The sequence below is a fragment of the Pleurodeles waltl genome, chromosome 11, assembly GCF_031143425.1.
Source record: "Pleurodeles waltl isolate 20211129_DDA chromosome 11, aPleWal1.hap1.20221129, whole genome shotgun sequence".
Taxonomy (NCBI): Eukaryota; Metazoa; Chordata; class Amphibia; order Caudata; family Salamandridae; genus Pleurodeles; species Pleurodeles waltl.
Genome location: NC_090450.1, coordinates 286,008,481 through 286,152,659, shown reverse-complemented (window position 1 = coordinate 286,152,659; position 144,179 = coordinate 286,008,481). Strand labels below are relative to the sequence as shown.

Below are 144,179 nucleotides of genomic sequence, written 5' to 3'. Positions count from 1 at the left end.
AAAGGTCAAAGCTGCTGTTTACAGTACATTAACTGCCAGTGGATATCTAGGCAAATGCCAATGTCAAATGTTGTTATACAGTGGTATAAACAAATTCTATAAGCTGCGCATGTTTATTTCCAGACCATCACTAAAGATGTTGAGGCTTTCCAGATTATTGGAAAATGTAGAATGTAGTAGTGTCCCACTTATGTGTGGTTTATCTTGTACTGGTGTTGTAAGCATGGCTTTAACCCCTTCCCTTCCAGGCCTTTTCCCCTCCTGTGCCGAGCATTTTTTGGCTATTTGGGGCAGTTTGTGCTCAGGCCCTCATAACTTTTTCTCCACATAAGCTACCCATTCCAAATTTGCGTCCTTTTTTCCAAAATCCTAGGGGATATTAGAGGTACCCAGACTTTTTGGGTTCCCCTGAAGGAAACCAAGAAATTAGCCAAAATACAGCGAAAAGTTATTTTTTTTCAAAGAAATGGGAAAAAAGGGCTGCAGAAGACGGCTTGTGTTTTTTTTCTCCTGAAAATGGCATCAACAAAGAGTTTGCAGTGGTAAAATCACCATACTCCCAGTTTTCAGGAACAGGCAGACTTGAATTAGAAAACCCCATTTTTCAACACAATTTTGACATTTTACTGGGACATACCCCATTTTTACTATTATTGGTGCTCTCAGCCTTCTTCCAGTTGGTGACAGAAGTGGGTGAGAAACCAATGATGGATCCCAGAAAGCTAAACATTTCTGGAAAGTAGACAAAATTCTGAATTCAGCAAGGGGTCATTTATGTAGATCCTACAAGTGTTTCCTACAGAAAATAACAGCTGAAATAAAAGAATATTGAAATTGAGGTGCAAAAAACAGCCATTTTTCTCCACGTTTTACTCTGTAACTTTTTCCTCCGATGTCAGATTTTTTAAAGCAATATACTGTTACGTCTGCTGGACTCTTCTGGTTGCGGGGATATATAGGGCTTGTAGGTTCATCAAGAACCCTAGGTACCCAGAGCCAATAAATGAGCTGCACCTTGCAAAGGGTTTTCATTCTATACCGGGTATACAGCAATTGATTTGCTGAAATATAAAAAGCGAAAAATAGGTATTGTAGGAAGGTAGCCTCTTTCTAGCATTGTTACCCCCACTTTTGGTGTGTTTTTGAGTATATGTCAGGGTGTTTTTACTGTCTGACTGGGATCCTGCTAGCCAGGACCCCAATGCTCATAGTGAAAACCCTATTTGTCAGTGTGTTTTATATGTCTCAGTGGGACCCTGCTAGCCAGGACCGCAGTGCTTATGGTTTGTGGCCTGTATGTATCCCTGTGTAGTGCCTAACTGTGTCACTGAGGCTCTGCTAACCAGAACCTCAGTGTTTATGCTCGCTCTGCCTTTAAAATTGTCACTATAGGCTAGCGACCATTTTCACCAATTCTAATTGGCACACTGGAACACCCTTATAATTCCCTAGTATATGGTGCCTAGGTACCCAGGGTATTGGGGTTCCAGGAGATCCCTATGGGCTGCAGCATTTCTTTTGCCACCCATAGGGAGCTCAGACAATTCTTACACAGGACTGCCGCTGTAGCCTGAGTGAAATAACGTCCACGTTATTTCACAGCCATTTTACACTGCACTCAAGTAACTTATAAGGCACCTATGTGTCTAACCCTCACTTGGTGAAGGTTAGGTGTAAAGTTACTAAGTGTGAGGGCACCCTGGCACTAGCCAAGGTGCCCCCACATAGTTCAGGGCAATTTCTCCAGACTTTGTGAGTGCAGGGACACCATTACACGCGTGCACTACCTATAGGTCAATACCTATATGTAGCTTCACAATTTTAACTCCGAATATGGCCATGTGACATGTCTAAGATCATGGAATTGTCCCCCCATGCCAAATTTGGTATTGGGGTGCCAATCCCATGCATCCCCGGGGCTCCAGCATGGACCCCGGGTACTGCCAAACCAGCTCTCTGAAATTTTCACTGCAGCTACCACTGCTGCCAACCCACAGACAAGCTTCTGCTCTCCTGGGGTCTGGGCAGCCCAGTCCCAGGAAGGCAGAACAAAGGATTTCCTCTGAGAGAGGGCGTTACACCCTCTCCCTTTGGAAATAGGTGTCAAGGACCTGAGAGGAGTATTCTCTCCGGGCCTCTGGGAATGCTTTGAAGGGCACAGATGGTGCCCTCCTTGCATAAACCATTCTACACCGGTTCAGGGATCCCCCATTCCCTGCTCTGGCACGAAACTGGACAAAGGAAAGGGGAGTGACCACTCCCCTGTCCATCACCACCCCAGGGGTGGTGCCCAGAGCTCCTCCAGTGTGTCCCAGACCTCTGCCACCTTGAATGCAGAGGTGTGAGGGCACAATGGAGGCCTCTGAGTGGCCAGTGTCAGCAGGTGACGTCAGAGACCCTTCCTGATAGGTGCTTAACTGACTAGGTGGCCAGTCCTCATCTGAGGGCTATTTAGGGTCTCTCCTGTGGGTTTCACGTCAGATAACGAATGCAAGAGCTCACCAGAGTTCCTCTGCATCTCCCTCTGCCAAGGATCGACCGCTGACTGCTCCAGGACGCCTGCAAAACTGCAACAAAGTAGCAAGAAGACTACCAGCGACATTGTAGCGCCTAATCCTGCCGGCTTTCTCGACTGTTTCCTGATGGTGCATGCTCTGGGGGCTGTCTGCCTTCACCCTGCACTGGAAGCCAAGAAGAAATCTCCCGTGGGTCGACGGAATCTTCCCCCTGCTAACGTAGGCACCAAACTTCTGCTTCATCGGTCCTCTGGGTCCCCTCTCATCGTGACGAGCGTGGTCCCTGGAAAACAGAAGCTGGATCCAAGTGACCCCGACAGTCCAGTGGTCCATCTGTCCAAATTTGGTGGAGGTAAACCACGTCAGACAGTAATCCTGTGTACTGTGTGAACTGCAGCTGCTAGGGCTTCTGTGCACTTTTGCAAGGAATCCTTTGTGCACACCCTAGCCCAGGTCCCCAACACTCCGTCCTGCATTGCTCAACTCGCTGAGTTGACCACCAGCTTCGTGGGACCCTCTTTTGTAGTGTTGAGACGACCGCCATGCTCAGTTTTCTAGAACCCGTGTTCAAGTACTTCTGCAGGTGCTGCTTGCTTCTGCGGGGGTCTCTGTGTTGCTGAGCGCCTCCTCTGTCTCCTCCTCCAAGAGGCGACCTCCTGGTCCTTCCTGGGCACGGGCAGCACCCATTTTCTTCAACTAGCAGCTAGCAAGGCTTGTTTGCAGTCTTTCTGAGTGGAAACAACTCTGCATCCTCCAGCACGCCGTGGGACATCTTCTGTGCAAAGGAAAAGTTCCTGGCATCTTCCGTTGTTGCAGAATCTTCAGCTTCTTCCACCCAGAGGCAGCAATTTTGCACCTTCATCTGGGGTTTAGTGGTCTCCTGCCCCCCTGGACACTTTCGTGACTCTTGGACTTGGTCCCCTTCCTTTACAGGTCCTCCGGTCCAGGAATCCGTCTTCAGTGCTTTGCAGTCAGTTGTGGTCTTTGCAGAATCTCCTAACATGACTTTAGTGTGTTTCTGGGGAAGTAGGGTAACTTTACTCCTACTTTTCAGGGTCTTGGGGTGGGGTATCTTGGACACCCTTAGTGTTTTATTACACTCCCAGTGACCCTCTACACACTACACTAGGCCTGGGGTCCCTAAGTGGTTCGCATTCCACTTTCTTAGTATGTGGTTTGTGTTGCCCCTAGGCCTATTGCATCCTATTGTATTCTACAGTGTTTGCACTACTTTTCTAACTGTTTACTTACCTGATTTTGGTTTGTGTGTATTTATTGTGTATTTTACTTACCTCCTAAGGAAGTATTTTCACGTAGGCTCTCATTATTCTAATGAGATTACTGGATTTTGAGCAGCAAGATCGTCCACGGGGTGGGAGACTGAGTCTGATCCACTGTGGGTGACACCTGTCGCTCTAAATCCGGGCTTTGCTCCGGCTAACTTGCAGTGCCTCATCTCTACCAAAAGATAGGGATGAATGGGCAGCCGAGCGCATGACATATTAGTCTTCTCAGGGAAGTCGCATCCGGTTCTCTCTTTCCCAATTAGGTCTCATACATAAATGACAGACAGAAGCAGTACTTGTTCTAATGATTGGTTTAATAAAACAACTGCATCTTAGATAGCAAATTGTGAGCTGCAATAACCAGAACGACACAACATGACAATATTAAAATGGTGACTAGGAGAGTGAAACACAAGAATAACGCTATCATATTCTCACTAGAATTTATGGACTATTTCTTTTCTAAGTCATAATCTGAGAACAGCATGTTAAGCTCTAATTCTGTCTTTCAGGTTGCCCCGGGAGGACATTGACCCTCATACCTGAGCAAAGGCCTGTAGTCTGCGTTAGTATCTGCAGTGAAGCATTCAGCAATCAGCATGCAGTCGTGGTTCCTTGGCTGGAATCTCCCTCTTAACGTGTAATGGGACTAGGAAGTGTTTTTATAATAACACATCTGATGTTCTAAGAAAATGTCCCTACGTAAGGATGTGTATTTTCTACAAATGTTGGAGACTAAACTTCTACCACGTTCACCGGCAATGTACCAAACTGTAGCCTTGGCTGAAGCACAAAGTGATCAAGACTGTCTTGTTTGAGAACACAGTGCTATGCTAAGCAAAAATAGTTAGATAGCTGAAAATAAAACAAGACCGTAAAACTGGTTATTGTAAAAATAACAATGCAAAGCTGAATAAAATATATCTAGGTCAAAGTGCACAGCGGCCTAGTGTGTTAAACTAACGTGCATGGAGCTATAACTAAAATGGCTACACAACACCCTCCCCTTGTCGGTTGAAAGTGGTTCAAAGCCAAAACTAAAATTTCATTACTAAAAAGCTCAACCTAAGATATATATAAAAACCAGGTCAATTTTGACAAGTTAAAAGGACACACAAGCATACTACGTGGCAATTTAAAACATAAGCATGTGACGTATAACCGAATTCAAAAGACATGTCAATTTAGAAAAGTTCCAAACTAAGTACGAGCCAAGGAGAACAGGCGATCTTCCACTTCAGCAGGTGTCAGAACCGGAAAGTCCGCGCCAAAAATGATCAAGGAGCAAGTGCGTTCCATAGCCCCAGTGTTAACCAAGGCGGCATCCCGTGGAGTGCCCATTGATGAGTTGTCGGCAACTTCCTCCAGGAAGGGTAACTCATAATTAGCTTCACGTAGCAAATGCAACCTCAGTGCGCATGTCTGGTAATGAACCCTTAGCAAGAACATCAACAGATCAGCATCTATTGCTGGGGGGCGCTACTGTGAAAGACAAACTTCCAGTGCATGTTCAAAAGAGCACCAGAGGCACCGAAACACGGGCTGCACACAATGCAGAACCGGTCTGAATGACAAAGACCAGTCACACTCCAATTGCTCCAGGAGTGTTGCTCCAAAATGCTACATCATACGCTCATGACACAGCTGCGCTGAGTGGAGCGCCGTCATTTCTCCTTGTTGTGGCAGGACAGCCATTGCGCATAAACAACAGCAACAGCAGGATGCAAGATAATAAAGCCAAAGTTATGGGAATTTCCCCCCAAAATACTACTGAAAATTGAGTGGATAGCTGAAGGTATCAAACCAAATATGGAGGAGAAGGAGTGAACGAAACCAGAACCAACAGCTTTGAAAAAATTTGCTATTCCAGTCGTGCTGGACGCATTAAATATTCGTCCCACGAGTTCACCGAAGTACACGGAAAGTTTTTATTTAACAGGGACTGTATTTCTGCTGATGACCTTGCCACTTGAAATGCATAGGTCTTGCGCGCAGATGTAAGGGCCACATGCTTTTGAAACAGTAAAGCCTTGAGTCTACTCAGCTTGTCATAATTCACATTTGAAGTAGCAATGTAAGGCCAAATATCAGCTACCTCCTTAAATTTAGTGGGGGGAAATAGTACGTTCCGCAGCATGTAATGACCTTAGAGACCGAAACAACGTAAACTATTCCGGCCTGCATGCCACAACAGCCTTCACTATTGAGAAGGATGTAGCTGCCGTTTGAAAGCACCTGGAACGTGGGTCTCATCAAAGGGACTGGGACTCCCTTAAGATAACAAGCCAAGTTTGCAGCCGAGGCGTTACACGCCCCATGCAAGGACAGCTGTTTAAAAATCATTGAATGGCTGACTGAAGTCTCGCATTCACTACTGCTATGAAAGACCTCTTTCATGCCATTGAAGCATTTGTACGAGAAGGGAAGCTCCCACACCTCATGGATGTAACTATCTCCCAACTTTTCATATCTGCCTATCGGAATGTGTTTTAAACAGGAGGTGAATTGTAGTGTGGAAATAGGCAGATTAATATCCCCATGTATTAACCACTCAGCCGATGGTATTTCGGCCACGGTAAAAGGCAACTTTTCTAATTTCTCAATGTTAAGCATAACATAAGTCGCTTCCTTTTTAGCCATTGGTTGTTGTTGTCGCGTTAGATTGAAAGAAGAAAATATCTCCCTTGCACTGACATGCTGCCATTGAACGCGACCCGCCTTCAGTGTTTGAAGCGTCCAACCCAACTGCATAATGGACCTGATCTGACTCTGACGAATGGTGTAAGGAAGACATATCAGATTGTATAATGTCTATAGCAGAAGAGACAATATTATTAATGGTATATATCCGGTCGGACAAGGTGTTAATCCCATTATCCACAACAGCTAATGCCTTTTTTAAATTTTCCTGGTGTATTTGCCTTAACCGGGCTGCAGCATCTTGTTGGGAAAGTTTCCAAATCTCATGATATACTGCATATAAATAATGCTTCTTACGTGGTGTACTAGGGCCTGACAAGAAATCTTGTAAGTCAGTGGAGTTAGACAGGAGATTGAGGTGTTCTCTAACCGCGTTCAGTGAGGATGATTTTTGCCACTGTTGGCATAATTTTCCCACACTATGGGGGTGATTCTAACCCTGGCGGTCGGTGATAAAGCGGCGGCCAACCCGCCAACAGGCCGGCGGTCCAAAAAATTGAATTCTGACCCTGGCGGGAACCGCCAACACAGCCCGCCACATTAACACTCCGACCGCCACGGCGGGACCGACAAACAGCGCGGCGGTCACCGCCAACAGCCAGGCGGCAGACAATGTACCGCCCACACTATCATGACCGGCCAATCCGCCACCTTTTCCGGGGCGGGAGCACCGCAGATAAAAACACGGCGGAAACAGACTACGAACGGGAAAACGCGCACCTCTACGCACTCCACGAGGAAGGAGGACAGCATGGAACCCGAATTAAACATCCTACCTGCTCTCGTCTACCTGCTCATGTACCACGAGTACGAACGCCGGCGCAGACGACAACGGTGAGTACTGCACCTACGACACAGGGGAGGGGGAGGACGAAAGGTTACGTGCACACACATACGCGATACACACACCCCCCCAAACCATGTACACACCAATGCAGAGCAACAAGTCACAGTGAAACCACCCAAACCCCCGTAAAAAAAACAAGGACATAATTAAATAGTGACTCGAAATTTATGTGAAATAAAAACCACTGATAAGTCACAGTCAAATAGCAATAACAAATCAAAAATCCAAAATCAATATCCAGTGCATACGATAAACCAAGGCAATAAGTCCTGCACATCTAACGAGATTCCAAGTGTCCGTGGGCCAAAGTGTAGCAACACAAGGGCAAAGCCCACACAGGAGACCTGAGTCCTTTGGAGAGAACACTGCAGGGGCATCTGATGAAAAAACCACAGGCACCTCAGGGGGAAGGGGGGGGGGGGGGGCACCACAGCCACATGATTCCACGACGCCAGATCCACGAAGGGGCCACCATGCCCACTCGGCCATCCTGGGGAGTGCAAAGCCACAGTCTCTCAAGTCTCTACAGTGGGTGGGTTGGCCACTCGGCCATCCTGGGGATTGCAAAGCCACAGTCCATCAGTTGGATAACAGTCTCCACCGGTCAAGGAGGAGACATGGTAGCTCGAGACAGATCCGGCACTGTCATTGTGCTTGAGACGGCGGGGCCCAGCGGAGCGGTGCTTGAGACGGCGGGGCCCAGCGGAGCGGTGCTTGAGACGGCGGGGCCCAGCGGAGCGGTGCTTGAGATGAAGGGCCCAGCGGAGCGGTGCTTGAGACGGCGGGGCCCAGCGGAGCGGTGCTTGAGACGGCGGGGCCCAGCGGAGCGGTGCTTGAGAAGGCGGGGCCCAGCGGAGCGGTGCTTGAGACGGCGGGGCCCAGCGGAGCGGTGCTTGAGATGAAGGGCCCAGCGGAGCGGTGCTTGAGACGGCGGGGCCCAGCGGAGCGGTGCTTGAGACGGCGGGGCCCAGCGGAGCGGTGCTTGAGATGAAGGGCCCAGCGGAGCGGTGCTTGAGACGGCGGGGCCCAGCGGAGCGGTGCTTGAGATGAAGGGGCCCAGCGGAGCGGTGCTTGAGATGAAGGGCCCAGCGGAGCGGTGCTTGAGACGGCGGGGCCCAGCGGAGTGGTGCTTGAGACGGCGGGGCCCAGCGGAGCGGTGCTTGAGATGAAGGGCCCAGCGGAGCGGTGCTTGAGACGGCGGGGCCCAGCGGAGCGGTGCTTGAGATGAAGGGCCCAGCGGAGCGGTGCTTGAGACGGCGGGGCCCAGCGGAGCGGTGCTTGAGATGAGGGGCCCAGCGGAGCGGTGCTTGAGACGAAGGGCCCAGCGGAGCGGTGCTTGAGGCGGCAGGGCCCAGCGGAGCGGTGCTTGAGATGAAGGGCCCAGCGGAGCGGTGCTTGAGACGGCGGGGCCCAGCGGAGCGGTGCTTGAGACGGTGGGGCCCAGCGGAGCGGTGCTTGACAGCGAGGGCCCAGCGGAGCGGTGCTTGAGACGGCGGGGCCCAGCGGAGCGGTGCTTGAGATGAAGGGCCCAGCGGAGCGGTGCTTGAGACGGCGGGGCCCAGCGGAGCGGTGCTTGAGATGAAGGGCCCAGCGGAGCGGTGCTTGAGACGGCGGGGCCCAGCGGAGCGGTGCTTGAGACGGCGGGGCCCAGCGGAGCGGTGCTTGAGATGAAGGGCCCAGCGGAGCGGTGCTTGAGACGGCGGGGCCCAGCGGAGCGGTGCTTGAGATGAAGGGCCCAGCGGAGCGGTGCTTGAGACGGCGGGGCCCAGCGGAGCGGTGCTTGAGACGGCGGGGCCCTGTTCAGCGGTGCTCTTCTGCACGGCGGGGCCCTGTTCAGCGGTGCTCCTCTCCACGGCGGGGCCCTGTTCAGCGGTGCTCTTCTGCACGGCGGGGCCCTGTTCAGTGGTGCTCTTCTGCACGGCGGGGCCCTGTTCAGCGGTGCTCTTCTGCACGGCGGGGCCCTGTTCAGCGGTGCTCTTCTGCACGGCGGGGCCCTGTTCAGCTCTGCTCTTCTGCACGGCGGGGCCCTGTTCAGCGGTGCTCTTCTGCACGGCGGGGCCCTGTTCAGCGGTGCTCCTCGCCACGGTGGGGCCCTGTTCAGCGGTGCTCTTCTGCACGGCGGGGCCCTGTTCAGCGGTGCTCCTCGCCACGGCGGGGCCCTGTTCAGCGGTGCTCTTCTGCACGGCGGGGCCCTGTTCAGCGGTGCTCTTCTGCACGGCGGGGCCCTGTTCAGCGGTGCTCCTCTCCACGGCGGGGCCCTGTTCAGCGGTGCTCTTCTGCACGGCGGGGCCCTGTTCAGCGGTGCTCCTCGCCACGGCGGGGCCCTGTTCAGCAGTGCTCTTCTGCACGGCGGGGCCCTGTTCAGCGGTGCTCCTCTCCACGGCGGGGCCCTGTTCAGCGGTGCTCCTCGCCACGGCGGGGCCCTGTTCAGCGGTGCTCCTCTCCACGGCGGGGCCCTGTTAAGCGGTGCTCTTCTGCACGGCGGGGCCCTGTTCAGCGGTGCTCCTCGCCACGGCGGGGCCCTGTTCAGCGGTGCTCTTTTGCACGGCGGGGCCCTGTTCAGCGGTGCCCCTCGCCACGGCGGGGCCCTGTTCAGCGGTGCTCCTCTCCACGGCGGGGCCCTGTTCAGCGGTGCTCGTCCAGTAGGTCAAGGGAGCCAGACCTGGCCTGGACTCCCTGCTCAGTCGCCCTCCGACCGTGCTGTTTCTGGACCCTTTGGTGACGGAGTCCTGGGCCCTTTGGTGTCCTTCCTAACACCCAGGATGGGGCTTGTGGGCCCCTCCTGCTCCGCGCTCCTGCTGGCTGACTTTTCCGCCCTGCTGCCCTTTCGCTCCTTAGATGGGGCTCTCGGGCCCTTGCCTCCCCTAGATGTTGTGGCTGGTGAAGTGGGCGAACTTTGCTCCTTGGGGGCAGCCGTGTCAGTCCTCTCACGGCGGCCCTTTAGCTTCCTGGTCTTCTTGCCTGGTGGGGGGCTGGCTGTCCCCTTGCTGCTGATTGAAGTGTCACTGCTGGCAAAGGGTGGGCTCCAGAACCCATGCACCACAGTGACACTCGAAGCTGGGCTGGTGGTGGCTGAGGTGCTCTTGGGACTCTTTGCAGATGGAGGGGGTGGGTCAGTGGAGGGAAAGAGGTCAAGATTAGCAATGAAAACTTTCTTAGGACCAAGGTAAAAGGTAGGAGAAGTGGTGATGGAAGTGGAGGAAGAGGATGTGGTTGTAGGAGAGTCAGGTGTGCTGTCTTTGGGTGCAGGTGCATGTGCTGGAGGCTGTCGTGAGGTGGATGGTTGTTGGGTGGGTGTCTGCCTGCGTTTGTGTGTCTTGGAAGAGGGGGTGACAGACACAGTGGGAGAGGACACAGGGGACGTGTAAATGGTAGTGGGGGTGGTGACTGCACGTGTGCGGACTGGACTGGAGGGTGTGCTGGTGATGGAAGCACTGGCTGATGGTGGTGTGCATGCAGGTGTGAGTGTAGACGTCACAGGGAGGGAGGAGGGAGACGAGGAGGAGGGGGACACAGAGGTGGTAGTGACTGTTGGAATGTCTGCATCTGGGTGTTGCTTGCGTGAATGCTTGTGGGTTCTGTGGTGCTTGTGTCTGGATGAGCTGCCCTTGGGTGTTGAGGTGTGTGCAGGCTGGTCTGATGGTGTGGATGGGATAGGTTGAGGAACAGGAGACAGAGACAGGCTGGAGGCAGTCAGAAGAGGGAGGCTGGAGACAGGGACAATGGCTGCCGTCAGTGCTGAGGCCAGAGCATTGAACGATCGTTGATGGGCAGCCTGACCCGAATGAATGCCCTCCAGGTAGGCATTGCTCCGATGCACCTCCCTTTCTACCCCCTGGATGGCATTCAAAAGGGTAGTCTGCCCAACAATGATGGTCCGCAGGAGGTCAATGACCTCCTCACTGAGGGCAGCAGGGGTAACAGGGGCAGGGGCTGAGGTGCCTGGGGCGAAGGAGACGCCCGCCTTCCTGGGCGAGCGGGCACGGAGCGTAGGCTGAGGGGCTGCTGGGAGGGCGGGGCTGGTGCGCTGGGTGGCGGCTGTACCTGTAGAGGCGGGGGCCCGGATGTTGCCGCCACCGCTAGGGAGCTCCCATCCGAGGACGTGTCGCTGTCGCTGGTGTCACCACTGGTCCCCGTTGTGGTGCTCCCCTCGCTGTCCGGATCACTGGTGCCCTCGGTGTCTGTTCCTGGTCCCACCGGGGCCTTGTGACTTGCAGCTCCCTCGTGCTCCGATGCCAATTCTCCTCCGCCTGATGATGCTAATGCACAGATGCACAAGAAGACGAAGAAGAAGGGTGGGGGGAGAAAAACGAAGACCAGGTTGAGTGCATGCAATGTCAACACCGTTGGCGGAGAGGACAGACACAGGAGCCTCATGCACTAAGCCGCGCATTCGGGGTACACTACTCAGTACTTCTGACTAGGACAACAGGTCTAGAGGCGACAAAGGCGCACATGTGTGATGCTGGACCATCGATAGCTGTACTTGTCACCCTACAGAGGTGGGGGCCGGGAGCACAGGGCCATGCCTAAAGGAGAGGACTACACTACAGAAAGCGCCCTGGCCTAATGTCACCCCCAACCCTCCTCCCCCACCCAGACGCCTCCACTGCGCAGAGAGATTGCAGAATGTGCTGATACTCACCCCCTTGTGTCTGCTGTGATGTCCTCAAGCGCCCATCCAAATCAGGGTAGGCCACCGCCAGGATCCGGGACATCAGGGGGGTCAGGGTACGACTGGCACCCCTCCTAGGTTGGGAGGCCATCCCCAGCAGTGACTCGGCGGTCTTCCTGGTCCCGCGGCGGATGTCCTTCCACCTCTTGCGGCAGTGGGTGCCCCGTCTGACGTGGACCCCCAGGGCCCGGACTTCCTTGGCGATGGCACGCCAAATGTCCACTTTCTGATGGGCGCTGACCTATTTGACATGTACAGGGTGGGAAGGAAAAATCATCATATTTCTGCATGTTAGATGCGATTGGCCCCCCCTCCCCAACCTTGCCATATGGCACATGCTCTCATCTGTCGTGCGTTGCAGTCCTCATTCGCCCCCCACCCCACCAACTTAGCATCCACCCCACTCCACACAGGCATAGCCCATTCAATGTGCACCCAGTGTACTTACCTGTTGGTCTGGAGGACCGTAGAGTAACGCATACTGGGGGAGGACCCCATCCACAAGTTTGTCCAACTCCTCAGACGTGAAGGCAGGGGCTCTTTCCCCAGTCGCAGCAGCCATTGTCACTTCCAGACCGAGGTCACAGCAGCACTTGCAGTATAGGTCCTCTCCTGTGGATGATCAGGTCTCGAGTGATTAAGCAGATAGAAAATGGCGGTCACGCCCGCGGCGGTGCGTACTGCGACCGCCGGCGCATCTCGTCATTGGCTCCTGAAACCCATAGGCCTCAATGTTAGCCAATGCGGCTTCGTATAGCGGTCTTCGACCGCCTACCGCCACGGTGTGCCACGCCAGCGCATTGACCTCACATCCCATTGTCCCACTTCACAGGTCAGGCAGCCGCCATTTCAAGGGCCCACATGGCATTATTTGTACTGCGTCACACAGGCCTAGGCCTTGCATTGCCACACATACACGCCTTTCAATACATAGATAATCGTGTGCTATGCATGCAGTGGTGAACGTACCTGTGACTTGCTTGACTCTGTGCTCCATGTTGTCCTTCCTAGGCACCGTCCGCTGGGACTTGCTAGGAGAAGGATGAATCCTCGCATGTACCGACCGCTGGTGGACCTGTCGACAATGGAAGAACGCCACATCATACTACGATACCGACTTGACCGAGCCACTATACATGAACTGTGTGCCCAGCTGGAGCCAGCCCTGATGTCCCCCATCCGCCAACCCACAGGAATTCCCCCTCTAGTGCAGGTTCTGTCAGTCCTCCATTTTTTGGCAAGTGGCTCATTCCAGACAACAGTGGCCATGTCATCTGGAATGTCTCAGCCTATGTTTTCAAAAATCTTGTCTAGAGTGTTGTCTGCCCTGACGAAACACATGCGGCGCTACATTGTATTCCCTGAGGAGGTTGATTTGGCCACTGTGAAGGGTGATTTTTATGCCCTTGGACATATCCCCAACATAATTGGTGCCATTGATGGGACCCATGTGGCTTTAGTACCCCCAAAAGACGATGAGCAGGTGTACAGAAACAGGAAAAGTTACCATTCGATGAACGTTCAGGTGGTCTGTTTGGCTGACCAGTACATCTCCCATGTGAATGCCATGTTCCCTGGGTCAGTGCATGACGCGTATGTGATGCGAAATAGCAGCATCCCTTATGTGATGGAACAGCTACAGAGACAACGTGTGTGGCTAATTGGTGACTCTGGTTACCCCAACCTGCCTTGGCTATTGACCCCAGTGAGGAATCCCCGGACCAGGGCAGAGGAACGGTACAATGAGGCCCATGGGCGAACTAGGAGGATCATAGAAAGAACCTTTGGCCTCCTGAAGGCCAGGTTTTGGTGCCTACATATGACAGGGGGATCCCTGATGTACTCACCAAAGAAGGTGTGCCAGATCATCGTGGCCTGCTGTATGCTTCACAATCTGGCATTGCGACGTCAGGTGCCCTTCCTGCAGGAGGATGGTCCAGATGGTGGTGTTGAAGCAGCTGTGGAGCCTGCGGAGAGTGAAGAGGAGGAAGACGAAGAGGACGACCCAGACAACAGGGACAGAGTTATCCAACAGTATTTTCAGTAGCACACAGGTAGGAATCACCCACACCATTTAACATTTACTGAATGCCCCCTGCATCTTTACTTTGTGTATTTCCCCCCAGTTCTTTTAAACTGAAGTTTACTTTTCCCTTCCCTTTTCAGTGCTGTATGACCCACTGCGTGACTTCTGCTTGGTTAGCCCATGGACTAATGCTTATGGACATCGGTATGTTGTCCACACATAAATAACAGAACATTATTGATAAGTAATGTGTTATACATTTGTAATTAATACAGGCTGACTCCAGAATGATTTATGTGCAATAAGTGATTTATTTTTAGTGCTATATATTGGTACATGATATTAAAACGGTGATGGGTGAGGGTGGAGTTATGTCCATGGCAGAGTCCAGTTCTCGGTCGCACAGGTGCATTGTTCATATGGCTGTGGAAGGATGGAGCAGGGGCAGTTCAAAGTTGGACAGGGTGACACTGTGGGACAGTGGAATGACATCCGGGGGAATCTTAGGCTGGCGGGGGTCTTGGCATCCTACTCTGTCTTCCTTTGAGATCTCAGGTTCCTCTTGCGGGGTGGTTGTTCTTCAGCCGGAGGTGGGGTTCTGGTGGCCCGTCGTTCTGTGGGGGCCTCCTGACCACTAGCGCCGGCGGAGGTGGTAGGCTGTTCCTGGCTAGTGACAGGGGCCCTTTGCGGTGCCACATGGTCCCACAATGTGGTTTCTATCCGGTTGAGGGCCTGGACTATGGTCCCCATAGCGGTTGCGATGTCCCGGAGTTCATTGCTGAACCCCATGTACCGTTCCTCCTGCTGTGCCTGGATCTCGGTGAACCTGGCCAGTACCGTCGTCATCGTCTCCTGGGAGTGATGATATGCTCCCATGATGGTGGTGAGGGCCTCTTGGAGAGTCGGTTCCCTGGGCCTGTCCCCCCCCCCCGTCGCACAGCAGCCCTCCCAGTTGCCCTGTTTCCCCGGGCCTCTGTCCCCTGGACGGTGTGCCCACTACCACTGCCCCCAGGTCCCTGTTGTTGTTGTGGTGTTGGGTCAGCCTGGGTGCCCTGTAGTGGCGGACACACCGCTGATTGACGCGTCCGCGAGACAGAGGCATGGGCCCGCTGGGTGGGAGGGGTTTGGGTCTGCTGTGGCCTGTGTCTGTGTGTGGGGAACCGACTGTCCAGAGGTCCCCGATGGTCCGGGCTGGTCGTCAGGTTCTAGGTCGACAGAGCTGCTGTCCTCGCTGGGGGCCTGTTCTGGGGGTGGGATGGACAAATCTGGACCCTCCGTGGCGGTGTGTTGGCGTTCGGGCCCTGCAGGGGTAAAGGAGTATGGTTATTGTTTCTGTGTGTGCCATGGCGTGCATTTTGAGTCCCCTTGTCCCCCAGTGCTGGCATTCCCTTGTGGGAGGTGTTGTGAGGGTTTGGGGGGAGGGGGGCGTATGGGTATATGCAATGGTCATGCTTTGGTGGTGGCTGTCTATGGTTTGTGTTGGCATTCAGGGGTTGGTATTGTTTAGGGTGGGTTGTGCTGGTGAGACATTGGCAGGGAGGTTATGTGCTGGGGGGTGATATTGGGGGTGAGGGGTTGGCATGCTGGTGGTTGGGGGGGTGAAGTAGTTGAGATTCGACTTACCAGAGTCCATTCCTCCGTGTACTCCAGCGAGGCCATCAGGATGCAGGATGTTTACCACCTCTTACTCCCATGCTGTGAATTGGGGTGGAGTGGGTGGGGGTCCGCCGCCAGTCTTCTGCACAGCGATGTTGTGCCTGGAGATCATCGAGCGCACCTTCCCCCGTAGGTCGTTCCATCGCTTTCTGATATCCTCCCGATTTCTGGGATGCTGTCCCACAGCGTTGAGCCTGTCTACGATCCTTTGCCATAGCTCAGCCTTCCTTGCTATGGTGGTGTGCTGCACCTGTGTGCCGAAGAGCTGGGGCTCAACCCTCATGATTTCCTCCACCATGACCCGGAGTTCTTGGTCCGAAAACCTTGGGTGTCTTTGGGGTGCCATGGGGTGGTGTGGATGAGGTGTGGGGTTGTGTTTGTGGTGATGTGCGTGGTGATATGTGGTGATGTGTGCGTAGATGTGGTGTGGGTGATGAAGTTGGGTTCCTGTGTGTGTTGGGGTTTTCTATTGCTGTGCTCGCTCTCTCTATCTCTATCTCTCTCGCTCTCGCCTTCGCTCCGATTTCCAACTAGTGGGGGTTTGTGGGTGATGTGGGTGTGTGTTTTATAGTTGATTGGATGTGTGAGAGTGTTGTTTGTATGTGTCTCAGGTGTGCGTATTTCAAAATGTCCAATGTGGCAGTGTTTTGGAGCTGGGTGTGTATTTTGAGCGCGGCGGTGTGTACCGCCAATGGAATACCGCGGTTGAAAGACCGCCGCGTGGATTCGTGGGTCAGAATGGCATGGGCGTGTTTGTGTTGGCGTGACGGTGGAGGTTTGGTCATCTCCAGTTTTCCGCGGCCCGCTGATGTGGCGGCCTTCCTTGGATGTCGGATTTTTGGTGGTTTTACAGTTGGTGGTCAGAATGACCGTGGCGGTTTACCGCGGCCGCGGCGGTAGAATGGCGGACTTCTGACCGGCGGTAAGGGCCTTTTATCGCCGAGGTCAGAATGACCCCCTATATGTTGCAATTATTTCTGCATGCTCTGGTGATATATAGTGAGGGTCTGGCCTACTCGTCCTAAAACCCCCCCGAGGAGTTAATAAAACGTTGTTGACACCCATTGGTATCTATTGGCCACAATAACCACCCGCCTGGACGTGTCAGTGAAGCATTAAACGTACCATTCTGGACCCATTCATTGAGCTCATCTTCAGTTGCATTTGTATATTTTTGCCATTTGTAAAATTTTGCAGGGGCAGGTATAGTAGGCGTGTTTAATTCCCTAATTGTTGCTAAGCCTAAACAACTTGTTTGTTGCACTGATTCATTTAAAAAGATCATTTGTACAGGGATGAGGCATGCTCTAAACAATGTTTCCTTTCCCTTAATTTGCCAATTTTTTGTCCCCCAACGCTTTTCAGATCAATTGTTTTGGACCAATATTCATAGCCTTCTATTGATAACCGGGAAACAAAGGATTCCGAATAAATACATTTTGTATTGGTCAATAACATGTGTATATCTTTAGTGGGTGGTACCTTAAAATAATATTACTCAGCATTCTTTTGATTGTACCCAGAAAAATATGCAAACTTTTCAGAGTATGTTTTGGAACTCCCTTGCGGTGAAGTTGGGCAATGTTGCCATTGCGTGTAATTAAATACAGTTTTGGGACTGCTCGCTCTATGTATGAAATGGTGCCCATAGTAATTATAGCAAAACATATCACCATAATTTTCTTTAAATTGGTAAACATCTTCGTTTTCAAAGACAGTATAATATTGTAATTCAGTCATCATAAAATCAACTGTTTTCACATCCCAATCATGAGAAACAATGTCTGGTATCACTATATCATTCATTGATAATTTGAACACATACGGTATTTGAATAACTTCTGTGGGACCATATATATCAAACATTACTTTGTCCCAAACAATCCCATCAGGAATTGGCACTGCGGAAATGTTCACAAAGGATAAGTCTCTTCGTACTTTATGTGAAGAAAAATGTGGTTTCAAAACCTATTCCACCAGTTCAACTGTCGATCTTTCAGGTAAAAAAATTACCATGTATTAACAAGAAAAAGGTAATGACAAAACCAATCCAAAGTAGAAAGGCTAGGACAGTCAAAGAGAGCCATAGATAATTCCATGGAAAAATAAAATAAGTTTCTTTAAGCCAGTGTATTAGCTTACGTGTACTTTACAAATCAGCTGTTGAAGAGGCAAATGAGTCTGAGAATTCATCGTTGAGGTCGGCAAAATAACCAGAGGCAGTTTGTGCAAATGGCAGAGCCATTGTTAGTGGTGGAGTTGGTGTTTCCTGCGGTGGCACACTATAGACGGCACCATCCATTTGGCTTGAAGTCGGGTTTACTTGGTCAAATGTTTCTAAATTAGTTGACGTTAGTGGAACTAATGCAAGATCATCTTCCACCCTCCCCATGCTCGGAGAGGTGTCGGTGTTTGTGTAAACAACTTGTAGAGGAACTTCTTCACCAGTAGTGAGAGGGATTCGGGAACTACTGGATGTTCCTCTTGGTTGACTGTGCAGGATCAGCCGCATGCTGTAGTTTGACATTGTCAATAGAGACAAAACGATTTTCTTTGGCACCTGCCAACAGTGGTAGAATAACAGTTCTGGTACTGTGTATCCCTAGTACAGGGACTGGTGCTCGATAAGAAGGGCCAAAATCCTTTTTCACTGCGACTTTTTCACGTACAAGATCCCCAACTCTGGGAATTCGACCAGTAGGTGTTACAGGCACATCCTTAATTCCTGTGGAGGCGACACTTTTGAAAGAATTATCATCACGGAACTGTTGCAATTCCTGTAAGACAGTGACACGTTCATTTATGTCAAAAGGTGTTTATGCTGCCTCCACACCAGGACCATCAAGATCCGGAACATACATTTGAGTTCCAAACAGGCACTTAAATGAAGTACAACCCCCCAGGGACCTTCTAGGCAGATTATTTAGTGCTCTCTGGACTCCATACAGGTGATTAAGCCAACTACAACCGTACCTAAGACTCTGGCTGTTAAGGATTGCTTTAAATCATGGTTTAATCGCTCCACTGCACTATTTCCCTCTGGATGAAATGGAGACGAGTACTGGAGTTGGACCCCCAAAACGAAGCCATGGCGTCCCTGAATGCCCTTGAGGCGAAAGCAGGGCCCTGGTCCGAATGGAAAGCCGCAACTGCATATGTACCGATAATGACACGCAAATCTTTAATAACAGTCTGAGCGTCAGCCGAGCGTTGTGTCCACACCCATACAAATCTGGAGCATGAATCAACAGTGACTAAAATGTGTTTGTATGCACTATCAGGTGTTAAGGGACCACAGTGGTCCAAGTACACAAATTGTAATGGTTTGTTTGAAATTAAGAGGAGTGTCTGCGGCGGGCGTTTGGCAGTGGAAACTTTGATTTGTTGACAGATATCACAACAAAGGACATACTGCTTAGTCTCTTTGTAGAGATCTGGCCACTAGTAACGGGCCTGCAAGATCGAAATTGTAGCCGCCACACCAGCATGGGCAGATGCCACCCCTTCATGCGCTGCTTTAATCAATTGTGGTCTTATGTCTTTGTTAGGGATGTCTCGTACACCTACGCCTGGTATCTTAACTTCAGCATTCAGCATACTCCCATACAGTAATGATATTTGTTAGGAAATCCTTTAGGATGGGGCGTACCATCAGCCGTAGCTTTCATGGCAGCCCAAATGTCTGCGTCCGGTTTGGAACTCGAGCGAGTCACTGCCGCTACAGTGGCTACTGCCACTGCTGACTTTGCGGCTTCATCAGCCAATGTATTTCCAGCAACATGTATTCCAACGCGCTGTGTACAACATGGACATTCAGTAGCGTCTCTTTCAGGTCAGCTACCTTCCCCCACAGTAGTCTGTGTTTAATGGTGTTGCCTTTGGAATCTCTGTACTCATTCTGGCACCAGTAATGCAGGTATTCATTAAAGGACTGGACACAGCAATATGAATCACAAACATTCAGCGTAAGCTGCGCTGGATCAGTGTGTTCCAATGCCATCAGCAGAGCTCTTAGCTCAGCCAATTGTGCTGTACAATCCCCTAGGGTTTGTGTAAAGGTATGTAGAGGACAAAATGTATCGCCCTCCATATAGCCACTTACGACTGTGCAAGCAGCAGAATATTCATGTTTAGTTCCAATTGCAGGTTGTGCAGAGCCATTGGTGTACATGACTCTTTGGTATTGATCAATAGGCAAAGTATTTGCTGGAACTAGATATTCTATTTCATATTGTAGAAATTCCTGAGTTTGTAGCTTTGGGTCAAAAATGTAGTCTACATCAGTGCCTGTCAAAGACGTAGGCCATTGTATCCAATGTGGATGTAATGCTTTTGCGTTTGGAACGCTAGCTTTTGTAAAGCCTCTAGGGCTGGGATTGTAGAAACGACAGTAATGCGTTTTCCTTGGGCAAGAGGTCTTTCTTTAATCACAGCCATCTGTACAGCAGTGAGAATTTTCTCTGTGGGGGCAAAGCGTTGTTCTGCTGCTGAGTGCAAATGCGATTTGTATGCTATCGGGACTGTCTCATCTTCATTAAACGTCACATAGGTGAAACTGATGGTTCCAGCTATTACTCTGATGACCAAATGTGTTTTGTTGTCCCTTGTATGTAAATGTTGTGCTGCAAGCATGTCTGTCTGCATCTCTCGAAGAATGCGTGTATGTTCAATTGTCCCGAATTTACTTGAAAAATTGGGACGTATTAAGGCATATAAAGGTTTTATGCGTGTAGCATAATCTGGAATGTGAGTTCTGCCAAAATTTAAGAAACCCAATAATGATTGGAGTTTTTTAATCGTATTAGGTGGTTGTATCTGTACGCACTTCTCTAAGAATTGTGGCGCTAGGCTCTTCCCTTCACTTGACAGCTCGTATCCTAGCAACAGGACGCTGAGGAAGGCTATTTTTGTTTTTTTGAAGTAAAATTTGTAGCCAAATTCAGTAAACCTATAACAATGCGGGCTACCCGTCTTAAATGTTGTAGTAGTTCATCATCCGTGAGATAGATATCATCCACATAGGACAATGCTTGAGGGTCAATCTTGTGCAATATAGCAGTGACACAGGCTGCGAACAGTCCTGGGCTGTTCTTATACCCCTGAGGTAAACAACAGAATTTTGTCGGGGAGCCTAGTGCACTGAAACTTGTTAAGTCTCTACTCAGGCGCTATATTCTGGCAGAAAAACCCATTGGAAATGTCTAGTGTTGTTTTGTATTTTTTACGCACTATGTTGCTCATTAGTGCTGTGCTATGCGAATTTTGGATAGCATAGGGACGTGTATGACTGTTTAAATGTCTGTAGTCTAAGACTATTCTGTATGAATGGTCTGGTTTAGCTACGGGGAATAATGGGTTATTCATTGGTGAAACACAGGGTTCAATCACACCCTGGTACTCTAATTGCGTTACTATTTCTCTCACTGGTGCTTTTGCTTCATGTTTTATAGGATACTGCAGTTGTGGCTGAGCTTCACTTTTAATTGGAATGAAATGGTAGGGGGATTCTTTATCCCATCCTACATAATTTCTGTATAATGCAGGTGCATATGCTAAAGCCCATTCAATGGAATAGGATTCAGCGAGTTCCTCTAGAACAAGGGGCTAGAAGGAAGGCTTAATGACATCTTCTCCATATGGGAAGGTACGGACAAAGTCAGGCCAACAAGACATCATATACTTTTACTATGCGATCCCAAAAGATTGCGTCTATTGTGCGTTCAATGTCTCCTTCTAACTGCATTGTTACTTTGTACACCCTATCAGGCGTGGAGACACGCATGTCCGCAGTTTCTACTTGTATAAAGTCATCAGTTGCTTTCACCTCCAGATGCTCTAGAAGATTCCGGCGAACTATTGTGACCTCTGCCGCGCTGTCTAGCAAGGCTAGAGCCCAATTCTTGTTCTTCAAGAGGACCCTCTTCCTGTGTGGCATGTCGGACTACGACTGCTGCCACTTTTTTCTTTTTAAATTGTTGTTTTTGTTGGGCGGGTTTCTCTTCCTTTTTAACAGAAACCTCCGAAGAGCGTTTGATTCCTGTCTCGGTTTCACATACTCTGTTCTTCGCTATGATCGCCCACCTCTCGCATTTCTTTTTTTCGATGAGTCCTGGAAGGAACAAGATTGGCGTGTATCAGTATATTGATATCTATCAGGCGTTTTTATATTATCTCTGTTTCTGATATTATACCTATTTTGTGGGGTCTCCATACGCAGAGATTCTCCCCTCTCTTTCTTAGTAGTTTGTTGCTTTTTATCCCAGCGTTTCTTATTACCCTCAGGTGCTTGCTTGGTGGTATCTTTGTTTGATTTACCCTAAAATTGAGGTTTTTGTGGTCTGGCCCCTAAGCTATCTCGACTGATACTTGAATAGGTCTCTGCTATTATTTTAGGCAGCTCTCGTTCTTGATCCTGTTGTGGAACGTCACGACGCAATGCAAGCGCGACTGCTTCCCCTTTAGGATTACATAAAATGATTGAGGATACTGTGGCAAAATTGCCCATCAATTGCATCCCCAAATCTAGGGCCGGGCCGCCGCATATTCATCTTGATTTTGTTTCAACACTTCCGGTAAATTGGCAAGTGTTGGTGTACTGTGTGCGATTGTGTAGAGCGCGGCGAATACCGTGCCCAAAGTATTACAGTTTTCTACTGTAGGGACCATCCCAGAAGGCAAGCACATCGTTAGTATTCTATGTTTATCCTGAGGTCCTGTATGGGGAAACACTGCCTCCAGCGTATTAATTTTCTGTGCTAACCAAAACGGAGTTTCTTCTAGTTTGGTGGGTACTTTACCCATAATCGAATGTACAGTCGCAGGATTTATACCTGACATTACTGCATGTGGATGTGCTGGAGCAGCACGCGCTGGGTTTGTATTTAGTGTTTGCATCACAAATTGTACTGATCGTCTATATATTGCTAATAATTCAGTATATAAGCGACGAACCTCAGCTACTGCTAAATTTGCAACCGCAGGATGTGGTGTATAGGTGGCCAATAAAGGCCAGGTAGGACCGTCATTACTTAGGGGGCCTAACCTTACTGGTAATATTGTGTGGGGTAGGGCGCCATCAAGCTAATTATTATGTTCTTGATAAGATAGAGCTATCTCTAAATATGCGTATGCTCTGTATTGTCCAGGCGCATTCGCAGGTGTATATTGGTGAAATGTATTTGTATTCCCATCAACTGCCGGAAATGTGACCTAAGAGTAAAAAAGTTCTGTTCTATAAACTGCATGGGTGTCCACCACGAATGGTTGTCTCATATTAACAGCTATTTGTACCTGTTGGGGATTCGCCATGATAGTAACACTATGAGTTCAGAGAAGACACACCAAAATGGGGTTTCCTTTTAAAGTTCAAGCTTGAACAACCGCCAGTTGTAGTAGGATTACCTACAGAGCTGTGGTGGAAATCCTCAGCACCACGTCTCCGCATACGGCATTGAGGTGTCATTATATATAATGAGACAGAGATACTCCGGAGGACCCGAAAATTAGAGCCTGACCAAACTTTAGCGGTGCCATGTCGCGTAGGTTCTCATTATTCTAATGAGACTACTGGATTTTGAGCAGCAAGATCGTCCACGGGGTGGGAGACTGAGTCTGACCCACTGTGGGTGACACCTGTTGCTCTAAATCCGGGTTTTGCTCCAGCTAACTAGCAGTGCCTCATCTCTACCAAAAGATAGGGATGAATGGGCAGCCGAGCGCATGACATATTAGGCTTCTCAGGGAAGTCGTGGTCACTAAGGTCGCATCCGATTCTCTCATTCCCAATTCGGTCTCATACATAATTGACAGACAGAAGCAGTATATGTTCTAATGATTGGTTTAATAAAACAACTGCATCTTGGATAGCAAAGCGTGAGCTGCAATAACCAGGACGACACAACATGACAATATTAAAATGGTGGCTAGGAGAGTGAAACACAAGAATAACGCTATCATATTGTCACTAGAATTTATGGACTATTTTCTTTCTAAGGCATAATCTGAGCACAGCATGTTAAGCTCTAATTCTGCCTTTCAGGTTCCCCCAGGAGGACATCGACCCTCATACCTGAGCAAAGGCCTGTAGTCTGCGTTAGTATCTGCAGCGAAGCATTCAGCAATCAGCATACATTCGTGGTTCCCTGGCTGGAATCTCCCTCTTAACGTGTAATGGGACTAGGAAGTGTTTTTATAATAACACATCTGATGGAGACTAAACTTCTACCACGTTCACTGGCAGTGTACCAAACTGTAGCCTTGACTGAAGCACAAAGTGATCAAGAATGTCTTGTTTGAGAACACAGTGCTAGGCTAAGTAAAAACAGTTAGACAGATGAAAATAAAACAAGACCGTAAAACTGGTTATTGTAAAAATTGCAATGCGAAGCCAAATAAAATATATCTGGGTCAAAGTGCACAGCGGCCTAGAGTGTTAAACTAACGTGCATGGAGCTATAACTAAAATGGCTACACAACAATATATCCTCTGAGATTTTTCTGACACATTGTCACTAAAATAAAGTACCTTTATTTTTAGTAACTTAGTATTGTGATTCTTATGATATAGTGCTATATGATATAAGTGGTGTAGTAGGAGCTTTGCATGTCTCCTAGTTCAGCCTAAGCTGCTCTGCTATAGCTACCTCTATCAGCCAAAGCTGCTAGAACACTACTAATCTACTAATAAGGGATAACTGGACCTGGCACAAGGTGTTAGTACCATCAGGTACCCACTATAAGCCAGGCCAGCGTCCTACAGGTATCAAGAAAACGTTTGTATTTCCAAAATGTCTACAAGATAAGGTGTTGAGAAGCAATGGTTATTTGCACATCTCTGAATTCCGGGGTGCCCATACTAGCATGTGAATTACAGGGCATTTCTCAAATAGATGTCTTTTTGACACACTGTCTTACATTTGGAAGGAAAAAATGTAGAGAAAGACAAGGGGCAATAACACTTGTTTTGCTATTCTGTGTTCCCCCAAGTCTCCCGATAAAAATGGTAACTCACTTGCGTGGGTAGGCCTAGCACCTGCGACAGGAAATGCCCCAAAACACAACGTGGACACATCACATTTTCAGAAAGAAAACAGAGCTTTTTTTTTGCAAAGTGTCTAGCTGTGGATTTGGCCTCTAGCTCAGCCGGCACCTAGGGAAACCTAGCAAACCTGCGCAGTTTTGAAAACGAGACATCTTGGGGAATCTAAGATAGGGTGACCTGTGGGGCTCTGACCAGGTTCTGTTACCCAGAATCCTTTGCAAACCTCAACATTTGGCCAAAAAAACACTTTTTCTCTCATTTCAGTGACAGAAAGTTTTGGAATCTGAGAGGAGCCACAAATTTCCTTCCACCCAGCGTTCTCCCAAGTCTTCCGATACAAATGGTACCTCACTTGTGGGGTTAGGCCCACAACAGGAAATGCCCCAAAACACAACGTGGACACTCACATTTTTACAAAGAAAACAGAGCTGGTTTTTGCAAAGTGCCTAGCTGTTGATTTTGGCCTCTAGCTCAGCCGGCACCAAGGGAAACCTAGCAAACCTGCGCAGTTTTGAAAACTAGACACCTAGGGGAATCCAGGATCTGGTGAGTTGTGGGGCTCTGACCTGGTTCTGTTACCCAGAATCCTTTGCAAACCTCAAAAAGTGGCTAAAAAAACAAGTTTTCCTCACATTTCGGTGACAGAAAGTTCTGGAATCAGAGAGGAGCCACAAATTTCCTTCCACCCAGCGTTCTCCCAAGTCTCCAGATAAAAATGATACCTCACTTTTGTGGGTAGGCCTACTGCCCGCGAAAGGAAATGCCCCAAAACACTATCTGGACACATCAAAATTATAAAATACAAAACTACCTGTTTTTGCGGGGGCCAGCTGCGTTTTTGGTCCTGGGCTAAGCAGCCATCGAGGGAAACCTACCAAACCCAGACATTTCTGAAAACCAGACACCTAGGGAGTTCAGGGAGGTGTGACTTGTGTGGATCCCCCAATGTTTTCTTACCCAGAATCCTCAGCAAACCTCAAATTTAGCTTAAAAAATCAAATTTTCCCACATTTCTGCGTGGGATCAGATTTCATACCACCCAACATTCCCCTCAGTCTCCCGGTAAAAAATGATACCTCATTTGTGTAGGTGGGCCAAGTGCTTGTGACAGGGAAGAGCCAAAAACATGTTAAAATTGAGGGGGAACCAAAGCGGGTCCAAAAGGGCAGTTTGGAAAAAAACATTTTTAGGCTGACAAGTGCAGCAGAATTTTTATCGGTATAGATGAGACAATTCTGGGTGGTAGGAATTTTGTGAATTCCTGCAGATTCCAGAAGGTTCCATCACAAAAATGTGGGAAAAATGTGTGATTTCCAGAAAAGTTGGAGGTTTGCAGGGCATTGTGGGTAAGAAAATGGTGCGTGTTGCATGTGAAACACACCACCCTGGAATCACCCAGATGTTTAGTTTTCAGATGTGTCTAGGTCTTGTGGATTTTTCTACATGGCAGTGTCCCAAAATCCATAAAGTGCAGCCCTCACCATTCCAAGTGGGACAATTTTGAGAGTTAGCCAAGCTCTCGTGGCCCAAATGTAAAACCAAAACCCCAAATTATCAAATGTCTTCTTGCTTGCTGTGGGATAAGATGTTTTAGTGTGCGGGGGAGAGCTGAAAGACTGTTACCCCCTTCAGTTGGGGTGAGGGCATGACCAGGCCCATACTGGTTGGTAGCCACCAACCCACTATTTTTTTTAATTCCCTGGCGTCTAGTAGACTTTATGCCCCTGGGGTGTGGATCAGGGGTAATCGCCCCATCTGCCCACTGGTGGTCATAACAACTTTGGCTTCATTTATTTGGGGTGGCGGTATGGCCATACCCCCACCCTCTTATTTTGGAGAAAAAAAAACTTCCCTGGTCCCTGGTGGGCTTTCTGCCTCCCCTTGGGGGCAGATGGGCCTTCCAAAAATAGGCCAGTAATGTGCCCCCATGGGGAGCGACCCTTACCCAAGGGGTTGCCCCGTCAGGAAAACACACACATACACACACACCAATCCCTGGTACCTAAGTGGTTTCTGCCCCCTCCCCCCTGGGGGCAGATCGGCCTAATAGAAATGTGCCAATCTGCCCCCAAGGGGAGCAGAAATGGACAAAAATAAATTTGCCCCTCCAGGGAAGCGACCCTTGCATAACAATTGGAAGATCTGCTCCAATGGGGGGGGGCAGAAATGGCCTAAAAAAAAAGTTGCCTCCCCCGCAGGGAGCGACCCTTGCCTAAGGGGTCGCTCCCCTTGTGTGAAATTGCCAGGAAAAAAAATCCCCGGTGCCTAGTGGTTTCTGCCCCCCTTGGGGGCAGATTGGCCTTACAAAAATCAGCTGATCTGCCCCGAAGGGGGGCAGAAATGGTCTAAATATAATTTGCCCCCCCCCAGGGGAGCGACCCTTGCCTAAAGAGTCGCTCCCCACCTCTAAAAATAAAAAAATTAAAAAATTAAAAAAATGATCCCTGGCGCCTAGAGGTTTCTGCCCCCGGGGGGGGGGTAGAAATGGCCTAAATAAATTTGACCCCCTTCTCTTCTAATCAGGGGAAGTGGCCTCTGATGAGGTCAGCGCACAAGTGCGCACTGACGTTATCAGGCTTCACTAGGGGGGAAAGGGAAGGGCTTCCCCTTTCATCCGTGCCTTCGGGGGGTGGGAAGGAAGCCCACGGAGGGAGCGCTAGCGCTCCCTCCGAGCTCTAGGCCGAGGAAGTAATGGTTACGTCCTCGGCACAGGAGCACTGTGCCGGTGGACGTAACCATTACGTCCCGGCACAGAAGGGGTTAAGGTTGTATGCCATTATGCCCATCTCAGGAATGTGTAGAATGTATTTGACTAAACTACAAAGTGTTGTCCTTAGGGCCTGTTAGAAGGTGACTTAACAGTGGCAAATGTATACCTATCAAACTCTTGACTTAAAATTGGGGCTCATGTGAAATCTCTAAGAGGGTAATCTAATTAACGTGAAAAAGAAATTGCTGCAGGTGTAGGATGCTTAATTACTTCAAGTCCACAAACCCAATAAGTGCCTGACTCAGTGACAGTGACTGGATGATGTCTTCATTGATATCATCAGTGATACCATTTGAGATGTCATAAGTGATATCATCAGTGATGTCATTTAACATGTCATGAGTGATGCGATAAGTGAGGTCACAAGTAGTGCATGTTGGGGTGCAAGTTACAGTTAGCTCTGTAAACAAAGGTATTAGTGAAATAAAAAGTGCTCTTCCCTTTGAACGTCTGATCAAATTATAACTACACAGTGACGATCGCCAATATGTAAAAAAAAATACAAACTATATATATATATATATATATATATATATATATATATATATATGTTCGATGGCATGTGTAGCTGCAGATACACATGCTGTGCATCTGGTGTTGGGCTCGGAGTGTTACAAGTTGTTTTTCTTCGAAGAAGTCTTTTCGAGTCACGAGACCGAGGGACTCCTCCCATTTCGACTCCATTGCATATGGGCGTCAACTCCATCTTAGATTGTTTTTTTTCCGCCATCGGGTTCGGACGTGTTCCTTTTCGCTCCGAGTTTCGGGTCGGAAAGTTAGTTAGAATCTCGGAAAAAACGTCGGTATTGTTTGCGTTCGGTATCGGGTTAGTTACAACAGATCGACACCGAATTTAGAAGAGCTCCGGTGGCCCTTCGGGGTTTTTCTTCCATCCCCGTCGGGGCCTGGTCGGCCCGGCCACGTCTCTCTTCAAGGCTGATGGAACGGACCCCATTCCGCTTCTGTCCAAAATGCCATAACAAGTATCCATATACAGATCAACATCTGGTCTGTAACTTGTGTTTGTCACCAGAACACAAGGAGGATACTTGTGAGGCCTGTCGAGCGTTTCGGTCCAGGAAGACACTCAGGGACCGAAGAGCAAGAAGACTGCAAATGGCGTCAGCGCCAACAGGACAAGTTTCGAGGAGGAGGAAGAAACATTCTCCACACCAGAGTCGGACTCTGAAGAGATCGATCCCGAGGAAACGCCGAAAACCGTGAGTAAGACGTTGAAACCAAGAACTCACGAGAAAAGCGCTAAAGCCCAGGGGACGCCACCGCCAACAGGCCATGGCTTAACCCGAAAAGTAGGTGACCGTTCATCGGCACCGAAAAAGGGCGAGCTGGTGTCGAAGTCATCCGACTCCGGTCGAGATACCGGCACACAGCAATCTCGGGGCCGAGATAGTGGCTCTGAGAAGATTCGGCACCGAGACAGCGGCACCGAAACGGGTCGGCACCGAGAGAGCACGACGCCGAAAGTAAAAAAGGTTTCCTTGGAGCCGAAAAAAGCAGCTGAAAAGGTTTTGGTACCGAAATATGCAGCCTCGGAACCGAAAACAAGTTCCTACACTGAGGAACAAGGACTGTCCACACAAATGAAGACACATAGATTTGGACAGGAATTACAGGCAATAGAGCCAGATCACACACAAAGACGGCTCTTTATTCAAAAAGATACAGGGAAGATCAGCACTCTTCCTCCAGTCAAAATGAAACGCAAGCTTGCCTTCCAAGACAAGGACAAACAGCCACACGCAAAGGTGGCTAAACAGGTAACACCGCCACCATCCCCACATCACTCTCCGCAACCATCACCGGTAGCCACTCCACCAATGATGCAATCACCAACTCATACAGGAATGAGTCAAGATGACCCTGACGCATGGGACCTTTATGACGCACCAGTGTCAGATAATAGTCCAGACTGCTATCCAGCTAAACCATCGCCACCAGATGATAGTACAGGCTAAGCACAGGTGGTGTCAAGAGCAGCTGCATTTCATAATGTCAGCCTTCATTCAGAGCCCATTGAAGACGACTTTCTTTTTAATACACTGTCGTCCACACACAGCCAATATCAAAGTCTTCCTATGCTACCCGGAATGCTAAAACACTCCAAACAAGTGTTTGAGGAGCCTGTTAAAGGGAGAGCCATTACTCCAAGAGTAGATAAAAAATATAAACCGCCACCAACAGACCCAGTGTACATTACACAACAGCTAACACCAGACTCTGTTGTAGTGGGAGCAGCGCGCAAAAGAGCCAACTCTCATACTTCAGGAGATGCACCACCTCCAGATAAAGAAAGTCGCAAATTCGATGCTGCAGGCAAAAGGGTGGCGGCACAGGCGGCAAACCAGTGGCGTATTGCAAATTCCCAAGCTTTGCTAGCCAGATATGATAGGGCCCATTGGGATGAGATGCAACACCTTATTGAACATTTACCCAAGGAGTTCCAAAAAAGAGCGCAGCAAGTAGTAGAAGAAGGACAGGGTATCTCTAATAATCAGATACGGTCAGCAATGGATGCTGCAGACACAGCTGCTAGAACTGTCAACACAGCTGTAACAATAAGGAGACATGCATGGCTGCGTACATCAGGATTTAAACCAGAGATACAGCAAGCTGTGCTGAATATGCCATTCAACGGACAGCAGTTGTTTGGGCCGGAGGTGGACACTGCAATCGAAAAACTTAAGAAAGACACTGACACGGCCAAAGCCATGGGCGCACTCTACTCCCCACAGAGCAGAGGCACATTTCGAAAGACACAATTTCGAGGGGGGTTTCGAGGGCAAACCACAGAAGCCACAACCTCACAAACAAAGCCCACTTACCAGAGCCAGTATCAGTGGGGAGGTTTTCGGGGACAATATAGAGGGGGACAATTTCAAAGGAGTAGAGGAAAGTTCCAAAGTCCCAAAACTCCTCCAAACAAGCAGTGACTTCAAGGTCACAAATCCCCAACACATAACACCTGTGGGGGGGAGACTAACCAAGTTTTACAAACATTGGGAGGAAATAACAACAGACACTTGGGTCTTAGCAATTATCCAGCATGGTTATTGCATAGAATTTCTCAAATTCCCTCCAAACATCCCACCGAAAACACACAATGTCAAAACAACATATAGATCTTCTAGGACTAGAAGTTCAGGCATTGCTACAAAAAGAAGCAATAGAGTTAGTACCAAAACAACAAAAAAACACAGGAGTTTACTCCCTGTACTTTCTAATACCCAAAAAAGACAAAAGTCTGAGACCTATACTAGATCTCAGAATATTAATTACCTATATCAAATCAGATCACTTTCACATGGTTACATTACAAGACGTAATCCCACTGCTCAAACAACAAGACTACATGACAACACTAGACCTAAAGAATGCATATTTCCATATACCAATACATCCTTCACACAGAAAGTACCTAAGGTTTGAATTCCAAGGGATACATTACCAATTCAAAGTGTTGCCATTCGGAATAACAACTGCACCGAGAGTTTTTACAAAATGCCTAGCAGTAGTTGCTGCACATATCAGAAGGCAGCAAATACATGTGTTCCCGTACCTAGACGATTGGTTAATCAAAACCAACACGTTAAGATAGTGTTCACAACACACAAAATATGTCATAGAAATCCTCCACAAACTAGGTTTCTCAATCAATTACACAAAGTCACACCTTCTGCTGTGTCAAACACAGCAATACTTAGGAGCAACAATCAACACAGCAAAAGGGATTGCCACTCCAAGTCCACAAAGAGTTCACACATTTCACAATGTGATACAGACCATGTATCCAAATCAAAAGATACAAGTCAAACTGGTGATGAAACTACTAGGCATGATGTCTTCATGCATAGCCATTGTCCCGAACGCAAGGTTGCACATGCGGCCCTTACAACAGTGCCTAGCATCACAATGGTCACAAGCACAGGGTCAGCTTCTAGATCTGGTTTTGATAGACCGCCAAAAATACATCTCGCTTCAATGGTGGAACAGTATAAATTTAAACCAAGGGCGGCCTTTCCAAGACCCAGTGCCACAATACGTAATAACAACAGATGCTTCCATGATAGGGTGGGGAGCACACCTCAATCAACACAGCATCCAAGGACAATGGGACATACAGCAAAAACAGTTTCACATAAATCACCCAGAACTGTTAGCGGTATTTCTAGCGCTCAAAGCATTTCAACCCATAATAAGACACAAACACATTCTTGTCAAAACAGACAACATGACAACAATGTATTACCTAAACAAACAGGGAGGCACACACTCGACACAGTTGTGTCTCCTAACACAGAAAATATGGCATTGGGCGATTCACAACCACATTCACCTAATAGCACAATTTATTCCAGGAATTCAGAACCAGTTAGCAGACAATCTCTCTCGGGATCACCAACAGATCCACGAATGGGAGATTCACCCCCAAATACTAAACACTTACTTCCAAATGTGGGGAACACCACAAATAGATCTATTTGCAACAAAAGAAAACTCAAAATGCCAAAACTTCGCATCCAGGTACCCACAAGATCAGTCTCAGGGCAATGCATTATGGATGAGCTGGTCAGGGATATTTGCTTACGCTTTTCCCCCTCTCCCACTCCTTCCATATCTGGTAAACAAATTGAGTCAAAACAAACTCAAACTCATACTAATAGCACCAACATGGGCAAGACAACCTTGGTACACAACACTACTAGACCTCTCAGTAGTACCTCATGTCAAACCACCAAACAGACCAGATCTGTTAACACAACACAAACAACAGATCAGACATCCAAACCCAGCATCGCTGAATCTAGCAATTTGGCTCCTGAAATCCTAGAATTCGGACACCTAAACCTCACACAAGAATGTATGGAGGTCATAAGACAAGCTAGGAAACCTACCACTAGACACTGCTATGCAAATAAGTGGAAAAGATTTGTTTATTACTGCCATAATAATCAAATTCAACCTTTACACGCATCTGCAACGATATAGTAGGATACTTACTACATTTGCAAAAATCAAAACTAGCTTTCTCTTCCATTAAAATACATCTTACTGCAATTTCAGTTTACCTGCAAATTACGCACTCAACTTCATTATTTAGGATACCAGTCATAAAAGCGTTTATGGAAGGCCTAAAGAGAATTATACCACCAAGGACACCACCAGTTCCTTCATGGAACCTCAACATTGTCTTAACACGACTCATGGGTCCACCTTTTGAGCCCATGCACTCTTGTGAAATACAATACTTAACGTGGAAAGTTGCATTTTTAATTGCCATCACATCTCTAAGAAGAGTGAGTGAAATTCAAGCATTTACCATTCAAGAACCATTTATTCAAATACACAAAAATAAAGTGGTTCTACGGACAAATCCTAAATTTTTACCAAAAGTAATCTCACCGTTCCACTTGAATCAAACGGTAGAATTACCAGTGTTCTTCCCACAGCCAGATTCTGTAGCTGAAAGAGCACTACATACATTAGACATCAAAAGAGCACTAATGTACTACATTGACAGAACAAAACTAATTCGAAAGACAAAACAACTATTTATTGCCTTTCAAAAACCTCATACAGGAAATCCAATTTCAAAACAAGGCATTGCTAGATGGATAGTTAAGTGCATTCAAACCTGCTATCTTAAAGCTAAAAGACAACTGCCTATTACACCAAAGGTACGCTCAACCAGAAAGAAAGGTGCTACCATGGCCTTTCTAGGAAATATTCCAATGAACGAAATATGTAAGGCAGCAACATGGTCTACGCCTCATACATTTACCAAGCACTACTGTGTAGATGTGTTAACTGCACAACAAGCAACAGTAGGTCAAGCTGTACTAAGAACATTATTTCAAACTACTTCAACTCCTACAGGCTGAACCACCGCTTTTGGGGAGATAACTGCTTACTAGTTTATGCACAGCATGTGTATCTGCAGCTACACATGCCATTGAACGGAAAATGTCACTTACCCAGTGTACATCTGTTCGTGGCTCCCCGGGAGCCTGTAGCCGTTTAGAAGTAGATCTTAAACATTTGTACATTTGTAAATATATTACTTTAAACTTCATTATGTATATACACATTCACTCCATTGCATGGGCACTATTACTAGCATGCACAACTCCTACCTCACCCTCTGCGGGGAAAACAATCTAAGATGGAGTCGACGCCCATGCGCAATGGAGTCAAAATGGGAGGAGTCCCTCGGTCTCATGACTCGAAAAGACTTCTTCGAAGAAAAACAACTTGTAACACTCCAAGCCCAACACCAGATGCACAGCATGTGAATCTGCAGCTACTAATGCCACGAACAGATGTACACTGGGTAAGTGACATTTTCCATATGTTACCTACTGCCGGTCGCCAGTAGGTAGTTATAATTAGCACCTTGTTTCCATTGGAAAAGTGTTTTTTGTTTTGCTAATAACGTTGATGCCGTTTGACAAATTCTTCACAAAATTTTCAAAACTAGTTTGCCACTCACTTTAGCTGCTGTCTGAAAAGTTTCTCAAAACGCGTTTTCCCCATGCAGTTTACCATAGGAATTTTATACTACAGCCTGAACTAGTGGACTGAATTACACCAGATTTGGCAGAAACCTAGACGTTGGGCCAGAAAGAGCATTTGTTGTAATTTAGTGTAAATCTTTTCAGTAGTTTTGAAGTTATTAAAGAAAAAAGATTTATGCATATCTAGAGATGCTGATCCACCACGGATCCAACTTGGAAGATCAGTGGATCCATGCACCCAGATTGGCTAGCCGCAACCTGAAAGAAAAGTTGCAGCAGCAGTTTTGTCAAATGGGATATGAATCCCCTTTGGGGGGGAGGGGTAGGTGGGCGCATATAGATATTATAGGAAATAAGGGGTCAGAATAGAGGTATCCTGACCCCATGGGACTGATGGAGGGGTCTATGAGAGATCCCTCATGGACAAGAAATTGCCCAAAAAGTTTTGTTTGGGGCACAGAATAGCCCAGATCCTCGGCGGCGCGCAGCACATCCCCCTGTGTGAATCTGCAACGCAGTCGTGGGTCCAGACTCCACTAAAAAAAGTATACACACTCACAGACCCACTCACACACACTCACCCATTCAAACACTCACACCTACTTACAGACCCACAAAACACTACCACACCCAGTTACAAACCCACACAGTGATTCCCATACCCAAACATCCATTGAAACACCCACTCACACACTTATACAGCCACTCACAAACCCACTCACAGACCCAAACACACAAAACCACTTGCACACTCACTCACAGACCACTCACTGACCCACACAGCCACTCCAACATCCACCCATATAGACGCTCACCCACCCACTATACGCCCACACAACCACTCACAGGCCCAGACAGCCACTCACACAAGCACTCACACACCACTCATACACTCACACAACCACTTAAAAACTCACACAACCACACACACCCAGTCATGTACCCATACAGCCACTCACACACCCACTCAAAGACCCACAGTAATTGTCATGTGCAGTGTGGGGTTGGTTGTATGTGGGGGTTGGCCGCAGGCCAGGCCTTGCGGCCAACCCCCTGCCATGCATGGCCTGTGGCAGTGCGAGGCCACGGCTGGAATAACGCATGGTGATTAAATATTATTTTATGTTTTAAAAAACCCTAGAAACTCACTAAGAAAACAAAGTTTACAGGGACGTTATAGTTAGGTTCATATTTTACTCCTTCCCTCTTGGCCCCTCTCTCTGTTTGGTTCGCAACTTTTCCTTTCTTTCTCTATTTCTGCCCCTCTCCCTCTGTCTTTCATATTTTTTAACCTTTAGAAAGTCACAAATGGACTCTGACAACTTTATTTTTTTAACAAAATGGCACTTAAATCTACTACTTAAAATGGCGACTCTAGCCATCGTGCTTTGATATGTGAATCAGACATAGTTTTCTCCATTTTTTCCTAGTGTGTTTCTCAAGTATTTTACACCTCTAGGTCTCATTAACCACTGTACTAGGGCCAAACACTTGTTGCACTGAAACCCATTTACTATCATTTTTTTACATACAGCAAATTTTGAGATTTAAAATTGATTTACGCTTTTCAAGGTGGCAAAAAAAGTTCTACTGAGACTTTCACTAACCAATAACATTTGTCAGCACATTCATTTGTGACTTACAATGATTTGGGACTCAATAAACAACGACTTTAAACTACAAAGGTATGCAAAATTGTAAGTCTTATCAAGCCAACTCGGTACCTTCTTCAAATGCTTCTCTCTCAAAACCTACTCATTGGATTTACATCAAATCAACAAAGAATGCTTTCTGACTGAAGTTCTTAATTCATGCAAAATGTGGCAAACAATGATTCACTGAGTTTTGCTGTTGGCATAAGCACAATTTCATATGGGAGATAAAATGGGAAAACACTTTCTTTTTGACCCACTTCCTTCAGTTTCCCTCCTGCATGGCCAAAAATGCCTTTTGCCTATGGATGCCGGCATTTGGGGTTACACAGATGTTTCTAGATAGCAACCCAAAAAAAGGTAGTTTTCCAGGCGTCTGTTGAGTTTGCCACATTATACACCTCATTTCATCTGCCAGGAATAACTGTGCATTGGGTATATAGAACACAGGATAAAACTGACCTCAGTATTATTACAAGTATCATTTTGGGCCAGTGCCATGGATCAGAGTGCCTAAAGTAGATGCTAAAGACAGGATACAGTGATCGGGGTTTGACTGGCCAATAAGGCAATCAGACAGTGCCCAGTGGGCTGGTCTGACAGTTTAGTGTGTGGGCCAGTTTTGTAACTGTTTGTGAACCTATTGTACAGTCTGCTGTGCTGGTGTTTACTGTTGATTTCCCTGGTATGAAATCAAGCAATGCCAGGACCAAGCTTAAATCTATGCAGTCTTCCATACCTTACAAATTCTTATGCCGCACATCTTTACAAGTTCAATCTGCCACAATTTGCAGACATAAGCCACTTTTTTAGCTGTCTAATAAACAAATGAGAGCCTATTGTTTTTTTAGTTTTTTTAGATCCCGGATGCATATTTTGACCCAGTCTGATGCTGACCATGGTAAGTCTTTATCAGTTTAGCATGATGTAGGAGGCTGGTCTGGTTTGTAGTAGGTACCTTGGGTACTTACACATTATACCAGGTCCAGTTATCCCTTATTAGTGAAATGTAGTAGTGGTCTAGCAGCTTAGGCTGATAGAGGTAGCTGTCGCAGAGCAGCTTAGGCTGAACTAGGAGACATACAAAGCTCCTGCAATACCACTATATTTACACAGTACTTCTACACAAGTAAAGACAATACTCAATGTTACCAAAAATAAAGGTAGTTTATTTTAGTGACACAAGGCCAAAACTATCTTAGAGGCAATACTCCTTCTGGAGGTAAATATTATACACAATATATACACTAGACACCAAAATAAGGTAAGTAATTAGACAGAGGATAGTGCAAACAATAGGAAATACTATAGAATGCAATAGGAGAAAAAAGGGCTAGGGGCAACACAAATCATATACTAATAAAGTGGAATGTGAATCACGAATTTACCCCTACACACGTGTAGTGTGTAGAGAATCGCTGGGAGAGTAGGAAAACCACAAAGATGAGTAAAATACCCCAACCCAAAGCCCTGGAAAGTACTGCAAGGTTCCTTAGGACACACTACAAGTCATGATTAGACTTCTTGCAAGAACTAAGCAAGACTGCAAACAACAAATGGTGGATTCCTGGACCTGAAGACCTGTAAAGAGAGGAGACCAAGTCCAGAAGTCGCAGAAGATTCCAGGAAGGACAGGAGCCCCTGCCAACCTAGAAGATGGTGCAAAAGAGGAGTCTCCGGTTGGAAGAAGACTGCAGAAGAGCACCACGGAAGAAGGCTGCGGGTTCCTGTGTGATTCAATGGATGTCCCACGTGGAGATGTTGGATGCAGGCGAGTTTCGGCACTGGATTCGTCCAACAAGCCTTGGTTGAAGCAACGTCGCGGATTGCGTCAAAGTGGTGCTGCCTTGACCCAGGATGGCCCTGGGGGCCTCAACTCGGACTGAGGAGGCAGAGGGGGCTCCTAACACTGAAGGGAACCCACAGATGACCAGGCAGCACCCACGGAGGTCCCACGACACGGGGACCCCGAAGGTGCAAATTGCGGTTGTTGCAGCACTACAAAATAAGGTCCTACTCTACCGGAGAACAACTCAGTGAGTTGAGCGTCACAGGATAGAGTGCTGGGGACCTGGGCCAGGCTCTGCACGAAGGATTCTTGCAAATAGTGCACAGAGGCCTCAGGAGGTGAAGATGACGTGGTGCACAGGGGTACTATCGCAAACGGGAAAGGCAAGCTCTTGCCTCCTCCAATTTTGGTCAGCAGGACCATAGGACAGTCTGTGTCGAAGGGGTCCACCACCCATGTTCCAAGGAGCATGCTTGTCGCCAGGAGAGGAGTCCAAGAGAACCAGTCGTCATCTTAGAAGGTCAGCAAAACAAAAGGATGATGGACGGAGTGCTGAACAATGCAAACACTCACCCCCAGTCACAGATCTGGGTTTAATCCATCGTTCTTTTGCTCACCATGCCACCCCAGTTTGGACCCAGCCATATGCAAATCAGTCTTGACCCTGCTCCTCATGGGAACAGTCCAGCCCGAACTGCCAAGCCAGGTCCTCCCTGGACCAGAAACAAGCATCCTGGGACCGGTTTCAGGGTTTCACCCTTCATCAGCCAGGCTAGCTTGAATCCAGTGGCACAGTGAGCCTGCCTGCTGGAGCAGGGAAGTGACTCCGTCACTCCAAGGGAGATTTCTTCGGTCCTTCTGGTGCAGGGTGAAGACAGGGAGTCCCCAGAGCGTGCACACCGTGGAAACTGTTGCAGTTACTGGCTGGAGCTGAAGTTGCAGAGTCAAAGTAACCCTTCTGGATACTTTGTTGCAGTTAGAGCTGTTCGTGGAGCAGTCTGCAGTCGATCTGAGGTCAGCGGATGAAGTAGTAGTTGCAGAGGATTCCTGATGGAAACTTGCAAGCAGAATCTGAAGAGAAACCCATAGGAGAGACCCTAAATAGCCCTGAGAGGGGGATTGGCTACCTTATCAGGTATGGACCTATCAGGAGGGGTCACTGACGTCACCTGCTGGCACTGGCCACTCAGAGTCCTCCAGAGTGTCCCTACACCTTGGAAAACAAGATGGCTGAAGTCTGGGACACACTGGGGGAGCTCTGGGCACCTCCCCTGGGGTGGTGATGGACAGGGGAGTGGTCACTTCCCTTTGTCCAGTTTCACGCCAGAGCAGGGACTGGGGGTCCCTGAACTGGTGTAGACTGGCTTATGCAAGGAGAGCACGTTATTTCACAGCCATTTTACCTGCACTTAAGTAACTTCTAAGTCACCTACATGTCTAACCTTCACTTGCTGAAGGTTAGGTGCAAAGTTACTAAGTGTGAGGTGTAGGAGGCTGACCTGGTTTATAGTGGGTACCTGATGGTACTTACACCTTGTGCCAGGCCCAGTTATCCCTTATTAGTAGATTAGTAGTGTTCTAGCAGCTTAGGCTGATAGAGATAGCTATAGCAGAGCAGCTTAGGCTGAACTAGGAGACAAGCAAAGCTCCTACTATACCACTTATATCATATAGGTACTATATCATAAGAAACACAATACTCAGGGTGACTAAAAATAAAGGTACTTTATTTTAGTGACAATGTGCCAAACATATCTCAGAGGATACACTCCCTGAGGAGGTAAGTAAAATACACAAAATATACACCCAAACCAAAATCAGGTAAGTAAAACAGTCAGAAAGTAGTGCCAACACTGTAGAATACTATATGTTGCAATAGGCCTAGGGGCAACACAAACCATATACTAAGAAATTTGAATGCAAACCATGAATGCACCCCTAGGCTAATGTAGTGTGTAGAGGATCGCTGGGAGTGTAAGAAAACACTAAGGGTGTCCAAGATACCCCACACCAAGACCCTGGAAAGAAGTAGTAAAGTGCTGTTTCTTCCCCAGAAATACACTAAACTTGTGATAGAGGATTTAGCAAAGACCACAACAGACTGCAAAGCACTGAAGAGGGATTCCTGGACCTGAGGACCTGCAAAGAAAGGGGACCAAGTCCAACAGTCGTGAAAGTGCCCAGGTGGGGCAGGGGCCCACTAAACCCCAGATAAAGGTGTAAAATGGCTGTCTCCGGATGGAAGAAGCGGAAGATTCTGCAACAACGAAAGACGCTAGGAACTTCTCCTTCGTGCAGAGGATGTCCCACGTAGTGCTGGAGGATGCAGAGTTTTTCTTTGGCAAAAGACCACGAACTGCAAAGGTTGCGGTTGAAAAAAAAGGGTGCTGCCCAGGCCCAGGAAGGAACAGGATGTCACCACTTGGGAGAGGAGACAGAGGGGGCCTACAGCAAGGTAGAGAGCCCACGCACACGAAGGCAGCACCCGCAGAAGTCCTTGAACACGGGTTCAAGAAGACTGAGCATGGCGGTCGTCTCAACACTACAAAAGAGGGTCCCACGAAGCCACAGGTCAACTCAGAGAGTTAAGCAATGCAGGACAGAGTGCTGGGGACCTCGGCTTGGCTTTGCACAAAGGATTCCCTGGAAATGTGCACAGGAGCCCTAGCAGCTGCAGTTCATGCGGTGCACAGGATTACTGTCTGGAGAGGGGAGGGAAGGACTTACCTCCTCAAAATTTAGACAGCTGCACCACTGGACAGTCTGGGTCACTTGGGTCCACCACCTGTGTTCCAGGGGCCACGCTCGCCAGGATCAGAGGGGTCCCAGAGTACTGGTGACGCTGAAGTTTGGTGCCTGCTGGAGCAGGGGGAAGATTCTGTCAACCCACGGGAGATTTCTTCGTGGCTTCCAGTGCAGGATGAACGCGGCAAGCTCCCAAAGCATGCACCTCCAGGAAACAGTCGAAAAAGTCGGCAGGATTAGGCGCTACAATGTGCTGGTACTCTTCTTGCTACTTTGTTGCAGTTTTGAAGGCGTCCTGAAGCAGTCAGCAGTCAATCCTTGGCAGAAGTCGAAGAGAGAGGTTGTAGGAAAGTACCATCTTGCCAGGCATGTTACTCCCATTTTTATTGTATGTATGTTTGTTTTTGCCTATGTGCCACTGGGATCCTGCTAGTCAGGACCCCAGTGCTCATAAAGTAATCCCTGTATGTGTTCCCTGTGTGGTGCCTAACTGTATCCCTGAGGCTCTGCTAATCAGAACCTCAGTGTTTATGCTCTCTCTGCTTTTAAAATTGTCACTGCAGGCTAGTAACTATTTTTACCAATTCTGATTGGCACACTAGAACACCCTTATAATTCCCTAGTATATGGTACCTAGGACCCCAGGGTATTGGGGTTCCAGGAGATCCCTATGGGCTGCAGCATTTCTTTTGCCACCCATAGGGAGCTCAGACAATTCTTAGACATTACTGCCACTGCAGCCTGAGTGAAATAACGTCCACGTTATTTCACAGCCATTTTACACTGCACTTAAGTAACTTATAAGTCACCTATATGTCTAACCCTAATGTGGTGAAGGTTAGGTGCAAAGTTACTTAGCGTGTGGGCACCCTGGCACTAGCCAAGGTGCCCCCACATTGTTCAGGGAAAATTCCCCGGACTTTGTGAGTGCGGGGACACTATTACACGTGTGCACTACATATAGGTCAATACCTATATGTGGTGTCACAATGGTAACTCCGAACATGGCCATGTAACATGTCTAGGATCATGGAATTGTCACCCCAATACCATTCTGGTATTGGTGGGACAATTCCATGCATCCCTGGGTCTCCAGCATAGAGCCCGGGCACTGCCAAACTAACTTTCCGGGGTCTCCTCTGCAGCTACCGCTGCTGCCAACCCCTCAGACAATTTTATGCCCCCCTGGGGCCTGGGCAGCCCAGTCCCAGGAAGGCAGAACAAAGGAATGTGTCCCAGACCTCTGCCATCTTGGATGCAGAGGTGTGAGGGCACAATGGACAGCTCTGAGTGGCCAGTGCCAGCGGGTGACGTCAGAGACCCCTCCTGCCTTTCTCTGTAGCCAATCGTCCTCTGTGGTCTATTTAGGGTCTCTCCTGTGGGTATCTCCCCAGATAATGAATGCAAGGTAGTTTATTTGGGTGACACAAGGCCAAAAATATCATAGAGGCAATACTCCTTCTGGAGGTAAGTATTATACACAATATATACACTAGACACCAAAATAAGGTAAGTAATTAGACATAGGATAGTGCAAACAATAGGAAATGCTATAGAATGCAATAGGAGAAAATAGGTCTAGGGGCAACACAAACCATATACTAGGAAAGTGGAATGCGAATCAGGAATTCCCCCTTAGACAAGTGTAGTATGTAGAAAATCGCTGGGACAGTAAGAAAACCACAAAGGTGAGTAAAATACCCCAACCCAGAGCCCAGTAAAGTAGGAGTACCCTACCCTACCCTACCCTAAAGTAGGAGTCCCTATTTCCAAAGGGAGAGGGTGTTACACCCTCTCTCAGAGGAAGTCCTTTGTTCTTCCTTCCTGGGCCAGGGCTGCCTGGACCCTAGGAGGGCAGAAACCTGTCTGAGGGGTTGGCAGCAGCAGCAGCTGCAGTGGAGACCCCGGAAAGGCAGTTTGGCAGTACCCGGGTTCTATGCTAGAGACCCGGGGGATCATGGAATTGTCCCCCCAATGCTAGAATGGCATTGGGGTGACAATTCCATGATCTTAGACATGTTACATGGCCATGTTCAGAGTTACCATTGTGACGCTGTACATAGGTAGTGACCTATGTACAGTGCACGCGTGTAATGGTGTCCCCGCACTCACAAAATCCGGGGACTTTGCCCTGAACGATGTGGGGGCTCCTTGGCTAGTGCGAGGGTGCCCACACACTAAGTAACTTTGCACCCAACCTTCACTAGGTGAATATTAGACATATAGCTGACTTATAAGTTACTTAAGTGCAGTGGTAAATGGCTGTGAAATAACGTGGATGTTATTTCACTCAGGCTGCAGTGGCAGTCCTGTGTAAGAATTGTCTGTGCTCCCTATGGGTGGCAAAAGAAATGCTGCAGCCCATAGGGATCTCCTGGAACCCCAATATCCTGGGTACCTAGGTACCATATGCCAGGGAACTATAAGGGTGTTCCAGTATGCCAATAAGAATTGGAGAAAATAGTCACTAGCCTGCAGTGACAATTTTCAAAGCAGAAAGAGCATAAACACTGAGGTTCTGGTTAGCGGAGCCTCAGTGATACAGTTAGGCACCACACAGGGAATACATACAGGCCACAATTATGAGCACTGGGGTCCTGGCTAGCGGATCCCAGTGAGACAGGCAAAAACAAACTGACATATAAGTAAAAAAAGGGGGGTAACATGCCAGACAAGATGGTACTTTCCTACAACTGCTCTGAAAAGTGTGGCACAAACCAGCATTTCCTGAAACGCATCAAGCGATGATTTAAAAGTTCCTCTGAAGACGAAGAGGATGTGACAGGCCTGCTGGATCCATCAGGAGATCCGGAAATGAGGGAATCTGGACCGGAAACTCCAGAGACTTCTCCAACAGTACAGGGAACCAGGGCTGAGCTCTCCACAAGAGAGTGATCACAATCAGTTCTGCCTGCTGATTAAGAGTTTGGGCTGAGACCCTCAGGATCACCAGTAAAGGAGGGAAGGCGTGATGAAGAGGGTCCCTTTAACGCTGAAGAAAAGCTTCCATAGCTATGGCCACCAGATCCCGTTTTCAAAAGAAGAACTGACTCAACTGATGGGACAGACGGGATGTGAAGAGGTCTGTGTGACAATGACCCCACCAACCCTGAAGGTCTTGGAAGACTGCATGATGAAGCTTCCCCTCAAAGGAATCCCTGAGATACCTTGAGGTTCAGTCTCCTACTACATTGCATTGACCAGGCAGATATTCTGCTGTTACCAATTTGTGATGTTGGAGACAATAATGCCGAAAGGTCTTTGTGATCTCCACTAGGACTTGGGATTTTGTCCCTCCTAGCTTGTTTGTATAGCAAACTGCTGAGATGTTGTCCATTTTCAGCAGGACGCAAGAACTGGAGTGAGGGGCTAGTGTTTTTATTGCAAAAGACTCAGCTAAGAGCTCAAAGCAGCTTATGTGCAGATGGGCCCCTCTTGGAACAACTTCCCTCTGGTAGAGATGTCGCCGCACCTGGCACCCCATCACATCAGCTGGCATCTGACTCCAACACAGTGTCTGGCCGAAAGCCGAATACGACTCTGCAGTTCCAGGCTGTCATGTGATCTAGCTAGCACTGGAGTTTGTTTCTGGTCTCTGGAGTGAAAGTGATTAAATCCGAGTGTGCTACAGCTCTTTAGAGATTATTTATTTTTAGGTGTTGAAGGGCCCGGTAGTGTAAAGGAGCTAAGAAGATCACTTGGATAGAGGACGCTAACGGTCGTGCTATCCTGGCGAGGATTGTAAGAGATATTTTTTCCTAGTAATGAGTGGATTGAATCTCCTTCTGCGCTGTTCGTACTTTTTGGGAGGTAAGGGAAGGAAGGGAAGTAGAGGAGTCGACCTGGAATCTGAGGAATTCCCTATGGCGGTAGGGGGGAAGAACGGGCTTCTTTGCGGTGATGAGGAAACTCAGGCCCCGTAGGAGCCGGATAGTCCAGTCCAAGTATTGAAGAAGACTCTGGACCTCCTGGGCCATGAAGAGAATGCCCACTAGATATATGAACAGACAAACACCTCTGGATCAGAGATTCTCTACCTCTGGACGCATGACCTTGGTAAAACACCACAGGGCAGAAGAGAGTCCGAAGGGAAGAACCTTGAAGTGGAACCATTGGTCGTTCCACATAAACTGCAGAAACTTCCAGTGTAGCTGAAAAATTGGAATAGAGAGAAATGTGTCCTTCAAGTCGAGGCGAACCATCCAGTCGCCTTTATGAAGAATATCTCTGAGGAGATGAATTCCTTTCATTTTGAAATGACAATAAAGGATCCATCTGTTGAAGTCTTTCAGCTTGATGACCAAGCAAAATCCATGTCCTCTATTGGTCACCACAAAGATGTTGTTGCAGAATCCTGAAGGATCTGGTTGGCAATGACAGGTTGCACCTTTTGTTAGAATTTGGTCTATTTCTTGTTGAATAAAGGATTAATCTAGTTGGGAAAAATGTATAGTAGGGGGAAGAATAGATTGGTGAAGAACCTCAAAAACTCCATCTTGAATCCCATCACTGTCTCTAGGTTGGATGCCATTGAAAACCAGCTGGTGAGAAAGAGCTGGGTGCTGCCCCAAACACAACAGATGGAGGTTAAATCAAGCTTACCTTGGGTATTTGCTTCAGAGTTTTAATTGTTCTAAAAACTGAAGGATCCCCTACCGTAGTGGGGGTCAGCCACTTCTCACTCTGGCTGGGTAGAAGGTTTCTTGTGGTTGTGTGGAATAACCACGGCTTCAGGCTGCAGAGGAGGATTGGGGGCTGAGGGAGGAAGCTCAGCCGGATGGTCACACACTGGAATGGCTGACTGTGGAGATCTTAGTATTCATTGTAGCATCTTCCTTATGGAATTTGGAATGTGATGAGGTAGTAGGCTGAGGTCAGGAATGGAATGATGGGTGGGAGAAGGATCTGGAGAAGGGAGAGAAAAGGACGTGTCTATAACTGCTGAAGGTGTTATGACTTGTTAACCGTAATAAAGAAAACTTGGAAAAAGAAGAGGAATTCTGTGGAGTAAATGTTACATTGGCGACGAGGGCCTGTGCAGGAGACAGGCTAAAGAACACCTTCACTCCTGGATTATTTCAACAGTCTGACCTTCAAGGAAATGTGCAAAGAAAGGTACTTAAAATAACAGTTATATTATTCAATTGCCTTTCAATCGACAAACTTTTGTACTGAAATCGCGTAAAGACGCGATGCTTTAAATCATCTTGAAAGTATTTTTAGAAACTGTGCCGGTTGAAGACTGTGCGCGTGTCTCCACGCGCTGATTAGTTTCAAACAACTACAGGCTTCCAACGCGTGCCAGCCTCAACGCGTATTTGGAAATTGTACACGCGCTAATACGCGCTGCTTATTGGGGCGAACACACGGCTTCCAACACGCGCTAGATACGACGCGCTAGATGCGTGTGTGCTTCGACTTCAACAAAACAAAACAAGATAAGAAGCACATGCCGGGCGTGCCTCGCGCTGCTTTATCTTTAATGCAGTTAAAGCAGAACAAGCAGTTCAAATAACATTACTACCGGCAAGGGAAATCTTACCTAAATCGTTGAACGAACTTCAAGGAAGCAGGATCTGAGCAAAAAGGGGAAGTGAAACTAGGAAAAAAAAAAAAAAAAGAAGAAACTGAAGAAAGACTATTTCATGCTTGGATGATGAAGGACGTGAAATAGTGATGAAATAGAGAGAAATAAGGAGAGAAAGTGAAGAGACACTATTCCTATTTCTTATATATATATTTTTTTTATTGTCAACTAAAAATATGAAAATAAATATATAATTTACATAGACACAGACATAATTTACATCTATATATAATAAAATGGGTGATCAAGGCATATCAGCACCACCACCGTTTCTAGCAACGCCAGGTGATCCACCCATACCCTGGAAACAGTGGAAGAAGATTTTTAACACTTATATGTTAGCTATTGGGAGTGATCGATATGCCCCTCCTAGACGTCAAGCTATATTATTACATCACCTTGGAATTGAGGGCAGAAGAATATATGAGAATTTACCGGAGGTATCGCTGGGAATGGGGGATGGGCAGCCTTCTAATGTCTTTGATATGTCTATACAGATGTTGGACATACAGTTCACCCCAAAGACGAACCTTGTGTTACAACGTCATAAGTTTTTTTCCAGAATACAGCAAAGAGACGAAGACATGGCATCCTATGTAGCAAGTCTAAGAGGTCTGGGACTATCTTGCGAATTCGATCATTTACTGGATTCTCTAATAAGAGACCAGCTTGTGAGGTGTGCAAGTGACAAAAGAATACGCGAAAAACTATTGATGAAAGATCCAAACTTGGAAGAAGCAATACTGATTGCTAAGAAAATGGAGCATGCAGCTGTATGGCTGCAAGAAATGGATGTAAAATCTATACAGGTTGAACAAGGAGTTGTGGCAGAAATTAAGAAGAAAGAAGAACCTCGCGGTGCAACACGATGGAATAGGAGTGATAAGAATGGTGACGATGTGAAAATAAATAAAGAGGAAAAACGTAAAACACAGGAATGGAGAGTTATAAAATGTTATCGATGTGACGCTCCGGGGCATATAGCTTCCAGTAAAACATGTGCTGCCAGGAATGCTATTTGTCGCAACTGTGGGAAAAAAGGTCATTTTGCCAAAGTTTGCAGATTCAAATACAGGGAGTGCAGAATTATTAGGCAAGTTGTATTTTTGAGGATTAATTTTATTATTGAACAACAACCATGTTCTTAATGAACCCAAAAAACTCATTAATATCAAAGCTGAATATTTTTGGAAGTAGTTTTTAGTTTGTTTTTAGCTTTAGCTATGTTAGGGGGATATCTGTGTGTGCAGGTGACTATTACTGTGCATAATTATTAGGCAACTTAACAACAAAAAAATATATACCCATTTCAATTATTTATTATTACCAGTGAAACCAATATAACATCTCAACATTCACAAATATACATTTCTGACATTCAAAAACAAAACAAAAACAAATCAGTGACCAATATAGCCACCTTTCTTTGCAAGGACACTCAAAAGCCTGCCATCCATGGATTCTGTCAGTGTTTTGATCTGTTCACCATCAACATTGCGTGCAGCAGCAACCACAGCCTCCCAGACACTGTTCAGAGAGGTGTACTGTTTTCCCTCCTTGTAAATCTCACATTTGATGATGGACCACAGGTTCTCAATGGGGTTCAGATCAGGTGAACAAGGAGGCCATGTCATTAGATTTCCTTCTTTTATACCCTTTCTTGCCAGCCACGCTGTGGAGTACTTGGACGCGTGTGATGGAGCATTGTCCTGCATGAAAATCATGTTTTTCTTGAAGGATGCAGACTTCTTCCTGTACCACTGCTTGAAGAAGGTGTCTTCCAGGAACTGGCAGTAGGACTGGGAGTTGAGCTTGACTCCATCCTCAACCCGAAAAGGCCCCACAAGCTCATCTTTGATGATACCAGCCCAAACCAGTACTCCACCTCCACCTTGCTGGCGTCTGAGTCGGACTGGAGCTCTCTGCCCTTTACCAATCCAGCCACGGGCCCATCCATCTGGCCCATCAAGACTCACTCTCATTTCATCAGTCCATAAAACCTTAGAAAAATCAGTCTTGAGATATTTCTTGGCCCAGTCTTGACGTTTCAGCTTGTGTGTCTTGTTCAGTGGTGGTCGTCTTTCAGCCTTTCTTACCTTGGCCATGTCTCTGAGTATTGCACACCTTGTGCTTTTGGGCACTCCAGTGATGTTGCAGCTCTGAAATATGGCCAAACTGGTGGCAAGTGGCATCGTGGCAGCTGCACGCTTTACTTTTCTCAGTTCATGGGCAGTTATTTTGCTCCTTGGTTTTTCCACACGCTTCTTGCGACCCTGTTGACTATTTTGAATGAAACGCTTGATTGTTCGATGATCACGCTTCAGAAGCTTTGCAATTTTAAGAGTGCTGCATCCCTCTGCAAGATATCTCACTATTTTTGACTTTTCGGAGCATGTCAAGTCCTTCTTTTGACCCATTTTGCCAAAGGAAAGGAAGTTGCCTAATAATTATGCACACCTGATATAGGGTGTTGATGTCATTAGACCACACCCCTTCTCATTACAGAGATGCACATTACCTAATATGCTTAATTGGTAGTAGGCTTTCGAGCCTATACAGCTTGGAGTAAGACAACATGCATAAAGAGGATGATGTGGTCAAAATACTCATTTGCCTAATAATTCTGCACTCCCTGTATGGCATGGATAACAAGATAATTCAAGAGGTAGAAGATGTATGCGAGACCATGGAAGATATAATCCTGACGGTTCATGGAGAATTGGTCTCTCACAACTGTGAGGTAATTTCACTTCAAGAAGTCAAGAAGGAGAGCACTGAAGTATTGGATAAACCGCATATCCAGGCCATGTTAGATGGTTTTCAGGTTAAGTTGTTGGTGGATTCGGGAAGCTTATTCACCCTCATCTCAAAGGAAGTATTTGATTCTGGATGGACAGATTCTTCGCGTAAGAATCTAACAATTCCCGATATAAGAGCCGTGGGATACGCAGGGAGAAAAATAGAGATTATAGGAATGTGCTGCATGACTATTTCCTTTAAGGGAAGAATCATTCAAGGGAAAGTGTACATCACAGACTTTGGTACAAATCTCCTTGGTTGGCGCCATCAGAAGGACCTTGGAATAATTTTAAATCCAAATGCAAAGGAACCTGTGTCACTTACTGAGGAGATAGGTATTGGTGTTGTGACAGAATCTATAGAACATGGATTAGTTGCAAGATATCCTGAAGTTTTCTCTCCTAAATTGGGTCTTTTAAGAGGATTTGTGCATAGGATTATAGTAAAAGAAAATACGACACCTATTGTACACAAGGTAAGAAATGTCCCAAATTTAATGAGGGAGCCATTAAAACAAGAATTGGAAAAATTGTTGAAAGAGGACATCATCGAACCGATAGAATCTTCGGAATGGTTGGCTCCGGTGGTCGTTGCACCAAAGGAAGATGGTAAAATCCGTCTATGCATTGACCTTAGAGACCTCAACAAATGTATATGGGTTGATCGTCAACCTCTTCCAAATATTACAGAAATGCTATCAGTGAAGGCGAAGGGTAATACATTCAGTGTTTTGGACATGTCATCAGCGTACCATCAAATAAACCTACATGTTGATTCACGACATTTAACATCCTTTGTAACACCGCTAGGGGCTTTTAGATATAAGAGAATGCCCTTTGGACTTGCTTCTGCGTCTGCGGTGTTCCAAAGGATAATGGAACGAGTTTTTGGGGACATGAGTCGTGTATTATGTTTTCAAGATGATATACTGATCGTAGGGGAGGATGAATCTGATCATGATCTTTTGTTTCATGAAGTAATGCACAGGTTAAAAAGGAATGGCTTAACAATTAAGAGGGAAAAGTGTCAGATTCGTAAAAGGGAAGTGACATATTTGGGACACACAATAAATGAATGTGGAATTAGGCCAAAGAAGAGCATTGTCTCTGCAATTAAGCATGCTCTTCGAAAGAAGAGTTAAGGTCATTTCTGGGTCTTGCAGAATATTGCTCCAAGTTTGTTAAGAACTTTACAGAAATGGTTGAACCATTAAGGAGACTTATGAAGAAGGGAGTAGTGTATGTCTGGGATGATAGTTGTAAGTGCTCTTTTCAAGAACTAAAAGATCATATTTCGAAGGTTCCAACCTCAGGAATATTTGATTCATGTGCCAAAACCTTTTTAACAACTGATGCTAGTAACGTAGGTGTTGGAGCTGTGTTAACTCAAGTTAAGGATGGTGAAGAATGCATCATTGGTTTTGCATCCAGGAGGTTGCAGGGTGCCGAAGTCTCATATTCCGTGATAGAGAGGGAGGCCCTGGCCTGTTGTTGGGGAATAAACCATTTCAAATTTTATTTGTGGGGTTTACCCTTTAAGTTGAAAACTGACCACAAGCCACTTACCTACATTTTTAAAGGGGGGCGTGGTTTAGAAGGTGGTATTACCCCGTGAATTTCCAAGTGGTTGTTGTCAGTATTGGGATACAACTTTACGGTGGAATTTGTGAAAGGTGATAAGAATGTTGTGGCGGACTACTTGTCTAGAGCGCCAGTGGATGAAGGTGAGTTTCAGGAAATGGAGTCAAAAGATGTGGTGAGTACCATTTTAGGAGAGATGGCTATAACAGCACAAGAGTGGGAACAGGCAGAAGTTAGTGATATAACTATGCAAGTTGTGAAAGCAAGAGTAGTGAGTGGTTGGAAGAATGGTGATGAGCAGGATTGTGATTTGGTAAGGTACTTTAGAATTAGAGATCAACTAAGTATAGTTAATGGGAGGTTGTTAAGAAGGGACCAACTCGTTCCACCTGTTAATATACGTAAACACATTATTGAGATTACACATCAAGGACATCTGGGTAGGGGAACAATGAAAAGGAAGGTGAGGCAGACATTTTGGTGGCCTGGAATGGACAAGCAAGTGGAAGAAGCAGTAAAAAATTGTGTGGCATGTGCCAATAGCGATAAGACCAAGGTGTTAAGGCACGTACCTCTGGCTCCTGTGCAATTTCCTAGTGGTCCATGGGAAAAATTGGCAATAGATTTCATTGGACCTATGTCTAGTTTGGGAGTGGGGTGTAAATTTATATTGGTGTTAGTAGATTATCATTCCAAATGGTTCACTGCTAAGGTGGTTGGGCATGTGAAAACTTCAGTAGTGATAGAATTCTTTGAGGAGGTATTTATGGAGGAAGGCATCCCAAAATGTATTGTGTCCGATAATGGGGTGCAATTTACATCATCAGAAATGACTGATTATATACGAAGAGTTGGAATCAAACATGAGAGGGTAGCTCTTTTCCATCCGCAAGCCAATGGTCTGGTGGAGAGGGTAAACCGATTAATAATGGAAAACATACAGTTATCTCTGGCGAATCGACTTCCATGGAGAAAAGAGTTGAGTAAAATGATCTGGACTTATCGAACGACTCCCCATTCTACAACGGGAGTGTCACCTTTTGTATCATTAAAGGGAAGGGAACCTGGTGTGTTGGAGTGTCCGGTGTGGTTGAAGACCAATAATAATAGAGTGATAGTTGATAGAGATTCAATAAGGGCAAGAGTTGAAAAAATGCAGGAAAAATGTGCCACACACTACAATAGGAGGATGGGTGTGAAGTCCTGTACTATACAAAGAGGAGATTGGGTGGCAGTAAGGAAGAAGGTATTGTTCTTAAAGGAGAAAGCAAATATTTTCCTCCTCAACGTGTGTCGAATGTGAAAAAAAATGTGGTGGTTTTAGAAAATGGATCCATATGGAACATGGGAAATGTTTGCAAACTTAATCGTTGAAATTCTTATGGTATTTTACATTATTGTATATAGTTAATCATATATTGTTCATTTTGATTTGTCTTGTTTTTAATGAAAGGGGGGAGGTGTGTGGAGATCTTAGTATTCATTGTAACATCTTCCTTATGGAATTTGGAATGTGATGAGGTAGTAGGCTGAGGTCAGGAATGGAATGATGGGTGGGAGAAGGATCTGGAGAAGGGAGAGAAAAGGACGTGTCTATAACTGCTGAAGGTGTTATGACTTGTTAACCGTAATAAAGAAAACTTGGAAAAAGAAGAGGAATTCTGTGGAGTAAATGTTACACTGACCTTTGCAAAAAGGTGGTGGTGAAAGACCTTATGGAGGGATGTCTAGGCTTTGTCCAAAGTTGTGAAGGCGTGCACAGATTTTCCAAGATCTTTGACAAATTTGTTGCCAACAAGCTTTCTGTTGGCCAAAGGACCCAGCTCAGTGTTCGCAAGCTCTGTGAGTTTAGGATCGATGCGCATGAGTACTTAGCATCTGCCCTGTACTGAATTGGCAAGATGAATAGTGCAGGTGGAGCTCAGCCTGCCGGTGTACCAGATGTATAGGAGTGTCAGTCTCTTTTGTTGAAACAGCCATTTTGAATATTTTGCAATGTAGTCCAGAAAGGTCAAGGACTTTGTCTTGACAGGCCTTTCAGGACCCTTCAATCCCTTTTTTAGTGTTTTTAGAGGACCGTTTGAGGAAGGTGGCCAGGTTGGATTCGAGTTTTGGGGTCTCCGCTACTCTGTGTGGGCAGCGTGGAGACATTCAGAACGGAGTTGGTTACAAACGTCCCTGTCCAAACTTTTACGGAGTTGGTTGTGTACATAGTCGGAAACTGCAGTAAGGGAGGTTCATTCCAAATAACAGGGGTGGACAAAGTTGTCTGGGTCAAAATCTAAGGCAGTGCCTGGATCAGAAGAAGGGAAGGGGGGGGACTGGTCACGTTGGCTATCGCGATGGCCTTTGGGGCATTGATAGGAGTTGTCTGAATCAGAGGGGGTGGACTGGGAGTCATCTGTTTTGTTGTCAGGAAGCAGGAAAGAAGTGGAGGAACCACTAGTTGACGGTTGTGGCGCAGAATAGGTATGATCTGAAGAGAAAGACCATGACATGCGAGCCATGGTCGCGGCATGGGGCCAGTCATATGACTGTGAGGGACCACTGTCAGGTTACAGAAGTTCGTGGGGGGGTTCTGGACCATAAGGAGGAACAGATAAATCATATTGGTGGGCGATGGGCTTGAGAGCAACTGCCATTGTTCTATTTACTGACTAGGTAACAGATGAATCCAGTTCATGAACAATATCTCCTGCTAGGAGGAGGTCCTCTTCATCCTGATCATGAGGCAGGCCGGTAGGGTCATTGTATTCTGCTATGTTTATTATGTCAATCTGTTAATATAGTGTCCTAAGCATCTCAGAATAACCTTCATAGCCAGGTTACTTGCCCAGGCGACACCTGTAGGGGAGATGTTCAGAGCTCAACTGTGGTGTAAATTTCCAAGCGGGAGCTGGCTCAAACCTGCTGAGCCTCAGCATGTGCGCTCGCGTGACTGATACAGTTCCGGAATGAGCCCGTTGCATGTAAAACATGCGTGTGGGTCAGCGAGCTGAAAAGAGGTCTATTGTGGTCCTCGCGCTAATGGGCTTTGTCTCCCTGCCCCTTGGCACCCCCATCCGGTGCAAATAGTACGCCATTTAGTTGAGGCAGTACTCGCACACGCTGTACAGTTGAAACAGAAACACATATAAGCAGCATATGTACAATAGAAAAAACAGAACACTTATCTGAGCGAAAGCAGCAAAGAAAGAGGAAGAAATATGGCGCCAGTAAATTTATGTATGTGGTTATGTGCCGTGATTGCTGCAAATGACATGATGTAATATTGGATATTTTGGAAAATGCAGTGTGTTACAAATGTTTAATTCTATTGGCTGCTGTAGTTTTGTGTATAATAAAGAGCAAAGAAAGAGAAGCATAATCTGAAGCCTCCGGGGAGAATTGGTTGTTTCAAGACATGGTGTGCCTCGGCAGTTTGAGAACACCCACAAACATATAGGGCCTGATTCATAATCTGCATATTGTGGTACAAAAATGAGTACTACAGTAGTACTACTTACTAATAACAAAATGCCATTCACAATTCTTTGAGTGAATATCTTCACCTCCACTGCTTCTATTTTTTCTATGGGGAGATCCTCACACATGTAAGTTTACTACTGAGTAGTAAAGTGGGGACAACCAGGTTATTGGCTGGAAAACAGAAAATACTTACTATTAAATGAAGGCATTTAGATAGGCGTACATGGGGGGCATGGTGGACTGAGGAGTTTAGGAGGGCCAGATAGCCACCCACAAAAGAGTAATCCCATTGCTATTCACAAAGTGCGCTTCTAAAGCTACTACGGCCAAAGAGGACCCAAAACAGTAGTAAATGTACACCAACTCAGACCCGGAGTATTTAGAGCACCATACATGGGACACAACTGGTACTGCAACACCGTTGCATAAAAATTAATGAAGCCAGTAACTTAAAACCCAATTGGAAATAATGTGAAACTAAATGTATTTATTTGAGCTTCTTAAAATATATATCAAATTTAATTTAGTAAGAAAAATGATATCTAAATAAATAAAATAAAAATATAAAATATTTGAATAACCTTTTTTAAATTTAGAAATAAATGTAATATTTAAAAAATATCAACATTTTACTTTAAGTGGGATTTTTTTAAATAAATATAAAAAACAATATTTCAATATAATTAAATTAACTAAATGTTCAGTTAATTGTTAATAGTGCTGTTGCGTTATTTAAATATTGTCCTACATTTAAAATAAATATATACAATTAATTTGCATTAATATTCAACACAGATCTATCTTTACATTTTTTTAAGAATAATAAGCACTTTACATTTTCCAGCTACTTTACCATAGGGAGATCTTCGCTCTCTTGGCCCGGAACTCTGCCTACGTGTGAAACGTACACTAAAACATTTACATTTAGGTCTGTCCTTTGTAGTACATTTATAAAGTCGGAAATAGTGAAAAATTAAAAGTAATGCATTTATTAAGTACATTTACGAATATAGATTTACTTATGTCTATTTTACCTTTGTGTATAGCCCCCTTAGTTTCTGGACATTCCCAATGTCCGATTTGACCCCTCTCCAAACCCCAAGCCTGCAAGTGGTCTGAGATTTAGGGGGTCATTCTGACCCTGGCGGCCGGTGACCGCCAGGGTCACCGACCACGGGAGCACCACCAACAGGCTGGCGGTGCTCCCTCGAGCATTCTGACCGCGGCGGTTCAGCCGCGGTCAGAAACGGAAAGTCGGCGGTCTCCCGCCGACTTTCCGCTGCTCGGGGGAATCCTCCATGGCGGCGGAGCGCGCTCCGCCGCCATGGGGATTCTGACACCCCCTACCGCCATCCTGTTCAGGATGGCGGTAGGGGGTGCCGCGGGGCCCCCGTAAGAGGGCCCCGCAAAGTATTTCAGTGTCTGCAAAGCAGACACTGAAATACGCGACGGGTGCAACTGCACCCGTCGCACCTTCCCACTACGCCGGCTCCATTCAGAGCCGGCGTCCTCGTGGGAAGGTAGATTTGCCCTGGGCTGGCGGGCGGCCTTTTGGCGGCCGCCCGCCAGCCCAGGGCAAATCTCAAAATACCCTCAGCGGTCTTGTGACCGCGGAGCGGTATTTTGTCGGGGGAACATTGGCGGGCGGCCTCCGCCGCCCGCCAATGTTAGAATCACCCCCTTAGTCCAGTAAGGGTGGATGAAGTATCTCTCCTTCCACATTGGGTGAGGATAGAAGGTAAAAGCATTCTCCACTGGGAAAAATTGTTTACAGGCTTAGGAAAAAAGTAAAAATATGTGCCTCTGCACAAGAGATCCTGTTCTCTCTGATCCGACCTTTCTGTGATGGAGTCCTCGGAACAGTGGGAATAGGAACCTAATAGAAAAGGCATCTGACCTTCCCAGGAGTATGGCTGGAAACTCTTTGGTGAGGCATTCCAGAAGTACTACTATGAATGCTGGTGATTAGGGAAGAGTCCTTGAAGTACGTTCTGTCAGAGGAGGAGATCCTCACCCGTCGTTTTACAACCTTTTCGTGAATATGCCCAAGAGTATTCCTGTACTTTTCTTGTTGTGTTAAATAAATGACCATATAGTGTTCTCACTCTTCTCTTTTGATTTCATTAGACATGTTATTTCGTTCTTCGGAAAGCCATAATGAAAACATTGGCAGCTGGGCTCCTACTGTCTTCTATTTCCCTGTGTTCTTACACATTCTGGAAGAGCAAATGGCTGGACCATGAAATCAATCTTTGGAAATCATACCTACAAGAAACCAGAACAAAAGGTACTGCAAACTTTTTCAGAATTCTAGAAACATGGCATACTTCTGGCATCTTTTTTGTGGAGACTTCAGATAGATTGGCGCCTTCATCGCTTGAGATGTGTTCAATTGAGTCAGCTGCTCGGACATATTTTAGCAAACCTGTGTTTTTCCTCATGAAAGGGCTCAGTCGCATAAATAGATGGAATTCAAGTTTCAAAGCCCTTACTCTACTGTCATCCTTCAAAAACATCAAAATTCTTCCTTTGAGGTTTGACGATGTGTTCCAGCACACTCCAATGCTTGACTGGTATCAGAAGGTATGTTTTTGTCTCATAAAGTCACAGTATAATTTAGCTACTTTGGAGACATGTTGTCAGGATGTATGTTCACTCACCCGTTCACTAACGCACTTACTGAAGTACCTGAACTGCATTATGATTGAATCAATTGTTTTGCACAATTCACCAGAGCTTTTTACTGAACCCTGACCGCAAATCACTGCTCGCTCATTCTTTGTAATAATGCAAATAGAAGTTATGTTAAACCTCCAGAATGTAAAATTGTTTGCTATGTTTAGCTTTAAAAATGTATTTAGTGGTTAGTAATTGTTCATTGTGGATAAACGTCCCTTCTTTCTTCAAGTCAGGTTGACATTTTCATATTAGGCATTTACTGTGGAGAAAGGGAATCAGCATATTTGAAAGCATAATTACCTCTTTGTTATTTTTCTTCGTCAAAGTCCTTAATTGCTTGAGGTGATCAGCCTCCTAAAACAGATTACCCTAATTCAAATAACAGGAGAGAGACTTTTATTTCACTTTAAACAGGTCTTCTTCCCTATGAATTACCGTTCTAAGTCCTGCCTTCTCCTCCAGATATTTCATCCGCTTGACAAACACCTTTCTTGTTCTTTCTCTGTCAACACAGAGACCTACAGCCTCTAGTTATGTTATTTTTTACGCTTTTCTTTCTCCCTTACTAAATTTGTTTTATTTCATTATGTTGACATAGGGATTGTAGATGGCCTGCGCAGATTTGTTGTGAATGCACTAGCAGGACCTTGCTATGCTTTTCAAATTGAGCCTACCGGACAGCATAAGCAGTCTGGTTGCGGTAGAAATATTGTGGCATTACCAAAAACATAAGGGGGCCTGCAGGCCGCACATTGATTACCATTGGTTAGCTTTACTGTCACTCTTATTTACTTACTTTGTATTAAGTGGTTTTACTTGTTTCAGCCTGTCAATCTTATGTTTGTCCCAGTGCTTAACTTGTGCTGTTGTTTCCCGGTGCACTTATTTCGTAACACCTGCCCATACATATTTATGACAAGCTACCACATGGTAGCACTGTCACTCTAATACTAGGATGCTCTCCCAGTTCCTGTGGCATTGGGTCACCTCACATAGTCAAAATTGTCAAATTTGTAGGTATTTAATGATAAGTAGGTGTCATTGGTATTTGGCAGAGCTGGCAGGGACCATAGGTGGTGCAGGCTGCAGTGATTCCATGAAAACTATCTGGGACTCTGGCTCTTAATATTTTACAAATGAATGATAGATTTGTCCCTGCGCTGAATCATAGCCTCTCTACCATGTCTCTGATTGGCTGGCTTCTATGCTTCCTCTGCTTACTTTTAGTGAACTACTTTTATTGTTTGCTTAAGCACACCATAAGAATGCATGTGTTTTCCAGCTCTTGCTTTCTTTATGCTCCCTCAAATGCCCTACACTCTTTGTTCCTTTTGTGTGCACTTCTGCCCCCACGCCCTCCACCACGCTGTCTTTTGGGAGGGGTCCCCTTCATGATATACAATTGTGTCCCTTGACCTACATGCCTGAACTGCATACCATTGATCCTGTTTTTTTTTTATTTTTAGTTACGCCACGCACAAATCCCTTGTTTGTGTATTGACCTACGACCATTCTGTAGGAGGCTGGCCTGGTTCGTAGTGGGTACCTTGGGTACCTACACCCTACAGCAGGTCCAGTTATCCCTTATTAGTCTAATGTAGTAGCGTTCTAGCAGCTTAGGCTGATAGAGGTAGCTATAGCAGAGCAGCTTAGGCTGAACAAGAGACATGCAAAGCTCCTGCAATACCACTTATAGTTACACAGTACTTATACACAAGTGAAGACAATACTCAGTGTTACCAAAAATGAAGGTATTTATTTGGGTGACACAGTACCAAAAATATCTTGGAGACAATACTCCTTCTGGAGGTAAGTATTATACACAATATATACACTAGACACCAAAAATAGACAAGTAAATAGTCATAGAACAATGCAAACAGTGGGAAATCCTATAGAATGCAATGGGAGAAAATAGGTATAGGGGCAACACAAACCATATACTAAAAAAGTGGAATGTGAATCACAACTTCCCCCCTAGACAAGTGCAGAATCGCTGGGAGAGTAAGAATACAGTAAAGGTAAGTAAATTACCCCATCCCAGAGCCCAGAAAAGCAGCAGTAAAGTACTGCAAGTTTCCTTGGGACACACTACACCTCGTTTTGGGGATTTTGCCGCAGCCAACCAAGTCTGCAAAGAACAACTGCTGGATTATTGGACCTGAAGACCTGCAAAAGAAGGGGACCAAGTCCAGAAGTCGAAAGAAGTTCCAGGAAGGACATGAGCCCCTGCCAACCTAGAAGAGGGTGCAAAAGAAGAATCCTCGGTTAATCGAAGACTGCAGAAATGCACCCTAGGAAGATGCCAGCAGGTTCCTGCATGATGCAAAAGATGTCCCATGACGTGAAGATCGTTGCAGACGAGATTTCGTGCTGGAAGGCGCCAACAAGCCTTGGCTACGGCAAAAGTGTGTTTTTCATCAAAATGGCGCTGGTTGGACCCAGGAGGGACCTGGGGGCCTCAACTCTGTGTGAGGAGGTGGCGGGGGCTCTCAGCACTTTAGAGAGCTCTCAGGATGCCAGCCAGCACCCCCAGAAGCTGCAGGATGCAGGTTCAAAGGAGGTGCAAAACCGTGATGCAGCACAACAAAAGAAGGTCCCACGCTGCCAGACAACAACTCAGCGAGTTGAGCGTCACAGGGTGGAGTGCTGGGGACCTGGGCCAGGCGGTGCACAAAGGAATTTTGCAAAGAGTGCACAGAGGCCTCAGGAGGCGAAGAAGACCCAATACACAGGGGTACCATCATTCTCGGGGAAGGAAAGGCCTCCAAATTGCGTCAGCAGGACCTCAGGACAGTCTGTCGATGATGTCCACCCTCTGTGTCCTTAGGAGCACGCTTGTCGCCGCAAGAGGAGTCCCAGGGTACCGGTTGTCGCCTTGGAAGGTGCCTGCTTGGAGCAGGGGAGTGATTCTGTCACTCCACTGGAGATTTCTTCGGTCCTTCTGGTGCAGGATGAAGACAGTGAGTCCCCAGAGCATGCACACCGTGGAAATAGTTTCAGTTGCTGACTTGGAGCTGAGGTTGCTGAAGAAAAGTGTCACTTGTAGACACTTTGTTGCAGTTACAGTGTTTCTTGGAGCAGGCTGCGGTTGATCCGGGGTCAGAAGAGTCTGAAGTTGTTGCAGAGGATTCCTGAAGGGAAGTTGCAAGCAGAATCTGAAGAGAACCCTCTGGAGAGACCCTAAATAGCCCTGAGATGGGGATTGGCAACCTTATCAGGTAGGGACCTATCAGGAGGGGTCTCTGACGTCACCTGCTGGCACTGGCCACTCAGAGCCCTCCAGAGTGCCCCCACACCTTGCAAAGCAAGATGGCTGAAGTCTGGGACACACTGGAGGAGCTCTGGGCACCACCCCTGGGTGGTGATGGACAGGGGAGTGGTCACTTCCCTTTCCTTTATCCAGTTTCCCACCAGAGCAGGGGTGAAGGGGTCCCTGAACCGGTGTAGACTGGTTTATTCAAGGAGTGTACCATCACTTCCCTTCAAAGCATTTCCAGAGGCTGGGGGAGGCTACCCCTCCCCAGCCTGTGACACCTATTTCCAAAGGGAGAGGGTGTAACATCCTGCTCACAGAGGAAATGCTTTGTTCGGCCTTCCTGGAACAGGGCTGCCCATATGCCAGGAGGGCAGAACCCTGTCTGTGAGGTGGCTGCAGCTGTAGCTGTAGTGCAAGCCTCAGAGAGCTGGTTTGGCAGTACTGGGGGTTCATGGTGGAGCCCCCAGGATGCATGGAGTTGGCTTCTCAATACCAGATTTGAAATGTGGGCACAATTCCATGGTCTTAGAGACGTTACATGGCCGTATTCGGAGTTACCATTGTGAAGCTACATATAGGTATTGACCCATATGTAGTGCATGCGTGTAATGGCGACTCCGCACTCACAAAGTCCGGGGAAATGGCCCTGAACTATGGGGGCACCTTTGCTAGTGCAAGGGTGCCCTCACAGTTAGTAACTTTGCACCTAACCTTCAGCATGTGAAGGTTAGACATATAGGTGACTTATAAGTTACTTAAGTGGAATGAAAATGGCTGTGAAATAGTGTGTGCACTATTTCACACAGGCAGCAATGGAAGTCCTGTGTAAGGGTTTGTCTGAGCTCCCTATGGGTGGCAAAATAATTGCTGCAGCCCATATGGATCTCCTGAAACCCCAATGCCCTGGGTACCTAGGTACCATATACTAGGGACTTATAAGGGGGGGTCCGGTATTCCAATTGAAATTGGTAAATGAAGTCACTGGCCTACAGTGACAAATTTAAAAGCAGAGAGAGCATAAGCACGGAGGTTCTGATTAGCAGATTCTCAGTGACACACTACACAGGCATACACATTAGGCCACAAACTATGAGCACTGGGGTCCTGGCTAGCAGGATCCCAGTGAGACAGGCAAAACATACTGACATATAGGTTTTTATCTATGAGCACTGGGGTCCTGGCTAGCAGGATCCCAGTGACACAGTAAAAACACACTGACACACACTCACAAATGGGCCAAAAGCGGGGGAAACCATGCTAGAAAGAAGCTACTTTCCTACAAGGGGTCATAAATAGCTGACCACATAGCTTTACATATGTGGTGGGCTCTCTAAAATGGAAACTGTCCTGCTGGGCAGAGCATCCTTGCAGACAAAGGCCAGGCCTGGAAGGTGGCTTAACCAGGGCATATGAACTGGGAAAGATGGAAGCTTAAGACCTATCAATGTCTTTGTTTTGTTGTCTTCGATAGAGGAGGGGGTACTGCGCAGAGTACTTGTGGACTGCTACAACACCTAGGATTGGTGTGGCACTGACAACAAAGATGTGAAGGAACATGGCCTGGAGTCCGATTTGAAGAAGGAATTCCTGGTTGCCAAGATATCCGTTCTGTGAGTGAGGGAAGGAAGTACCAACCCTGCAGGATCAGTGGATTGTGGAAGAGACTGCTGTCATTAATCTTAGTGAGGGGTTGGCCCAGCAGAGGCTTCCTAAGTCGGCTTCTGCAGTGCGACCTTTGGCCTTTATTCTTGCCATAGATGCCAGGCAGCTGGAGTGGTGTGCCAGTGTGTTAGGCCTGACTGAAGCTGGGATAAGCATCTGCTGGTAGCCTGTGTGCCCCACAAGTGAACTGTATGACTGTGACACTGCTAACCGTGTCATTTGGTCAGAAACAGTCCTGCAGGCTATGTGATTCAAGAGGTTCTGTGTGACATTCTTTGAAGAATCAAAGTCATCACCTCGAGGCAGTATGCTGAGGACTGGCTTCCACTGTGATGAAGAATCGTCATCTGCGGGCGTATGGCCAGCGCTCTGAAGAAGTAGAATTGAGTGTTTGGTGGAGTTCTATGTTTTCTGTGTAATAAAGAAGTAGTCTTTCCTACAAAGACAAGCATTGGGCAGAACATTGATCTAATTGTGCTGCTGGGTGGGTGATATTGATTCTTGAGCCTGAGTAAACTTCACACTACTCTTCATGAGAAGCCTGTGACTGCTCTCTACCACTGAGAGTCAGATGCTGAAAGGGTTGTGCTTGGTCCAGTTTGCAGAGCCATAGTAAGGGAGGCACAAGATTAGCAGTGGAAAATGCCCTCAACCCACACCCTTGGCCTCATGAATGGGGTCTGACATTCTCTGTGTTGTTATATGGTCTCACTACAAATGTCCCTCTTATCTTAAAACAAACTCGTTGACTGGCCAATGCTGAATATATCTCATGTCAACCAATGTGAAAAACCTCCAGAACACCGTGCAGCAGCACACACTCCAGAATGATACATTACTTTTGACTCACCACAGGCACTGCATTTCAATACTCTTTACTTCTAGATTAAATTAAATCTTTTGCTACTTTCTGTATGTGCTACAGCGTTCCCTTGGCTCTTGTAGAAAACAACTAAAGGGCAGAAGAGCCGGACTACACCGCAAAGCAAGATTCATTTTGATGTGTAAAGCTGAAAAGCATAGAGATTTCCTCAGCTGAAGACATGGCTGTAAATAACTGCGGTAAACATGTAATGAAATTGGGCCCACATTAAGAACTCTGAACACAACTACTGCTCGTATCTCCAATAACAGTTCCGAACAGAATACTGCCCACATCAGCTCCTGATCCACGCACACAAAGCACTGCACAACACCGGACCCACCTACCTCAACAACCAACTCAGCTTCCACACCCCCACCCGAAGCCTCCGCTCAGCAAACCTCGCCCTCGCCACAGTCCCCCGCATCCGAAAAACCACCGCCGGCAGCAGATCCTTCTCCTACCTCGCCGCCAAGACCTGGAACACTCTCCCCACCATCCTACGACAGACCCAGGACCTGCTGGCCTTCAGAAGACTCCTCAAGACCTGGCTCTTCGACCAGTGGCACCCCCCTCCTCCCCAGCGCCTTGAGACCCTCGCGGGTATGTAGCGCGCTTTACAAATGCAGTGATTGATTTATTGATTGATATCTCGTATCATAGGACTCCACTGCTCTGTACATAGACATCCTCATTCATTGATACCACTAGTAGACAATCAAAAGCTGAAGCTCCATGTGACCCTGGGCAGAAGGACCGAACAATGCTCACTGATATCTTTTCCATGTTTAACTCTGTGCAGTTATTGCATTTCTGCTGTCAGATGCAGGTATTGGTGGGCTTCACATTTTTTTGTAAATGCTCGCTGCTTGTAGTAGGAAGCCACAGGCTCTTCCAATGTTAAAGAGACTTACTGTGTGCTTATGTTATATTAACAATTGAATCCACACTGTGATCCCCTCTCAACCTTAAAACAGCTACTGTGAAGCAAATAACATACCACGTGTACAGGTTTGGCTTACAGTCACATTTTTTTGCGAGCCCAATGTTTTACAAAATCATAATAAAAATGCATATATTTTCATACAGGGGCTTTCGTTCACCCCCCTTCATCCACTAGTCTGTTTAAGTGACCCTGGCTTTCACATTTTGCTTCTGCCACTACAATACAGAGCATGGAGTAATGGGTCTGCCCACTTCCGCAACTGGCTCTCTTCATTGTGTGCGACGGCATTTTGCTTCTGCACATATGCACATCCATCTGAAAAATTAACCCACTCCTGTACCAGGGGTAGTACGCGACACTTAACTTTTATTTCATTTTTTATTTATCAGTGTGACATACATACACTTGCCACCTTCAGACCAACGCAATTTCTAACTTTTTTTTACTTCGAATGTATACTGCATATGTTACAGCATGAGTAAACAGCATCTACAAAGTTAACAGGTGGAAAAGATGAGACCTATTTGCTGTTCCAGTACTGGTTATTGCTTCTTTGCCAGTTTCCATGGTATCAACTTTCCGCCTACTGCTTATTCATTGCTATAGCGGGGTTTCAAAGTGGGTACAGATTGATCAGTTGCGGTTCTTGCTCAGTGAAAAATTAAGAAAGTTATCTCCTTACTTGGAATGTTGATGCGGAGTAAGGGAGATGTATTTTGTAAACTTAGTTATTTCTAAACGATATGAGTCTGGGGTATTAAAAGGTCTTGGGAGAAAAAGTAGAACTCTCGTAAATGTACCTTGAAATCATTTTTTTCAAGCAAAATAGTCAAACAACGGAAGGGACACACATGGCCTAATGCCTATATTATTTGACGCTCAGACTAAAGGTTGGGGTTCAATTCTCCCATTCACAAAGTTTGATTTTTTTTCTATTTACCAAGCTTCACTGAAAGTAACTAGAATAAGTTCTTTGTTTAAGGCAGAGCATTTTCTACGTATTTATTTTCAGAAACATGAAAAGTATTCGTGTTTACACAGTGGTTGAAAGGGCGTTACAGAAGTTTAGCTACTGACTGGCAAGGGTAATCCTGTGCTATTAAGAAGCACCTGTACTATCCCATCAAACGTATTGATCCCTCCCGTACAAGTGTAGGAACTCTCCTTATTCAAATTTAAGACGTGTTAGTACTCCGAACCTGTGAGTACTGCCAGTTTAAAGCACTGGGTTAACATTCACGGCTGGTTGCTGGTCTTATAGGAGGGCGGTGGTATCCGTTTTATATTTCTATAACTTACCCTTCCTTGACAAGAAAGTGATCCAAGAAATATTTTGTTTAAGGAATGCTAGAAATGTTTTCCTCTTGCTCTATGGAATGCCCCCCTGTTAAAATCTAATTCTAGACCCTTCTGAAGTTGCTGGAGCGTGGAGCAGTCGATGACGAGGATCGAAATATGTACGAGGTCTTCAATTACAAGAGGCAATTTCCCATATTTGAAAATTAGTGGGCTTTCCGGAACACGAGTGTAAAGTTGTTGGTGACTTGTTCGCCGATAATGAAACTTATCCAACTGATTTTTTACCTCTTCGCAGAATAAATTAATTGAAGCATTCAGAAACTCATGGCTTCTGAGATTTTTGAGTAAACGGCATAAACTGGTTTACTTCAGGAAGTAATCCTTCAGGCTTCAAATGTGGACTATATCTTGGCCGCCCAGTCGTCTGGTTCTTCTATGGCCTCGAAAGTAGCAACTCTGCCAAAACCCGTGGATACAAAAGTGGAATAATTGCTTAGCGTTCCTTTGCAGCTTAACTTTTTTCGACCAAAGGAGGAATTTATGCTGCTCAGACAATGTTGAAAGACATTTAGATTGTATTTGTCTGTATTCAAGAATGGGAAGACCCTGCACCCCTATTACTTTCTGTAGAACTTTCTGTTTAATTCCTTTCTGATAATACATTTAGGGCCATATTTATACTTATTGACGCAAAACTGCGCTATCGCAGTTTTGCGCCAAAAAAATTAGCGCCGGCTAACGCCATTCTGAAGCGCCATGCGGGCGCCGTATTTATTGAATGGCGTTAGCCGGCGCTAGCAGACCGGCGCTGCCTGGTGTGCGTGGAAAAAAACCACGTACACCAGCCAGCGCCGGCGTTGGGGAAAATGGCGTTAGGGCGTCTTAAAATGGGGCAAGTCAGGTTGAGGCAAAAAAATCGCCTCCACCCGATTTGCGCCATTTTTAACGACGCCCAGACGCCATTTACATGACTCCTGTCTTAGTAAAGACAGGAGTCATGCCCCCTTGCCCAATGGCCATGCCCAGGGGACTTATGTCCCCTGGGCATGGTCATTGGGCATTGTGGCATGTAGGGGGGCACAAATCAGGCCCCCCTATGCCAAAAAATAAAATACAAAAAAAATAAAAAGTATACTTACCTGAACTTACCTGAATGTCCCTGGGATGGGTCCCTCCATCCTTGGGTGTCCTCCTGGGGTGGGCAAGGGTTGCAGGGGGGGTCCCTGGGGGCATGGGAGGGCAGCTGTGGGCTCATTTTGAGCCCACAGGTCCCTTAACGCCTGCCCTGACCCAGGCGTTTAAAAGAGGCGCAAATGCGGGGGTTTTTGCCCCGCCCACTCCCGGGCGTGATTTTTGCCCGGGAGTATAAATACGACGCATTTGCGTCGCAGTCATTTTTTTAGACGGGAACGCCTACCTTGCATCTCATTAACGCAAGGAAGGCGTTCACGCAAAAAAATGACGCTCATTCCTCATACTTTGGCGCTAGACGCGTCTAACGCCAAAGTATAAATATGGCGTTAGTTTTGCGCCTAAATTGCGTCGAAAAAAACGACGCAAATTCGGCGCAAACGGAGTATAAATATGCCCCTGAGTTTATTAAGGCTATCTTCAATGGCTTTCTATGGTTCTTTAACAGTGAGATATTGTTTTTGGTTAAAATTGTGAGAATTGGAAAAAAGCAAGACAACTTTGATTAATACTGTTTCTTTCTTGCTTTCAAAAATGTTTGTCCCAATCTAAATGAGTTGATTCGAAAGATGCAATTATTCTTCAATCTTTCCTTATTCAGCATGAGCAGACCTAAGGCCAGATGTAGCAAAGTTTTGCGAGTCGCAAATGGCTCGCATCGCTATTTGCGACCCCGCAAAATCTGAAATGGGATGCAAAAATCCCATTTCCGATCACCAAATAGCGAAGCTACCCAGCACCGACTCGCAAAATTTGCGACCTGATTTTGCGACCCACAATCAGGAAGTCACAAATTGCGAGTCGCAAGCCAGTTGCAAATTGCTACTAGTCGCAAAAAGCCCGTTTTGCACATCCAGATAACCACTGATTCAGAGCAGGTGGTAACCAGAACCAAAGTATAAAAGGAGACCCAGAAGGCATCAGGGCTACTCAAAATGGCTGAACTGGACGTGATTGCATGGAGGAGGAGAGTCCAGGCTGCCCAGCAGAGGAGGAGGAGGCAGAGACAGGAGAGGATATACCGAACCAGCAGACACTATTTCAACAAACTAAGGAGGAGATTTATGACAAATATAGACTGAGCAGTGCTGTTATCTTAGAGATTATTGAACTGCTGAAACATCAGCTTGAACAACAGACAATGCGCGGCAGCGCCATCCCCACACATGTGCAAGTGCTATGCTCACTGCACCTCTTGGCCTCGGGTAGCTGTCAGGGGGTGATTGCAGTGGCAGGTGGGGTATCCCAAAGTGCCCTCTCACGATTCTTCAGACATTTCGTAGATGCCATACTGGCACACATGTCCAGATATATATACCTTCCCAGGAATGGGGCAGAAATTAACAGCACCAAGTTGGACTTCTACAGAATTGCCAACTTCCCCCATGTAATAGGGTGTGTGGACGGGACACATATACAAATTTGCCCACCTGCAAATCTGGAATATGTGTTCTGCAATAGGAAATGTACCCATTCACTAAACATCCAGGTTGTATGTGACGCCCATAATGTAATTACTGACATTATAGCTAAATATCCAGGGAGTACACGTGACTCATACATATTCAGGCACAGTGGGATGCAAAAGCAAAGCAAAACACAAACGCTGTGGGATAGCGTAACTGGATGGACGGAATGTGGAACCAATCAAACATTCACCCCCAGTCACAGATCTGGGTTTAATCCATCCATTATTTTGCTCACCATGGCACCCCAGTTTGAACCCAGCCATATGCAAATCAGTCTTGACCCTGTCCCTCATAGGAACAGTCCAGCCCGAACTGCCAGGCCAGGTTCTCCCTGGACCGGAAACAAGCATCCTGGGACCGGTTTCGGGGTTTCACCCCTCATCAGCCAGGCTAGCTTGAATCCAGTGGCACAGTGAGCCCGGGACCCACGTCTGGGCATACCTGGCACACTTAGGGCGGCAAAAGCAAAGCAAAACACAAACGCTGTGGGATAGCGTAACTGGATGGACGGAATGTGGAACCAATCAAACATTCACCCCCAGTCACAGATCTGGGTTTAATCCATCCATTATTTTCCTCACCATGCCACCCCAGTTTGAACCCAGCCATATGCAAATCAGTCTTGACCCTGTTCCTCATAGGAACAATCCAGCCCGAACTGCCAGGCCAGGTTCTCCCTGGACCGGAAACAAGCATCCTGGGACCGGTTTCGGGGTTTCACCCCTCATCAGCCAGGCTAGCTTGAATCCAGTGGCACAGTGAGCCCGGGACCCACGTCTGGGCATACCCGGCACACTTAGGGCGGCAAAAGCAAAGCAAAACACAAACGCTGTGGGATAGCGTAACTGGATGGACGGAATGTGGAACCAATCAAACATTCACCCCCAGTCACAGATCTGGGCTTAATCCATCCATTATTTTGCTCACCATGCCACCCCAGTTTGAACCCATCCATATGCAAATCAGTCTTGACCCTGTTCCTCATAGGAACAGTCCAGCCCGAACTGCCAGGCCAGGTTCTTCCTGGACCGGAAACAAGCATCCTGGGACCGGTTTCGGGGTTTCACCCCTCATCAGCCAGGCTAGCTTGAATCCAGTGGCACAGTGAGCCCGGGACCCACGTCTAGGCATACCTGGCACACTTAGGGCGGCAAAAGCAAAGCAAAACACAAACGCCGTGGGATAGCGTAACTGGATGGACGGAATGTGGAACCAATCAAACATTCACCTTCACCCCCAGTCACAGATCTGGGTTTAATCCATCCATTATTTTGCTCACCATGCCACCCCAATTTGAACCCAGCCATATGCAAATCAGTCTTGACCCTGTTCCTCATAGGAACAGTCCAGCCCGGACTGCCAGGCCAGGTTCTCCCTGGACCGGAAACAAGCATCCTGGGACCGGTTTTGGGGTTTCACCCCTCATCAGCCAGGCTAGCTTGAATCCAGTGGCACAGTGAGCCCGGGACCCACGTCTGGGCATACCCGGCACACTTAGGGTGGCAAAAGCAAAGGGTCCCTTGCTCACTGTGCCACTGGATTCAAGCTAGCCTGGCTGATGAGGGGTGAAACCCTGAAACTGGTCCCAGGATGCTTGTTTCCGGTCCAGTGAGGACCTGGCTTGGCAGTTTGGGCTGGACTGTTCCCATGAGGCACAGGGTCAAGACTGATTTGCATATGGCTGGGTCCGAACTGGGGTGGCATGGTGAGCAAAAGAACGATGGATTAAACCCAGATCTGTGACTGGGGGTGAGTGTTTGCATTGTTCAGCACTCCGTCCATCATCCTTTTGTGTTGCTAAAGTTGCCCCAAGTGGGAAGGGTATGCGCAGACGTGGGTCCCTTGCTCACTGTGCCACTGGATTCAAGCTAGCCTGGCTGATGAGGGGTGAAACCCTGACACCAGTCCCAGGATGCTTGTTTCCGGTCCAGTGAGGACCTGGCTTGGCAGTTCGGGCTGGACTGTTCCCATGAGGCACAGGGTCAAGACTGATTTGCATATGGCTGGGTCCGAACTGGGGTGACATGGTGAGCAAAAGAACGATGGATTAAACCCATATCTGTGACTGGGGGTGAGTGTTTGCATTGTTCAGCACTCCGTCCATCATCCTTTTGTGTTACTAAAGTTGCCCCAAGTGGGAAGAGTATGCCCAGACGTGGGTCCCTTGCTCACTGTGCCACTGGATTCAAGCTAGCCTGGCTGATGAGGGGTGAAACTCTTAAACCAGTCCCAGGATGCTTGTTTCCGGTCCAGTGAGGACCTGGCTTGGCAGTTCGGGCTGGACTGTTCCCAGGAGGCACAGGGTCAAGACTGATTTGGATATGGCTGGGTCCGAACTGGGGTGGCATGGTGAGCAAAAGAACGATGGATTAAACCTAGATCTGTAACTGGGGGTGAGTGTTTGCATTGTTCAGCACTCCGTCCATCATCCTTTTGTGTTGCTACAGTGGGATGCACCAACAGCTAGCACGTGGGGAGTTTGGAGAAGGATATTTATTTGGTATTAGTGACTACACTCTGAAGCCTTACATACAGGTCTCTGTGTAACCCTGTGATGCCCTGCTAAATTTGCCTCTTTTGTCAAACAGGTGACAGTGCATATGCCCTGAAACCATGATTACTCACCCCATACCTAACACTGGCAATCAGAACGAGAGGCAATACAACATTGCACATCGGCGCACCAGAACTGTAGTCGAGAGGACCTTTGGCTTGTTAAAGGCAAGATTCCAATGCCTCCACAAAAGTGGAGGAGCACTCCAGTATGCCCCCAGAAACAGCATGCAAGATAGTTGCCACCTGTGCCATCCTACACAACATCGCCACCAGACGTGGGCTACATCTCACCCCTGAAGACACAGGCACGGAGGATGAGGAGCAAGAGGTACCACACCGACAGCCTGGGGATAGAAGCATCGCAAATGAGGGCAGACAGAGACAGAACCACATTGCAACCCAATACTTTGGCAGGTAAGTGGCAACCGTGACCACACTCACTAATGTCAGACACACATAGCCCAGTTGTGTAGTCAAACAAACAAAACCTTTTCATTACTAAACTATAATGTTGATATAAATGTGCAGTATGCAACAGTCTGGTACGGAAACAGTCAAATCAGACACATTATTTTCATGTGCCTCAGTACCAGTACATGTCAGTGGCTCACAGCCTCCTCCGACTGCGGCCACCGGCTCACTCCAGGTTGGTCCCCTGAGCCCTGCCGTGCACTGCTACTCCGCAGCACATGTGCATCATTGGCAGACACACTGCTGATTGTTGAGCCCTCCTCACTGTCCTAGGGGGTATCCCCTGTGCCCCTTGCAGCCTGTCTGGTCTCCATGATATCAACCGCATGGCTGATGCGGCCAAGTCCCCGTGCCACATCTCCAGCAAAATGACCCAGTTCTATCTGCAGGCTGACAGTGTGCCTTGACAGGCAGGTTGTGTTCGTTGCCAGGTGCCCTATGGATGCAGAAAGTCTGTCTAAACGGGCTGCAGTATTGTGCTCCCTGCCGTGCCTGTGCCCTGTCAGCCACTAGTTCCCTGACTAATAAGTCAGTGGATTGTGTCAGGTTTGCCAGATGCGTGTTCATTGTTTGGAACTGATTGTCCACATTAGCCAGCCCATGGGTCACAGTGGTCTGCAGTCTTGTGAGGTTCCGGTTAATTGACCTCAACTGTCTATTTTGCAGGCGCTGACCCTGTACTAAGGATGCCTCAAGTCCCGCAAATTCAACATCTGCGACATCCTCACTGTGCACAGACTGCAATCTGCGGCGGTGTCTACGCACTGCGCCTGATGTTGGCTGTGTGTGCCTTTCCGTAGGCATTGGCCCTGGTGTTACCACTGCTGCCTCCATATCCAGCGCAGGATCGTCCATGGACTCGGGTGCCAATTCCATGGGTAGTGTTGTCCTGCACTCCCCTGCTGTGTCAGTGGCAGCCTCCTCCTGTGGGTCTGTGCCGTGTTCCTCTCCATGCAAGTTGGCGCTGATGGGGGGGGCCTTGTGGGAGACCTGTGGGACATAGGGAATACACTGTCAGTGTCGCAGATAAGTTTTGTGCCTCACAATAAACATTTGCCTATATTTGGACTATTGTACTACATTGCCCATAATGCACTATTCTAGAGATTGCTAGACTGGAATGGAGCTAGTCTGGAGGTGCCTGCTGCTGTGTACTGGTATTGTGTGTATAGTGCATTTGTGGGTGTGAAAGCATATATTTTGGTACTTACTTTTTGATGTTCCTGGTGCCGAACTGTGCACATCTCCTATGCCCAGTACAGCCTCCGGCTCCAGTGTTGTCTCCACCATGGTTTCAATTGCTGTGGGTGGTGGAACAGTGGATGGGCCTCCTCCAGTGCCCTGCATCTCCCTCATGTGCTCCGCAACCCTCTCCTTGGTCCTGGAGCGAAGGTCATACCACCTTTTCCTTATTTCATCCAGGGTGCCGTGGCTTACCCCAATGCCATTTATTTTGTCCTGGATGTCTTGCCATATTTTATTTTTTTGGGTGTCAGGGACACTCATTGCTGCCTTGCCAAAGAGTTGTTAATGGTGCAGGCAGCACTCCTCAGTTAGTACCTCCAACTCCTTGTCATAGAACTTGATTTTTCTCTTCCTGCCAGCACTGGGTGTCTCCTTCTCCATTGTTGCTGCAGCTCCTCTCACCTGGGCGTGGCTCTGCAGTTTGGGCTGGGTGGGCTCCTCCCTCCTCCCAGTTCTATTTGGTTAATTCCTGGTTCTGATGTCATCACAGAGAGCCAGGAAGTGGGTATTCCAACTGTTTTGTTCCACCTGCAAGCAATTTGCGAGTCAGTCGCAATTTGCGACACCGGACCACACTCTTCGTGCAATTTGCGACCTCGCTTTTAGCGAATGGAGGTCGCAAAATGCGGTGCAAAACCTCTGCGACTCGCTATTTGGAATGGCGAGTCTTTCTGGCATTTGGTTTTGCGAGTCGGAAATAGCGATTCGCATGGAGTCGCTATTTCCGAGTCGCAATTTTTTTCCTACCTACATCTGGCCCCAAGTCATTTATTCCTAGCAGACATTCTCAAGGGTGTCAATAGATTCATCGTCGATTTTATTTCCAAGCCTGGGAGACCTGCACTGTTGGGAAAATCCCAGCCACAAAGCAACCTGGAGTAGCAATAACAACAGGTTCTAAAAGCCCTGACTATGCCACACAAGTTCCAATAGGAGCCAGGATTGAACTGTTTCATGGCATTTAGGTTTCAGTGACCCAAGAGGAATGGGTGCTAAAAGTGAAAAATAAAGTTATATTAAAGATTTCCCATCATTCTATAGCAGAGTCGCTTTAAAGAACTGTTCCCCTTCTACAGGAACTGGTACGTCACCAAAAACATCTAAAAGCGATAGTATTCTCGTTGAAGCTATAGTTCCAGTACCGCAAGACCAAAGGAAACTCATTTTCTGTTTCATCCTGTTTCTAGTCCCCAAACGAGACAGATGATTTTGTCCAATTTTAGACCTAAAGGGACTGAACAAATTAGTAAAGTATTACCGTTCAAGATAGTGACATTATAGTCAATGATACCTTGGATTGCTTTAGGGAACTATCTGGTAACATGTCTAAAGGATGTCTATTTTTTGTCCAATCATCCGTTATCTGAATGCTTTCCACGGTATGCAATAGAAAATCATTTTTTTCAGTTCTCTTTTGTTTTCTTCTTTTCCGCTTTTCCTCTGTCCCAAGGGATTCACTACAATATTGGCTCCAGTTGTAGTATCTTTACAATCATAAGGAGCACAATATTTCCTTAGCTTGATGGCTGGCTAATCTCTGCTCCTTCTTTTTCAAAAATGTAATTTAATGTGCAGGAGGTCTGCAATAGTCAGAAAATAGCTGCGTGTTTTTTCTGAATGTAGACAAGTCCCAAATGTGTAAGCTCTGGAAAACAGTTCATTGGCTCCATCTTCCAGCTGAGTACAGGATTAGTAAAATCCCAAAAAAACTCTAATGGTATATAGTTTGTTACGCACATATCTCAGATGAAGGAGAGCTTTCTCTACACTGAGCAGGTCCAATGTGGTGTTTATAATCAGGGATCTAAAAATGTGAACCTAAGTTTAGAGTGTGTGAAGCATCCAAATCAAATAGTATGTACCAGCCCTCTTATGGTTTGGATGCCCTTAGATTCTGTCATGCGTGATATAACCAAGCAGTAATATATTAGCCCACTCATCAGGGTGCCGTGCTAAGCATGCTTGGACCCATAAGAACGTCATTGAACAATATTGTGTGGTTGAAAGAAAAAGTAAAACCATCATCACCATCATGTGGTATATTCATCCAATTTCGGGAGTCAGCTGTATGTGTGCCTCATCTGTGCGACGTATGTTACCCTTGCGCTATGTGAGCACTCCTTATAAACAATGACAAATGGTGAGGAATGCCCTGCATATATCACTTGGGCTGTTTACAATCCCCGTACTAAACAGAGCAAATAAATTGATAAACGATAAAGCCCCAACAGTGACTGCATTGCTCTATTTAATACTGCGGCATCAGTGCAGTGATTGAAGTCCTCGAGCTGTGTGAACGCTCTTTAAAAATAGCAAATGCCTAGGAATGTGTAGCAGATAACACTCATGCTGTCTGAAATCATCTATAATGGATGACCAAAAACAGTGTTTCCATAGTACTGGCACCACATAGCCCTGCGGACTACTAACTGAGGTGGCTGCTCTTACTTCTAAACAAGTGTTCAGTCAGTATCTCATCCTAGGCTGGCAATTGACGTGCTACAGCGTATCAAAATGCTCCACAGTGGGATGTGTGGAAAGATTCAGCCACAAGTCCTTGCTAGAGTCTATTTTATACTATACTAGAGCACCACTTCTCCAGCCACCATGTTGGAGAGAGTTGAGTCTATAAATCTGACTTTAGAAGATCCATGCAAAAGGTAGCCTGAGTGATAGGTACAATTGTTATTATTGCGCGTAGAGGAAAACATATAGGATGCACATAAAGTATGTAAAATTTGTACTCATGTTCTCGAAGAGCCAAATTTTGGGAGGGGGTGAAACGTAGTCTATGTGGCCACAGACATGGGTCAAATCTGTGACCAGTGATTGTATCAGATTAATAATGCTTCAGCATTCCTCAATTCACTGTCATCATTCAGTCACCAGTTCAGTGGTGTTAAGACAATCTACCCACCAGCATTTGCTCCTTGTTAGTAGTGTGCTGATGTTCCCACAACGTGAATCCAAGCACAGTACTTTGAGGACTTGTGATTTTATTTCATCTTCATGGTGTTTGAGCTGTATGTACTGTTTTACCGGGGAACCCCTTCCACTCTTCAATGAATCCTGCTGCGATGCTGGTATGTTCTTTTCTTAACCATTTGGGTGGTTTGGTCTAAGTACATTGTATTGCACGCACTCATCAACACATATATCATGTTTTTAGTGTTACAGTTGGAGTGTGCCAGTAACCTGTACTATAGTGCCTACTTTCATAAACTTGATATTGTGTGTAAGATGACATGCTTGACAATTCCTACACCTGAACTGGCCAGTAATTGGTGCTAAGCCCTTCTGTTGTGTAATACTTTCTATCTTCGGTAGTTCACTATGGCCCGGGAACCGCCAGAAGACCGTACCGCGGTCAAAAGACCGCGGCGGTCATTCTGGGTTTCCCACTGGGCTGGCGGGCGACCGCCGAAAGTCCGCCCGCCAGCCCAGCGGGAAACACCCTTCCCACGAGGAAGCCGGCTCAGAATGGAGCCGGCGGAGTGGGAAGGTGCGACGGGTGCAGTTGCACCCGTCGCGAATTTCATTGTCTGCAAAGCAGACACTGAAATTCTTTGTGGGGCCCTCTTACGAGGGCCCCTGCAGTGCCCATGCCATTGGCATGGGCCCCCAGGGGCCCCACAACACCCCATACCGCCATCCTGTTCCTGGCGGGCGAACCACCAGGAACAGGATGGCGGTATGGGATGTCAGAATCCCCATGGCGGCGCAGCAAGCTGCGCCGCCATGGCGGATTCCCATGGGCAGCGAAAAGTCAGCGGTACACCGCCGGCTTTCCGCTTCTGGCCGCGGCTGTACCGCAGCGGTCAGAATGCCCGGCGGACCACCGCCAGCCTGTTGGCGGTGCTACCGCCAACCTCCGCCCTGGCGGTATTTACCGCCAGGGTCAGAATGACCCCCTATGTGAGCTGACCGCATAGTCCCTTATATTCCTATGCAATTTAATGCAAATAAAAGCATGTTGTTTTTAGCTCTTCTAGCAAATTCTAAGTTTTTTTTTACTATTTTCTGGATCTGGTGCTAACTGGATTGGCCTTGGACACCATAATCAAGCGATCCATGTGTGTTTGTTAACTTCTGGGTGTTAACTGATGTTCCCTTGAAAAATACAAAGCTCTTTTCAGTGCCATTAGGATTATTCTTTTGTGGTAATCCCTATCTATGAGTCTGTTTCTTACAACTGTAACCTCAATGAAGTAGTCCTCTTTATTCTTGCAACTTCCGCATATCACAAGAATTGCCCAAAGTGTCAGTACAAGTGTCAGTACAAGATCTCTGTAATTGATCTTGATATTATTAAGGTTTCTAATAAATTTGAGGTCAGCTCTTTGGTCATTCAGCCTATCAGTAAATGCTTTTATTTCATTCATAGTTCCTTGTCATACCGTAAACATATCCTCTGTATCTTTGCCACAGCCTAATGTTAGTGAAGTAAAGATTACCTGACCCATAGATTGCCTGATCCTAAATTTCTGCAGCTAACAAATTTGCTATGTCTGGGGAGATGTACATCCCTATAGCGACACATTTTGTCTGGAGATAGAATTACATCTTAAACATAAAATAGTTCTTCATTAAAGCTTTTTCTGAAAGCTACCACATAAATTCACCTAATGTCTGCTTATCAATCAGTGTACTGTCAATGGTTTGTATGGCTGCATCCTGTGACGTATTCGTGTATAGACATTCTGCATCAATATATCACCATGCTTGTCTGTCCCTCCGAGGAATGGTTTCCCTTCAATTCTGTTGATTCCATCAGTGCTGTCTTTTACTTATGACCTAATTGTAGAGACATTCAGTTTCGAAAACAAATCTACACATTTGCATATTTCCTCAAGGGCAGACCCACAGCCTGATAAAATTGGTGTCTCTGGTGTATTGTTAAGGCGTTTGTTTATCTTCGTGTGTAAATTACTGGTGTTGTAGGGTGAGCTGCATTCAAGAATTCATACTTCTTCTCATATATATATCCCATTTTTTCATTGGTTTCAATCCAAGAAGCTACAAATAGATGTTAGTGAGGGGGTTGCCTCTCCCTTTCAGGCTATGCTGCATAATCAAGACCACATTCCTTCTTCACTGGCATGCATAATTACCAGTGTCCTTTGTACAAACACATTCTTGCCTTTTTACCGAGCCCTTCTCCCTCATCTCGTCCCCCACCAGGACATCCCATGGGACATAACTGTAGTATACAACACTTGCACATCAGAGATATGCAATACTGGTAATACTTATAGCTGCATTCCATAAATTGGCGAATATTCTGTAACAAAACAATAGTAGGCTAAATAATTAGACCATGTACAATAAGTACACATATTTGTTACCGTTAACAGCCGTTTCTAAGTCAAAACAGATTCAGGGTATTTACTTTTCGTGGCAGTGCTCTGATCGGGGACCCCTTCAAGGGGTATTCCAGCAATAGATCCCAAACTGCGTCACTATCCCAGTTGCCCTCATTGAGCCAGAATGACAATTTATCCATGGCCATGAGTGATCACAAACACCATTGATTCATATCTGGGGGGTCCTTCTTACAGGAGGCTGCAATGTTTGTTTTCGCCGCTCCCCAGGCACTTTCAAATAATAGACTTGTTCGCTCTGCTGTGCTATAGGAGGTCTCTTACTGTCACCCCAGAGAGAACAAAGGCCAGGGGTCTGGGATGCAGTACCTTTACATCGTCCTTAGGCCTGCCAGTACCTCTCTCTCCAGAAAGGACTTATCTTGGGGCATGTTCACCATATATGTAAAAGGTCCCCGATAACACCACAATTTCTCCAGCACAGTGGGCTCGTTGTCTAGTAGAGTTTATGCAATTTTGTTTTATATATATGTATACAATATATATATATTATATATATATATACACCAGTCGAAGAGGACTTTATAATGTACTTCCTTGCCCAGTATACCGCGCATTACTTTATTTAGGCCCCACCATGTGTGGAGCCATTGCTTATCTAAGGGTTACTCTTCCAACAGTTTAGCCCACCTGGATTTCTATGGGTGTGACTGAGTTAGTGAATTCTTTGGCAGTATAGTGTTCAAGGCTGAGATCACCCCTTTTGAGCCAGTAGCCACTCCTAGGTATTTCTCCATGGGCGTCTGGTCTTGTGTGTTGCATCATTAAAACTGGGCGGAGAACCCAGTATTTCAGTTGTGCAAATTGGAGGTTCTCCATTTTCCCCACTTTGAAATCTTTTTTGCAGTACACATGCTCACACTATGAACCGGTCCCACACAATGAGCCAGTATTCTGCTCTCCATGACTCCAACGAGTCCTGGGTGTGGGCAGGTGTGAAGGAGGACTTCAAAATCATTTGATGTGTGTAGAGGGGGATGTGTGGCTAAAGTGGATTTCCTGTTAGTCTCAACCCACACTCTTAACATAATATTTGTCGGTGTGCTCAGGTAAACATTGAGGGGTCGCTCTGCTTTGGATCTGCAAAACAAATCCCACAAATAGGGACCTGCAAATGCTCTGTCCATTTGGAGCTATGTTTTTTCTGATTCTCTGGCACTCCATTCTGTCAGCACCCATAGTTGACATGCCCCAAAGTATGTCAGAATGTATGGGAGTGCGAGGTCTCTTTTGGCTATCGTCGGCATAGTACTTTATATGCTACCCTCGTTTTCCCTTTGTCTGATATATAGTTTAAGAGCATGCTTTTTAAGGATGCGGACATAGAATGTGGGCTCAGACTGGGCAAAGCCTGGAAGAGATATAGGAGCTGAGGCAGTACATTGATCTTAACAGCACTAAGCGGCCCTTCCAAGAGACCAGAATGCTCTCCCGCCTCCCTAGGTCCATACGAATTTCCTCAAGCATTTGTGTCAAATTGTTAGCGAATAAACCTGATATAGTTGGTGTGATCCTAATGCCCAAATAGGTAATGTAGTTAGATGTCCATTTGAAGGACGTGTGATTTTGGGCTTCAGCTTCCATTCCCAGGATCAGGGTCCGATTACAGAATTCCCATTTTGGTGGATTAATTTGGAAATCACGCCACCTCTTCAAAGCAGCCCAGTTGATATTGTAAATGCCTGAGGGAGGTCTGGGGTTCACTAAAAGCTAGAAGTACATCATCTCCAAATAATGTCACTTTATGTTTGTCCTTCCCAAACCTTAAGCCTTTGATGCTGCTATGCCTGCAGAGGGTGGCTGTTAGTGGTTCGATCTTCAGGGCGAACAATAGTGGGGGAGAGAGGGCAACCCTGCCTGGTGCCTTGGTGAAGAGCAAGGGGGAGAGAGACCCTGTGTAATAATATGGTAAACATGGGATTTCGGTATCCTGCAGGCACCTTTGTCGTAAAACTGGGGCCTATACCAACCTCATCTACGATGAGGGAAAGGAATCTCCTATTCATGCTATTGAAAGATCCGCCTCCTAGTGTAGGAGGCTGGCCTGGTTTGTAGTGGGTACCTAAGGTACTTACACCTTCTACCAGGTCCAGTAAACCCATATTAGTGAAATGTAGAAAGTGTCTATCAGCTTAGGGTGTCTAGGGGTAGCTGTAGCAGACCAGCCAAGGCTGAACTAGGAGACATGCAAAGCTCCTGCAATACCACTATAGTTACACAGTACTTATACACAATAAAAGACAATACTCAGTGTTACCAAAAATGAAGGTACTTTGTTTTAGTGACACAAGGCCAAAAATATCTTAGAGGCAATACTCCTTCTGGAGGTAAATATTATACACAATATATACACTAGTAACCAAAATCAGGTAAGTAAACAGTTATAGAATAGTGCAAACAGTAGAAAATACAATAGATTGCAATGGGCCTAGGGGCAACACAAACCATATACTAAAATAGTGGAATGCGAATGTTGAATCCCCCCCTAGGCAAATGTAGTGTGTAGAGGGGTGCAGGGAGTGAAAGAAAGCACCAAAGGTAAGTAAAGTACCCCACCCCAGAGCCCAGGAAAGCAGGAGTAAAGTACAACAAGTTTCCTCAGAACACACTACAAGGCGTGATTAAGAAGTGTGCAAGAACCAAGCAAGACTGCAAGTAACAAACAAGGGATTCCTGGACCTGAAGACCTGTGGAGAGAGGAGACCAAGTCCAGAAGTCGAACAAGAGTCCAGGAAGAACAGGAGCCTCTGCCAACCTTGAAGAAAGTGCAAAAGTGGATTCTCCGGTTGGAAGAAAAGCACAGAAATGCACCAAAGAAGATGGCTGCGGGTTCCTGCTTGGTACAAGAGATGTCCCTCGTCGAGTTGTTGGATGCAGGATGTTTGCGTCGCTGGATTCCGCCAACAAGCCTTGGTTTAAGCAAGTATGCGGTTTGCGTCAAAGAGGAGCTGCCTGGACCCAGGAGGGACCTGGGGGTCTCAACTCGGACTGAGGAGACAGAGAGTACTCAGAAGACCAGGCAGTGCCCATGGGAGTCCCAGAACACGGGGGCAAAGAAGTTGCCAAGTGCGATTGTCGCAGCACTACACTGGAGGATCCCATGCCGCCGGAGAACAACTCAGAGAGCTGTGCGTCACAGGATGGAGTGCTGGGGACCTGGGCTACGCTGTGCACGTAGAACTTTTGGAAGAAATGCACAGAAGCCTAAGGAGCTGCAGAAGATGGGGTGCACAGGGGTACTGTCGCAGCACAGGGAGGCAAGCTCTTACCTCCACCAAATTTGGACACCTGGATCTTTGGACAGTCTGGGTCACTTCGGTCCACCACCTGTGTTCCAGGGATCACGCTCGTCAACAGGAGAGGAGTCGCAGAGTACCGGTTGTCGTCGCAGAGAGGTGCCTGCTGAAGCAGGGAAGTTACTCCGTCACTCCACCGGAGGTTCCTTCGGTTCTTCTGGTGCAGGGGTCAGAGCATGCACACCTTGGAAACTGTCGCAGTTGCTGGCTGGAGCTGAAGTTGCAGGTTACAGGAGTCTTCCTGGATACTTTGTTACAGTTACAGTGGTTCCTGGAGCAGTCTGCGGTTCATCCGATGGTCAGAAGCTGAAGCAGAGGATGCAGAGGAGTCCCGGAGGAATCTTGGAAACCAAATCTGAGGAAACATCCAGAAAGGGGGGGCCTAAATAGCCCTGAGAGGGAGATTGGCTACCTACCCAGGTATACACCTATCAGGAGGGGTCTCTGATGTCACCTACTGGCACTGGCCACTCAGAGGTCTCCAGAGGATCCCCACACCTTTGAATCCAAGATGACTAATGCCAGGGACACTCTGGAGGAGCTCTTGGCACCACCCATTGGGTGGTGATGGACAGGGGAGTGGTCACTCCCCTTTCTTTTGTCCAGTTTCGCACCAGAGCAGGGACTGGGGGTCCCTGAACCAGTGTAGACTGGATTATGCAAGGAGGGTAGCGTTTGTGCCCTTCAAAGCATTTCCAGAGGCTCTGGGATGATACCCCTCCCATGCCTGTAACACCTGTTTCCAATGGGAGAGGGTGGAACACCCCTCTCCTAAAGGAAATGCATTGTTCTGCCTTTCTGGGATTGAGCTGCTCAATCCCCAGGAGGGCAGAAACCTGTCTGTGAAGTGGCAGCAGCTGGGGCTCCAGTGGAAACTTCAGAGAGCTGGTTTGGCAGTACTGGGGGTCCATGGTGAAGCCCCCAGGGTGCATGGGATTGCCCCCCCAATACCAGATTTGGATTTGGGGGTCAATTCCATGACCTTAGACACCTCACATGGCCATATTTGGAGTTACCATTGTGAAGCTACATATATGTATTGACATATAAGCAGTGCACGCTTATAATGGCGTTCCCGCACTCCTAAAGTCAGGGAATTGGTTCCGGACAGTGTGGGGGCACCTTTGCTAGTGCAAGGGTGCCCTCACACACAGTAACACTGCACCTAGCCCTCAGTAAATGAAGGTTAAACATATAGGTGACTTATAAGTTACCTGGTGCAGTGAAAAATGGCTATGAAATAGTGTGTGCACTATTTCACTCAGGCTGCAATGGCAGTCCCAATGAAAGGTCTGTATGAGCTCCTTATGGGTGGCAAAAGAAATGCTGCAGCCCATAAGGACCTCCCGGAACCCCAGTGCTCTGGGTACCTAGGTACCATATACTAGGGACTTATAGGGAGGGTCCAGTGTTCCAATCAGAATTGGAATATGGAGTCACTAAAGTGTAGTGACAAATTTGGTAAGTAGAGAGAGCATAAGCACAGGAGTTCTGGTTAGCAGAACTTCAGTGACACAGTTAAGCATACCGACAACACACATAGGCCACAAACTATGAGCACTGGGGTCCTGGCTAGCAGGATCCCAGTGAGACAGGCAAACCACACTGACAAACAGGTAGAAATTGGGGGTTACATGCCAAGAAAGATGGTACTTTCCTACATCCAGCCAGGGGAATATCATGTGCAAGAGTTAGGAGGAATTCCCTATACTGTAAGGGAATGACCAGTCTCCTGGTAGCACCAGGTTTTGGGTCCCTTGCCTCTGTATAAAGGAGATTGTTCTCCCAATAAACTCTATGTGAGTCCCAGATATCCCCATTTTGTTGTTTGTCAGCTTGCTGTCTTAGACCTTCTAGTGTGGGACAGGTCTGCTGTGCCACACTCATTTTCTCCCTGGCAGGCCCCCCTAGACCCAAAAGCTCAGCTGTATCAGCTTCAAGCTCCTCTGGTGTACGTTCTCCACAGGGAGAAGACTCCTCCTCATCAAAAGTGGAATCCTCTGGAGAGGGAGGGATAGTGGATAAAGGTTTGCCCTTTCTACCCCTGGTTTTTGGGAGCACTTGGTCCATTGTTCCAAGATCCAAGTTTCCCTGTTCTCCTTGCTTCTTGGCCTGAGCCCTGGTAAAAGCAAAGATGTGCCCTGGAATGCCCAGCATACCTGCATGGGCCTCCCACTCAACTTCAGCCCAAGCTGAAGTTTCCAAATCATTGCCCAGTAGACACTCTACAGGTAAGTCAGTGTATATCACAATCTTTTTAGGACCAGTAACCCTCCCCCCCAGTTGAGATTTACAACAGCCATGAGGTGGCTAACATTGTTTTTATGGGCATCAGTAACTTGGTACTGATGACCAAGAAGGTGTTGCTCAGGAGCAACCAGTTTCTCCATCACCATACTGAAACTGGCACCTGTGTCCCTGTAGGCGTCAACTTGAACACCATTTATTAGGGGTAGTTGCTTGTACTTATCCCTATTAAGGGGATAAGCAACTAAAGTTGCAAGGTGAATGCCACCATCAGAGACTAAAACAGCCTCAGTGGTCTCCCTAACTAGACCAACCCCCACTATATTACCCAAAGTGAGCCCAGCTACACCCCTTGTTTGGCTGTTTGTAGAGTTTTTCCCACCACTACTGCTATTACTAGGGACATTAGTGGAAGCAGTGGGGGTTGTGGGGGTGGGAGGCTTGGTGTTTCTCTTGGGGCAAGTAAGATCACTTGCCCAATGGCCTTTGTGCTTACATAAATGACACCAAGGCTTTTTCCGATGGTTAGAAGAGGATTAGGCCCCCCACCCCCAGAGGATTTTTGTGGGCCTGATGAAGACTTTTTATCTTTGTCCCCACTCTTGTCATGTGACTTACCATCCTTCTTTTTGCTGTCCTTGTCACCCCCTGTATGAGGTTTCTGCTCACCCTTGTTCTGATCCATTTGTCTACCTTCTTTCCCAATTCTTGGGGAGAGGTCAGAAGATACAGGTGTAACAAATCAGTCTCACAATTGTTAAGAATATGCTCTCTCAAGATTTGATTATATAAGCTTTCATAATCAGACACCTTGCTGCCATGCAACAAACCTTCTAAGGCCTTCACTGAACGGTCCACAAAGTCTGTGCAATCTTGTGAAGACTCTATTCTGGTTTCTCTGAACTTAATCCTATATTGTTCAGTGGTTTAGCCAAATCCATCCAAGAGTGCAGTCTTCAGAACATTGTAATTGCCTGAGCCGTCGTCTCTGACAGTAAGGAGTCTATCTCTCCCCTTGCCAGAGAAGGGCAACCACAGAATAGCAGCCCATTGTACCTGAGGAACCCTCCGAACTTTACGTGCCCTCTCAAGTGCAGCAAACCACTTTTAAATGTCATCACACTCCTTGCAAGGGGGGACAATCTTATGCAGGTTTCTAGAATATGTGTGTGCTCTTTAACATTGAAATTTCTGAAACTGCTCCTGCTGCTGCCACCATGGGGAACTTTCCCCAACCCCTGTCTTTCCCTTTCCACAGCTAGGGATTCCCTATCTAATGCCAACTGTTGCTGCCATAGCCTCAGTCTGGCCTCCTCCAATCCCAGGTTTCTGAGTTCCCTATTTAGGGACTATTCCTCAGGGTTGGATGTGTGGGACACTTCTGATACAGAAGTGACATGGGAGTGATCATAGGTTGATCTTTTTTTAATCTATGTAACCCTAGTGACCTTGCTGTGTAGCCATTTTAGCTATAGCTCCATGCACATTATTTTAACATACTAGGCAAGCTGCTGTGTACTCTAACCTAGACATATTTTATTCGGCTTCATTTTATTATTGTTACAATAACCACTTTTACGGTCTTGTTTTATTTTCTATCTATCCAACTGTTTTTCCTAGGCCAGCACTCTGTTCTCAAAAAAGGCATTCTTTCTCACTCTGTGCTTCTTCCAAGGCTGCAGCAAGATACATTTGCCGTGAACGTGGTATATGTTTAGTCTCCGACATTCGTAGAAAATACATATCCTTACGTAGAGACATTTTCTCAGAACATCAGCTGTTTTATTATAAAAACACTTCCCTGTCCCTTACATGTTAGAGGGAGATTCCAGCCAGAGAACCACAACTGTATGCTGATTGCTGAATGCTTTACTTCAGATGCTAATGCAGACTTCAGGCCTTTGCTCAGGTATTTAAGCATGATGTCTTCCCAGGGGAACCTGAATGGCACAATTAGAGCTTAACACGCTGTGCTCTATTACGATCTAGGCAGGGATTAGTCTACTAATTGTAGTGACAAAATGGTAGCGTTATTCTTATGCTTCACTCTCCTTGTCTCCATTTTAATACTGTCATGCTGTGTCGTTCTGGTTATTGCAGCTCACGCTTTGCTATCTAAGATGCAGTTGTTTTATCAAAATCATTATTGAAACATATACTGCCTCTGTTTGTCATTGTATATATGAGACTAATGTAACTGAGAGAAACAGATGAGACCTGAGTGACAACGGCTTCCCTGAGAAACCAATTATGTAATGCGCTCGGCTGCCCAGTCATCCCTGCCCTTGGGTAGAGATGAGGCACTGCTAGTTGGCCAGACCAAAACACGGATTGGATCGACGGGTGTCACCTGCAGTGGGTCAGACTTAGGCCCTCATTACAACCCTGGCTGTCGGTGGTAAAGCAGCTGTAAAACCGCCAACAGGCCGGCGAAAAAAAAAATGGAATTATGACCATGGCGGAAACCGCCAACATAGACAGCCACTTTAACACTCCGACCGCCACGGCGGTACAAACAAACAGCATGACGGTCACCGGCAACAGACAGGCGGAAGACAATGTACCGCCCACACTATTATGACAGGCCAATCCGCCACCTTTTCCGAGGCGGATTCAACGCGAACAAAAACACGGCGGAAACAGGAATTGGAAGGGAAAACACTCACCTCTACACACCCCACGAGGAATCCGAGGACGCCATGGAGCCTGAACTCCAAATACTCCCTGCGATAGTCTTCCTGCTCCTCCACCAGGAGCACGACCGACGGTGGCGACGACCACGGTGAGTACTGCACCTACAACACAGGGGAGGGGGAGGGGAAAGAGAGTGACACACACACGCAACACGCAACACCCCCACCCCCACCCTCACCCACAACAACACTCACACCAATACATGCTGAAACATTACATTTACACCCCCCAACCCTCCCTGGAAGAACGCAATGACAAAAGGAAATGATTTGAACGATTGTAATTATGTAAAATCCATTAGTCAAAACTTTATATACACATAAACAAATATGTACACCAAGAATTCAAGTCCAGGTACTGCACCTATATAGTCCGTGGACCACTGGGCCCAAAATGCATGGGCGAGGCCCACACTCGATACCCGATTGAAACGGAGAGAACACTGCAGGGAAATCAGATCGAAATAAAACAGGCACCTCAGGGGGAAGGGAAGGAGGGGCACCTCAGCCGATGAGTGCACGACGCCAGCACCACGAGGGGGCTCCATGCCCATTGATATATCCTGGGGAGTGCAAAGCCACAGTCTCTCAATTCTCTCCAGTGGGCGGTTTGCCCTATGCTTTATCCTGGGGAGTGCAAAGCCACAGTCTCTCAAGTATCTCCAGTGGGTGGTTTGCCCACTGCTTTATCCTGGGGAGTGCAAAGCCACGGTCTCTCAGGCGGATGACTTTCCTGGTTCTGGAGGGGGCCTTGTGCCCAGAGTGCTTCATCCTGCCAAGGACTGAGGTAGTGGATGTGAATCTCCACTGGTTCTGGAGGGGGCCTTGTGCCCAGAGTGCTTCATCCTGCCAAGGACTGAGGTAGTGGATGTGAATCTCCACTGGTTCTGGAGGGGTCCTCTTGCCCAGAGTGCTTCATCCTGCCAAGGACTGAGATAGAGGATGTGAATCTCCACTGGTTCTGGAGGGGTCCTTGTGCCCAGAGTGCTTCATCCTGCCAAGGACTGAGGTAGTGGATGTGAATCTCCACTGGTTCTGGAGGGGGCCTTGTGCCCAAAGTGCTTCATCCTGCCAAGGACTGAGGTAGTGGATGTGACACTCCACTGACGGTGGGGCAACATCGAAGCTGCCCAGGCGCCTGGAACTGACCACCAGCCTTGTACGAATTACCACTGGGGATGGCAGCCATGTCTGCGGTGGTGCCACTGGCTCAGGATGTCGCGTGGCCGCTGGCCGTGCTTGTGGTGGGGTCAGTAGCGGCGGTGCTTGCAGCGGTCATTGGGGCGGCGGTGCTTGTGGCAGTCATTTTGGGGGCGGTGCTTGCGGCGGACACTGGGCCGGCGGTGCTGGTGGCGGCCTCACTGACTGCGGTGCAGGTGGCTGGCTCACTGACTGCCGTGCTGGTGGCTGGCTCACTGACTGCCGTGCTGGTGGCAGACTCACTGACTGCCGTGCTGGCGGCGGTGTCAGTAGCGGCGGTTCTGGTGGCAGGCTCACAGACTGCGGTGCTGTTGGCGGTGTGAGTAGCGGCGGTGCTGGTGGCGGGCTCACTGACCGCGGTGCTGCTGAAGGGCAAAGTGTCTGCGTTGCTGGTGAAGGGCTCAGTATCTGGGGTGCTGGCGGCGGTGTCTGTGGCGGCGGTGCATGTGTCCGTGCCGGTGGCGGTCTTGTCCTGTGTGCAGGTTGGCGGCGATGTTGACTTGCCTTTCTTTTTCAGGCCCTTCCCCACCTTGGATGGTGGCGCAGCTGTCTTGCCACTCCCAACTGTTGTACTGGCTGAGTCCTTGGTGGCAGGTGTTTTGGCCTTCTCCCTCCGGGATGTGGGCAACTTCTTCTGTTTTGGAGGTGGGGGAATGTCCTTGGACTCGCTCCTTGGGACACTGGCAGCCCTGTTGCTTGGCGCACTCCAGAATCCGGATATTGCTGGCACCACTGTGCCCGTTGATGTGGTGGCTGAGGTGCTGGGTTGGGACCTGGAAAGGCGGGCCCTAGGGGACGGACGGGGGGGGAGGTGTAGAGAAGAGGTCAACATTTGAGAGGAAAAGCTTTTTTGACACACTGGGACGGGTAGATGGAGGGGGTTTGGGAGTAGAGGAAGAGGTAGTGGTTGTAGGAGGTGTTCGTATGCTGACTTTAGGTGAAGGTTCATGGGCTGGAGGCTGTCTTGAGGTGGATGGCTGTTGGGTGTGTGTGTGACTGCGTTTGTGTAGTTTGGGAAGAGGGCTCACAGACACAATGGGAGAGGACACAGGGGATGTGTGAATGGTAGTGGGGGTGGTGAGTGCACGTGAGCGGTGTGTGGTGATGGGCGTGCTGTGGAGGTAGTGGCTGAAGATGTAGTGCATGCAGGTGTGAGTGGAGATGTGACAGGGAGGGAGGAGGGAGACGTGGAAGAGGGGGACACAGTGGAGGAACTGGATGTTGGTATGTTGTGTGCATGGGTATGATGCTTGTGTGAGTGCTTGTGGGATGTGTGGTGCTTATGTTTGCCAGAGCCACCCTTGTGTGTTGAGGTGTGTGCATGCTGGTCTGATGGTGTGCTTGAGATAGGCTGAGGTACTGGGGATTGGGTCTGGGTGGAGGAAGTTGGAGTGGGGAGGCTGGACACAGGGACAATGGCTACCATCAGTGCAGAGGCCAGAGCCTGAAATGCTCTGTGTTGGGCTGCCTGGCCAGAATGAATGCCCTCCAGGTATGCATTTGTCTGTTGCAACTTCCTCTCTACACCCTGGATGGCATTCAGAATGGTAGACTGCCCAACAGTGAGGGATCTCAGGAGGTCAATAGCCTCCTCACTGAGGGCAGCTGGGCTGACTGGGGCAGGGCCTGAGGTGCCTAGGGCGAAGGAGATGCCCACCCTCCTGGGTGAGCGGCCACGGGACACACGCTGAGGGGCTGCTGGGAGGGCGGTGCTGGTAGGGGGGTTGGCGGCTGCACCTGGAGATGCGGAGGGCACAAAGGGGCCCGTCACCGCAAGGGAGTTCCCATCAGAGGAAGAGTCAATGTCGCTGGTCTTAGCTCATGTCCCCGCCGTGGAGCTCCCCTCACCCTCCGTCCCACTGGTGACTTCAGACTCCGTTGTCTGGCCCTCCAGGGCCATGTGGGATGCAGCTCCCTCCTGCTCCGGTGGCACAGCTCCTCCGCCTGATGATGCTAATGCACACAAGAACAGGGAGACCACAAAAAGGGGGGGGAGAAAGAAGAACAACATGTTCAGTGCATACAATACCGCTACTGTCGGCGGACACTACAGACACTCTGCTCTACGCCATGCACTTAGAGTTCCCTAATTAATCACAGGGACATGGGGTACATGGCCTATGCCCCATTGCTGCACACATGGAAGTCACAGGAGCCTGACTAGGTGTAGATGGCTCTTACCACTGGTCGGGATGGGGTGCCACTTAGCCTGCCTCACAAAGGGTCCTTGCCTACAAAGCTCGCCCTAGCCTAGGGGAACCCACTGCCCACTTTCCCCACCCAGACACCTCCAATGCGCGCAGAGTCAGATGGATGTGACGGTACTCACCCCCTTGTGGCTGCTGTGATGCCCTCAAGCGCCCATCCAACTCCGGATATGCCACCGCCAGGATCCGGAACATCAGGGGGGTCATGGTGCGACAGGCACCCCTCCCACATTGGGAGGCCATCCCCTGCTGGACCTCTGCCGTTTTCTTGCTCCAGCGGCGAAGGTCCTCCCATCTTTTACGGCAGTGGGTGCTCCGTCTGTGGTGGACCCCCAGGGTCCGGACATCCTTGGCGATGGCACGCAAAATATCCTTCTTTTGGTGGGCACTGACCTAGAGGAATAGTACAGGGGAAAATGTAAAACTTTAACCGTCCGGACCATCACAGTCATTGTCCCACGTTCCCACCCTTTGCTCTGACGCACATACACTCACCGTCTGATCATGCAGGCCTCATCTCCCCCCGTATCTTCCATCCACACCACTCCAAACAGGCATTGCCCATACAGCATGCTCACAGTGTACTCACCTGTTTGTCTGGAGGACCGCAGAGTAGCGTGTTCTGGGGGAGGACCCCATCCACTAGTTTATCCAACTCCTCCGATGTGAAGGCAGAGGCCCTTTCCCCAGACACATGAGCCATCGCCGCTTCCACACTGAGGTCACAGCAGCACTTGCAGTGTAGGTCCTCTCCTGTTGAAGATCAGGTATCAAGTGAGTGAACAGACGAAAATGGCGATCACGTCCGCGGCGGTGTGAACCGTCACCGCCGGCGTACATCGTCATTGGCACCTGGAACCCATAGGGCTCAATGTTAACCAATGCAGGATTGCGCTGCGGTCTTCGACCGCCTACCGCGACGGTGTACAACGCCAGCACAGTTACCTCATATCCCCTTGTCCCACATTACAGGTCAGGCAGCCGCCATTTCAGGGGGCCACATGGCATCAATTTTTTATGCGTCACACACATATAGGCCTTGCATATACACAGAGACAGGCACATAGCATATTGACAAATGTGTGCAATAAAAATATTTTTTTACTACCTCAGTGTTGGCTGACTCTGTGCTCGCTGTTCTCATCCATAGGGCACGTCCGCTGGGGCAGGTGAGGAGATGGCGGCATCCTCCAGTGTACAGACCACTGGTGGGCCTGTCGACAATGGAAGAGAGACATGTAATAGTCACCTACAGACTTGATCGTGCCACAATCCAGGAACTGTGTGCCCAGTTGGAGCCAGACCTGATTTCAGCTATCCGCCATCCCACAGGAATCCCCCCTCTAGTGCAGGTCCTGTCAGTACTCCATTTCCTGGCAAGTGGGTCTTTTCAAACAACAGTGGCCATAGCATCAGGGATGTCCCAGCCTATGTTCTCCAACGTGTTGTCCAGTGTGTTGTCTGCCCTACTGAAAAACATGCGCAGCTACATCGTGTTCCCTCAGGTGGAGGATTTGCCTACAGTGAAAGGTGACTTCTATGCCCTGGGACATATCCCTAACATCATAGGTGCCAATGATGGGACACATGTGGCCTTGGTCCCCCCGCAGGAGTGAACAGGTGTACAGAAACCGGAAGAGCTACCATTCAATGAATGTGCAGATGGTGTGTTTGGCCGACCAGTACATCTCCCATGTGAAAGCCAAGTTTCCAGGCTCAGTGCATGATGCTTACATTCTGAGGAATAGCAGCATCACTTACGTGATGGGGCAAGTCCAGAGGCACCATGTGTGGCTAATAGGTGAGGACAAGGACCCTATACCCTGTGAGTAGTTGTCCGGGTCTGGGGTTGTCCCTAAGAGTTAGTGTGTATCTAACAGATTTCCCTCGACATTTGCAGGTGAATCTTGTTACCCCAACCTGTCATGCCTACTGACCCCAGTGAGAAATCCCAGGACAAGGGCAGAGGAACGCTACAATGAGGCACATGAGCGAACTAGGAGAGTGATAGAAAGGACCTTCCGCCTCCTGAAGGCCAGGTTCCGGTGCCTCCATATGACAGGTGGTTCCCTATACTACTTACCAAAGAAGGTGTGCCAGATCATCGTGGCCTGCTGTATGCTGCACAACTTGGCTTTGCGACAACAGGTGCCTTTTCTGCAGGAGGATGGTCCAGAAGGAGGTCTTGTGGCAGCTGTGGAGCCTGTGGACAGTGAAGAAAAGGAGGCAGAAGAAGAGGACATAGACAACAGAAACATCGTGATCCAGCAATACTTCCAGTGAGACACAGGTAAGAAGACATCACTGCCTCCTACATCTGATAAAATTGTTAGACATATCATCTGTCTCTCACTTTCACCTAGTGTATGGACCCTGAATTGTCACTTTGCCTTTCCATTTCACAGATGTGGCTCCCACTGTGTGACCTCTGCTATGTTACCTCATGGACTAGAGCTGTGTGACATAGGTATGTTGACAATAGAATGGACATTGCTATGTTCATGAGTTATTGCAAATACACATTTGTGAAAGCACAGACTGACTACAGATTGTTTTGTGATTCAAGTGTGTTTATTTAAGTGCTACATAGTGGAGGGGGTTGTAAAATGGTCAGGGGTGATGGTGGAGGAATGTCCATGGCAGAGTCCAGTTACTAGTCTTGCAGGTGCATTGTCCAAAGGGGCATAGGAAGTGGAGCTAGGGCAGTTTAAGGATGGACAGGGTGACAAAGTGGGACAGAAGGATGACATTCAGGGTGGTCTCATTTCTTGGCGGGGGTCTTGGCATTGTTCCTGTCTTTGTCCTGGATCTCAGGGACCGCTTGCGGGGTGGTTCTCCATCTGCAGGGGGTGGGGTGCTGGTGTTGTGGTCCTGTGGCAGTGCCTCCTGTCCACTAGCGCCAGCAGAGGTGGTGGGCAGTTCATCGTACAGGCTAGTGTCAGGGGCCCCTTGTTGTGCCACAGTGTCCCTCCTGGTGTTCACAAGGTCCTTCAGCACCCCTACAATGGTGCCCAGGGTGGTATTGATGGACTTGAGTTCCTCCCTGAACCACAAATACTGTTCCTCCTGCAGCCGCTGGGTCTCCTGAAACTTGGCCAGTACCGTTGCCATCGTCTCCTGGGAATGATCGTACGCTCCCATGATGTTGGAGAGGGCCTCGTGGAGAGTGGGTTCCCAGGGCCTGTCCTCCCCCTGTCGCACAGCAGACCTCCCAGTTTCCTGGTTTTCCTGTGCCTCTGTCCCCTAAACTGTGTGCCCACTGCCACTGCCCCAGGTCCCTGCTGTTCTTGGGTTTGTGGGTTTGTCTGGGTTCCCTGTAGTGGTGGACTCACTGATGCTTGACGTGTCCTGGGGACAGAGGTATGGGCCCGCTGGGTGGGTGCTGTGCTGGTGTTTCCTGAGGGGGGAGGCTCTGTGGTGGCCTGTGACTGTGTCAGGGGAACCGACTGTCCCGAGGTCCCAGATGGGCCGGGCTGGTCATCTAGATCCAGTTGAACAGAGCTGCTGTCATCACTGTGGGCCTCTTCTGTGGGGAGGGTGGACATGTCTGGAACCTCCTGTCCGGTGACGTTGGGTAGGGGTCCTGCAGGGGTGTAAAGGCATGATTATTGCATCTGTGTGTGCCATGGTGTGCAATGGGTGGGTGACCCTGTACCCCAGTGCTTACATTCTTGTGTAGGACCTTGTGTGATCATTGTTTTGGGGTCTGTGTGGGTATCTGTAGTGGACATGCTTTGGTGATGGGTGTCCATGCTTTGTTGTTGCATGCAGGGCTTGGTGTTGGGATGTGTGATTTGTGATAATGGGACATCTGTGAGGAGTTGGAGTGATTGGGGTGAGGGCGAGGGTGGGGGTATGTGATGGCATGGAGGTAGGGTGGGGGATATGATAGTTAAAGATTTGACTTACCAGAGTCCATTCCTCCAGCTACTCCTGTGAGGCCCTCAGGATGCAGTATAGCCAAGACCTGCTCTTCCCATGTTGTTAGTTGTGGGGGAGGAGGTGGGGGTCCGCCGCCAGTCCTCTGAACTGCAATGTGGTGTCTTGAGACCACGGAACGCACTTTCCCCCGTAGGTCGTTCCACCTCTTCCTGATGTCATCCCGTGTTCTTGAATGCTGTCCCACTGCGTTGACCCTGTCCATGATTCTGCGCCATAGCTCCATCTTCCTAGCTATGGTGGTATGCTGCACCTGTGATCCGAATAGCTGTGGCTCTACCCGGATGATTTCCTCCACCATTACCCTGAACTCCTCCTCAAAAAACCTGGGGTGTCTTTGCGGTGCCATGGGGTGGTGTGGGTGATGTGTGAGGTGGTGTGTGTTGTGATGTGTGAGGGGATGTGTTTGTGTGTGTTGTGTGAGGTTCGTGCTTGTTGTGTGGGTGATGGTGTGGAGTGCTTGTGGATGCTAGTTTGTTGATGGTGGTGTCTCTCTCTGGCCTTCTGTCGCAATTCTGGTCGTAAGGGATTGTGGGTGATGTGTGTGTGTGTGTGTTTTATATTGTATTCAGTGTGTGGGAGTGGTGTGTGTATGTGTATCAGGTGTGTGTATTTCGCTTTGTTCAATGTGATTGTGTTTTGTAAATGTGTGTGTATTTTGAGCGTGGCGGTGTGTACCGCCAATGGTTTACCGTGGTTGAAAGACCGCCGCATGGATTCGTGGGTCGTGATAGTGTGGGCGTATTCCTGTTGGCGTGACAGTGGAGGTTTTGTTATCGCCAGTTTATCACTGACCTTTGGTGTGGCGGTCTTGTGTAGGTGTCTGGATTTTGGCAGATTCCGAGCTGTGGGTCGTAATAGCTGTAGCGGAATTCCGCGGCGGTGTGTTGGCAGTCTTCTGCACGGCGGTAACGGCATTTACCGCCAATGTTGTAATGAGGGCCTTAGTCTCCCACACCCCTGGGGATTCTGCCGCGCAAAATCCAGTAGTCTCATTAGAATATTGAAAGCCTACGTGACATGGTGCCGCCAACGTTTGGTCAGGCTCTAATTTTCAGGTTCTCCTGAGTATCTCTGTCTCATTGTATACAAAGACACCTCAGTACATTATATACGGAGACGTCCCTGGTATTGAGGATTTTCTCCTTAACTAAGTAGGGAATCCTATCTGATGCTGGAGGTTGTTCAAGCTTGAACTTTAAAAGGGAATTCCCTATTTGGTGTGCCTTCTCTGAACAAATTAACTATCTATTATGGCGAATCTGTAACAGGTAGCAATAGCAGTCAATATGAGACAACCTCTGACTGCGCATTTATTAGTAAATGGCCTAACAGTCAAGGGGGTTCCCCTCACATTTGTGGTGGATGCCCATCCAGTTTATAGAACAGAACTTTTTTATTCTTGAGTTACATTTCCAGCAGTTGATGGCAACACAAACGCATTTCATCACTATGCACTAGCGAACGTTCCTGGACAATACGGGGCATATGCATATCTAGAAATACTTTTATCTTATCAAGAACATAATAATTGGCTTGATGGCGCCCTACCCCACACATTATTACCAGTTAGGTTAGGTCTCTAAGTAATAATGGTCCTACCTGGCCTTTATTGGCCACCTATACACCTCACCCTGCAGTAGCTGATGTTCGTCGCCTATATACTGAACTGACAGCGACATACAGACAACTATTACAGTTTGTAATGCAAACATTGAATACAAACCCGGCACGTGCTGCTCCAGCGCAACCACATGCAGTGACACCAGGAATTAACCCTGCAACTGTACATTCGATCATGGGTAAAGTACCCGCCAAACGAGAAGAAATTCCGTTTGGCTAGCTCAAAAGATCAATGCACTGGAAGCAGTATTTACCCATACAGGACATCAGGACAAACATAGAATCCTAACAATGTGCTTGACATTTGGGATGGTCCCTACAGTTGATAACGGTAATACATGGGTTACGGTATTTGCCGTGCTCTATTCTACCGCACACGGTACCCAGACACTTGCCAATTTTCCAGTAGTGTTAAAACAAATTCAAGATGATTATGGGGCAGCCCTGGCCCTAGATATGGGGATGCAGCTAATGGGCAATTTTGCCACAGTATCCTCAAATATATTAAGTAATCTCAAAGGGGAAGCAGTCGCACTTGTGGTACGCATGTGACTCCGGGATGTTCCTCAATCGGATCAAGAACGTAAATTGGCAAAGATTATTGCAGAGACCTATTCCAGTATTGGTTGAGATAGTCTAGGGGCCAGACCAACTAAACCACAATTTCAGGGAAAATCTAATAAAGATTTTTCCAAGCAAGCTCCTGAGGGTAACAAGAAATGCTGGGATAAAAAAAAAAAAAAATCCGAAAAAAGAAAGGGGAGAATCTCCGCGCACGGAGACCTCACAGAGTAGATATAATCTCAGAAATAGAGATAATATAAAAACGCCTGATAGATATCAATATACTGATACACTCCAATCTCGTTCCTTTCTGGACTCATTGGAAAAACGCTGTGAGAGAGGTGGGCGATCAGAGCGAAGAACAGAGTACGTGAAACCGAGACAGGAATCAGAATGCTCTTCAGAGGTTTCGGTTAAAAAGGAAGAGAAACCTCCCCAACAAAAACCACAATTTAAAAAGAAAAATGTGGCAGCAGTCGCAGTACGACGAGCCACTCAAGAAGAGGGTCCTCCTGAAGAGCATGAAGTGGGCACTAGCACTCAAAGACAGCGTGGCAGAGGTCACAATAGTTTGCCAACGTCTTCTAGAGCATCTGGAGGTAAAAGCAACTGATGACTTTCTACAAGTAGTAACTGTAGACATGCGTGTCTCCATGCCTGATAGGGTGTATAAAGTAACGCTACAGTTAGAAGGAGATATTGAGTGCACAATAGACGCAATCTTTTGGGATCGCCTAGTAAATATGGATGATGTCTTGTTGGCCGAACAAGATTGGCCACCTGACTTTGTCCATACCTGCCCATATGGGGAAGATGTTATTAAATCTTCTTTCTCGCCCCTTGTTCCGGAGGAACTCACTGAATCCTATGCCATCGATTGGGCATCGGCGCAGGCACCCGCGTTATATCGCAACCATGTAGGATGGGATAAAGATTCCCCCTACCATGTAATACCCATTAAAAATGAACCTCAACCTCAGTACCCAATAAAACATGATGCAAAAGCACCCGTGAGAGAAATCCTCTCATAACTAGAGTACCAGGACGTAATTGAACTCTGTTACTCCCCAATGAATAATCCTTTATTCCCAGTAGCTAAATCGGACCATTCATATAGAATAGTCTTAGAATACAGACACCTAAACAATAATACACGCACATATGCTATACAAAACTCACATAGCACAGCACTCATGAACAACATAGTGCCTAAAAAATACAAAACAACACTGGACATTTCCAATGTTTTTTTCTGCCAGAATATAGCGCCTGAGAGTAGAGACTTACCAAGTTTCAGCGCACAAGGCTCTCAGCAAAAATTCTGTTGTTTACCTCAGGGGTACAAGAACAGCCCAGGACTGTTCGCAGATCGTATGACTGCAATTTTGCACGACATTGACCCTGAAGCATTGTCCTATGTAGATAATATCTATCTTACGGATGATGAATTGCTACAACATTTAAGACGGGTAGCCCGCATTGTTGTGGGATTTGCTGAATTTGGCTACAAATTCAACTTAAAAAAACAAAAATAGCCTTCCTCTGCGTCCTGTTTCTTGGATATGAGCTATTGAGTGAAGGAAAGAGCCTAGCGCCACAATTCTTAGAAAAATTAGCACAACTACAACCTCCAAATCTGATAAAAATAACTCCAATCTCTATTGCGTTTTCTAAATTTTGGCAGAACTTACATTCCTGATTATGCATCACACATAAAACCTTTATATGATTTAATACGTCTAAACTTTTCTAGTAAAATACACACGCATACTTAGAGAACTACAGACAGACATGCTTGCAGCACAACATCTACATATGAGGGACAACAAAACACATTTGGTCATCAGAGTAATTGCTGGGGCCATTGGTTTCACTTATGTAACATTTAATGAGGGTGAGACCTTCCCAATTGCTTACAAATCACATTTGTACTCAGTAGCAGAACAACGCTTTGCTCCCACTGAGAAAATTCTCACTGCTGTTCAGATGGCTGTCATCAAAGAAAGACCTCTAGCCCAGGGCAAATGCATAATTGTTGTTTCTCCAATTCCAGCCCTAGAGGCTGTTACAAAAGCAAACGTTCCTAACGTTGGATACAATAGGCCACGTCTTTGACAGCCACTGATGTAGATTACTTTTTTGACCCAGTACGAACTAGAATACCTGGTTCCAGCAAATACATTGCCTATTGAACAATATCATAGAGTCATGTACAGCGATGGCTCTGCACAACTTGCAATTGGCACACAGCATCAATATTCCACTGCTTGCGCAGTCATACGTGGCTATATGGAGGACAATAAATGTTGTCCCCTACATACCATACGCAAACCCTAGGGGATTGCACAGCACAACTAGCAGAGCTGAAAGCTCTGGTGATGGCACTGGACGATACGGATCCTGCACAGTACACACTGATTGTTTGTTATTCGTATTATTGTGTCCAGTCCATCAATGAATACCTGCATTACTGGCGCCAGAATGGGTTCAGAGATTCTAAAGGCAACACCATTAAACACAGACTTCTGTGGGGGAAAGTAGCAGGTCTAAAGAAAACACTACCAAATGTCCATGCTGTACACACATTTGGACACCAGCGCGTTGGAATACATGTTGCTGGCAATACATTGGCTGATGAAGCTGCAAAGTCAGCAGTAGCTACGGTTGCTGTCACTGCAGTAACTCGTTAAGTATGAAACCAGACGCAGACATATGGGCTGCCTTAAAAGCTACAGCTGATGGTACGCCCTATCCAAAAGCATTTCCTGACAAATATTCCTACAGAATGGGAGGCTGCCTGAATGCTGAAGTTAAAATACCAGGCGTAGGGGTGCGAGATATTCCCAACAAAGATATAAGACCAGAATTGATTAAAGCAGCACATGAAGGGGTTGCATCTGCTCATGCTGGTGTGGCGGCTATGATATCTATCTTACAAACCCGCTATTGGTGGCCAGACCTCTATAAAGAGACCAAGCAGTATGTCCATTGTTGTGACATCTGCCAACAAATCAAAGTTTCTACTGCAAAACACCCACCGCAGACACCCCTCTTGATTTCTAACAAACCTTTACAATATGTGTACTTGGACCATTGCGGACCTCTAACACCGGATAGTGCATACAAATATATCCTAGTCGCTGTTGACTCCTGCTCCAGATTTCTATGGGTGTGACCACAATGCTCGGCTGACGCTCGGACTGTTATTAAAGATTTGCGAGTCTTTATTCGTACATATGCAGTTGCGGCTTTCCACTCGGACCAGGGCCATGCTTTCGCCTCAAGGGCTTTCAGGGATGCCATGACTTAGTTGGGGGTCCAACTCCAGTACTTGTCTCCATTTCATCCCGAGGGAAATAGTGTCGTGGAGCGATTAAACTGTGATTTAAAGCAATCCTTAACAGCCAGAGTCTTAGGTACGGGCCGTAGTTAGCTTAATCACCTGTATGGAGTTCAGAGAACACTTAACAATCTGCCTAGAAGGTCCCTGGGGGGTCGTACTTCATATGAGTGCCTGTTTGGAACTCAAATGTATGTTCCAGATCTTGATGGACCTGGCGTGAAGGCGGCAGAAACACCCTTGGACATAAATGAACGTGTCACTGTCTTACAGGAATTACAACAGTTCTGTGACGACAAATCTTCTGCCAGTGCTGCCTCCGCAGCAATTAAGGATGTACCTGTAACGCCTACCTGCTGGATTCTCAGAGTAGGGGATCTAGTACGTGAAAAGGTTGCTGTGAAAAAGGAATATGGTCCTTCTTATCCTGTATCAGTCCCAGTCTTGGGAATACACGGTACCAGAACTGTCATTCTACCACCATTGGCAGGTGCCAAAGAAAATCGTTTTGCCTCCATCAACAATGTCAAACTACACCATGTGGCCGAAGCTGCACAGCAGACCAAGAGGAACAACCAGTAGTTCCCGAATCCCTCTCACTACTTCTCACTACTTATCAAGACGTTCCTCTACAAGTTGCAAGCAGCAACACCGACACCTCACCGAGCTTGGAGAGGGTGGAAAATGATCTTGCATTGGTTCCACTAACAACAAATAACACAGAAATAGCTGATCAATTTGATACAGCTTCAACACAGAAGGATCGTGCTACTTATTCTGTGCCACCGCGAGAAACACCAACTCCACCAACTAACACAGCTCCACAAAACTGCTTCTGGATATTTTACCAACATCAATGATGACGTCTCTAACTCATTCGCCTCTTTAACACCTGAACTTTCGAAAACACATAAGCTGATAAACTGGCTTAAAGTAACTTACTTCATTCTTCCATGGAACTATCTGTGAGTTTCTTTGACGGTACTAGCATTCATGCTTTGGATTGGGTTTGTCATCACTTTCTTTTCATTAATACATGGTCATTTCATTTTCTTCCTGAAAAATCAACAGTTGAACTGATGGATGAGGTCCTAAAACCACATTTTTCATCACACAAAGTCCACAGAGACTTGTCTTTTGTGAACATTTCTGCTATACCAATTCCTGATGGGATTGTTTGGGATAAAGTAACACTTGATATATACGGCCCTACGGAGACCATTCAAATACCATATGTGTTTAAACTTTCAATGAATGATATCATAATACCAGGCATTGTTTCTGATGATTGGGATGTAAAAACAGTTGATTCTATGATGACTGAATTGCAGTATTATACTGTATTTGAAAATTAAGATGTTTATCAATCTAAAGATAATTATGGTGATATGTTTTGCTATAGTTATTATGGGTACCATTTCATACACAGAGCGAGCAGTCCAAAAACAGTTTTTAATTATACACAATGGGAACATTGTCTGACTCCACCGCAAGGGAGTTCCAAAACGTATTCTGAAAAGTTTACATATTTCTCTGGCATGACTTTAGAAATGCTGAGTTGTTTTATTTTAAATTGCCACCTACGGAAAACACACGCATATTATTGACAAATATGAAGTTTATATATACGGATTCCTTTGTTTCCCAGTTGAAAATAGAAGGCTATGAATATTGGCTGAAATCGATTGACTTGAAAAGTGTGTGGGGAACTAGACATTGGCAAATTAGGGTGAAGGAAGCTTTATTCAGGGCATGCCTGATACCTGTTCAAATGATATTTTTTAACAAAACTGTACAACAAACAAGTTGTCTAGGCTTAGCAAAGATCAAGGCATTGAACACGCCCAGTATACCTGCCCCTGCAAAATTTTATAAATGGCATAAATTTACAAATGCAACTGAAAATCAGCTTGATGAATGGGTCCAGAATGGTACATTTAATGTTTCACTGACACGTCCTGGCAGGTGGTTATTGAGGCCAGTAGATACCAATGGGTGTCACCAAAGTTTTATCAACTCCTTGGGGTTGTAGAACTAATAGGCCAGACGCTCGCTATACATGATCCAAACATGCAGGTATAGTTACAACATACAGTGTAGGGAAACTATGCCAGCAATGGTTAAGAACTTCCACACTAGATGCGGTTAAAGAACACCTCAGTCTCCTGTCTAATAATAACACTGATTACAGGACTTCCTGTTGGGCCCCGTAAAACATCGCAGAAAGTGTTTCCTATATGAAGTATATAATGAAATTTGGAAGCTTTCCCAACAAGAAGCAGCTGCCCGATTAAGGTAAATAGATCAGGAATATCTGAAAAAGGCATTAGCTGTTGTAGATAATGGGATTAATACCCGGTCTGACCGGATATACACCTTAAATAATATCATCTCTTCTGCTATAGACATTATACAAACGGATATGTCTTCTTTACACCATGGACAGAGTCAGCTAAGGTCCATTATGCAGTTGGGTTGGACACTTCAAACATTGAAGGCGGGTCACATTCCCTAGCAACAGGTCAGCGCGAGGGAAATATTTTCTTCCTTTAATTTAAAGCAAAAACAACTACTGGCTAAGAAAGAAGCGACTTATGTCATGCTAAACTTCGAGAAATTAGAAAAGTTGCCTTTTACTGTGACTGAAATACCATCTGCTGAGTGGTTAATACACGGGGTCATTAATCTGCCTATGTCTACACTTCAATTTACCTCCTGTTTAAAACACATTCTGGTAGGCAGATATGAAAGGTTGGGAGACAGTCACATCCATGAAGTGTGGGAGCTTCCCTTCTCGTACAAATGTCTTACTGGCATGAAAGAAGTCTTTCTTAGCGATAGTGAATGCGAGACATCAGTCAGCCATTCGATGGCGTGCAACGTGTCTGAAGCAAATTTAGCTTGTTATCTGAAAGGAGCTCAAGTTCCCTTGATTAGACCAACGTTCCAGGTGCTTTCAAACGGCAGCTTTGTTCTCCTCAGTGGTGAAGACTGTTGTGGGATGCGAGCCGGAATAGATTATGTTGTTTCGGTTTCTAAGATTGTTACATGCTGTGGGAACGTACTCTTTCCTCCCACTAAAATAAAAGAGGTAGCAGACATCTGGCCTCACATTGCTACTTCTAATGAGAATTTTGACAAGTTGAGCAGACTCAAGGCGTTATTGTTTCATAAACATGTGGCTCTTACATCTGCCCGCGAGACCTATGCACTTCAGGTAGCAAGGTCGTCAGCAGAAATATACTCCCTTTTAAGTACAAACTTTCCGAGACACTTTGGTGAACTTGTGGGACAGATATTTAATGCATCCAGTACAACTGGAATCGCAAATTTCTTTAAGTCTGTTGGTTCTGGTTTCGTTCACACCTTCTCCCCCATATTCGGGTTAATACCATCAGCCATTCGTTCAATTTTCTCCAGTATTTTCGGGGGATTTCCAATAACTTTGGCTATAATTGTTGACGTTTTGCTGATGCTATTTTTAATGCGCAATGGCTGTCCCGCTGCAAAAAGGAGGAATTAAAGCGTTTCCATCAGCGCAGCTGTGTCGTGATTGCATGATGCAGTTTTTTGGAGCAACACTCCTGGAGCAATTGGAGTCTAACTGGTCTCTGTCATTCAGACCGGTTTTGCATTGTGTGCAGCCCGTGTTTCGGTGCCTTTGGTGCTCCTTTGAATATGCACTGGGAGTCTGCCTTTCCATGCAGCGCTCGCTTTCATCAGATACTGATCTGTTGATGTTCTCACTGAGGGCTCATTATCAGACATGCGCGTTGAGGGTGCGTTTGCTGCGGGAAGCTACTTATGAGTTACCCTTCCTGGAGGATGTGGCTCTTAACTCATCATTGGGCACACCATGGAATGCCGCCTTGGCTGAGGCCCAGGCTATGGAACACGACTGCTCCTTGGTTCTTCTCGGCGATGCCTTTCCATCTTTAACACCTGCCGAAATGGAAGATTTCCTGTCCTCTATGGTGCCGGAATCGATTGGATGTTCTAAAAATAACCCTGACTCTTGAAATGGTGTCCTTTTACGCCACATGTTAACAGTTTTAAATTGTCCTTTTGTATGCTCATATGTTCTTTTAACTTGTTGTTTTTTAAATTTTTTACATATATATCTTAGGTTGAGCTTTTAAGTAACATTTTATATGTAATTAGGCTTTAAACCACCTTCAACCGACAAGGGAAGGGTGTTGTGTAGCCATTTTAGCTATAAATCCATGCATGTTATTTTAGCATACTAGGCCAGCCTCTGTGCACTCTAACCTAGATATATTTTATTCGGCTTAATTTTATTATTTTTACAATAGCCACTTTTAAGGTATTGTTTTATTTTCTATCTAACTGTTTTGCCTAGGCCAGCACTCTGTTCTCAAACAAGACATTCTTGCTCACTCTGCTTCTTCCAAAGCTGCACCAAGATACATTGCCGGTAAACGTGCTATAAGTTTAGCCTCCGACATTCGTAGAAAACACACATCCATATGCAGGGACATTTTCTCAGAACATCAGCTGTTTTATTATAAAACATTTCCCTGCCCCTTACACGTTAGAGGGAGATTCCAGCCAGAGAACCATGACTGTATGCTGATTGCTGAATGCTTCACTACAGATGCTAATGCAGACTTCAGGCCTTTGCTCAGGTATGGGGGATGATGTCTTCCCAGGGGAACCTGAAGGGCAGAATTAGAGCTTAACACGCTGTGCTCTATTACGATTTAGGCAGGGATTAGTCTACTAATTGTAATAACAATATGGAGCGTTATTCTTATGCTTCACTCTCCTTGTCACCTTTTTTAATATTTTCATGCTGTGTCATTCTGGTTATTGCAGCTCACTCTTTGCTATCTAAGATGCAGTTGTTTTATTAAAATCATTATTGAAACATATACTACCTCTGTTTGTCATTGTATATATGAGACTAATGTAACTGAGAGAAACGGATGAGACCTGAGTGACCACGGCTTCCCTGAGAAACCAATTATGTCATGTGCTTGGCTGCCCAGTCATTCCTGCCCTTGGGTAGAGATGAGGCACTTCTAGTCGGCCGGAGCAAAACCCGGAATGGAGCGACAGGTGTCACCTGCAGTGGGTCAGACTTAGTCTCCCACACAACTGGCAATTCTGCCGCTCAAAATCCAGTAGTCTCATTAGAATAATGAGAACCTACGCAACAACCTGGCCTCTAGGGGTGAAGGGTACCCTACTTTTGTGTGTCTCATTCCTACTGCCAGCTACACTAAGTGGTTTGTTGAGAGAAAGATCTGTGGTAGGACCCGCCTCTGCTTCATCAGGACCCTCTCCAGAATCTACCTGGTGAGAATCTACCTCTACCTCCCCTTCTGATTGTTCATGACCATCAGGGTGCTCCTGGTCATCTTGTAAGAGGAGATTCAAGAGGAAATCCTTATTAGCGTTTTTCCCAATACCTAAGCTTCTTTCTGAATAAGGACCCCTCAGACTTTTGAAATTCAGATTTTCATAAGTGGTCTTGACAACCCTGGGGGTAGCCTCTATAGAACACAAAGTGATAGAAAAGGTTAGAAAGAAGTTAGAAAACTATTTCACCTAACTTTTTAGAGGAAAAGAAAAACTTTTCAGAACTTTTAAAAAGTTTGGAGAAACTTTTTGGAAGTGAAAAAATGACTGCTAGGTACAATTGTATATAGCTCTAAGTATTGGAGTACACTTTTCTTGTGAAAAGCACCAGTGACAAAGTGGTAAAGCAATTGCAAGTACTTATTACACCGCTGCACCACCAATGTAGGAGGCTGGCTTGGTTTGTAGTGGGTAACTAAGGTACTTACACCTTTTACCAGGCCCAGCTATCCTTTATTAGTGAGATGCAGGCAGTGTCTACTAGATTAGGCTGTCTAGGGGTAGCTGTAGCAGAGCAACCAAGGCTGAACTAGGAGACACGCAAAGCTCTTGCAATACCACTATAGTCACACAGTTCTTATACAGAATAGGAGACAATACTCAGTGTTACCAAAAATAAAGTACTTTATTTTAGTGACACAAGTCCAAAAATATCTTAGAGGCAATAATCGTCCTGGAGGTAAGTATTATACACAATATATACACTAGTATCCAAATTCATGTAAGTAAACAGTCATAGAATAGTGCAAACAGTGCAGAACACAATAGATTGCAGTGGAACTAGGGGCAACACAAACCATTTACTAATATAGTGGAATGCGAAGGTCGGATTCCCCACTAGGCAAGTGTAGTGTGTAGAAGGGAGCTGGGAGTGTAAGAACACACCAAAGATAAGTAAGGTAACACATATTTCCAAAGGGAGAGGGTGTAAAACCCTCGTCCCAAAGGAAATGCATTGTTCTGCCTTCCTGGGATTGATCTGCTCAATCCCCAGGAGGGCAGAAACCTGTTTGTGAGGTGGCAGCAGCTGGGACTGCAGTGGAAACCTCTGAGAGCTGGTTAGGCAGTACTGGGGTCCATGGTGGAGACCCCAGGGTGCATGGAATTGGCCCCCTAATACCAGATTTGGATTGGGGGTTTAATTTCACAGTTTTAGACACCTCACATGGCCATATTCGGAGTTACCATTGTGAAGCTACATATATGTATTGACATATATGTAATTCACGCTTATAATGGTGTTCCCTCACTCACAAAGTCTGGGGAATTGGCCCTGGAAACGTGGGGGCACCTTTGCTAGTTGAAGGGTTCCCTCACACACTGTAACCGTGCACCTAGCCTTCAGTAAGTGAAGGTTAGACATATAGGTGACTTATAAGTTACCTGGTGAGGTGAAAAATGGCTGTGAAATAGTGGGTGCACTATTTCAATCTGACTGCAATGCCAGTCCTGAAGGAGTATTTTTATGAGCCTCTTATGGGTGGAAAAGAAATTCTGCAGTCCATAAGGATCTCCTCGAATCCCAATGGTACCATATACTAGTGACTTAAAGGGGGGTTCAGTGTGCCAATCTGAATTAGAATATGGAGTCACTAAACTATAGAGAGAAATTTGGTACACAGAGAGAGCATAAGCACTGGAGTTCTGGTTAGCAGAACTCCACTGTAGGAAGGTAGCCTCTTTCTAGATTTGTTACCCCCACTTTTGGCCTATTTGTGAGTATATGTCAGTGTGTTTTACTGTCTCACTGGGATCCTGCTAGCCAGGACCCCAGTGCTCATAGTGGAAACCTTATTTGTCAGTGTGTTTGATATGTGTCACTGGGATCCTGCTAGCCAGGACCCCAGTGCTCATAGTTTGTGGCCTATATGTGTTCCCTGTGTGGTGCCTAACTGTATCACTGAGGCTCTGCTAACGAGAACCTCAGTGTTTATGCTCTCTCTGCTTTTAAAATTGTAACTGCAGGCTAGTGACTAATTTTACCAATTCTGATTGGCACAATGGAGCACCCTTATAATTCCCTAGTATATGGTACCTAGGTACCCAGGGTATTGGGGTTCCAGGAGATCCCTATGGGCTGCAGCATTTCTTTTGCCACCCATAGGGAGCTCAGACAATTCTTACACTGGACTGCCACTGCAGCCTGAGTTAAATAACATCCACGTTATTTCACAGCCATTTTACACTGCACTTAAGTAACTTATAAGTCACCTATATGTCTAACCCTCACTTAGTGAAGGTTAGGTGCAAAGTAAATAAGTGTGAGGGCACTGTGCACTAGCCAAGGTGCCCCCACATTGTTCAGGGCAATTTCCCCGGACTTTGTGAGTGCGGGGACACCATTACACGCGTGAACTACATATAGGTCAATACCTATATGTAGCTTCACAATGGTAACTCCGAACATGGCCATGTAACGTCTAAGATCATGGAATTGACCCCCCAAGCCAAATCTGGTATTGGGATGCCAATTCCATGCATCCCCTGGGCTCAGCATGGACCCCGGGTACTGCCAAACTAGCTCTGGGGTTTTCTCTGCAGCTACAGCTGCTGCCAACCCTCAGGCAGGTTTCTGCCCCCCCTGGGGCCTGGGCAGCCCAGTCCCAGGAAGGCAGAACAAAGGATTTCCTCTGAGAGAGGGTGTTACACTCTCCCTTTGGAAATAGGTGTTAAGGGCCTGAGAAGAGTAGCCTCTCCTGGCCTCTGGAAATGCTTTGAAGGGCACAGATGGTGCCCTCCTTGCATAAACCAGTCTGCACAGGTTCAGGGATCCCCCAGCCCCTGCTCTGGTGCGAAACTGGACAAAGGAAAGGGGAGTGACCACTCCCCTGTCCATCACCACCCCAGGGGTGGTGCCCAGAGCTCCTCCAGTGTGTCGCAGACCTCTGCCATCTTGAAGGTGTGAGGGCACAATGGAGACCTCTTAGTGGCCAGTGCCAGCAGGTGATGTCAGAGACCCCTCCTGATAGGCTCTTACCTGGTTAGGTAGCCAATCCTCCTCTGATGGCTATTTAGGGTCTCTCCAGTGGGTTTTTCGTCAGATACCGAATGCAAGAGCTCACCAGAGTTCCTCTGCACTTCTCTCTTCGACTTCTGCCAAGGATCGACCGCTGACTGCTCCAGGACGCCTGCAAAACTGCAACAAAGTAGCAAGAAGACTACCAGCAACATTGTAGCGCCTAATCCTGCTGGCTTTCTCGACGGTGGCGGTGCATGCTCTGAGGGCTGTCTGCCTTCACCCTGCACTGGAAGCCAAGAAGAAATCTCCTGTGGGTCGACGGAATCTTCCCCCTGCTAACGCAGGCAACCAAACTTCTGCACCACCGGTCCTCTGGGTCTCCTCTCATCTTGACGAGCGTGGTCCCTGGAACACAGTGGCTGGATCCAAGTGACCCCGACAGTCCAGTGGTCCTTCTGTCCAAATTTGGTGGAGGTAAGTCCTTGCCTCCCCACGCCAGACAGTAATCCTGTGTACTGCGTGATCTGCAGCTGCTAGGGCGTCTGTGCACTGTTGCAAGGATTGCTTCGTGCACAGCACAGTCCAGGTCCCCAGCACTCCGTTCTGCATTACTCAACTCGCTGAGTTGACCACCGGCTTCATGGGACCCTCTTTTGTTGTGTTGAGACGACCGCCATGCTGAGATTTCTTGAACGCCTGTTCAAGTGCTTCTGTGGGTGCTGCCTGCTTCTGCGTGGGCATTCTCTGTTGCTGAGCGCCCCCTCTGTCTCCTCCTCTAAGGGGCGACTTCCTGGTCCTTCCTGGGCCCGGGCAGCACCCATTATCTTCAACCATGACTCTTGCAGCTAACAAGGCTTGTTTGCGGTCTTTCTGCGTGGAAACAACTCAGCATCCTCCTGCACGCCGTGGGACATCTTCTGACCAAAGGAGAAGTTCCTGGCACCTTCTGTTGTTGCAGAATCTTCAGCTTCTTCCACCCGGAGGCAGCCCTTTTGCATCTTCATCCAGGGGTTAGTGGGCTCCTGCCCCCCTCTGACCTCAGATGCTTCATCATCATGCTGATTTAGTTTCATGTGTATCTCTTCAGCTACGAACCATTCCAAGATATCTGCCTTCCATCAGGCCTAGAAAGAGGCTACCTTGCTACAGTGGGCCACTGCGACCCATCCACTTTATGGCAACCCTACGCTTAGCAAACACCAAGGATAGGTACAAAAACCTATACTCCATCTTCCTACCCTTTGGACGTGGTATGTTGCCAAGGAGGCAACTCTGGGGTGTCTGTGCAAAATTCAAACTCACCACCCTCTGTATTTCAATAGTCACCTGCATCCAGTAACCCTGCACCTCCCTGCACTGCTAAGCCAGACGCACGAAATCTGCCACCCCATTGCCACACTTGGGACAAGCATCAGAACGTGTAACGGATATCCGTTGCAACCCTTTAGGTGTAAAATAAGTCCTATGGAGGAAATTATAATGCACTAATTTGAAGCGGGTATTGCAAGAGACAGTAAGAGCATTAACTTGGGCCCAATCACCTTCTGATAGAGGGGCAGGGGAGTCCAGGTCCCATGCCACTCGAGCTCGCAGTGGTGGGCCCGCAACATCTGAGCGCATCGCTTTATATAATAAGGAGATCAAGTGACCGCCCATGCAGCAGGTGAGGAGGACCCCCAGAGTATGTGTTGTTTTAGGTGTAGTAGGAAATGTTAGCCATGTCTCCTGTGCCACGCCTGCCAGACCTATATATTGCAGGAAGTGACCCAATCCCAGGTACAAAGCATCCCGAGCTTCCTCAAAGGAGAGAAACCATTAATTTTGGTATAAGTGTATAAGTCACCCAACTGGTCGCAGCTCCCCTCACGCCATTGCTGAAAGGACATATCATTCATCATGTGGCAGACCGGTTTCAGAATCCACACCAGAAGTTCACAGTGGAAAGGAGGGCACCCAAGTGCACAAACCTATGCCAAATAATTGCGGTTTGCCGAACTATGTACGGAGCCGTCTGCGCCACATTCTTGCCCTCCATCAGGAGTTCAGACAACTGTCTGGTCTCCACTACCCCATCCAGAAGGGGTTTTCCCAAGTTATCGTCTGGATCCAGCCAACATGCAGCCTGTTGTTTATGTGCCGCAAAATAATACAAGTCAGATCTCAGACTTCTAACCCTCCCTCTTTGTATTGTCTTGTTAGGGTTGACAAGGCAACTCTGGGCCTTTTACCCATTCATAATAGTGAGTCAAGAATAGAGTCTAGTTGTCGAAAATATCTCTGTGGGATAATGGTCAGAGAATTCTTTAAGCTGTACAAGCACCTGGGAAGCAGGATCATCTTGGCGATTGCCCAGCAACTAATATGGGAAAGTGGCAACATTTTCCAGAATGTTACTGACTTTTTTAGGCCCTACATTACTCTCTCCAGGTTGAGAGCAATCTGTAGTTTGCACGTGGATGCGACTCTGACCCCCAAATAGCGAAAATCAGATGTCTCCCAATGGAGTCCCACAGCAGGGGGATAGAGGCCAGGCCTGGCAGCAGGAACACCATGGGCTTAGCTTTATTCAGTCGCTGTCCAGAAATGGTGCCAAACTCTTCCAGAAGTTGCATCAAAGTCAGAACAGCTTCCCTAGGGGAAGACGAATAGAACAAGTCATCACCTCCATATAATGAAACAGCATGACGGTTAGCCCTAGTCTGTATCCCACAGAGTTGTATCTCTTGCCGTGCCCAAAGCGCCACGGGTTCTATTGCTAGCACGAATAGAAGCAGAGAAAACAAGCCTCCCTGGCAAGTACCCCGACCCAGCGACCATGATCGGAAAGATGTCTCCCAACCCGAGTACGTGGGTCAGTATATAATAAGCGCACCAGCCAACAAAACTGAGGGCCATATCCCATAACAAGCAGAACCCCAATCCAAGGTATCAGAAGCCTTTTCCAAATCAATGGCCACCAGTGCCAGCTCATGCAATACATGAGCCAGCCTACGCAATCTCAGATTTGTATTACCTCTGAGTAGAAACCCACACTGGTCTTCATGAACCAGAGAGGGCATATGTCCTGCGAGGCGAATGGCAAGGGCCTTACAAAGGATTTTAGTGTCAGAATTAATCATCGTAAGGGGCCTGTATGCAGACGGACCACTTGCATCTCCGCCCGGTTTAAAAAACATGCATATTTCCCCCCTGCCCAGTTTGCGTGCGTCTAGCAGGACTTCCAATAGCTGCTGCACCAGTGCTCGGAAAAGGCCTGATAATAACCAGGTGGAAGGCCATCCCTACCCGGGTTTTTTTTAGAGTGGGAGGGCCTGCAGGGCCTCTCTAATCTCATCCAGGGTCAGTGGGGCATCTAAAGTCTCAGCAGCTACTGGATTTGATCTCTGAAGTCCCACAGCAGCCAGGAAAGGGACAAATCCATACACAGTGACTCTGGGGACTGCAATATAAACCCCCTGTAAATGTTTCATACCCACCCTGGATGTGATCCTAACTCCATCTAAATTGATCAGACAGTTAATGGGTGGTAGGGGTTGCTTTCCATGCAGTATCCATGCTAACAGTTTGCCGGACTTGTCCCTTTCCCTATGTAGTACTTGACGATACTTTCACAAGGTGTATTTGTATAACCGATTCCCGAGTTCACCTAGTCTTCTACGGCTTTGGACCTCCCGCCCCTGCATACTCGGAGTAGCTGGGGTAATTCCCTTTAGTACAGCGAGGTCTGACTCCTATTTCTGTATGTCAGTTTGCCGCTGTTGTCATACACTGCTTTGGAGGGCCACACATGCACCTCTCATAACCTCTTTTATATTAATGCTTCCCATTCCATAGACTTAGTTAGGCAGATCCCCATTTCCCATCCATATAGTCAAGAAGGACTTTCCCCAGGGCCTCACAACCCAATTCATCTTCAAGAATCTCTTACGGTATCCGCCATGTCCTCCCTAATAGGGAGTTGTCCCCCAGTGCAACTTGCAAACTACTGGGGAATGGTTAGACAAGTACCGGGCTAAATGTGTAACTTCAAGGTTCGCCAACTGAAATGGTCCCTCTACCAGTATTCTGTACAGTCGACTATATGTGTTAGAGTGAGAAGTATAGATCTGCCGTGTGGGGTGTGATGTTTTCCACACATCCCTTAATTCTAACTTGTGCATCACCTCATTGAAGGCTTTTGTCATTGGAGGTTTTGTCCTGGCTGTTGGTGGTGACCGGTCAAGGTAGGGGTCTAGTACACAGTTAAAATCTCCTAACCAGAACAGTGGAACTTTGGAAGCAGTAGTGATGAGCTCCTGCATGACATAGAAAAATCCTGAGTCAACCCTGTTTGGAGCGTACGTATTCGGTAGAAAAACCTCCCTGCCATCGAGTGTGCCCTGTAGGAGGACATATCTACCATGAATGTCAGCCTCCATATAAGTGAGGGCAAACAGGACCCCAGGTGCCACCCAAACCAGGGTTCCACAAGTATATGTTGCGGTTGAGGAGTGGTATATTTGTCCCCTCCATTTTCTAGCTAGCCTAGATACACCAGCATCATCCAGGTGCGTTTCTTGGAGGCAGGCAATGTCTATATTATGCCTTTTAAGCAGTGACAAAACTCTATATCTCTTCACGTATGTACCCAGACCCCAGACATTCCAAGTAAGTATCTTGTAGTCACTGCGCCTCATCCATGTGTTGTTTACTGATTTCACCACCCTCCCACTCGATCCACCCGGTGTCCGCATCCAGCTGTAATAACAAGAACAATATAAACAAAACATAATTAAACATTTACAAACATTTCATCCTCCCACCCGAGGGCAAACAATGTGCAACTGCAAGTCCATTGTAGCCCAAATCATATGTAGGCCAGGACATGCACGGTCACCCAACCGGTCCAACAAGGACCAACCCATTCCAGAGAGCTCTGCCAGACAGGCAAGAGGCATCCACTCTGTCAATGTATGCTAAACCAAAGTAATGTAGTACTACCAGGGCTTATGATTATAACAAACTGCCAGAGATCAGCGTGCCCTCATCGGACCCTGCGCAGCTGACCTACAGGCTGGGAACATGCTCCCCACTTGACAGGCCCATTCAAGATCAAACCTGGGCCACATGTCGACAGTGCCTCACCCCACAACCCCCACCATGTACAACCCCCCATGTCTATCAATCAATAAATCAAAAGCTAATGAAAATGAGTGTAGCTCTCCAACACAATCCGCCAAAGTATCTGGCACCACGTCTGCTGGTGGGCTTAACAACAGTAGGGGGCGAACCCCCCAGGGACCCCTGCAAAAGGAGGAGTCACCTCACCGGGCAGTCGGGTCTCCTTAGTTAGATGCATGGTGCCATCTTCTCCTGTGTGTACTCGATGCGACCCCAGAGGTGTAAACTTTGGATTATCTGTACCTGAGCAGGGTGTCCCCTTCCCAGGCTGCGCACCCCATGTTTTATTTCTGGGGCCAGCAGACCCTCCTGCAGAAGAAATATCTCGGAACTCCAGCCATTCCCATACTTTCTCAGGTTTGTAAAAAAAAAAAAAAATGCGCCTTATCACTAAAGATGATTTTTAGGCGGGCCGGGTAAAGGAGCATATAACGTAAGTGTAGTGTTCTCAGTTTTTGTTTGACAGTGAAAAAAGACTTACGTTGTTCCCGAACCTGCTTTGTTTAATCAGGATATATGGCTAGCTTGCAGTTGTCATAATAAGGGATCTCCTGCTCCCTTGCTGTCCGCAGGAGGCAATCTCGATCTTGATAATTCAGAATGTTCACTATGGTAGCCCTAGGGGGAGCTACCAGATGGGAGGGGGACCAGAGCCCTGTGCATCCTCTCAATCACAAACAGTCTGGAAAGGCCCATTGGTTTCAGAACGGTACGCACACAATTTTTGACGAACGTCTTTGCAGAGGCCCCCTCCGACCGCTCTGTGAAGCCGAGAAGCTGAACATTATTGTGATGAGAGCAGCCCTCTGCATCGTCCGTCTTCCTGTCCAACTCTGCCCCCGTTGCCCACATCGCCACCATCAGACATTGTAATGTAGAGACCTCCCCCTGCAGTGCCTCAGTGTTTGATTTCGCATTTGTAACTTTTTCCGCCACTCTGCGAAGGTAAGTGTGCAATAAATTGCCATCTATAGAGACAGATTCAATACGATGCTCCAAGGCGGTGCAGGTCCCATTTATCGCAGCTAAAATCTCCACCATAGTAGGCTCTGCCTCTGCAACCGGCAGGTCCCCCGACTCCAAAAGTCTGAACTGCCTCGTCAGTCTTTGTGTGGGTTGCCGAGGCGTTGTGTATTGAGTGATGGTACTCGATGTGTACGAACGTGCTGACTTATTCTTCCCCCTGCTGCCTGCATGGTATGCAGCTAACACATGGTACAATGGATATTATCGGGGGGAGCTTTGAATCTTGTATAGTTCCCCATGTATACAGTCGTTATAGGTAGGCCGTGGGGTTGGTTCCAATGCTGATTATTCATGTCCCAAGTAACTCCCCAGTATGCCGCTCCCTACCTTGGCAGGACCCCAGTGATTACAGCCAACAGCACTTTATGTCATGTAGATAGCAGAGGCAACTCTCTGGTGTGATGACATCAGTCAGTGGGGCAACAAGATGGTAGAGGGGCCCCCGAGATTGTGTGCACATACCTTGTTACAGCAGGCCACCACACAGTCCCTCACCTCACAGCTGACAGTCCATGGGGTTCACATTCACAGCTGGGCCCAGCAAGTTGTCAACAGGCCCCAGCCCGCCGACTGCCTGGGAATGGGAGCCAGCAAGTCACGTGTGCCGAGTTGAGGAAGAAGCTGGGTGATCTGCGCAGGGCCCTTGCTGCAGCCCCACTCGCTGGCGAGCGATGACATTAAGGATCCAGTTCATAGGCCCCCGTCCGATCAGTCTGGCGCAGGCCTAGAAAGAGTGGCCGCAGGTGGGCTGCACAGTTCACAGCGAGATGGGTCCGTCTGACTCCGGACCCCACAGTGAAACAGTGGGCGCACATTGTGAGAAAGTAGCCTCTTTCTAGTATGGTTACCCCCACTTTTGGCCTGTTTGTGAGTGTGTGTCAGTGTGTTTTTACTGTGTCACTGGGATCCTGCTAGCCAAGACCCCAGTGCTCATAGTGAAAACCCTATGTGTCAGTGTGTTTTCCCTTTCTCACTGGGATCCTGCTAGCCAGGACCCCAGTGCTCATAGTTTGTGGCCTAATGTGTGTGTTGTCAGTAGGGCTTAACTGTGTGACTGAGGCTCTGCTAACCAGAACTTCAGTGCTTATGCTCTCTCTGCTTTCAAATTTGTCACTATAGGCTAGTGACTTAATTTACCAATTTCAATTGGCATACTGGATCCCCCTTATAAGTCTCTAGTATATGGTACCTAGGTACCCAGGGCATTGGGGTTCCAGGAGATCCTTATGGGCTGCAGCATTTCTTTTGCCACCCATAAGGAGCTCAGACAAACCCTTTCGCTGGACTGCCACTGCAGCCTGCGTGAAATAGTGCACACACTATTTCACAGCCATTGTCACTGCACTTAAGTAACTTATAAGTCACCTATATGTCTAACCTTCATTTACTGAAGGCTAGGTACAAAGTTACTAAGTGTGAGGGCAAACTTGCACTAGCAAAGGTGCCCCCACGCAGTCCAGGGCCAAATCCCCAGACTTTGTGAGTGCGGGACGTCATTACACGTGTACACTACATGTAGGTCAATACCTATATGTAGCTTCACAATGGTAACCCCGAATATGGCCATGTAAGGTGTCTAAGATCAAGGAATTGTCCCCTCATTCCAAATATGGTATTGAGGTGCCAATTCCATGCATCCTGGGGGCTCCACTATGGACCCCCAGTACTGCCAAACCAGCTCTCTGAGGCTTGCACTGCAGCTACAGCTGCCGCCACCTCACAGACAGGGTTCTGTCCTACTGGAGTCTGAGCGGCTCAGTTACAGGAAGGCAGAACAAAGAAATTCCTTTGGGAGGACGGTGTTACACCCTCTCCCTTTGGAAATAGGTGTTACCGGCTTGGGAGGGGTAGCCTCCCAGAGTCACTGGAAATGCTTTGAAGCAGAGGGTCCCTCCTTGCTTAAGCCAGTCTACACCGGTTCAGGGACACCCAGTCCCTGCTCTGGCGCGAAACTGGACAAAGGAAAGGGGAGTGACCACTCCCCTGTCCATCACCACCCCAGGGGTGGTGCCCAGAGTTCCTCCAGTGTGTCTCAGACTTCAGCCATCTTGTTTTCCAAGGTGTGGGGACACTCTGGAGATCCCTGAGTGGCCAGTGCCAGCAGGTGACGTCAGAGACCCCTCCAGATAGGTCCATACCTGATAAGGTAGCCAATCCCTCTCTCAGGGCTATTTAGGGTCTCTCCTGTGGGTTTCTCTTCAGATTCTGCTTGCAGGTTTCCATCAGGAATCCTCTGCAACTACTACTTCATCCTCTGACCTCGGATCGACCGCAGACTGCTCCAGGAACTGCTTTAACTGCAACGACTCTGCAACATCAGCTCCAGCCAGCAGCTGCAACAGTTTCTACGGTGTGCCCACTCTGGGGACTCCCTAACTTCACCCTGCACCAGAAGGACCAAAGAAATCTCCCGTGAAGTGACGGAGTCACTTCCCTGCTCCAGGAGGCACCTTCTAAGACGACGACCGCTTCTCTTGGACCCCTCTCCTGGCGACGAGCGTGCACAGGTGGTGGACTCCTTCGACACAGACTGTCCTAAGGTCCGGCTGTCCAAATTTGGAGGAGGTAAGAGCTTGCCTTCCCCGTTTGGGAAAGTACCCCTGTGCACCACGTCATCTTCACCTCCTGAGGCCTCTGAGCGCTATTTGCAAGAATCCTTCATGCACAGCCTGGCGCAGGTCCCCAACACTCCATCCTGCGACGCTCAACTCGCTGAGTTGTTCTCCAGTGGAGTGGGACCTTCTTTTGTAGTGCTGCAACAACCGCAATTTGCACCTTTTTTGTCCCCATGTCCTAGGACCTCCGTGGGTACTGCCTGGTCATCTGTGGGTTCCCTCCAGTGTTGGGAGCCCCCTCTGGGGCCCCTCCTGGGTCCCTCCTGGGTCCATCAGCACCCCTTTGACACAATCTGCGACATTGCTTGAAGCAAGGCTTGTTGGACGAATCCAGCGCCGAAACACACCTGCATCCAACATCTCCACGTGGGGCATCCATTGCATCATGCAGGAACCCGCAGCTATCTTCCTTGGTCCTCTTCTCCAGTCTTCTTCCAAATGGAGACTCCACTTTTGCACCATCTTCTAAGTTGGCAGGGGCTCCTTTCCTTCCTGGAATCTTCTGCGACTTCTGGACTTGGTCTCCTCTCTTAAAAGGTCTTCAAGTCCAGGAATTCACCATTTGTTGTTTGCACTCTTTCTTGGCTCTTGCAATAACTCTAATCACGACATGTAGTGTGTCCTAAGGAAACTTGCAGTACTTTACCCCTACTTTCCTGTCCTGGGCTCTGGGGGGTATTTTACTCACCTTTGTAGTTTTCTTACTCTCCTAGCAATTCTCTACACACTACACTTGTCTAGGGGGGAATTTGTAATTCGCATTCCACTTTCTTAGTATACGGATTGTGTTGCCCCTAGACCTATTTTCTCCTATTGCATTCTATGGTATTTTATATTGGTTGCACTATCCTATGTCTAATTACTTACCTTAGTTTGGTGTCTAGTGTATATATTGTGTATAATACTTTCCTCCAAAAGGAGTATTGCCTCTAAGATATTTTTGGCCTTATGTCCCTTAAATAAACTACTTTTATTTTTGGTAACACCGAGTATTGACATTACTTGTGTATAAGTACTGTGTAACTATGGTGGTATTGCAGGAGCTTTGCATGTCTCCTAGTTCACCCTAAGCTGTTGTGCTACAGCTACCTCTATCAGCCTGAGCTGCTGGAACACTACTACATTTCACTAATAAGGGATAATTGGACCTGGTATAAGGTGTAAGTACCCAAGGTACCCACTACAAACCAGGCCAGCCTCCTACAGGTGCAGCCACCATGAGATTCCCAGTGATCCCTAAAGGCACCGTGTTGCCATATTCTCTGCTGATCTTGAGGCTGTTCAACAGATTACATGTGCAGCAGATTGCAAGTAAAACATTTGGAAGCAAATTGAACACAGAGTACATAGAGCAAAGAGCACAACACAGGGTAAACTTGAAACATATGGTACAAGACAAGACATCACAATAATCACAGGGACATGGGAATGTGGAGGGAGTTAGTGAAGAGCAGGTGTGAGATCTGATGGGTGGATTAAAAGGGGAGAGTGCTAGGGAAGTGGGTGGCATGAGGAAATGTGATCAGTGGTGGCTATATTAGTGAAGGGGCAGTAAGGGAGATTATAAGTGAGACAATGAGTGAAGGAATAGGATGGGGATCTGACTGCAAGACAGCATGTGCGTCAATGTGGTAAAGGATAGGATGAGGTACAAGTGAGGCAGTGATATAAGAATGTGGAGGGTGATGGTAGAGGGAAAGAAAAGCATAAATGGTCGAGACAAGGAAAGGGGTAGAAAGTTAAATCTGAGCAGAAGTAAGCAAGAGAGGGGTGTAAACATGGAGGAAGGAAAGAATAAGCATTGGGTAGTGTTAGATCGGGCATCCTTGGTGTGGTTTTCCCTGATTTTTTTATGCCTTCTGACCTCCTGTTTGCTGACTTGTTTTGCTGGCTTTAGGACTCTGGGCAATTTACCACTGCCAACCAGTGCTATAGTGCATGTGCTCCTTCCCTAAAACACATTATCATTGGCTTATCCACAATTGGTATACTTAATTTACTCATAAGGTCCTAGTAAAGTGCACTACGTGTGCCCAGGGCCTGTAAATTAAATGCTTCTAGTGGGCCTGTAGCACTGATTGAGCCACCCACTTAAGTAGCCCTTTAAACATGACTCAGGCCTGCCATTGCAGGCCTGTATGTATTTTTAAACTGTCAAGTCGACCTGGCAAGTTCACCGCCTTGCCAGGTCCAAACCTTCTTTTTTAATACATATACTTCACCCCTAAGTCAGGCCCTGGAGAGCCCTAAGGGCAGGGTGTAGTGTATCTGAAAAGTGTGACATGTATTTTTAGGTTTTACTAGTCGAAGCAGTGAAAAACTTGTAAATTTGTTTTTACCTACTGCAAGTCCTGTCTCTCCTATAGGTTAACATTGGGATTGCCTTATGAATTTTTTTACGTGTAATTTCCAATTGGAAAAATATGGGACCCTCAAGTTTGGTGTCTCTAAAGTCACAATTTAAAATCACAACTTATATTGAAGTCAGATTTTAAATTGAAATTCTGAAAACTGCACGTTTAGAAAATTGGCATATTCTTACTTTAAATCATCAGTGCTTTCTGCCTGTCTCTGAAGACATGTCTGAGTGAATACATGGCTTAGTGGGTGACAGCTGGGCTCTTGTTCATTCCCTCCGGACAGCCACACACAAATGCTGTGACCGAGTGGCCATCTGCATGTTGATGGCCTATCCTGGGCAGGATGAGAATGGGTGAGCTGAGACACCTGAATGGGTTAGGTGCTCAGCCATCACAGAGGGCTATGGAACGCCCTGTATTGTGTCTGGAGCCAGGTCAGGGACTTTGTGCACTTCAAAGGCCTCTTGTTGAAGCCTCCCCCACTTTAAAGGCACCACTGGGTAAAGGAACTGGACTTCTGACCCTAACAAATCAGTACAATGCTGGACCTGAGGTCATTCTGCCAGGAAGAAGTGCTGCTGTGCTGCTGAAGGGACTGTCACTCTGCTGGAATTTGCTGGACTTCTGCTTTACCATGCCTGCCATGATGCCCTCCTTGCCTGAGAGTAAGAAGGAGTGGCCCTGCATCTCTACATTCCCAAAACCAAAGTGACTCCAAGGGCTTCCTGGCTTACCTCCTGTTCTGAAGTCTCAGGGACATCAAAGACTTCACTCACTTCTGCTACAGCTGCTGGCCTCTGCCAACTGTGAGTCATGTCCTGCCAAGTGGTGCCCATCCAGTTCTGGGCCCTTGGAAGTGGGTTTCCCTGTTCAGATCCAGCAGAATCCATGCATTGCCGTCACTGTCGATCAGAATTGCCACATCTCTCCTCAAAGCATCGCTTCTGCATTGAGGATGAGGACATTGCATCACTGATTGTGTGGCCCAGGATCAACGTATTGCCATCCGCACTGACGCATCACCAGTTGCACGGCTGGATGACAACACATCACCTTCATCGTAAAGGGTTTGACGCTGCGCCATTCCTCGAGAATCTCTGACTGTGCAGCTCAAAGACAATGCATCTCTGACTGCACGGATCAGAACTGATGAATCACCTTTGCATCGTCTCCTCTGCTCCTCGCATCGAATCTTCGACGTCGACCCAACCCTTCATACAAGGTACTCATTCAGCGGGACAAGGTTGGTCCTTGTAGCCGGCCCGCGCTCTATTGCGGTTAGCCTGAATATGTGAGTTTACCCAGTGTTGAAAGACCAGATAGCTCCAGTTGGCACTTTAAGCTTGTAAGTACTACACTTTCATTTATTCTTTAAAAACTCATATCTTGTATTCAACTTACTGGATTTTTGTCATTTTTGTCTTCTTTTACTCATGAAATTATAATCAAATTTTCTAACTAGGTGTAGAGTCGTTTTGTGGTGTTTTCACTGTGTTACTGTTTTAAGTGTTGCACAAATACTTTACAAATGGACTCCCTAGTTAAGCCTGCCTGTCCTTTGCCAAGCTACCAGAGGGCGATCACAGGTTAATTTATGTGTGCATCTAACTTACCCTGACTAGGATTGTGGTTCCTGCTTTGACAGTGCACACCTCTGCCAACCAGAAACCCAGTTTCTAACATTGGTTTTTAGGAGTGAAGATAGCACTTATGTAGGTAGTGTGAGGGAAAGAAGTGAGGAAGTGAAGGCTAGGTAGTCCAGTAAATAGTGAGGTATTGATACAAGGATGTTTTCATGGGAATCAGGGAAGGAGTTGAAAGGCGGAATGTTGAAAATGGTGTGGGAAGAATCTGTGGTAATGGAGAGGTATAGAAACTGTGGTTGAGATGAAATACTAGATAGACATTAGCAGACTTATTCAGGGAGAGGGAGAAGGCAAGGCAGATGGGTGGACTGCAAGCGACCCCATAAAAAGGCGTTTGCAAGGGGTGGTACTGAAATGAATTAGGGGTTAAGTAAAAACTGTGAACTGTGAACAATGGACAGAAAATGTTACAAATGCAATATAGGAAAGTGCCCTTTTGACATGGTCACCCACCCCTGTTTGCACTAGTACTGAATTCTTTTGACTGAAGGTGCACTGGGTTACTGCCAAACAGGTCCCCATGGCCAGTGTCCTTTCCCTAAAATTAGGTAAAAGGTCTAATTGTGTACAGTTGGCACACATACTAGTACCTCTGTACGTTCCTAGTAAATGTTAGCCCTGGCAACTGGGGCCTGGGTACTAGAGAGGGTCCCTAAGGGCTACAGCATGCATTTTGCTACCCCAAGAGATCCCCCTAAAAATTGCAGACTGTGTGTCATGGTGCAAGCCAAGGGGGAAAGCGCACTCATTGTGTGCCATGGGCCAAATCACTACATCTAAATATATGTAAGTCACCCCTACAGCAGGCCTTAGAGCCCTAAGGCAGGACACATTGCATTTGATATGAGGACATTGCTGCATGAGCAGATATGCCTTTGTGAGGTCTAGTTCAGTTACTAGGTGTTGCAAGTGAACAGGGAAGCCATCTTAATGTATGTACTAGACACTCGTCATTATGAGTTACCCGGCTACATATTAGCTAAACTAAAATCCATGGTGTTTGTTATCAAACGTCTTGTCTTAATAAATCCAGATTGATGCCAGTCTTGGATTTATTATGACATGTACCCAGAAGGCACCTTAGAGGTGCCCCCTTAAATATACCAAACCCATAGTGTGCTGGCTAACTGTTATTGGCCAGCCTGCCACCACAAACATGTTTCTGTCCCCCTGAGAGCCCTTGGTCTCAGAGGCCAGAAAAAATGCCATCTCCTCCAGCAATGTGGCTAGCGAATCTGCATACCGAGGCCAGGAACTTCAAAGTCCCTGCCACCTTTGATATGCAACCCCTGCTTCCCCCAGACATTGGAGATGCCACCTCCTGCCCTGAGGCCCATTTGACACCAGGACAGGCAGGAAATTAGTTATTCAGTACACGTGTTCCACCTTTGGGCTAGTCACACCCATAAGGTGGGCTACCCGAAGTGGACGCCCTAGGAGGGGTCGCTCCATCTGGATTGTGGTGGAACTAAGAATTCTTGGACAGGGTTATTCCCATTCCCCACATGAAGTGTTCATATAGAGGGTTTAGTCACCCCAGGAGTAAGTAGCACATTAGCTACTACCCTACACTCCCCTAAACCCACCTAAATTGAGTATTTGGATGGCTCCCTGACACTAGAACAGATTTGTCTGACTGAAGAAAGAAGAGGACAAAGAAGCGAGAAGTGCAGAATGCGGATGAATTGAGGCTCAAACCCCTGCCTGCTCTTGTCCCTACAATTGCAACAGCCAGACTCATCCTGCAGCTGTGCATCCTCTAAAAGCCTCAGAGGGCCTCCAGCGCTTCACCAAGCCGTCAGCGTCTCCCTTGAAGTGGAGAAGCCACTTCCCTGCAGGCACCAACCGCAATGTTTGGCTCACTGTTTTGCTGACCCCCGGGTCCACCGATGCTGCAGCCACCCAAGATGAGGCAACTGTGTTCCAGGTCCGATGAGTCTCTCTACCAGGTGAGAAGATGCCAGGACCCAACGGAGATATCCTGGACCAATACCAGGGGTACAGAAACACTTGCAGCAACCAACACTTGTTTGAGTCCAATCCAGAATTCAACACCACAAAGACCGACTAGCCATCGAGGGACGTCAGCATCGCAGAGGCCAGCACCGAGAGTGGCCCAGCTATCCTGTTTTGTCCCCTTCTGGCAGGTCCAACCCAGAACCTTTGACGCAGGAGCACCCGCCGACCAAAACCCTCTGCACCCAGCTTCTCGGCTCATGTCCGTGACACTGACATTGCCCCCCTGCTCCCAAGATCCCCACAGATTGAGTCCCCCGTTGGGAGCTCCCAAACTTGTCCCCAAGTCCCCCTCTGCAGCATGTTTCTAGGTGGTCCCCCTCTCTGCCAACCGCACCTCTACACCCGGAAATCCCAGGGTGGGTAAAACTGAACTGCTGGTGTTTCTTGTGACCTGCCCCTCTCCCCCCCAACAGCACTCTATGACCTAAAGAGGACCCTCAAGTTCCTTCTGCAAAGACCCCTATGCAGTAATTGTACTTTACCCATTAAAAGTCACTACCACATAAAAGCGTATTGGTGTATTTGCTTACTCCACTGTGAAGAATAACTCTGCAACAGTACTTATCTTCTTTTAAAGGTTTTCTGGTGTTGAAACATATAAAAGTGATTGTATTTTTTCTAAAAATTGGTCTTGAATTTCTTCTTGAGTGTGTCTCATTTATTGACACTGTGTATTCAACAAATGCTCAGCACTATCCTTTGATAAGGCTAAAATGCTCCCCTACGCTACCACAAAAGAGAGCGTTTGGGATTAGCATTTTAACCCCTGCAAAACAATAAGGATCACCTGGATATCTACATAGTGTTCCCTTACATTTGGTACACTACATAGATATCCAGTTCCTACAGGCAACAAAAGAAGAGGCTTGGCAGCCCAGAAAACTGGACATGGTGTGGGATGGACCTCAATTCTCCATTCTCCTCACTCTGGGTACAGCTTCTTCTTAGTACTGCCACTACATCACTTCTCATTTTTTCTTCTCTTTCTTCCCCTCATTGAGGTCACTTTCTGCCACCAACCTCATCAACCCTGTCCTGATGGTCCTAGTTCACGAATCCACGCCTCGTCCCATGTTAGACTGAAGTCTCTTCCTTTTTTTTCTCACTTCTTTCACATCTCATCAATCAGTCGTTGAGGTTGAGTTATGGTGTGCCTAGAGTGCATTGTTCCTTCAAGTCGGCATGTTGATGGCAGGACATCTTCTCCCTAATTTTTTATAGGATTCTCTTTCCTCTCTCATGTCCACCCTCTCACCCACAATGCTTCCTCCACTTTGTGGCTGGATGATGGCCTTGAAGTGGGAAGCATTCCTTGTGAGGGATTTCTCTGGTCAGGTTTCCGTGACCATGCTACCTTTCCACTCCATCACTTGCAGTGGATCCATGTAAAAAGATGTGGCTGCCTTTCTCTTTTGTTGGTGATTGAACAGTATCCAGTCTCCTTCTATAAGATTTGTCTCCTGCACTTGTCTTTAAACATCAGTGTGGGTCGGTCCTCAACTTCTTCATCATCTGTAATGCATTGCTCTGTCCGCTGAAGGGGTGTGGTTCAAATTGGTCTGCCAAAGATGACGGTAGATGAGCACTCCCCTGTTGTCAACCGAGGGGTAATCCAGTAGCTGTGCAGGATCATGTGCAGTGCTTTCTCAAACGTTGTTCTCTCCATGGTGGCTTATTGCACAGTTCTTTTCAGGGTACCCTTGAACCTTTCTGCCTTTCCATTAGTCTCTGCCATACCACTGTTATCTTTCAGTGACCAATCGATAGCTGGGCAAGAAAGTCCCTGAACTCTCTGCTGGTGAATGGTGGGCCATGATCTAATTTTAGGGTTTTCCTGAGCTCCCAGGCTTTAAAGACGTCATCCAGCATCCGGATCACCTTCGAAACTCCAAATAACAAAACTACTTTAAAGGAAAATAGGAATACTCGTCTACCACTGCCAGAACGTATTTGCCTGAAGGCAAGGGGCTTAAAAAGTCAATGGAGACTAGTTACAGAGCTTCCACCTGTACTTTGGACATTGTTAGCGGTAGTGGTCTCGTTGTTGCGGAGACACACTTGCATGTGTGACTCGTCTGCAGCTCAGTTTCCACCATGTCACTGCTTTCATTTACCACAGACTCTCTCATATGGCTCTTTTAATGGCAGCTATCCTGCTGTGTCACTCGTGCAAGTTTAATTGCTTTTTTCCAAAGGCTCTTGGGAAGGAGAAATTTTGGATCCCTTCAGTATGGGCCATTCTTTTGTCTCTGATAGTTCTTGGATGTTGTGGTAAGGTCTGATGTTAGAGGAGCTGCCTCCCCCTCCCCCCCCACCCCATTCTTGGCTCCCCTTTTGTGTCTTGAACAGGTGCTCGATGATTTCCAGGTCTCTGATTTTGTCTCTGTTGTTGCCTGGGTAACTGACAGGACTATGTGTATGCTTATGCTGACTATGAATTGGAGGTATTCTTCAGCAACGGGCAGGTTTGGGTTTGCTGATCTAAGTGGATGTTGTGAAAAATAGGATTTTGCTCTTTCCCTGGCTTGTGGACGATTTTTCAGTCGTATTCCTGAAGGCGTATCCCCTACATTTTATTTTTGGGGCATTTTTGCTTTTGGGTTGCCAAGGTCATCAGTAAGCTTGGTGATCAGTTACAATGGTGAGTCGTTTGCCTCATAGGAACAAGTGGAAGTGCTAAGGAGCCCAGACTACCGCCAGGTTCTCTTTTTTCTGGCAGTGAGTATGCCCTTTCTGTGTCTGAGAGACTCCTACTAGCCTACTGTACAACCTGCTGTGGTGATTCCAGGTATTTTGTATGTTGCACCATCATGAACCCAGCTCCACTGAGCTGGTTGTCACTGTCACCGCTGTGCGTTCAGTTTTGGGTCAAAGTATGCCATGACTGTTGCCCCTTATTTCTCTGCTTTGATGCTTCTGAAGCTTTTTTTCACACTCTGGTTGCTGAGGGATGCTTTCATGGTGGCATAGTCTTGGATATTGCTTTTGCAGTAGCTAAACATGCGTAATGATGATCTCAGCATCCCTTCATCTTGTGGTGGGGTTGTGGTGGTGAGAGTTTTGACTTTATCTGGATCTGGTATTCCTTTCTCTGAGAAGATGTGTTGACAGAACTCTTGTCTGTCTTGTGAACTTCACATTATCCGATATTGCGTATGAGGCCTTCATCCACAAGTAGTTAGATTACTTGGTGTAGGGGTGCATCCGGTGCCTCCATTGTGGCTCCATACACTAGTCTGACATGGCTGTAATTTAATGTGTTTAGCTCTAGTTGTATGGTTTGGCAATGATTGTTTGGCTTGGAAAATGTCATTTTGGAAGATTTCTGCAATTTAGGATATACCAAAGTTCAACCATTTGTTTGTAAGAGTCCATGTTGGATGGAGAATGTTTAATGTAACAACATCCTTCATCCAGTTATTTTTTATGGTACCCTTAAGTTAGTTCAAGTTTGGAGAAAACTTTTGCTCTGTTTCGTTGTGTGCTCATGCCTAAGTTGTGTCTCTCTTTGGCACTGCTGCTATCGAGAAGACCCAGTCGGGCAGACCCTTGGATGTTTTAATAATGTCATTTTTCAGACAGTCTCTAATTTCTTTTTCCATGGCTTCTTGGCAGTGGAATAACATTTGGCTGTGTTCGCTTCATCAACTGGGCCAATCAACTAATTTATTTGCATATGGGTGTCCTTCAATTTACCTAGCCTGGTAGACAATGTGGGGAAAGTGGGGCTGGCCTGTAAGTGGTACTTGACCGCTAGCGGTCACTTCCGGTGCTGTGCTGAAGCTGACACAGCAACTATCCAACATTTCTCCTTCCAACACGTGGATGGTGGTTTCTGTAGTTGTTGGCATGTGTTGTAGGGTTGCTATGAATTACGCAGTGGTTTGGAGGCAGCACATTTAGACTTGACAGTCTGGTAGCTTCAAAGTCAGAGTCTGATTGATTTCACTGACTTTTTCTATGCACATTACTTTGATAGATGCTTTGCTGTCACGGATGAACGATATTCGATGACGGCTAGTATTCCCAGAAATTATTTTTTTATTTACCGATTCAAGATGGATTGGTTACGAAACAACAAGCAACAAGGAGGATTCAGGTGGGAGAAGCAACACAGAGGGTGGGGAAAGGAAGCAAAAGGGATGACTTAGGCTGGGGAAGCAAAACAGAGGGCGTTGGAGAAATACACAACATGGACGAGAGACAGCAACTTGGAGTGTGGGGAAGAGAAGCACACAGGCAAGAGAGAGCAGCATGGAGTTGGAAGGGGTTAGCACATTAGAGAAAAATCAATGCCACAGGGAGAAACATGAGGGAAAGCATTTAAGGGCAGTTGTAACACAAATGTTGCGGGTGAAAAACGTGTGAGAGAGAGCAACACAGTGTACGGAGGGGTTGAAGAGAGGTTCGCTAGGGGAATAGCTGGAATGTACATGCCCTCTCTTGGAGTGCTTAACCAAAAAGTAAAAATAAAAAGTTGTACTTGAAAAGTAAGCATTCGCAGGACACGAGTAACAGGGCCATGCGCCAGTGGAGGAACAAACACAAGAAGAGGAAGTAAAGCCCACACAAGTTAAATGAAAAGAAAATGACAGTGACAGTAAAGCCAACCAATGATACGAGTGGGCGAGATCTGAGCCTGATCTAAGCTGTCAATAGATCTTTTTGCAAACAGCTCGCACTGTCTGTTAGGCGAGATCTAAAAAGAAGTTAGAGTGCCATTTGCATTGAATGGAAAAAAAACTGCGCACTTTTGTACTTTTGACTTGAAGCTTGCTGCCAAATCATTGTGAAAGATTGCAAATGTAGACAGCAATCTAGAGTCCTAGTCTAGAATTTCATGGCATGTCTGTACTTCTCACAGCAAGACGTGTTTTCTTAATTGATGGCTGCAGCTATCCTCCATTATACTTTGCGTTCTGCCTGCACTCTAATGGTGACTGCAGACGGACTCCTTTGGATGGTAAGATTGGTCAGGTGGAGGATCGAAAAAGCACTAAAAACTTAGAATAAACCATTCTACAAACTCAAAGTAAACTTAGCAGTCCCCCACCACAGAAGAAAACTTTGCTGACTGCAGATGTGCTTCTTGTGAAAGGGCAGATTGAAGTCCCTCAGAATAAAGTCAGCCAGTTGCTGACCCATTGACCATGCCTTATGCTGTAGTAAATGGAATGACACAACAGACCAAGGGATGAACAGGACTGTTTGAAAGTATATATATATATATTTATATTACATATACCAGAGGATATAATGCATTTGTAATAAGGCAGACAAGGTATCTGTCATGTTTGTGATGGAGTAACCGTACATCAAACTCTAAATCAGGCCCCTTTTTTGCTTGTCCTTTTCCTTCAATGCCATCTTAGAAGGGTAATTAAAATCTGTTACCTTTATATAATAAGATATAGAGATAAATGTCTCCAGTCCTTTCCAACGGCAGACTAGAGGTAATTTTCTGCTGTTGAGACAATATTTTGTATAAGAATATGTAATTTGATAAAGTTTGACATTTGTAAATAAGGAATATTGACTGGAAGTTTAATACTTAGAAATTGTGCAGGCATTTGATGATGTGGCATACAAAAGGTTATACATCCGTCACGTCAGTTGGGTGTAGATAATGAGTGAATATTTTTATGCTGATATGTTGAACTAGGTCAGTAATTCACCACATGGCATCCAAGCAATGTGAGACTTTTGGGAGTAGGTCAGAAAGCTCCACACTGAATACAGTACATCTGCAAATATTCATAAATCATTTAGAGAGGAATGTGAAGAGCGAAAAGTTCGTTCCTTGAAAATTATCCAAAATAGATTCATAAAGTAAACAGGCAACAAGAGGAATATCTCTGCATATCATTGTGAAATTTGAAACACATATAAAGGGCCCAAGTTAAATCTTGGCTGATGGAGTAGTCACCATTGGCCTCATGGAGGACCTTACGTCTGCCAGGCTGTGACTACTCCATCTGTCAAATTTATAAAGTCAGGTGGTCATTTATAAAGGCATTGGCAGAAACTGCCTTCAATCCATTTTACTGTTTGTTACAGGGCTGTGTCGGAAGGATGGAGCTGTGTAACAAACAGTAATCTTATTTTTCTTTTCAAAAAGAAAATTCATGAAATTGGATTTTCTTTTGTAAAGAAAAACAGTAATGCTTCCCTCCCCATGGGAGGCTTCTGCCATGGCGGTGGGAGCATTAAAATGTGTTTACGGTTCCTTACCTTACGGTAAGGATCAGTAAAAAATGACTACATGTCCATCCAAATTGGGTGGGCAGAGATATAGTCATTTCTCCAATGGCACTTACTCCCCAGTGCGGTCTGAGAGGATTAATCATGGTGGAGACAGAGTAGGCTCCATTGTTTTTAATCAGGTCTGCCCGCATCTAAATGCAGTGGTCGGACCACATTCTCGATGGTGAGGATACTTCGTTGCTGTTGGGAGGGGGTATCAGTACACCTAAGAATTAATTCGGGCCCAAAGTTTGCAATGATTATATGGCTGATGCTTCATAGGAATCAATCCCGCCTTACCAAGTTTTTGGTCGAAAACAGACTTAGCAATGGTTACAAGTTGGCTTGTAAATTTCGATCCCTGCACAAACAGCTGTTTGCGCAGGGGTCAGAATTTTGAGCATTAGAACAGTTACATTTCCTCTGTTAAACTTGCCAAAAAGTACTGTGTGAAAAATAAACACACATCATATACCTGTATGCGGAATTTGATTCGGAAGGGAGCACATCCTACATGCTATTCCTGAGTATAATTTCAAATGCAACTCCAGAGGAAAACTGGGGATAGAAGGTTTTTAGCGTACTCGGTAAATACCACACTCCACGCTGTCAGTAATAGCTCGCACATTATCTGCGATCATGAAATCAGGGTCTTTAGATAGATTTCTGTATTCAAGACGTTTAGGGAAAGGAGATACTATGGTCTTCTGTCTTTGGAAGTGTGCTGAGGATGGTAACTATATATATTATCTTACCACTGGACAATTGTCAAGATATTGGCAACTAATTTAAAAAGGGTTCCTTTACCTATACCACATATATAACGAAACATGGCTGTTGTTATTAAATCGCAGATAAATCCGGATACCGAGCCATTTTGGATCCACCAGTTGTCCGACGCCTGCAGACAAGTGCTCCTGTGGAAGTTTGGAGGGATCTACATGGACACTGACGTCATCTCTTTAAGGCCTATCCCAGAAGAAGATTTCCTGGCTGCTGAGAGCCATGTACTGTGCAGTAGTGCTGTGCTTGGTTTCCGTCGCTTTCACACCTTCCTTTGGGACTGTATGGAGGATTTTGTGGCAAACTATGATGGAAAACTTTGGGGGCAGCAGGGACCCATGCTCTACACACGAATGTCAGAAAGGCTCTGTCAGATTCCATCCTTCGATGTAGTGAGAGACAACAAATGTCAACACTTTGTTTACATGCACCGGGTTCGATTCTACCCAATTGAATACCAGTCCTGGAAAAAATACTTTGAATTATGGGATGGAAACGATACTATATTCCACCACTCATATGCTCTTCATTTTTGGAATCACATGAATAACGAACATATGCATGTGACGGCAGGGAGCAATACTTTAGCAGAGCATCTCTTCAAACAAAATTGCCCCCTAACCTACGAACACTTTGTGAAAAAAAACGAGTTGACACCCTAAACGTAAGAGATGCTTCCTTTTATGAGTTTGAATAAACTGCAGAATTCTTTCTGAAATACCAAACTGTCCTGCTGTAAAAGAGTTATCTTAGTAGTGTGGATTTTCTGGCATAATTGGTTTTGTTTGTGTAGAATATTTTTCAGTCTTTACACTGGTGCGGCTAAACTGTTTTTATTCTGCACGATTCGGTCTAACGCCTCGCCAGAAAGTAGGTATATTTTAAATTGTCCTCAATTGTTGCAGAGTACGGTGATGTTAAAAAGATGTGAGATATCCTGCAAAACATTCATTCGCACACAGATTTACAGAAACGGTAAAGAGAAATATATAAAACATTTGGGGACAGATTTAAGGAAAAGTGGCGCAGTGCGGTGCTGTGCCAAAATTGGCAACGCTGCGCTGTGTCACTTTAGAAACACAGGGATGCGCCGTAGTTAAGGGAATACGGCGCACCCCTGCGTCCCTGTGCTGGCGCTAAATTTAGCTGCCAGCTCCAACGCAGGCATCCTTGCACCATCGTGCAAGGATGTCTTCCTTGAGGGGTGTGATTGTTTAAATGCGGGAAGGTGTCCCTTCCTGCACAAAACAATCACTAATGGCGCTTTGGCACTTCTGTGTGCGCTGCCGAATGCAGCACACACAGAAGTGCCAAAGCGTCATTTTCAAATTATTGTTTATGTGCAGAAAGGGACACCTTCCCCCACATAAACAATAATTTCTGGCATTTTGCTGTTTCTCTGCAGCACGCATAGAAAAAACAAAAAAGGAGAAGGAATAAAAGTATTCCTCCTCGTTGTGCCCCGCTAATGCCACCCCTCGGAGTGGTGTTAGATTTTGAAGCTGCCTCAGGTTTACAAAATTTCATAAATCTGAGGCAGCGTCAAAATGCAATGGGGGTTGCTGTGGCATGCCCGCAGCTACACCCATTGCACGCCCATTCCACGCACAGTGCTGCATGGGAAGGGGCCGTATTTACAAGGTGGCGTTAAGCCACAAAAAGTGGCTTAACAACACCTTGTAAATATGGTGCTAGGGGCCTATAAATACGGCCCCTGATTTCTTGTGTAGAGACGTGTGACTTAACTCCAAAGTTTCAGGGGAATAAATGGACAACCAGTGCTGAACATCTGTTAAGTAGATGCGCACATTTTCATGTATAATAAAAACACTTTGAATTATGTCCTTAAAAACTGTGGCCCTGATTTATACTTTGTTACGCTAAACAGTGCTAACGCAGTTTAGCGTCAAAAAGTATACCACCGGCTAGCGCCATTCCAAGACGCCTGCTGGGCGTCTTATTTATGGAATGGCACAATCCGGCGCAAAGGGTGGGCTAACGTCATGGAGAATGACATGAGCTGGTTGGGGGTGGCAGTATGAGAGTAGTGGGTTTAGCGTTAAAAAATGACGTTAGGCTGGTTAGAGTAAAAAAAGATGACTCTAACCAGCCTAGCGTCATTTACTTACGCTAAACCTACCATACCACATGACTCCTGTCTAGTAAAAAAAAGGAGTCATGCCCATCACCCCAAAGGCCAGCACAGGGGACAAGGGTCCCCTGGGCACGGCCATTGCACCCAGTGCCATGTATGGGGGCCCATTTCTGGGCTCCCTATGGCACTATAGGAAAAAAAGGTAAATACTTACCTTTACTTACCTGTACTTACCTGGGTTGGGGTCCCCCATCCTCCGCTGTCCCTTTGGTGTGGATGGTTGTGTCCCTGGGGCCTTGGGAGGGAACCTGTGGCATTATTTCATGGTGTTCCACCATGGAAATGGGCCCACAGGTCCCCTAATGCCTGCCCTGACCCAGGTGGTAAATAATGGCGCTAAGCAAGCTTAGCGCGATTTTTAGGCCCTCCTGCCTCCTGTTTGCCATTTTTTAATGGGAGGATAAATAAGGCGCTAGGGCCTTTGAGTCATATTTTGCCTGGGAACATTTACCTTCTATCTCATTGATGCAAGGTAGTTTACTGTAGGCAAAAAATGACTTTAACTCCAATATTTTGCCGCTAGACATGTCTAGTGCCAAAATATAAATATGGAGTTAAGTTTGTGCCGGATTTGTGTAAAAAACAATGACGCAAATCTGGCACAGAGTCTAAATATGCCCCTGTGAACGTTGTCGATTTTAGCCCTGTCAGAAAATGTAGAATTTTCTGTGGGCACTTTGGTAACCTAGACTATATTGTTGATATAAACCCTGAAGCTGATACGTTATCCTTAATGTAAATGAAAGTAAATTGTTCTGCCTTCTTTCTCAAGTGTTTTATAGTGCTTTGATATTTTGTAACATACGCAGTAGTGATAAAGCTCTGTGTAAGTGCTTCAAAAGTTTATGAATACAGGTGTAGTATGATAAAAGTTATAGGAATGTTTTCTACTTTTTAAAACTTTGGGGCATCTAGTTAGGAGAAAGTTTTTATGATTATTAAAACAACCAAGCAAGTTGTGTTTAAAAGTTGTAAGCTTTATTGATACGTTTCAAACAAACAAGAAAGGGTTTAATAAAAATCAATTTACGATTCATGACTCTGAAACAGGATTTTTGTCGGAATTTCCAATTTCACTCTCTGTAGTAAGAATTTCATCTTGAGTTGGTTAAAAACATGTACTCTTCCTTGTTTACTTTTTCAAAAATGTGCTTCTTTGTTAACAGACAAATTGGAGGGAACACATTTTATTTTACAAACGTAATGTTATTTTACAGAGACCCAGGATAGGCAGAAGGGGAACAGTGTAAAAGGGGCAATTAAAACATGTAAATTAAATGTCCACAAATCATATCCAAGCCTTTAAGGTAAGATTTTCAGGAGGTCTTCAGATGTCATCTCCAATAGTAAGAACTTTTTTTCCACGTAGGAAAAGATACTGATTTTCAGTGAAAAATAACTCTTTATGTGTAACATTTTCAAAAATAAAATCCAAAATAAATTTAATTTAATCGTATTTTTGTATACCTTCTCCTTGTCATTAACAGAAAAAGTGAAAGGAACAAAGCTAATTTACAAACATAATGTCAGCTCTCATACTAAATGAAGACATCCGAAATGGAGTAAAAAAATATAAATTAAACTTATGGACTTGATTTTGACAAAATCATTCCTAGGCTTTCACTCAATATAGTACATAGGCCGAACATTTTGTGTCTTTGCTTGAGACTGTCAGAAAATACAGAAAGTATTCAATACTTTTTTCGGTTAAGAGATCCTCCCCTTTCGGGAGCAAAGTAAATGTTCCGACAAAACGTCCTTAAACAGGATTTAACCTTTTCTCCCATCTCCACCAGTGGAAGGGGCACTCAACCAAATAGCAAATGTGGAGCATTTAAGTTGCTCACAGTACTTTGTCACAATGGCCATCAAATATTGAAGCAAAATCGTGTTCTAGGTAAATACTGAAGCAACAGCTTTAGGGGATATTTTGGCTGGCAGCTTTAGGGTGTCTGGTCCCCTTGGACCTCCATTATCACAGGAGACTTTATCCTCCACTGTCCACAGCACCTGGAGGCGCACCTGCTGACTGTTGCCTTAGATGGGGCAGGGCCTCCTCCAATGCCCTGACAAGCACTTTTGAAAGTCCACTCCGTGGGATATTTTGGCTGGTAACTTTGGGGTGTCTGACCCCCTTGGACCTTTATTATCTCAAGGGACTTTATACCCCACTATCCACAATGCCAGGAGGCGCACATTCTGAATGTTGCCTTAGAGGGAGTGGGGCCCCCTCTAATGCGCTGAAAAGTGCTTCTGCAAGCCTGCTGCACAGGATTTTTTGGCAGGCAGCTTTGGGGTGTCTGGCCCCTTTGGACTTCCATTATCTCCATGGACTCACCCCCACGGTCCACAGCTCCAGGAGTTGCTCCCGCTGACTGTTGCACATTGAAAAGCGCTTCTGCAAGCCCTCTGTGTGGGACGTGAGTGGGTCGCACCAGGGCAAAGCCCTGGCCAGGGGGTGCACATCTGCACCCTGCAGCGGGCGGGCAAGTCTGGGCCACCAGCCCCCCCAACATTTTTTTGGGGGGTAAGACCTTTGCTACCGGGCTTTCCACACTGCAGTTCTTTCCCTGTGACTCCATCGTGAGGTGGTTCATCATCTCCAGGGATACTGTTGATCAGTGAAGAGGCATCAACCAACAATGCTCGCAAGGGCCAGGAGGAGAAAAGGTTGGACCTCCTCCCTTAGGTCCCCGTGTCTGAAGGCACTGGACAAATAGACCACTGTATAATTGTGTGTTCTTGTTGCTACAATAGATAGAATGGGCAAAAGAAAGCTGCAGGAGGTTCTGTGTTTCAATCCCGTCCCCCCAAAGCCACTTCGAAATACATCATACTACAGAGGCTGTGGGGATATTAGCCACTGAAATTGAACTTGCAGAGAGGAGATTGTGGTTGGGCTCTGTATGACATCTGTCACAACTTCGGGCACCATTTTAGGTCCTGCCTTATTTGTCGCCTTTTACAAAGAGAAGGAAGGCCAAATCCAGGTTCCAGCTTCATACTCCCCCCTCTAATCCTCTTTCCCTAGAGGCATGTTCACATCCAGCTGTGGTTGTAAAGCGTCCCAGGCGCACGGTACAAAATAAACCTGTGGGAGATGGCTCACAGTCTAACCTCCCCCTCCCCCTTTACCTCTTGCTTGGATCAACCTCTCTAAGGTTAATGAAGGGGAGGGACTGTGTGCTAACTGCCCTGGGTTGTACAACTATTGGAGGACTGTATTGTTAAAATTAAAGACATTCTGCTTGCAGAACTTTCTCCAACTCTAGTTAGGGTGGCAGCCATTGAACAATGGCTAAAGGACATTGAACAGTTGCAGATCCCAGCCCCCCATCCTCTAGGATAGCTCCTGAAGTCCGGCACAGTGAGGCGATCGGGCAGCATAATACCCTGCCCATCAGTGGGCCAGTGACATCTGCCAGCAGTGTAATAATCGGCCATCATGCAGATTCTGCAACTCTTTTTTCTAACCAGAGTCATGACCGTTTGCCTCCTTGCCCAACTCAATGTGCTAGTGTAAGCCATCAGTTTAAGCCAAAGTGCCCGCAAGGCCACCTTTACAGGGAAATTTGGACCCATAGGATTTCCTCAAGGCCATTGCCATTTGGTGATTAATCTCCTTCCGGCATTCTGCTCTTATGTGGCAATTCTACCTGGAGTCCCTCACTTGAGGGAGGGACACATGAACTTACTAATAAAACATTTAACCGGCTTGCATGGTATATGGATTTTCCACTCACTCTGGCAATAATATCCTTCTGACTCGCAAGGTGGGGTGGATTGGTCAGGGGCTGATGGATCATCCAGGAGATTGCGTTATCATTATATATTAGATCTCCACTGGCAGTGCAAAGATTGCTCTTTGGCCATTTTAGTAAACAAGTGGCTGGGTCAAGTATCGATTTGTTGCCAGTGTACTACTTCTATAAACCAAGTTATTATACCACATTAACTAACCTTGCAGGATCAAAGATTAAGCCCACCATCTGTACCTGACTTTGCTCTTAGTGGTCTTACGAGCTATTATGATGCATGCAGAGTCCCTAGCTCTAACCACTTTGACGTTCTAGCAGGAGCTGATATTTTTGATACCTATGTTACCCAGCCTGTCCCGTCCGCTGATAGTGTAATAAAGAGTGTGGTGTTGGAGTCACTATCAACCAGGGTGTGGGATGGGTGCAGCGCTCTGATGCCATGATTGTTGGTTGCAGAGTTAACTCTACACAAATAAATGGGATTCGCGTTGTGATAGAACAAGGCAGCACACCAGAAAGATTGCAAATATGTTTATTAGAAACCAGTGATCCTTCTGAGTTGTCTGGGCCTGTGCTTATGCCAGTCCCCACTGGTGGGCTAGAAAACAAAAAAACAATGCATTAAACCCAGCTCTTTGCGACTGGGGGTGAATGTCTGTATTGTTCAGCATTCCATCCATCATCTGTTATTTTTCATTTGCGGCCCCAAGTGGAAGGGTATTCCCAAACTTGGGTCCCGTGCTCACTGCGCCACTGGATTCAAGTTAGCCTGGCTGATGAAGGGTGATACCCTGAAACTGGTCCTAGGATGCTTGTTTCCGGTCCAGGGAGGACCTGGCTTGGCAGTTCAGGCTGGACTGTTCCCTTGGGGAACAGGGTCAAGACTGATTTGCATATGTCTGAGTCCAAACTGGGGTGGTGTGGTGAGCCAAAAAACAGTGGATTAAACCCAGATCTTTGCGACTGGGGGTGAATGTCTGCATTGTTCAGCATTTAGTCCATCATCTGTTCTTTTTGCATTTGTCCCCCCAAGTGGGAAGGGTATGCCAAAACATGGGTCCTGTGCTCACTGCGCCACTGGATTGAAGCTAGCCTGGCTGATACCATGAAACCGGTCCTAGGATGTTTGTTTCCGGTCCAGGGAAGACCTGCCTTGGCAGTTCGGGTTGGACTGTTCCCATCGGAAAAAGGGTCAAGACTGATTTGCATATGGCTGGGTCCAAACTGGGGTGGTGTGGTGAGCAAAAAACAATGGATTGAACCCAGATCTTTGCTACTGGGGGTGAATGTCTGCATTGTTCAGCATTCTGTCCATCACCTGTTCTTTTTGCATTTGTCGCCCCAAGTGGGAAGGGTATGCCCAGACATGGGTCCTGTGCTCACTGCGCCACTGGATTAAATCTAGCCTGGCTAATGAAGGGCAATACCCTTAAACCGGTCCTAGGATCCAGGGAACACCTGGCTTGACAGGTCTGGTTGGACTGTTCCCATGGGGAACAGGGTCAAGATTGATTTGCATATGGCTGGGTCCAAACTTGGGTGGCGGGGTGAGCAAAAAAACAATGGACTAAACTCAGATCTTTGCGACTGGGGGTCAGTGTCTGCATTGTTCAGCATTCTGTCCATCATCTGTTCTTTTCACAGAAAAACAAAAACAGCATGAGCAACAAGCTAGCCAGCTATTGATGCAGGCTCGATCTAGCCCTACTAATAGTGCCAAGGTTAGTCACGCAAGGGACAATGTTGCCTCATTGGTGCAGGTTTAATTACTTGAGAACTGAGGGGTGCTAAATAGAAATGGAAATAATGATGATTCTACCCACCCCCAAGATAGTATCATGGAATATCACAGGGCTAGCTTCCAAACTTAATTCCCCGGATTGATTCAATTTTATAGATACACTTGACCTGTATCTCTTCCAAGAGACATGGTCTGTGAAGCCTGTGCATCACACAGGCTTTGTTAATTTTTGCCAGGAAGCGCTATCCATGGGAAAGGGTAAGCCTTCGAAGGGACTTGCAACATGAGTCATTACAAATCTCACCTGTGTGGCCATGGAAATCAAGATAGACTCTCCATATATTTTGTGTCAGCTTGACATTCTTGCAGAAAGTTCTTTTTTAATATGTATAATCTGTATTTAAGACCAGTAGGGGACTAAGCTGAATCTCCAGTTTCAGAGCTATTGACTGCACACGTCAGCACTACCGGTTGGGGTGATAAAAAAACGTGGATGAAGATTTTAAGTGCCAGTTTGAGCCTTTGGATGTAAACAGTGAGGTCCTCACTCATGAAGAAGATAGAGTATGGTCAATACCAGAAATATGAATCCCTCCATATAAGAAATGGTCTCCTCTGACACTCCAGTTAAATGCATTTTAGCCAAACCAGGGCATACGAGCCTGCAATGGCAGAAACACTTCCAGTAGGGAAGGGAATCATACCATCCACCATATTCAAAGTACTTGTCTTATTGACTACATCATGGTGGATGCAAGGATGTGGCCGAACCTAGTAGACATGGTTGTAATACCGCATCAAGATAGTGACCATAATGCTCTAATACTTTCTGTAGACATCCCTACTCATATTAGTCAAGTTGGCTGCGTTGAGCCATTTGATAGGAGGCTGAGGCTAACTAAACATCAGCACAGAGTTAGGTGGAGTGCTGTGATACAATCTGAAGACCTAGTTGGGGCAATTTACAAACTCATAGCTAATAGCACAGGGCAGTGGTTCCCAACCTTTTGACTTCTGTGGAATCCCACTTTATCATTACTGTAAAGAATCATTATTGGAATCCGGGGACCCAACGCTGAGTCATTATTGGAAGCCGGGGACCCCGGCCTAAACATCATTGATGATTTGATCTGCAAAACAATACACAAAAAATACAGAAACAAGCATTCAACCTTTTATCAAACATACAAAAATGATAACACGTTATTTAATTTGTAAGAAAACAATATAAATTAAAAAAAGAAATTAATACGAAGTTTGGAGCTTGTCTAGATTCAGTTGAAACCATACATCCTCCATACTATATTCTGTTTGATGCACCTGCACTGATCCCACAAATCATTCTGAGGATACTAATTGCATTTTTAGCCTTCATTTTCAAATTCCTTGACATTTACAGTGTGTTTTAAAAAATTTAAATTCTACATTTTTCCATTTTTTTTATTTATATACACTTTATAAATATGTTGATAGTATTAAATTTTTATAAGCAGTTGTGGGCTCCCTGAGGAAGCTCTGCAGACCCCTAGGAGTCCACGGATCACATGTTGAGAACCACTGGCATAGGGAAATTGCTAGTACTAAATTTGGCTTTGGACCAAGAGGAGACGCTAGAAAGGATCAGCATGATACACAAGCAAATGTATATGGGATTAAAGAAGCATTTTTACAAGGCGGCAAAGTGGGTTGTGGAGAGGAATAGCCCCCCATCTTGGTACAATAGGGCTTGGGAAGTGCTTCGACTGCACTCATAGTTGCCATTAAGCAGCAAGACATAATTGTGATTTAAGCCGAAAGGGCAATGTATATTAATGCAGTTAAAGAAGTGAAGAGTTTGGGAACCTAGGAAATGGGAAGGACTGTTGGTTGCGGACAAAGTAGGGGACTATCGCTCCTTCTGGAACATAATGTCCACAGGGAGCCTCAAGGGTCATTGGGTTTCACACTTTTACAGATGTATTCCATGTCGGGGGAATCTTCTGCCCCTCCTTCGTCACCCTCCCACCCCCTTCACGCACACACACACACTGTGGCCCTATCATCCCAAAGACAGTAGGCTTGCGGACGTGAGTGAATACGTGGAGTTTTCCCCTATTTCAACTCGGAAAGAAAGTGTAGCTATCAAGAAGATTGTTTCCAATAATGCTCCGGGGCCTGATAATATTCTGTGAGATTTGTATCTGAATGAAATTGATATTTGGAGATAATATCTCATGTAGTTTTTTAAATGCCATCATGAAAGGGGCACCTAACACCCATCCTGGCAGGAGCTCAAACAATACAGATCTTCAAAAGGGGTTCTGGGACACTCACAGCGAATTACAGGCCCATAATCCTTATAGTCAACTCTCAAAAGCTATTTAGTTGAATCATTTTGGACAGGCTTCAGGAGTGGATGACAGAGAATGAGATATTAACTCCCCTGCAAGCTGGCTTTTGTGAATGCATTTGCATTGTAGATCAGGTGTTTCGCTTCCTGCTAGTATTTTCGAAAACAGTGGTACTAGAGGGTGGGTGACTTTGCTTAGTATTCGTAGATCTTCGATCTGTGTTCGACCTGGTGCCCAGATCCACGCTCTTGCAGGTACTGGCTGATACAGGAGTTCCTAGTTATGTTCTGAAAATTATGATCAGGCTTCTTGAATGTAACTATGCCTAGGTTAGATGTGGACGTCTGGGAGAAATGACCAACCCATTCCTTGTAAAGAGAGGGACTAGAGAGTGCTATGTTATTGCTCCCACCCTCTTTTCACTATATGTCAATGATCAGGTAGATCACCTACAGCAATGTGAGAGCAATGCCCCAAGCCTTGTATATATTAAGATCTCCGCCCTCATGTTTGCAGATGACAGGCTTTTGATCTCCAAATTTCCAATTGGGCTGCAAAACATCTTAGATAGTTTTAATACCTTCTGTAGACAGAGGGGCGTAGAAATTAATGTGGCAGAAACTAAATATATGGTATTAAATCCGTGCAATTCCACTAGATATAACCCGACGTTAAAGGGGACCCCTTTGGAGCATGGTTTAACATTACCAGAACAGCTAGATTGGCACATCCACATTGCTCAGTGCAGGCTTAAACTTGAGCAACACATACATGTTGGTTAAAATGCACCGTGGCACCCAATTTCGACCCATATCACCAGCAATTCAAATATACAAACACCAAGTCCTGGGCGCAGTTATATGGGGCGGAGCTATGGGGCCATAGGGATATGTCCACTTTAGTGGCAGCTGAAAATCGATTCTGGTGTCAGCTGACAAGCCTCTGCTTCCCCTTAGACTGGACTTGGGGTTCAGATCCATCTCCGATGGGACTGGAGTGAAGCCGATCCATTACTGGGGAAGGCTCTGAGCCACCCCCAAGCTAGGTTCCTACAAACACGGTTTAGAAGAGGCTTTATGCATCCTAGGCTCAGGAAACATTCCTTGGATTAAGCATGTAACAGAGACTCTTAAAATGACAGAGAATGAGAGATTGTGGGTTGTTCCCATTGATGCTTCCACAGTTACCAAACTAGCCATTAAAAGCTACTACCGGCAGTACAGAAAGAGTACTCTGCTGGCCCAGTCTATGTTGGGTTCAATTATTGACTCCTTTATTATGATGAAGGATGGATTCAAAGTAGAGCAGTACCTAGACAAGATCGAACCTGCAGCAGGTAGGAAGGTTTTACTCCAGTTTTGATATGGAACTCTCCTGCCATTTGCTGTTAAATGGGTGCGTAATCTAGGCACAGCAGATCAGGTGCCCTGATTGCCAAATTACCAAGGAAACGGTCGAGCACGTCCTTTTCTTTTGTCCAGCATATTCTCTTGGCGGTTGAACATGGTTTGTGCCAGTGTGTCGAAATGTAGGTGTCCGGGAAATCAAGGTGGTGCTACAGATCTTGGGATCTAACACAAGGCAATGTGTGCTCATTGTTGCTTCCACAATAAGGTGAAGTTTTTCTGACATGCTTTATCACATGTATGACGATGTAAGTATTTATTGTGTCTCATTATATTGCTATACAGATATTATCTTGGGAGGTGCTTCTAAATTGCTCTTTTATGAAAACTTGCCGAATTAAAGATTTGAACTCAAATGAGCTTTAACCCTTTAAGCTCACATATTTGAATCTTGGGAAATTGTTTTGAACTTCACATGTTTAGATAGATAAAACTATAAATAATGTGAATGATATTGGTGTAAAATTGAAGGAAACTATTCTGGGAGAGTTAATGTCCATATGTACCATCCCGTGTATGAGAGGAGTAAGCTCATTTTTAAGGGTGTGAGCAACAGGCGGCAAGCAGATGAGAGACTACACAAAAGTGGTATAAAGCAACTCTTTCTGTAGCAGCCATTTTTCAGATGCTCTCTTGTCAGATCAAGAGCTCACTAAGCTGTTATCCATAATTTGTGCAGGAGCGATGAGTGCCCACCAGCGCATCTCAGTCTGACAGCAGCCCCACAACTAAAAATTAGGGCCCACATTTATACTTTTTTAGCGCTGCTTTTTGACGGAAAATCGGTGCAAACTTATAAAGTACAATTGTATTTTGTACGTTTCATAAAATGACACACATGCAGCGCTAAAAAAGTATAAATATGGGCCTAAGGCTTTCAACAGAAACTGGGCAAAAGGGGTCTAAGTGAAAGAAGGAAACACTGTACTCTTTGAAATGGAACTAACTGGGCATCCCTGGATCAGAGTGAAGAATACTCACATGTCTTTATCAATACCTTTTTTTTCAAAAATAGTTTGCAGTTTCCTATAATGGCAAACTATTACAAGAGGCAAGGCCTTGGCTAAATGCATAAAATCACATTCAGTCATACAATGCAGTATGTAACCTCTTGACTTTGGGCCTCCTTACGGGTTTGGCGTTTCAACCGCCAGACTCTCCATGTTGACGGTCCTGAAAAGACTGCCATGTTGGCAGTCTTTCAGACCCCCTATTACAAGTCATACAGGCAGGACCACCAACCAAAAAAGGCAGACGGCAGCAACGCGGAGGCCTGGAAATAGGCGGTCTGACCTCCATGACCGACAGCTCCGCGATCAACCACTGACTGTATTACAAGCACACAGTCACCACGTCAGACCCCCATGGCTGTCAGTCAATGACTGTCTGAACCACGGCAGTCTGCGGTCACCAAAGTAATACACAACTGCACATTGGGTGAAATTTAAAACAACACAGCTGACACACATTGCCACACTGAACAAACTTGCAAAGGACACTATAAAACATACCCCTTCGACCACAATCCTTTGCATTTACAACACCAAACATAGAAGCCAGAGCGGCATTTTGCACAAACACTCCATAGATTAGGCACACTTTAGGCTGGAGTAGGTCAACAAGCCTTGGTTCAAGCAAGGTTGCAGTTTGCGTCAAAATGGCTTTGCCAGGACCTTTAAGTCCCTAGTATATGGTACCTAGGTACCCAGGGATTTGGGGTTCCAGGAGATCCTTATGAGCTGCAGCATTTCTTTTGCCACCCATAAGGAGCACAAACAATCCATTTCACAGGACTGCCACTGCAGCCTGCTTGAAATAGTGGACACACTATTTCACAGCCACTTTCACTGCACTTAAGTAACTTATAAGTCACCTATATGTCTAACCTTCATTTGCTGAAGACTAGTTGCAAAGTTACTAAGTGTGAGCCACGCAGTCCAGGGCCAATTCCCCGGACTTTGTGAGTGCAGGGACGCCATTACACATGTGCACTATATATAGGTCATAATGGTAACCCCGAATATGGCCATGTAAGGTGTCTAAGATCATGGAATTGTCCCCCCATTCCAAATCTGGTATTGGGGAGCCAATTCCATGCATCCTGGAGGCTCCACCAAGGACCCCCAGTACTGCCAAACCAGCTCTCTGAGGCTTTCACTGCAGCTACAGCTGCTGCCACCTCACAGACAGGTTTCTGCCCTCATGGGGTCTGGGCAGCCCAGTCCCAGGAAGGCAGAACAAAGCATTTCCTCTGAGAGCAGGGTGTTACACCCTCTCCCTTTGTAAATAGGTGTTACAGGCTGGGGAGGGGTAGCCTCCCCCAGCTTCTGGGAATGCTTTGAAGGGCACAGATGGTGACCTTCTTGCATAAACCAGTCTACACTGGTTCAGGGACCCCTTCTCCCCTGCTCTGGTGGGAAATTGGACAAGGGAAAGGGGACTGACCACTCCCCTGTCCATCACCACCCCATTAGTGGTGCCCAAAGCTCCTCCAGTGTGTCCCAGACTTCAGTCATCTTGCTTTGCAAGGTGTGGGGGCACTCTGGAGGGCTCTGAGTGGCCAGTGCCAGCGGGTGACGTCAGAGACCCCTCCTGATAGGTCCATACCTGATAAGGTAGCCAATCCCCTTCTCAGGGCTATTTAGGGTCTCTCCTGTGGGTTCTCTTCAGATTCTGCTTGCAAGTTTCCTTCAGGAATCCTCTGCAACAACTTCAGACTCTTCTGACCTCGGATCAACCGCAGTCTGCTCCAAGAAACGCTGTAACTGCAACAAAGTGTCTACAAGAGACACTTTTCTTCAGCAACATCAGCTCCAAGTCAGCAAATGCAACAGTTTCCATGGTGTGCACGCTCTGGGGACTCCCTGTCTTCATCCTGCACCAGAAGAACCGAAGAAATCTCCTGTGGTGTGACAGAATCACTCCCCTGCTCCAAGCAGGCACCATCCAAGACGACGACCGGTATCCTGGGACTCCTCTCACAGCGACGAGCGTGCTCCTAAGGACACAGAGAGTGGACATCATAGACATAAACTGTCCGGAGGTCCTGCTGACGCAATTTGGAGGAGGTAAGACCTTGTCTTTCCCAAGAACGACGGTACCCCTGTGTATTGTGTCTTCTTCGCCTCCTGAGGCCTCTGTTCATTCTTTGCAAAATTCCTTTGTTCACAGCCTGGCCCAGGTCCTGCGACGCTCAACTGGCTGAGTTGTTCTCCAGCGGCGTGGGACCTTCTTTTGTTGTGCTGCATCAACCGCATTTTACACCTCCATTGAACCCGTATCCTGCTGCTTCTGTGGGTGCTGGCTGGCATACTGAGGGCTCTCTAAAGTGCTGAAAGCCCCTTCTTCCTCCTCACACAGCGTTGAGGCCCCCAGGTCCCTCCTGGGTCCATCCAGCACCATTTTGATGAAAAATGCACTTTTACCTTAGCCGAGGCTTGTTGGCGCCTTCCAACATGAAATCTCGTCTGCAACGATCTTCACGTAGTGGGACATCTTTTTCATCATGCAGAAACCCACTGGCATCTTCCTAGGGTGCTATTCTACAGTCTTCAACTAACAGGGACTCTTCTTTTGCACCCTCTTCTGGGTTGGCAGGGGCTCCTGTCCTTCCTGGAACTTCTTTTGACTTCTGGACTTGGTCCTCTTCCCTTGCAGGTTTTCGGGTCCAATAATCCAGCATTTGTCCTTTGCAGACTTGGTTGGCTGCTCCAAAATCCCAAAAACGAGGTGTAGTGTGTCCTAAGGAAACTTACAGTACTTTACTCCTGCTTTTCCGGGCGCTGGGGTGGAGTAATTTACATACCTTTACTGTATTCTTACTCTCTCAGCTATTCTGCACACACTACACGTGTGTAGGAGGGAATTCGTGATTCACATTCCACTTTTTTAGTATATGGTTTGTGTTGCCCCTAGACCTATTTTCTCCCAATGCATTCTATAGGATTTCCTACTGTTTGAATTGTTCTATGACTATTTACTTGTCTAATTTTTGTGTCTAGTGTATATATAGTGTATAATACTTACCTCCAGAAGGAGTATTGTCTCTATAGATATTTGTGGTACTGTGTCACCCAAATAAATACCTTTATTTTTGGTAAACTGAGTATTGTCTTTACTTGTGTATAAGTAGTATGTAAGTCTTCATCAGGCCCACAAAAATCTTCTGGGGGTGGTGGGTCCAAATCCTCTTCTCAAAATCAGAAAAAGACATGGTGTTTTCTCTCTAAAGCCAAAGGTCATTGGGCAAGTGATCCCACTCGTCCAAAAAGAAAAAACAAACTTCCCACCATCACAACCTCCCGCTTCCACTAGTGCCCCTAGTAATAGCAGTGGTGGTGGGAAGAGCACTACTAATAGCCAGTCAAAAGGTGTAGCTGGGCTCACCATTGGTAATGTAGTGGGGTTGGTCTACTTAGGGAGAACACTAAGGCTGGTTTAGTCTCGGATGGTGGCATTGACCTTGCCACCTTAGTTACCTGTCCCCTTAATTTGGATAAGTACAAGCAACTACCCCTAATAAATGGTGTTCAGGTTGAGGCCTACAGGGACACAGGTGCCAGTGTCACTATGGTGATGGAGAAACTGGTTGCCCCCTGAGCAGCACCTACTTAGTCATCAGTACCAAGTGACAGACGCCCATAGCAACACTGTTAGCCACTCCATGGCTGTTGCGAATCTCAACTGGGGGGGTGTTACTGGTCCAAAGAAAGTTGTGGTAGCCACTGACTTACCTGTAGAATGTCTGCTAGGAAATGATTTGGAGACTTCAGCTTGGACTGAAGTGGAGTTGGAGGCC

General features: G+C 46.8%; 1 protein-coding gene across 1 annotated transcript; it reads left to right on the top strand.

Moving 5' to 3' along the window:
* The first annotated feature begins 50,397 nt into the window (after nt 1-50,397).
* LOC138265096 (alpha-1,4-N-acetylglucosaminyltransferase-like) lies at nt 50,398-128,776 on the top strand. The gene is made up of 3 exons (XM_069212636.1): nt 50,398-50,514; nt 55,797-56,252; nt 128,063-128,776. Exons 1-3 carry the CDS (start codon nt 50,398-50,400, stop codon nt 128,651-128,653), a joined length of 1,164 nt encoding a protein of 387 aa, XP_069068737.1. The 3' UTR covers nt 128,654-128,776.
* Nucleotides 128,777-144,179: the final 15,403 nt, after the last annotated feature.

Coding starts and splice junctions, on each gene's coding strand:
- LOC138265096 (XM_069212636.1), top strand. CDS start 50,398: ATGGCTATAACAGCACAAGAGTGGGAACAGGCAGAAGTTAGTGATATA. Junction 50,515..55,796: donor ATGAGCAGGATTGTGATTTG/GTAAGGTACTTT, acceptor TGATTTCATTAG/ACATGTTATTTCGTTCTTCG. Junction 56,253..128,062: donor TGCTTGACTGGTATCAGAAG/GTATGTTTTTGT, acceptor ATTAAATCGCAG/ATAAATCCGGATACCGAGCC.